The 144,179-nt window shown below is 42.4% G+C and overlaps 3 protein-coding genes across 10 annotated transcripts in view; 1 reads left to right on the top strand and 2 right to left on the bottom strand.

Annotated features, from left to right (window-relative positions):
- Positions 1-58,903: 58,903 nt before the first annotated feature.
- LOC135559012 (protein kinase C iota type) lies at positions 58,904-114,158 on the bottom strand. 4 transcript variants are annotated; one of them, XM_064993314.1, is made up of 18 exons: positions 113,826-114,158; positions 111,171-111,203; positions 95,808-95,929; positions 89,429-89,518; positions 88,718-88,768; positions 88,504-88,589; positions 79,495-79,632; positions 79,238-79,301; positions 72,726-72,781; positions 72,410-72,586; positions 71,881-72,065; positions 71,496-71,631; positions 71,230-71,317; positions 70,917-71,042; positions 70,098-70,177; positions 68,420-68,509; positions 62,751-62,866; positions 58,904-61,106 (listed from the first exon to the last, which is right to left on the bottom strand). In XM_064993314.1, exons 1-18 carry the CDS (start codon positions 113,906-113,908, stop codon positions 61,019-61,021), a joined length of 1,809 nt encoding a protein of 602 aa, XP_064849386.1. In that variant the 5' UTR covers positions 113,909-114,158; the 3' UTR covers positions 58,904-61,018. The 4 variants fall into 4 exon arrangements, with proteins under 4 accessions (XP_064849386.1, XP_064849387.1, XP_064849388.1 ...); XM_064993315.1 differs by lacking the exon at positions 111,171-111,203; XM_064993316.1 differs by lacking the exons at positions 111,171-111,203; positions 113,826-114,158 and adding an exon at positions 96,157-96,223.
- Positions 114,159-116,670: 2,512 nt separating this feature from the next.
- phc3 (polyhomeotic homolog 3 (Drosophila)) lies at positions 116,671-141,284 on the top strand. 2 transcript variants are annotated; one of them, XM_064993304.1, is made up of 13 exons: positions 116,671-116,773; positions 118,625-118,903; positions 127,761-127,955; positions 128,035-128,187; positions 128,423-128,512; positions 128,936-129,170; positions 129,417-130,208; positions 130,342-130,454; positions 136,960-137,173; positions 137,254-137,368; positions 137,774-137,915; positions 138,424-138,691; positions 140,370-141,284. In XM_064993304.1, exons 2-13 carry the CDS (start codon positions 118,667-118,669, stop codon positions 140,522-140,524), a joined length of 2,709 nt encoding a protein of 902 aa, XP_064849376.1. In that variant the 5' UTR covers positions 116,671-116,773; positions 118,625-118,666; the 3' UTR covers positions 140,525-141,284. The 2 variants fall into 2 exon arrangements, with proteins under 2 accessions (XP_064849376.1, XP_064849375.1); XM_064993303.1 differs by having other exon boundaries at positions 130,342-130,592.
- Positions 141,285-142,925: 1,641 nt separating this feature from the next.
- Positions 142,926-144,179, bottom strand: part of LOC135559005 (PWWP domain-containing DNA repair factor 3A-like) — an 8,593-nt gene continuing 7,339 nt past the window's right edge. For all 4 annotated transcript variants that reach the window (XM_064993299.1, XM_064993298.1, XM_064993300.1 and 1 more), the window contains 2 exons: positions 143,697-143,785; positions 142,926-143,600 (listed from right to left, as the gene is read on the bottom strand). In XM_064993299.1, the coding sequence (XP_064849371.1) occupies positions 143,522-143,600; positions 143,697-143,785 (168 nt within the window). In that variant the 3' untranslated portion in view covers positions 142,926-143,521. The remainder of the gene's footprint in view (positions 143,601-143,696; positions 143,786-144,179) is intronic.

Here is a 144,179-nt window from a genome sequence, read left to right as displayed (position 1 = left end):
ACGCATGTAGAGCAAGTGAGAAACTGTGTCGATGAATAGAACGATGAGCAAGTGAGAAACTGTGTCGATGAATAGAACGCATGTAGAGCAAGTGAGAAACTGTGTCGATGAATAGAAACTGCATGAAGAGCAAGTGAGCAAGTGAAACTGTGTCGATGAATAGAACGCATGTAGAGCAAGTGAGAAACTGTGTCGATGAATAGAACGCATGTAGAGCAAGTGAGAAACTGTGTCGATGAATAGAACGCATGTAGAGCAAGTGAGAAACTGTGTCGATGAATAGAACGCATGTAGAGCAAGTGAGAAACTGTGTCGATGAATAGAACGATGTAGAGCAAGTGAGAAACTGTGTCGATGAATAGAACGCATGTAGAGCAAGTGAGAAACTGTGTCGATGAATAGAACGCATGTAGAGCAAGTGAGAAACTGTGTCGATGAATAGAACGCATGTAGAGCAAGTGAGAAACTGTGTCGATGAATAGAAGAAAACTGTGTCGATGAATAGAACGAGCAAGTGAGAAACTGTGTCGATGAATAGAACGCATGTAGAGCAAGTGAGAAACTGTGTCGATGAATAGAACGATGTAGAGCAAGTGAGAAACTGTGTCGATGAATAGAACGCATGTAGAGCAAGTGAGAAACTGTGTCGATGAATAGAACGCATGTAGAGCAAGTGAGAAACTGTCGATGAATAGAACGCATGTAGAGCAAGTGAGAAACTGTGTCGATGAATAGAACGCATGTAGAGCAAGTGAGAAACTGTGTCGATGAATAGAACGCATGTAGAGCAAGTGAGAAACTGTGTCGATGAATAGAACGCATGTAGAGCAAGTGAGAAACTGTGTCGATGAATAGAACGCATGTAGAGCAAGTGAGAAACTGTGTCGATGTAGAAGTGAGAAACTGCGATGAATAGAGCAAGTGAGAAACTGTGTCGATGAATAGAACGCATGTAGAGCAAGTGAGAAACTGTGTCGATGAATAGAACGCATGTAGAGCAAGTGAGAAACTGTCGATGAATAGAACGCATGTAGAGCAAGTGAGAAACTGTGTCGATGAATAGAAAGCATGTAGAGCAAGTGAGAAACTGTGTCGATGAATAGAACGCATGTAGAGCAAGTGAAAAACTGTGTCGAATGAATGAGAAACTGTGTCGATGAATAGAACGCAAGAGCAAGTGAGAAACTGTGTCGATGAATAGAACGCATGTAGAGCAAGTGAGAAACTGTGTCGATGAATAGAACGCATGTAGAGCAAGTGAGAAACTGTGTCGATGAATAGAACGCATGTAGAGCAAGTGAGAAACTGTGTCGATGAATAGAACGCATGTAGAGCAAGTGAGAAACTGTGTCGATGAATAGAACGCATGTAGAGCAAGTGAGAAACTGTGTCGATGAATAGAACGCATGTAGAGCAAGTGAGAAACTGTCGATGAATAGAACGCATGTAGAGCAAGTGAGAAACTGTGTCGATGAATAGAACGCATGTAGAGCAAGTGAGAAACTGTGTCGATGAATAGAACGCATGTAGAGCAAGTGAGAAACTGTGTCGATGAATAGAACGATGTAGAGCAAGTGAGAAACTGTGTCGATGAATAGAACGCATGTAGAGCAAGTGAGAAACTGTGTCGATGAATAGAACGCATGTAGAGCAAGTGAGAAACTGTGTCGATGAATAGAACGCATGTAGAGCAAGTGAGAAACTGTGTCGATGAATAGAACGCATGTAGAGCAAGTGAGAAACTGTGTCGATGAATAGAACGCATGTAGAGCAAGTGAGAAACTGTCGATGAATAGAAAGCATGTAGAGCAAGTGAGAAACTGTGTCGATGAATAGAACGCATGTAGAGCAAGTGAGAAACTGTGTCGATGAATAGAACGCATGTAGAGCAAGTGAGAAACTGTGTCGATGAATAGAACGCATGTAGAGCAAGTGAGAAACTGTGTCGATGAATAGAACGCATGTAGAGCAAGTGAGAAACTGTGTCGATGAATAGAACGCATGTAGAGCAAGTGAGAAACTGTGTCGATGAATAGAACGCATGTAGAGCAAGTGAGAAACTGTGTCGATGAATAGAACGCATGTAGAGCAAGTGAGAAACTGTGTCGATGAATAGAACGAGAGAAGTGAGAAACTGTCGATGAATAGAGCAAGTGAGAAACTGTGTCGATGAATAGAACGCATGTAGAGCAAGTGAGAAACTGTGTCGATGAATAGAACGCATGTAGAGCAAGTGAGAAACTGTGTCGATGAATAGAACGCATGTAGAGCAAGTGAGAAACTGTGTCGATGAATAGAACGCATGTAGAGCAAGTGAGAAACTGTGTCGATGAATAGAACGCATGTAGAGCAAGTGAGAAACTGTGTCGATGAATAGAACGCATGTAGAGCAAGTGAGAAACTGTGTCGATGAATAGAACGCATGTAGAGCAAGTGAGAAACTGTGTCGATGAATAGAACGCATGTAGAGCAAGTGAGAAACTGTCGATGAATATGAATAGAACGCATGTAGAGCAAGTGAGAAACTGTGTCGATGAATAGAACGCATGTAGAGCAAGTGAGAAACTGTGTCGATGAATAGAACGCATGTAGAGCAAGTGAGAAACTGTGTCGATGAATAGAACGCATGTAGAGCAAGTGAGAAACTGTGTCGATGAATAGAACGCATGTAGAGCAAGTGAGAAAGAAACTGTGTCGATGAATAGAACGCATGTAGAGCAAGTGAGAAACTGTGTCGATGAATAGAACGCATGTAGAGCAAGTGAGAAACTGTGTCGATGAATAGAACGCATGTAGAGCAAGTGAGAAACTGTGTCGATGAATAGAACTGTGTCGATGAATAGAGCAAGTGAGAAAAACTGTGTCGATGAATAGAAGCAAGCATGTAGAGCAAGTGAGAAACTGTGTCGATGAATAGAACGCATGTAGAGCAAGTGAGAAACTGTGTCGATGAATAGAACGCATGTAGAGCAAGTGAGAAACTGTCGATGAATAGAACGCATGTAGAGCAAGTGAGAAACTGTGTCGATGAATAGAAAGTGAGAAACTGTGTCGATGAATAGAACGCATGAGCAAGTGAGAAACTGTGTCGATGAATAGAACGCATGTAGAGCAAGTGAGAAACTGTGTCGATGAATAGAACGCATGTAGAGCAAGTGAGAAACTGTGTCGATGAATAGAACGCATGTAGAGCAAGTGAGAAACTGTGTCGATGAATAGAACGCATGTAGAGCAAGTGAGAAACTGTGTCGATGAATAGAACGCATGTAGAGCAAGTGAGAAACTGTGTCGATGAATAGAACGCATGTAGAGCAAGTGAGAAACTGTGTCGATGAATAGAACGCATGTAGAGCAAGTGAGAAACTGTGTGAGAAACTGTGTCGATGAATAGAACGCATGTAGAGCAAGTGAGAAACTGTGTCGATGAATAGAACGCATGTAGAGCAAGTGAGAAACTGTCGATGAATAGAACGCATGTAGAGCAAGTGAGAAACTGTAGAGCAAGTGAGAAACGATGAATAGAACGCATGTAGAGCAAGTGAGAAACTGTGTCGATGAATAGAACGCATGTAGAGCAAGTGAGAAACTGTGTCGATGAATAGAACGCATGAGCAGAGCAAATAGAACGCATGAGAAAAACTGTGTCGATGAATAGAACGCATGTAGAGCAAGTGAGAAACTGTGTCGATGAATAGAACGCATGTAGAGCAAGTGAGAAACTGTGTCGATGAATAGAACGCATGTAGAGCAAGTGAGAAACTGTGTCGATGAATAGAACGAACATGTAGAGCAAGTGAGAAACTGTGTCGATGAATAGAACGCATGAGAAAGTGAGAAACTGTCGATGAATAGAACGCATGTAGAGCAAGTGAGAAACTGTGTCGATGAATAGAACGTGTAGAGCAAGTGAGAAACTGTGTCGATGAATAGAACGCATGTAGAGCAAGTGAGAAACTGTGTCGATGAATAGAACGCATGTAGAGCAAGTGAGAAACTGTGTCGATGAATAGAACGCATGTAGAGCAAGTGAGAAACTGTGTCGATGAATAGAACGAAACATGTCGATGAATAGAACGCAAGTGAGAAACTGTGTCGATGAATAGAACGCATGTAGAGCAAGTGAGAAACTGTGTCGATGAATAGAACGCATGTAGAGCAAGTGAGAAACTGTGTCGATGAATAGAACGCATGTAGAGCAAGTGAGAAACTGTGTCGATGAATAGAACGCATGTAGAGCAAGTGAGAAACTGTGTCGATGAATAGAACGCATGTAGAGCAAGTGAGAAACTGTGTCGATGAATAGAACGCATGTAGAGCAAGTGAGAAACTGTGTCGATGAATAGAACGCATGTAGAGCAAGTGAGAAACTGTGTCGATGAATAGAACGCATGTAGAGCAAGTGAGAAACTGTGTCGATGAATAGAACGTAGAGCAAGTGAGAAACTGTCGATGAATAGAACATGTAGAGCAAGTGAGAAACTGTGTCGATGAATAGAACGCATGTAGAGCAAGTGAGAAACTGTGTCGATGAATAGAACGCATGTAGAGCAAGTGAGAAACTGTGTCGATGAATAGAACGCATGTAGAGCAAGTGAGAAACTGTGTCGATGAATAGAACGCATGTAGAGCAAGTGAGAAACTGTGTCGATGAATAGAACGCTGTAGAGCAAGTGAGAAACTGTCGATGAATAGAACGCATGTAGAGCAAGTGAGAAACTGTGTCGATGAATAGAACGCATGTAGAGCAAGTGAGAAACTGTGTCGATGAATAGAACGCATGTAGAGCAAGTGAGAAACTGTGTCGATGAATAGAACGCATGTGAGAGCAAGTGAGAAACTGTCGATGAATAGAACGCATGTAGAGCAAGTGAGAAACTGTGTCGATGAATAGAACAAGCTGTGTCGATGAATAGAACGCATGTAGAGCAAGTGAGAAACTGTGTCGATGAATAGAACGCATGTAGAGCAAGTGAGAAACTGTGTCGATGAATAGAACGCATGTAGAGCAAGTGAGAAACTGTGTCGATGAATAGAACGCATGTAGAGCAAGTGAGAAACTGTGTCGATGAATAGAACGCATGTAGAGCAAGTGAGAAACTGTGTCGATGAATAGAACGCATGTAGAGCAAGTGAGAAACTGTGTCGATGAATAGAACGCATGTAGAGCAAGTGAGAAACTGTCGATGAATAGAACGCATGTAGAGCAAGTGAGAAACTGTGTCGATGAATAGAACGCATGTAGAGCAAGTGAGAAACTGTGTCGATGAATAGAACGCATGTAGAGCAAGTGAGAAACTGTGTCGATGAATAGAACGCATGTAGAGCAAGTGAGAAACTGTGTCGATGAATAGAACGCATGTAGAGCAAGTGAGAAACTGTGTCGATGAATAGAACGCATGTAGAGCAAGTGAGAAACTGTGTCGATGAATAGAACGCATGTAGAGCAAGTGAGAAACTGTCGATGAATAGAACGCATGTAGAGCAAGTGAGAAACTGTGTCGATGAATAGAAACGCATGTAGAGCAAGTGAGAAACTGTCGATGAATAGAACGATGAAGCAAGTGAGAAACTGTCGATGAATAGAGATGTAGAGCAAGTGAGAAACTGTGTCGATGAATAGAACGCATGTAGAGCAAGTGAGAAACTGTGATGAATAGAACGCATGAAGCAAGTGAGAAACTGTGTCGATGAATAGAGCAAGTGAGAAACTGTGTCGATGAATAGAACGCATGTAGAGCAAGTGAGAAACTGTGTCGATGAATAGAACGCATGTAGAGCAAGTGAGAAACTGTCGATGAATCGTCGATGAATAGAACGCATGTAGAGCAAGTGAGAAACTGTGTCGATGAATAGAACGCATGTAGAGCAAGTGAGAAACTGTGTCGATGAATAGAACGCATGTAGAGCAAGTGAGAAACTGTGTCGATGAATAGAACGCATGTAGAGCAAGTGAGAAACTGTGTCGATGAATAGAACGCATGTAGAGAAACTGTGATGAATAGAACTGTAGAGCAAGTGAATAAACTGTGTCGATGAATAGAGCATGTAGAGCAAGTGAGAAACTGTGTCGATGAATAGAACGCATGTAGAGCAAGTGAGAAACTGTGTCGATGAATAGAACGCATGTAGAGCAAGTGAGAAACTGTGTCGATGAATAGAACGCATGTAGAGCAAGTGAGAAACTGTGTCGATGAATAGAACGCATGTAGAGCAAGTGAGAAACTGTGTCGATGAATAGAACGCATGTAGAGCAAGTGAGAAACTGTGTCGATGAATAGAACGCAGTAGAGCAAGTGAGAAACTGTGTCGATGAATAGAACGAATGTAGAGCAAGTGAGAAACTGTGTCGATGAATAGAACGCATGTAGAGCAAGTGAGAAACTGTGTCGATGAATAGAACGCATGTAGAGCAAGTGAGAAACTGTGTCGATGAATAGAACGCATGTAGAGCAAGTGAGAAACTGTGTCGATGAATAGAACGCATGTAGAGCAAGTGAGAAACTGTGTCGATGAATAGAACGCATGTAGAGCAAGTGAGAAACTGTGTCGATGAATAGAACGCATGTAGAGCAAGTGAGAAACTGTGTCGATGAATAGAACGCATGTAGAGCAAGTGAGAAACTGTGTCGATGAATAGAACGCATGTAGAGCAAGTGAGAAACTGTGTCGATGAATAGAGAAGAGCAAGTGAGAAACTGTGTCGATGAATAGAACGCATGTAGAGCAAGTGAGAAACTGTGTCGATGAATAGAACGCATGTAGAGCAAGTGAGAAACTGTGTCGATGAATAGAACGCATGAGCAAGTGAGAAACTGTGTCGATGAATAGAACGATGTAGAGCAAGTGAGAAACTGTGTCGATGAATAGAACGCATGTAGAGCAAGTGAGAAACTGTGTCGATGAATAGAACGCATGTAGAGCAAGTGAGAAACTGTGTCGATGAATAGAACGCATGTAGAGCAAGTGAGAAACTGTGTCGATGAATAGAACGCATGTAGAGCAAGTGAGAAACTGTGTCGATGAATAGAACGCATGTAGAGCAAGTGAGAAACTGTGTCGATGAATAGAACGCATGTAGAGCAAGTGAGAAACTGTGTCGATGAATAGAACGCATGTAGAGCAAGTGAGAAACTGTGTCGATGAATAGAACGCATGTAGAGCAAGTGAGAAACTGTGTCGATGAATAGAACGCATGTAGAGCAAGTGAGAAACTGTGTCGATGAATAGAACGCATGTAGAGCAAGTGAGAAACTGTGTCGATGAATAGAACGCATGTAGAGCAAGTGAGAAACTGTGTCGATGAATAGAACGCATGTAGAGCAAGTGAGAAACTGTGTCGATGAATAGAACGCATGTAGAGCAAGTGAGAAACTGTGTCGATGAATAGAACGCATGTAGAGCAAGTGAGAAACTGTGTCGATGAATAGAACGCATGTAGAGCAAGTGAGAAACTGTGTCGATGAATAGAACGCATGTAGAGCAAGTGAGAAACTGTGTCGATGAATAGAACGCATGTAGAGCAAGTGAGAAACTGTGTCGATGAATAGAACGCATGTAGAGCAAGTGAGAAACTGTGTCGATGAATAGAACGCATGTAGAGCAAGTGAGAAACTGTGTCGATGAATAGATGTAGAGCAAGTGAGAAACTGTGTCGATGAATAGAACGCATGTAGAGCAAGTGAGAAACTGTCGATGAATAGAACGCATGTAGAGCAAGTGAGAAACTGTGTCGATGAATAGAACGCATGTAGAGCAAGTGAGAAACTGTGTCGATGAATAGACCGCACTGTGAGCAATTGAGAAACTGTGTCGATGAATAGAACGCATGTAGAGCAAGTGAGAAACTGTGTCGATGAATAGAACGCATGTAGAGCAAGTGAGAAACTGTGTCGATGAATAGAACGCATGTAGAGCAAGTGAGAAACTGTGTCGATGAATAGAACGCATGTAGAGCAAGTGAGAAACTGTGTCGATGAATAGAACGCATGTAGAGCAAGTGAGAAACTGTGTCGATGAATAGAACGCATGTAGAGCAAGTGAGAAACTGTGTCGATGAATAGAACATGTAGAGCAAGTGAGAAACTGTGTCGATGAATAGAACGCATGTAGAGCAAGTGAGAAACTGTGTCGATGAATAGAACGCATGTAGAGCAAGTGAGAAACTGTGAATAGAACGCATGAGAGCAAGTGAGAAACTGTGTCGATGAATAGAACGCATGTAGAGCAAGTGAGAAACTGTGTCGATGAATAGAACGCATGTAGAGCAAGTGAGAAACTGTGTCGATGAATAGAACGCATGTAGAGCAAGTGAGAAACTGTGTCGATGAATAGAACGCATGTAGAGCAAGTGAGAAACTGTGTCGATGAATAGAACGCATGTAGAGCAAGTGAGAAACTGTGTCGATGAATAGAACGCATGTAGAGCAAGTGAGAAACTGTCGATGAATAGAACGCATGTAGAGCAAGTGAGAAACTGTGTCGATGAATAGAAGCAAGTGATGTAGAGCAAGTGAGAAAACTGTGTCGATGAATAGAACGCATGTAGAGCAAGTGAGAAACTGTGTCGATGAATAGAACGCATGTAGAGCAAGTGAGAAACTGTGTCGATGAATAGAACGCATGTAGAGCAAGTGAGAAACTGTGTCGATGAATAGAACGCATGTAGAGCAAGTGAGAAACTGTGTCGATGAATAGAACGCATGTAGAGCAAGTGAGAAACTGTGTCGATGAATAGAACGCATGTAGAGCAAGTGAGAAACTGTGTCGATGAATAGAACGCATGTAGAGCAAGTGAGAAACTGTGTCGATGAATAGAACGCATGTAGAGCAAGTGAGAAACTGTGTCGAATGAATAGAAGCATGAGAAACTAGAGCAAGTGAGAAACTGTGTCGATGAATAGAACGCATGTAGAGCAAGTGAGAAACTGTGTCGATGAATAGAACGCATGTAGAGCAAGTGAGAAACTGTGTCGATGAATAGAACGCATGTAGAGCAAGTGAGAAACTGTGTCGATGAATAGAACGCATGTAGAGCAAGTGAGAAACTGTGTCGATGAATAGAACGCATGTAGAGCAAGTGAGAAACTGTGTCGATGAATAGAACGCATGTAGAGCAAGTGAGAAACTGTGTCGATGAATAGAACGCATGTAGAGCAAGTGAGAAACTGTGTCGATGAATAGAACATGTAGAGCAAGTGAGAAACTGTGTCGATGAATAGAACGCATGTAGAGCAAGTGAGAAACTGTGTCGATGAATAGAACGCATGTAGAGCAAGTGAGAAACTGTGTCGATGAATAGAACGCATGTAGAGCAAGTGAGAAACTGTCGATGAATAGAACGCGATGAGAAACTGTGTCGATGAATAGAACGCATGTAGAGCAAGTGAGAAACTGTGTCGATGAATAGAACGCATGTAGAGCAAGTGAGAAACTGTGTCGATGAATAGAACGCATGTAGAGCAAGTGAGAAACTGTGTCGATGAATAGAACGCATGTAGAGCAAGTGAGAAACTGTGTCGATGAATAGAACGCATGTAGAGCAAGTGAGAAACTGTGTCGATGAATAGAACGCATGTAGAGCAAGTGAGAAACTGTGTCGATGAATAGAACGCATGTAGAGCAAGTGAGAAACTGTGTCGATGAATAGAAAGTGAGAAACTGTGTCGCATGTAGAGCAAGTGAGAAACTGTGTCGATGAATAAGAAAACGTGTCGATGAATAGAGCAAGTGAGAAACTGTGTCGATGAATAGAACGCATGTAGAGCAAGTGAGAAACTGTGTCGATGAATAGAACGCATGTAGAGCAAGTGAGAAACTGTGTCGATGAATAGAACGCATGTAGAGCAAGTGAGAAACTGTGTCGATGAATAGAACGCATGTAGAGCAAGTGAGAAACTGTGTCGATGAATAGAACGCATGTAGAGCAAGTGAGAAACTGTGTCGATGAATAGAACGCATGTAGAGCAAGTGAGAAACTGTGTCGATGAATAGAACGCATGTAGAGCAAGTGAGAAACTGTGTCGATGAATAGAACGCATGTAGAGCAAGTGAGAAACTGTGATGAATAGAACGCATGTAGAGCAAGTGAGAAACTGTGTCGATGAATAGAACGCATGTAGAGCAAGTGAGAAACTGTGTCGATGAATAGAACGCATGTAGAGCAAGTGAGAAACTGTCGATGAATAGAACGATGAATGAGAAACTGCGATGAATAGAGCAAGCAAGTGAGAAACTGTGTCGATGAATAGAACGATGAAGCAAGTGAGAAACTGTCGATGAATAGAGAGCAAGTGAGAAACTGTGTCGATGAATAGAACGCATGTAGAGCAAGTGAGAAACTGTCGTCGATGAATAGAGAGCAAGTGAGAAACTGTATGAATAGAACAAGTGAGAAACTGTGTCGATGAATAGAACGCATGTAGAGCAAGTGAGAAACTGTGTCGATGAATAGAACGCATGTAGAGCAAGTGAGAAACTGTGAGAAACTGTGTCGATGAATAGAACGCATGTAGAGCAAGTGAGAAACTGTGTCGATGAATAGAACGCATGTAGAGCAAGTGAGAAACTGTGTCGATGAATAGAACGCATGTAGAGCAAGTGAGAAACTGTGTCGATGAATAGAACGATGGGAGAGCAAGTGAGAAACTGTGTCGATGAATAGAACGCATGTAGAGCAAGTGAGAAACTGTCGATGAATAGAACGCATGTAGAGCAAGTGAGAAACTGTGTCGATGAATAGAACGCATGTAGAGCAAGTGAGAAACTGTGTCGATGAATAGAACGCATGTAGAGCAAGTGAGAAACTGTGTCGATGAATAGAACGCATGTAGAGCAAGTGAGAAACTGTGATGAATAGAACGATGAAGTGAGAAACTGTGTCGATGAATAGAACGCATGTAGAGCAAGTGAGAAACTGTGTCGATGAATAGAACGATGAATAGAAACTGCATGAATAGAGCAAGTGAGAAACTGTGTCGATGAATAGAAACTGTGTCGATGAATAGAGCAAGTGAGAAACTGTGTCGATGAATAGAACGCATGTAGAGCAAGTGAGAAACTGTGTCGATGAATAGAACGCATGTAGAGCAAGTGAGAAACTGTGTCGATGAATAGAACGCATGTAGAGCAAGTGAGAAACTGTGTCGATGAATAGAACGCATGTAGAGCAAGTGAGAAACTGTGTCGATGAATAGAACGCATGTAGAGCAAGTGAGAAACTGTGTCGATGAATAGAACGCATGTAGAGCAAGTGAGAAACTGTGTCGATGAATAGAACGCATGTAGAGCAAGTGAGAAACTGTGTCGATGAATAGAACGCATGTAGAGCAAGTGAGAAACTGTGTCGATGAATAGAACGCATGTAGAGCAAGTGAGAAACTGTGTCGATGAATAGAACGCATGTAGAGCAAGTGAGAAACTGTGTCGATGAATAGAACGCATGAGAAACTAGAGCAAGTGAGAAACTGTGTCGATGAATAGAACGCATGTAGAGCAAGTGAGAAACTGTGTCGATGAATAGAACGCATGTAGAGCAAGTGAGAAACTGTCGATGAATAGAACGCATGTAGAAAGTGAGAAACTGTGTCGATGAATAGAACATGTAGAGCAAGTGAGAAACTGTGTCGATGAATAGAACGCATGTAGAGCAAGTGAGAAACTGTGTCGATGAATAGAACGCATGAATAGAGCAAGTGAGAAACTGTGTCGATGAATAGAACGCATGTAGAGCAAGTGAGAAACTGTGTCGATGAATAGAACGCATGTAGAGCAAGTGAGAAACTGTGTCGATGAATAGAACGCATGTAGAGCTGTGTCGAAATAGAACGCATGAGAAAGTGAGAAACTGTGTCGATGAATAGAACGCATGTAGAGCAAGTGAGAAACTGTGTCGATGAATAGAACGCATGTAGAGCAAGTGAGAAACTGTGTCGATGAATAGAACGCATGTAGAGCAAGTGAGAAACTGTGTCGATGAATAGAACGATGAGAGCAAGTGAGAAACTGTGTCGATGAATAGAACGCATGTAGAGCAAGTGAGAAACTGTGTCGATGAATAGAACGCATGTAGAGCAAGTGAGAAACTGTGTCGATGAATAGAACGCATGTAGAGCAAGTGAGAAACTGTGTCGATGAATAGAACGCATGTAGAGCAAGTGAGAAACTGTGTCGATGAAACGCATGTAGAGCAAGTAGAAACGCATGTAGAGCAAGTGAGAAACTGTGTCGATGAATAGAACGAGAGCAAGTGAGAAACTGTCGAGAGCAAGTGAGAAACTGTGTCGATGAATAGAACGCATGTAGAGCAAGTGAGAAACTGTGTCGATGAATAGAACGCATGTAGAGCAAGTGAGAAACTGTGTCGATGAATAGAACGCATGTAGAGCAAGTGAGAAACTGTGTCGATGAATAGAACGCATGTAGAGCAAGTGAGAAACTGTGTCGATGAATAGAATAGAGCAAGAGAAACTGTGTCGATGAATAGAGCATGTGAGCAAGTGACTGTGTCGATGAATAGAACGTAGAGCATGAGAAACTAGAGAAAGAACGCATGAGAAACTGAGAAACTGTCGATGAATAGAACGCATGTAGAGCAAGTGAGAAACTGTGTCGATGAATAGAGTGAGAGCAAGTGAAAACTGTGTCGATGAATAGAACGCATGTAGAGCAAGTGAGAAACTGTGTCGATGAATAGAACGCATGTAGAGCAAGTGAGAAACTGTGTCGATGAATAGAACGCATGTAGAGCAAGTGAGAAACTGTGTCGATGAATAGAACGCATGTAGAGCAAGTGAGAAACTGTGTCGATGAATAGAACGCATGTAGAGCAAGTGAGAAACTGTGTCGATGAATAGAACGCATGTAGAGCAAGTGAGAAACTGTGTCGATGAATAGAACGCATGTAGAGCAAGTGAGAAACTGTGTCGATGAATAGAACGCATGTAGAGCAAGTGAGAAACTGTGTCGATGAATAGAACGCATGTAGAGCAAGTGAAAAACTGTGTCGATGAATAGAACGCATGTAGAGCAAGTGAGAAACTGTGTCGATGAATAGAACGCATGTAGAGCAAGTGAGAAACTGTGTCGATGAATAGAACGCATGTAGAGCAAGTGAGAAACTGTGTCGATGAATAGAAAGTGAGAAACTGCATGAATAGAGCAAGTGAGAAACTGTGTCGATGAATAGAACGCATGTAGAGCAAGTGAGAAACTGTGTCGATGAATAGAACGCATGTAGAGCAAGTGAGAAACTGTGTCGATGAATAGAACGCATGTAGAGCAAGTGATGAATGAATAGAACGCATGTAGAGCAAGTGAGAAACTGTGTCGATGAATAGAACGCATGTAGAGCAAGTGAGAAACTGTGTCGATGAATAGAACGCATGTAGAGCAAGTGAGAAACTGTGTCGATGAATAGAACGCAAGAGCAAGTGAAAAACTGTGTCGATGAATAGAACGCATGTAGAAGCTGTGTCGATGAATAGAACGCATGAGAAACTGTGTCGATGAATAGAACGCATGTAGAGCAAGTGAGAAACTGTGTCGATGAATAGAACGCATGTAGAGCAAGTGAGAAACTGTGTCGATGAATAGAATGTAGAGCAAGTGAGAAACTGTGTCGATGAATAGAACGCAAGAGCAAGTGAGAAACTGTGTCGATGAATAGAAGTGAGAAACTGCATGAATAGAGCAAGTGAGAAACTGTGTCGATGAATAGAACGCATGTAGAGCAAGTGAGAAACTGTGTCGAAATAGAACTGTAGAGCAAGTGAGAAACTGTGTCGAATGAATAGAACGCATGTAGAGCAAGTGAGAAACTGTGTCGATGAATAGAACGCATGTAGAGCAAGTGAGAAACTGTGTCGATGAATAGAACGCATGTAGAGCAAGTGAGAAACTGTGTCGATGAATAGAACGCATGTAGAGCAAGTGAGAAACTGTGTCGATGAATAGAACGCATGTAGAGCAAGTGAGAAACTGTGTCGATGAATAGAACGCATGTAGAGCAAGTGAGAAACTGTGTCGATGAATAGAACTGTGTGAGAAACTGTGTCGATGAATAGAACGCATGTAGAGCAAGTGAGAAACTGTGTCGATGAATAGAACGCATGTAGAGCAAGTGAGAAACTGTGTCGATGAATAGAACGCATGTAGAGCAAGTGAGAAACTGTGTCGATGAATAGAACGATGTAGAGCAAGTGAGAAACTGTGTCGATGAATAGAACGCATGTAGAGCAAGTGAGAAACTGTGTCGATGAATAGAACGCATGTAGAGCAAGTGAGAAACTGTGTCGATGAATAGAACGCATGTAGAGCAAGTGAGAAACTGTGTCGATGAATAGAACGCATGTAGAGCAAGTGAGAAACTGTGTCGATGAATAGAACGCATGTAGAGCAAGTGAGAAACTGTGTCGATGAATAGAACGCATGTAGAGCAAGTGAGAAACTGTGTCGATGAATAGAACGCATGTAGAGCAAGTGAGAAACTGTCGATGAATAGAACGCATGTAGAGCAAGTGAGAAACTGTGTCGATGAATAGAACGCATGTAGAGCAAGTGAGAAACTGTCGATGAATAGAACGCATGTAGAGCAAGTGAGAAACTGTGTCGATGAATAGAACGCATGTAGAGCAAGTGAGAAACTGTGTCGATGAATAGAATAGCAAGTGAGAAACTGTGTCGATGAATAGAGCAAGAGCAAGTGAGAAACTGTGTCGATGAATAGAACGCATGTAGAGCAAGTGAGAAACTGTGTCGATGAATAACACATGTAGAGCAAGTGAAATAGAACGTGTCGATGAATAGAGCATGTAGAGCAAGTGAGAAACTGTGTCGATGAATAGAACGCATGTAGAGCAAGTGAGAAACTGTGTCGATGAATAGAACGCATGTAGAGCAAGTGAGAAACTGTGTCGATGAATAGAACGCATGTAGAGCAAGTGAGAAACTGTGTCGATGAATAGAACGCATGTAGAGCAAGTGAGAAACTGTGTCGATGAATAGAACGCATGTAGAGCAAGTGAGAAACTGTGTCGATGAATAGAACGCATGTAGAGCAAGTGAGAAACTGTGTCGATGAATAGAACGCATGTAGAGCAAGTGAGAAACTGTGTCGATGAATAGAACGCATGTAGAGCAAGTGAGAAACTGAGCAAGTGAGAAACTGTCGATGAATAGAACGCATGTAGAGCAAGTGAGAAACTGTGTCGATGAATAGAACGCATGTAGAGCAAGTGAGAAACTGTGTCGATGAATAGAACGCATGTAGAGCAAGTGAGAAACTGTGTCGATGAATAGAACGCATGTAGAGCAAGTGAGAAACTGTGTCGATGAATAGAACAGCAAGTGAGAAACTGTGTCGATGAATAGAACGCATGTAGAGCAAGTGAGAAACTGTGTCGATGAATGAGAAACTGATGAATAGAACGCATGTAGAGCAAGTGAGAAACTGTGTCGATGAATAGAACGCATGTAGAGCAAGTGAGAAACTGTGTCGATGAATAGAACGCATGTAGAGCAAGTGAGAAACTGTGTCGATGAATAGAACGCATGTAGAGCAAGTGAGAAACTGTGTCGATGAATAGAACGCATGTAGAGCAAGTGAGAAACTGTGTCGATGAATAGAAAGCATGTAGAGCAAGTGAGAAACTGTGTCGATGAATAGAACGCATGTAGAGCAAGTGAGAAACTGTGTCGATGAATAGAACGCATGTAGAGCAAGTGAGAAACTGTGTCGATGAATAGAACGCATGTAGAGCAAGTGAGAAACTGTGTCGATGAATAGAACGCATGTAGAGCAAGTGAGAAACTGTGTCGATGAATAGAACGCATGTAGAGCAAGTGAGAAACTGTGTCGATGAATAGAAATAGAACATGTAGAGCAAGTGAGAAACTGTGTCGATGAATAGAACGCATGTAGAGCAAGTGAGAAACTGTGTCGATGAATAGAACATGTAGAGCAAGTGAGAAACTGTGTCGATGAATAGAACGCATGTAGAGCAAGTGAGAAACTGTGTCGATGAATAGAACGCATAGAAAGTGAGAAACTGTCGATGAATAGAACATGTAGAGCAAGTGAGAAACTGTGATGAAACTGTAGAGCAAGTGAAAACTGTCGATGAATAGAACGCATGTAGAGCAAGTGAGAAACTGTGTCGATGAATAGAACGCATGTAGAGCAAGTGAGAAACTGTGATGAATAGATGAATAGAAACTGTCGATGAAGAGCAAGTGAGAAACTGTGTCGATGAATAGAACGCATGTAGAGCAAGTGAGAAACTGTGTCGATGAATAGAACGCATGTGAGCAAGTGAGAAACTGTGTCGATGAATAGAGCATGTAGAGCAAGTGAGAAACTGTGTCGATGAATAGAACGCATGTAGAGCAAGTGAGAAACTGTGTCGATGAATAGAACGCATGTAGAGCAAGTGAGAAACTGTGTCGATGAATAGAACGCATGTAGAGCAAGTGAGAAACTGTGTCGATGAATAGAACTGTGTCGAAACTGTGATGAATAGAACGCATGTAGAGCAAGTGAGAAACTGTGTCGATGAATAGAACGCATGTAGAGCAAGTGAGAAACTGTGTCGATGAATAGAACGCATGTAGAGCAAGTGAGAAACTGTGTCGATGAATAGAACGCATGTAGAGCAAGTGAGAAACTGTGTCGATGAATAGAACGCATGTAGAGCAAGTGAGAAACTGTGTCGATGAATAGAACGCATGTAGAGCAAGTGAGAAACTGTGTCGATGAATAGAACGCATGTAGAGCAAGTGAGAAACTGTGTCGAAATAGAACGCTGTAGAGCAAGTGAGAAACTGTGTCGATGAATAGAACGCATGTAGAGCAAGTGAGAAACTGTGTCGATGAATAGAACGCATGTAGAGCAAGTGAGAAACTGTGTCGATGAATAGAACGCATGTAGAGCAAGTGAGAAACTGTGTCGATGAATAGAACGCATGTAGAGCAAGTGAGAAACTGTGTCGATGAATAGAACGCATGTAGAGCAAGTGAGAAACTGTGTCGATGAATAGAACGATGTAGAGCAAGTGAGAAACTGTGTCGATGAATAGAACGCATGTAGAGCAAGTGAGAAACTGTGTCGATGAATAGAACGCATGTAGAGCAAGTGAGAAACTGTGTCGATGAATAGAACGCATGTAGAGCAAGTGAGAAACTGTGTCGATGAATAGAACGCATGTAGAGCAAGTGAGAAACTGTGTCGATGAATAGAACGCATGTAGAGCAAGTGAGAAACTGTGTCGATGAATAGAACGCATGTAGAGCAAGTGAGAAACTGTCGATGAATAGAACGCATGAATGAGAAACTGTGTCGATGAATAGAACGCATGTAGAGCAAGTGAGAAACTGTGTCGATGAGATGAATAGAACGCATGTAGAGCAAGTGAGAAACTGTGTCGATGAATAGAAACTGTCATGAATAGAGCAAGTGAGAAACTGTGTCGATGAATAGAACGCATGTAGAGCAAGTGAGAAACTGTGTCGATGAATAGAAGATGCAAGTGAGAAACTGTCGATGAATAGAACGCATGTAGAGCAAGTGAGAAACTGTGTCGATGAATAGAACTGTGAGAAACTGTGTCGATGAATAGAACGCATGTAGAGCAAGTGAGAAACTGTGTCGATGAATAGAACGCATGTAGAGCAAGTGAGAAACTGTCGATGAATAGAGAGCAAGTGAGAAACTGTGTCGATGAATAGAGCAAGTGAGAAACTGTGTCGATGAATAGAACGCATGTAGAGCAAGTGAGAAACTGTGTCGATGAATAGAACGCATGTAGAGCAAGTGAGAAACTGTGTCGATGAATAGAACGCATGTAGAGCAAGTGAGAAACTGTGTCGATGAATAGAACGCATGTAGAGCAAGTGAGAAACTGTGTCGATGAATAGAACGCATGTAGAGCAAGTGAGAAACTGTGTCGATGAATAGAACGCATGTAGAGCAAGTGAGAAACTGTGTCGATGAATAGAACGCATGTAGAGCAAGTGAGAAACTGTGTCGATGAACAGAACGCATGTAAAGTGAGAAACTGTCGATGAATAGAAAGTGAGAAACTGTGTCGATGAATAGAACGCATGTAGAGCAAGTGAGAAACTGTCGATGAATAGAACGCATGTAGAGCAAGTGAGAAACTGTGTCGATGAATAGAACGCATGTAGAGCAAGTGAGAAACTGTGTCGATGAATAGAACGCATGTAGAGCAAGTGAGAAACTGTGTCGATGAATAGAACGCATGTAGAGCAAGTGAGAAACTGTGTCGATGAATAGAACGCATGTAGAGCAAGTGAGAAACTGTGTCGATGAATAGAACGCATGTAGAGCAAGTGAGAAACTGTGTCGATGAATAGAACGAAAGTAGAGCAAGTGAGAAACTGTGTCGATGAATAGAACGCATGTAGAGCAAGTGAGAAACTGTGTCGATGAATAGAACGCATGTAGAGCAAGTGAGAAACTGTGTCGATGAATAGATGAATGAGAAACTGTCGATGAATAGAGCAAAGTGAGAAACTGTGTCGATGAATAGAACGCATGTAGAGCAAGTGAGAAACTGTGTCGATGAATAGAGATGTAGAGCAAGTGAGAAACTGTGTCGATGAATAGAACGCATGTAGAGCAAGTGAGAAACTGTGTCGATGAATAGAACGCATGTAGAGCAAGTGAGAAACTGTCGATGAATAGAACGCATGTAGAGCAAGTGAGAAACTGTGTCGATGAATAGAACGCATGTAGAGCAAGTGAGAAACTGTGTCGATGAATAGAACGCATGTAGAGCAAGTGAGAAACTGTGTCGATGAATAGAACGCATGTAGAGCAAGTGAGAAACTGTGTCGATGAATAGAACGCATGTAGAGCAAGTGAGAAACTGTGTCGATGAATAGAACGCATGTAGAGCAAGTGAGAAACTGTCGATGAATAGAACGCATGTAGAGCAAGTGAGAAACTGTGTCGATGAATAGAACGCATGTAGAGCAAGTGAGAAACTGTGTCGATGAATAGAACGCATGTAGAGCAAGTGAGAAACTGTGTCGATGAATAGAACGCATGTAGAGCAAGTGAGAAACTGTGTCGATGAATAGAACGCATGTAGAGCAAGTGAGAAACTGTGTCGATGAATAGAAACGCATGTAGAGCAAGTGAGAAACTGTGTCGATGAATAGAATGTAGAGCAAGTGAGAAACTGTGTCGATGAATAGAGCATGTAGAGCAAGTGAAAACTGTGTCGATGAATAGAACGCATGTAGAGCAAGTGAGAAACTGTGTCGATGAATAGAACGCATGTAGAGCAAGTGAGAAACTGTGTCGATGAATAGAACGCATGTAGAGCAAGTGAGAAACTGTGTCGATGAATAGAACGCATGTAGAGCAAGTGAGAAACTGTCGATGAATAGAACGCATGTAGAGCAAGTGAGAAACTGTCGATGAATAGAACGCATGTAGAGCAAGTGAGAAACTGTGTCGATGAATAGAACGCATGTAGAGCAAGTGAGAAACTGTGTCGATGAATAGAACGCATGTAGAGCAAGTGAGAAACTGTGTCGATGAATAGAACGCATGTAGAGCAAGTGAGAAACTGTGTCGATGAATAGAATGTAGAGCAAGTGAGAAACTGTGAAACTGTGTCGAGAGCATGTAGAGCAAGTGAGAAACTGTGTCGATGAATAGAACGCATGTAGAGCAAGTGAGAAACTGTGTCGATGAATAGAACGCATGTAGAGCAAGTGAGAAACTGTGTCGATGAATAGAACGCATGTAGAGCAAGTGAGAAACTGTGTCGATGAATAGAACGCATGTAGAGCAAGTGAGAAACTGTGTCGATGAATAGAACGCATGTAGAGCAAGTGAGAAACTGTGTCGATGAATAGAACGCATGTAGAGCAAGTGAGAAACTGTGTCGATGAATAGAACGCATGTAGAGCAAGTGAGAAACTGTGTCGATGAATAGAACGCATGTAGAGCAAGTGAGAAACTGTGTCGATGAATAGAACGCATGTAGAGCAAGTGAGAAACTGTGTCGATGAATAGAACGCATGTAGAGCAAGTGAGAAACTGTGTCGATGAATAGAACGCATGTAGAGCAAGTGAGAAACTGTGTCGATGAATAGAACGCATGTAGAGCAAGTGAGAAACTGTGTCGATGAATAGAACGCGAGAGCAAGTGAGAAACTGTGTCGATGAATAGAACGCATGTAGAGCAAGTGAGAAACTGTGTCGATGAATAGAACGCATGTAGAGCAAGTGAGAAACTGTGTCGATGAATAGAACGCATGTAGAGCAAGTGAGAAACTGTGTCGATGAATAGAACGCATGTAGAGCAAGTGAGAAACTGTGTCGATGAATAGAACGCATGTAGAGCAAGTGAGAAACTGTGTCGATGAATAGAACGCATGTAGAGCAAGTGAGAAACTGTGTCGATGAATAGAACGCATGTAGAGCAAGTGAGAAACTGTGTCGATGAATAGAACGCATGTAGAGCAAGTGAGAAACTGTGTCGATGAATAGAATAGAACGCATGTAGAGCAAGTGAGAAACTGTGTCGATGAATAGAACGCATGTAGAGCAAGTGAGAAACTGTGTCGATGAATAGAACGCATGTAGAGCAAGTGAGAAACTGTGTCGATGAATAGAACGCATGTAGAGCAAGTGAGAAACTGTGTCGATGAATAGAACGCATGTAGAGCAAGTGAGAAACTGTGTCGATGAATAGAACGATGAATAGAACGCATGAGAGCAAGTGAGAAACTGTGTCGATGAATAGAACATGTAGAGCAAGTGAGAAACTGTGTCGACGAATAGAACGCATGTAGAGCAAGTGAGAAACTGTGTCGATGAATAGAACGCATGTAGAGCAAGTGAGAAACTGTGTCGATGAATAGAACGCATGTAGAGCAAGTGAGAAACTGTGTCGATGAATAGAACACATGTAGAGCAAGTGAGAAACTGTCAATGAATAGAACGCATGTAGAGCAAGTGAGAAACTGTCGATGAATAGAACGCATGCAGAGCAAGTGAGAAACTGTGTCGATGAATAGAATGTAGAGCAAGTGAGAAACTGTGTCGATGAATAGAGCATGTAGAGCAAGTGAGAAACTGTGTCGATGAATAGAACGCATGTAGAGCAAGTGAGAAACTGTGTCGATGAATAGAACGCATGTAGAGCAAGTGAGAAACTGTGTCGATGAATAGAATGTAGAGCAAGTGAGAAACACGCTGTAGAGCAAGTGAGAAACTGTGTCGATGAATAGAACGCATGTAGAGCAAGTGAGAAACTGTGTCGATGAATAGAACGCATGTAGAGCAAGTGAGAAACTGTGTCGATGAATAGAACGCATGTAGAGCAAGTGAGAAACTGTGTCGATGAATAGAACGCATGTAGAGCAAGTGAGAAACTGTGTCGATGAATAGAACGCATGTAGAGCAAGTGAGAAACTGTGTCGATGAATAGAACGCATGTAGAGCAAGTGAGAAACTGTGTCGATGAATAGAACGCATGTAGAGCAAGTGAGAAACTGTGTCGATGAATAGAGCATGTAGAGCAAGTGAGAAACTGTGTCGATGAATAGAACGCATGTAGAGCAAGTGAGAAACTGTGTCGATGAATAGAACGCATGTAGAGCAAGTGAGAAACTGTGTCGATGAATAGAACGCATGCAAGTGAGAAACTGTGTCGATGAATAGAACGCATGTAGAGCAAGTGAGAAACTGTGTCGATGAATAGAACGCATGTAGAGCAAGTGAGAAACTGTGTCGATGAATAGAACGCATGTAGAGCAAGTGAGAAACTGTGTCGATGAATAGAACGCATGTAGAGCAAGTGAGAAACTGTGTCGATGAATAGAACGCATGTAGAGCAAGTGAGAAACTGTGTCGATGAATAGAACGCATGTAGAGCAAGTGAGAAACTGTGTCGATGAATAGAACGCATGTAGAGCAAGTGAGAAACTGTGTCGATGAATAGAGCAAAGTGAGAAACTGTGTCGAAATAGAACGCATGTAGAGCAAGTGAGAAACTGTCGATGAATAGAACGCATGTAGAGCAAGTGAGAAACTGTGTCGATGAATAGAACGCATGTAGAGCAAGTGAGAAACTGTGTCGATGAATAGAACGCATGTAGAGCAAGTGAGAAACTGTGTCGATGAATAGAACGCATGTAGAGCAAGTGAGAAACTGTGTCGATGAATAGAACGCATGTAGAGCAAGTGAGAAACTGTGTCGATGAATAGAACGCATGTAGAGCAAGTGAGAAACTGTGTCGATGAATAGAACGCATGTAGAGCAAGTGAGAAACTGTGTCGATGAATAGAACGCATGTAGAGCAAGTGAGAAACTGTGTCGATGAATAGAACGCATGTAGAGCAAGTGAGAAACTGTGTCGATGAATAGAACGCATGTAGAGCAAGTGAGAAACTGTGTCGATGAATAGAACGCATGTAGAGCAAGTGAGAAACTGTGTCGATGAATAGAACGCATGTAGAGCAAGTGAGAAACTGTCGATGAATAGAACGCATGTAGAGCAAGTGAGAAACTGTGTCGATGAATAGAACGCATAGAACGCATGTAGAAGTGAGAAACTGTGTCAAATAGAACGCATGAGAAACTGAGAAACTGTCGATGAATAGAACGCATGTAGAGCAAGTGAGAAACTGTGTCGATGAATAGAACGCATGTAGAGCAAGTGAGAAACTGTGTCGATGAATAGAACGCATGCAGAGCAAGTGAGAAACTGTGTCGATGAATAGAACGCATGTAGAGCAAGTGAGAAACTGTGTCGATGAATAGAACGCATGTAGAGCAAGTGAGAAACTGTGTCGATGAATAGAACGCATGTAGAGCAAGTGAGAAACTGTGTCGATGAATAGAACGCATGTAGAGCAAGTGAGAAACTGTGTCGATGAATAGAACGCATGTGAGAAACTGTCAAGTGAATAGAAACTGTGAGAAACTCGATGAATAGAACGCATGTAGAGCAAGTGAGAAACTGTGTCGATGAATAGAACGCATGTAGAGCAAGTGAGAAACTGTGTCGATGAATAGAACGCATGTAGAGCAAGTGAGAAACTGTGTCGATGAATAGAACGCATGTAGAGCAAGTGAGAAACTGTCGATGAATAGTCGATGAATAGAAACTGCGATGTAGAGCAAGTGAGAAACTGTGTCGATGAATAGAACGCATGTAGAGCAAGTGAGAAACTGTGTCGATGAATAGAACGCATGTAGAGCAAGTGAGAAACTGTGTCGATGAATAGAACGCATGTAGAGCAAGTGAGAAACTGTGTCGATGAATAGAACGCATGTAGAGCAAGTGAGAAACTGTGTCGATGAATAGAACGCATGTAGAGCAAGTGAGAAACTGTCGATGAATAGAAAGTGAGAAACTGTGTCATGAATAGAGCAAGTGAGAAACTGTGTCGATGAATAGAACGCATGTAGAGCAAGTGAAAACTGTGTCGATGAATAGAACGCATGTAGAGCAAGTGAGAAACTGTGTCGATGAATAGAACGCATGTAGAGCAAGTGAGAAACTGTGTCGATGAATAGAACGCATGTAGAGCAAGTGAGAAACTGTGTCGATGAATAGAACGCATAGAGCAAGTGAGAAACAAGTGAGAAACTGTGTCGATGAATAGAACGCATGTAGAGCAAGTGAGAAACTGTGTCGATGAATAGAACGCATGTAGAGCAAGTGAGAAACTGTGTCGATGAATAGCATGTAGAGCAAGTGAGAAACTGTGTCGATGAATAGAACGCATGTAGAGCAAGTGAGAAACTGTGTCGATGAATAGAACGCATGTAGAGCAAGTGAGAAACTGTGTCGATGAATAGAACGCATGTAGAGCAAGTGAGAAACTGTGTCGATGAATAGAACGCATGTAGAGCAAGTGAGAAACTGTGTCGATGAATAGAACGCATGTAGAGCAAGTGAGAAACTGTGTCGATGAATAGAACGCATGTAGAGCAAGTGAGAAACTGTGTCGATGAATAGAATGTAGAGCAAGAACTGTGTCGATGAATAGAACGCAAGTGAGAAACTGTCGATGAATAGAACGCATGTAGAGCATAGAAAACTGTGTCGATGAATAGAGAGAGCAAGTGAGAAACTGTGTCGATGAATAGAACGCATGTAGAGCAAGTGAGAAACTGTGTCGATGAATAGAACGCATGTAGAGCAAGTGAGAAACTGTGTCGATGAATAGAACGCATGTAGAGCAAGTGAGAAACTGTGTCGATGAATAGAACGCATGTAGAGCAAGTGAGAAACTGTGTCGATGAATAGAACGCATGTAGAGCAAGTGAGAAACTGTGTCGATGAATAGAACGCATGTAGAGCAAGTGAGAAACTGTGTCGATGAATAGAACGCATGTAGAGCAAGTGAGAAACTGTGTCGATGAATAGAACGCATGAATAGATGAATAGAACGCATGCAAGTGAGAAACTGTGTCGATGAATAGAACGCTGTAGAGCAAGTGAGAAACTGTGTCGATGAATAGAACGCATGTAGAGCAAGTGAGAAACTGTGTCGATGAATAGAAACTGTGTCGATGTAGAGCAAGTGAGAAACTGTGTCGATGAATAGAACGCATGTAAGCAAGTGAGAAACTGTGTCGATGAATAGAGCATGTAGAGCAAGTGAGAAACTGTGTCGATGAATAGAACGCATGTAGAGCAAGTGAGAAACTGTGTCGATGAATAGAACTGTAGAGCAAGTGAGAAACTGTGTCGATGAATAGAACGCATGTAGAGCAAGTGAGAAACTGTGTCGATGAATAGAACGCATGTAGAGCAAGTGAGAAACTGTGTCGATGAATAGAACGCATGTAGAGCAAGTGAGAAACTGTGTCGATGAATAGAACGCATGTAGAGCAAGTGAGAAACTGTGTCGATGAATAGAACGCATGTAGAGCAAGTGAGAAACTGTGTCGATGAATAGAGCAAGTGAGAAACTGCGATGAATAGAACGATGTAGAGCAAGAGAAACTGTGTCGATGAATAGAACGCATGTAGAGCAAGTGAGAAACTGTGTCGATGAATAGAACGCATGTAGAGCAAGTGAGAAACTGTGTCGATGAATAGAACGCATGTAGAGCAAGTGAGAAACTGTCGATGAATAGAACGCATGTAGAGCAAGTGAGAAACTGTCGATGAATAGAACGCATGTAGAGCAAGTGAGAAACTGTGTCGATGAATAGAACGCATGTAGAGCAAGTGAGAAACTGTGTCGATGAATAGAACGCATGTAGAGCAAGTGAGAAACTGTGTCGATGAATAGAGAGCAAGTGAGAAACTGTGTCGATGAATAGAACGCATGTAGAGCAAGTGAGAAACTGTGTCGATGAATAGAACGCTTGTAGAGCAAGTGAGAAACTGTGTCGATGAATAGAACGCATGTAGAGCAAGTGAGAAACTGTGTCGATGAATAGAACGCATGTAGAGCAAGTGAGAAACTGTGTCGATGAATAGAACGCATGTAGAGCAAGTGAGAAACTGTGTCGATGAATAGAATGTAGAGCAAGTGAGAAACTGTGTCGATGAATAGAGCATGTAGAGCAAGTGAGAAACTGTGTCGATGAATAGAACGCATGTAGAGCAAGTGAGAAACTGTGTCGATGAATAGAACGCATGTAGAGCAAGTGAGAAACTGTGTCGATGAATAGAACGCATGTAGAGCAAGTGAGAAACTGTGTCGATGAATAGAACGCATGTAGAGCAAGTGAGAAACTGTGTCGATGAATAGAACGCATGTAGAGCAAGTGAGAAACTGTGTCGATGAATAGAACGTGTAGAAACAAGTGAGAAACTGTCGATGAATAGAACGCATGTAGAGCAAGTGAGAAACTGTGTCGATGAATAGAACGCATGTAGAGCAAGTGAGAAACTGTGTCGATGAATAGAACGCATGTAGAGCAAGTGAGAAACTGTGTCGATGAATAGAACGCATGTAGAGCAAGTGAGAAACTGTGTCGATGAAAACTGTGTCGATGAATAGAACGCATGTAGAGCAAGTGAGAAACGATGAATAGAACGCATGTCGTGATGAAATAGAACGCATGTAGAGCAAGTGAGAAACTGTGTCGATGAATAGAACGCATGTAGAGCAAGTGAGAAACTGTGTCGATGAATAGAACGCATGTAGAGCAAGTGAGAAACTGTCGATGAATAGAACGCATGTAGAGCAAGTGAGAAACTGTGTCGATGAATAGAACGCATGTAGAGCAAGTGAGAAACTGTGTCGATGAATAGAACGCATGTAGAGCAAGTGAGAAACTGTGTCGATGAATAGAACGCATGTAGAGCAAGTGAGAAACTGTGTCGATGAATAGCCCGTCTTGAGATCTTGAGATACTGTGTCGATGAATAGAACGCATGTAGAGCAAGTGAGAAACTGTGTCGATGAATAGAACGATGAAGCAAGTGAGAAACTGTGTCGATGAATAGAGCAAGTGAGAAACTGTGTCGATGAATAGAACGCATGTAGAGCAAGTGAGAAACTGTGTCGATGAATAGAACGCATGTAGAGCAAGTGAGAAACTGTGTCGATGAATAGAACGCATGTAGAGCAAGTGAGAAACTGTGTCGATGAATAGAACGCGTAGAGCAAGTGAATGTCGATGAATAGAACGCATGTAGAGCAAGTGAGAAACTGTGTCGATGAATAGAACGCATGTAGAGCAAGTGAGAAACTGTCGATGAATAGAACGATGTAGAGCAAGTGAGAAACTGTGTCGATGAATAGAACGCATGTAGAGCAAGTGAGAAACTGTGTCGATGAATAGAACGCATGTAGAGCAAGTGAGAAACTGTGTCGATGAATAGAAACGCGATGAATAGAGCAAGTGAGAAACTGTGTCGATGAATAGAACGCATGTAGAGCAAGTGAGAAACTGTGTCGATGAATAGAACGCATGTAGAGCAAGTGAGAAACTGTGTCGATGAATAGAACGCATGTAGAGAACGCAAAGTGAGAAACTGTGATGAATAGAACGCATGTAGAGCAAGTGAGAAACTGTGTCGATGAATAGAACGCATGTAGAGCAAGTGAGAAACTGTGTCGATGAATAGAACGCATGTAGAGCAAGTGAGAAACTGTGTCGATGAATAGAACGCATGTAGAGCAAGTGAGAAACTGTCGATGAATAGAACGCATGTAGAGCAAGTGAGAAACTGTGTCGAGCAAGTGAGATGAATAGAACGCATGTAGAGCAAGTGAGAAACTGTGTCGATGAATAGAACGTAGAGCAAGTGAGAAACTGTGTCGATGAATAGAACAAGTGAGAAACTGTGTCGATGAATAGAACGCATGTAGAGCAAGTGAGAAACTGTGTCGATGAATAGAACGCATGTAGAGCAAGTGAGAAACTGTCGATGAATAGAGCAAGTGAGAAACTGTGTCGATGAATAGAACGCATGTAGAGCAAGTGAGAAACTGTGTCGATGAATAGAACGCATGTAGAGCAAGTGAGAAACTGTGTCGATGAATAGAACGCATGTAGAGCAAGTGAGAAACTGTGTCGATGAATAGAACGCATGTAGAGCAAGTGAGAAACTGTGTCGATGAATAGAACGCATGTAGAGCAAGTGAGAAACTGTGTCGATGAATAGAACGCATGTAGAGCAAGTGAGAAACTGTGTCGATGAATAGAACGCATGTAGAGCAAGTGAGAAACTGTGTCGTGTCGATGAATAGAAACTGTGTCGATGAATAGAACGCATGTAGAGCAAGTGAGAAACTGTGTCGATGAAGAGCAAGTGAGAAACTGTGTCGATGAATAGAACGCATGTAGAGCAAGTGAGAAACTGTGTCGATGAATAGAACGCATGTAGAGCAAGTGAGAAACTGTGTCGATGAATAGAACGCATGTAGAGCAAGTGAGAAACTGTGTCGATGAATAGAACGCATGAGAGCAAGTGAGAAACTGTGTCGATGAATAGAACGCATGTAGAGCAAGTGAGAAACTGTGTCGATGAATAGAACGCATGTAGAGCAAGTGAGAAACTGTGTCGATGAATAGAACGCATGTAGAGCAAGTGAGAAACTGTGTCGATGAATAGAACGCATGTAGAGCAAGTGAGAAACTGTGTCGATGAATAGAACGCATGTAGAGCAAGTGAGAAACTGTGTCGATGAATAGAACGCATGTAGAGCAAGTGAGAAACTGTGTCGATGAATAGAACGCATGTAGAGCAAGTGAGAAACTGTGTCGATGAATAGAACGCATGTAGAGCAAGTGAGAAACTGTGTCGATGAATAGAACGCATGTAGAGCAAGTGAGAAAATAGAACTGTAGAGCAAGTGAGAAACTGTGATGAATAGAACGCATGTAGAGCAAGTGAGAAACTGTGTCGATGAATAGAACGCATGTAGAGCAAGTGAGAAACTGTGTCGATGAATAGAACGCATGTAGAGCAAGTGAGAAACTGTGTCGATGAATAGAACGCATGTAGAGCAAGTGAGAAACTGTGTCGATGAATAGAACGTAGAGCAAGTGAGAAACTGTGTCGATGAATAGAACGCAATAGAACGCATGTAGAGCAAGTGAGAAACTGTCGATGAATAGAACGCATGTAGAGCAAGTGAGAAACTGTGTCGATGAATAGAATGTAGAGCAAGTGAGAAACTGTGTCGATGAATAGAGCAAGTGAGAAACTGTGTCGATGAATAGAACGCATGTAGAGCAAGTGAGAAACTGTGTCGATGAATAGAACGCATGTAGAGCAAGTGAGAAACTGTGTCGATGAATAGAACGCATGTAGAGCAAGTGAGAAACTGTGTCGATGAATAGAACGCATGAGAAACTGTGTCGATGAATAGAACGCATGTAGAGCAAGTGAGAAACTGTGAGCAAGTGAGAAACTGTGTCGATGAATAGAACGCATGTAGAGCAAGTGAGAAACTGTGTCGATGAATAGAACGCATGTAGAGCAAGTGAGAAACTGTGTCGATGAATAGAACGCATGTAGAGCAAGTGAGAAACTGTGTCGATGAATAGAACATGTAGAACAAGTGAGAAACTGTGTCGATGAATAGAACGCATGTAGAGCAAGTGAGAAACTGTGTCGATGAATAGAACGCATGTAGAGCAAGTGAGAAACTGTGTCGATGAATAGAACGCATGTAGAACAAGTGAGAAACTGTGTCGATGAATAGAACGCATGTAGAGCAAGTGAGAAACTGTGTCGATGAATAGAACGCATGTAGAGCAAGTGAGAAACTGTGTCGATGAATAGAACGCATGTAGAGCAAGTGAGAAACTGATGAAACTGTAGAGCAAGTGAGAAACTGTGATCGATGAATAGAACGCATGTAGAGCAAGTGAGAAACTGTGTCGATGAATAGAACGCATGTAGAGCAAGTGAGAAACTGTGTCGATGAATAGAACGCATGTAGAGCAAGTGAGAAACTGTGATGAATAGAACGCATGTAGAGCAAGTGAGAAACTGTGTCGATGAATAGAACGCATGTAGAGCAAGTGAGAAACTGTGTCGATGAATAGAACGCATGTAGAGCAAGTGAGAAACTGTCGATGAATAGAACGCATGTAGAGCAAGTGAAAAACTTTGTCGATGAATAGAACGCATGTAGAGCAAGTGAGAAACTGTGTCGATGAATAGAACGCATGTAGAGCAAGTGAGAAACTGTCGATGAATAGAACGCATGTAGAGCAAGTGAGAAACTGTGTCGATGAATAGAACGCATGTAGAGCAAGTGAGAAACTGTGATCGATGAATGAGAAACTGTGTCGATGAATAGAGCATGTAGAGCAAGTGAGAAACTGTGATGAATAGAACGCATGTAGAGCAAGTGAGAAACTGTGTCGATGAATAGAACGCATGTAGAGCAAGTGAGAAACTGTGTCGATGAATAGAACGCATGTAGAGCAAGTGAGAAACTGTGTCGATGAATAGAACGCATGTAGAGCAAGTGAGAAACTGTGTCGATGAATAGAACGCATGTAGAGCAAGTGAGAAACTGTCGAAATAGAACTGTGAGCAAGTGAAAACTGTGTCGATGAATAGAACGCATGTAGAGCAAGTGAGAAACTGTGTCGATGAATAGAATGTAGAGCAAGTGAGAAACTGTGTCGATGAATAGAGCAAGTGAGAAAGAAACTGTGTCGATGAATAGAACGCATGTAGAGCAAGTGAGAAACTGTGTCGATGAATAGAACGCATGTAGAGCAAGTGAGAAACTGTGTCGATGAATAGAACGCATGTAGAGCAAGTGAGAAACTGTGTCGATGAATAGAACGCATGTAGAGCAAGTGAGAAACTGTGTCGATGAATAGAACGATGAAAGTGAGAAACTGTGTCATGAATAGAGCAAGAGAAGTGAGAAACTGTGATGAATAGAACGCATGAAAGTGAGAAACTGTGTCGATGAATAGAGCAAGAGCAAGTGAGAAACTGTGTCGATGAATAGAACGCATGTAGAGCAAGTGAGAAACTGTGTCGATGAATAGAACGCATGTAGAGCAAGTGAGAAACTGTGTCGATGAATAGAACGCATGTAGAGCAAGTGAGAAACTGTGTCGATGAATAGAACGCATGTAGAGCAAGTGAGAAACTGTGTCGATGTAGAGCAAGTGAGAAACTGTGTCGATGAATAGAACGCATGTAGAGCAAGTGAGAAACTGTGTCGATGAATAGAACGCATGTAGAGCAAAACTGTCGAGAAAGAACGCTGTAGAGCAAGATGAATGAATAAACGCATGTAGAGCAAGTGAGAAACTGTGTCGATGAATAGAACGCATGTAGAGCAAGTGAGAAACTGTGTCGATGAATAGAGAAAGCTGAGAAACTGTCGATGAATAGAACGCATGTAGAGCAAGTGAGAAACTGTGTCGATGAATAGAACGCATGTAGAGCAAGTGAGAAACTGTGTCGATGAATAGAACGCATGTAGAGCAAGTGAGAAACTGTGTCGATGAATAGAACGCATGTAGAGCAAGTGAGAAACTGTGAATAAACTGTGAGAAACTCGATGAATAGAACGCATGTAGAGCAAGTGAGAAACTGTGTCGATGAATAGAACGCATGTAGAGCAAGTGAGAAACTGTCGATGAATAGAACGCATGTAGAGCAAGTGAGAAACTGTGTCGATGAATAGAACGCATGTAGAGCAAGTGAGAAACTGTGTCGATGAATAGAACGCATGTAGAGCAAGTGAGAAACTGTGTCGATGAATAGAACGCATGTAGAGCAAGTGAGAAACTGTGTCGATGAATAGAACGCATGTAGAGCAAGTGAGAAACTGTGTCGATGAATAGAACGCATGTAGAGCAAGTGAGAAACTGTGTCGATGAATAGAACGATGTAGAGCAAGTGAGAAACTGTGTCGATGAATAGAACGCATGTAGAGCAAGTGAGAAACTGTGTCGATGAATAGAACGCATGTAGAGCAAGTGAGAAACTGTGTCGATGAATAGAACGCATGTAGAGCAAGTGAGAAACTGTGTCGATGAATAGAACGCATGTAGAGCAAGTGAGAAACTGTGTCGATGAATAGAACGCATGTAGAGCAAGTGAGAAACTGTGTCGATGAATAGAACGCATGTAGAGCAAGTGAGAAACTGTGTCGATGAATAGAACGCATGTAGAGCAAGTGAGAAACTGTGAATAGAAACTGAGAAACTGTCGATGAATAGAACGCATGTAGAGCAAGTGAGAAACTGTGTCGATGAATAGAACGCATGTAGAGCAAGTGAGAAACTGTGTCGATGAATAGAACGCATGTAGAGCAAGTGAGAAACTGTGTCGATGAATAGAAAACGTCATGAATAGAGCAAGTGAGAAACTGTGTCGATGAATAGAACGCATGTAGAGCAAGTGAGAAACTGTGTCGATGAATAGAACGCATGTAGAGCAAGTGAGAAACTGTGTCGATGAATAGAACGCATGTAGAGCAAGTGAGAAACTGTGTCGATGAATAGAACGCATGTAGAGCAAGTGAGAAACTGTGTCGATGAATAGAACGCATGTAGAGCAAGTGAGAAACTGTGTCGATGAATAGAACGCATGTAGAGCAAGTGAGAAACTGTGTCGATGAATAGAACGCATGTAGAGCAAGTGAGAAACTGTGTCGATGAATAGAACGCATGTAGAGCAAGTGAGAAACTGTGTCGATGAATAGAACGCATGTAGAGCAAGTGAGAAACTGTGATGAATAGATGAATAGAAACTGTGTCGATGAATAGAGCAAGTGAGAAACTGTGTCGATGAATAGAACGCATGTAGAGCAAGTGAGAAACTGTGTCGATGAATAGAACGCATGTAGAGCAAGTGAGAAACTGTGTCGATGAAGAACGCATGTAGAGCAAGTGAGAAACTGTGTCGATGAATAGAACGTGTCATGTAGATGTAGAAACTGTGTCATGAATAGAACGCATGTGTGAGAAACTGTGTCGATGAATAGAACGCATGTAGAGCAAGTGAGAAACTGTGTCGATGAATAGAACGCATGTAGAGCAAGTGAGAAACTGTGTCGATGAATAGAACGCATGTAGAGCAAGTGAGAAACTGTGTCGATGAATAGAACGCATGTAGAGCAAGTGAGAAACTGTGTCGATGAATAGAACGCATGTAGAGCAAGTGAGAAACTGTGTCGATGAATAGAACGCATGTAGAGCAAGTGAGAAACTGTGTCGATGAATAGAACGCATGTAGAGCAAGTGAGAAACTGTGTCGATGAATAGAACGCATGTAGAGCAAGTGAGAAACTGTGTCGATGAATAGAACGCATGTAGAGCAAGTGAGAAACTGTGTCGATGAATAGAACGCATGTAGAGCAAGTGAGAAACTGTGTCGATGAATAGAACGCATGTAGAGCAAGTGAGAAACTGTGTCGATGAATAGAACGCATGTAGAGCAAGTGAGAAACTGTGTCGATGAATAGAACGCATGTAGAGCAAGTGAGAAACTGTCGATGAATAGAACGCATGTAGAGCAAGTGAGAAACTGTGTCGATGAATAGAACGCATGTAGAGCAAGTGAGAAACTGTGTCGATGAATAGAACGCATGTAGAGCAAGTGAGAAACTGTGTCGATGAATAGAACGCATGTAGAGCAAGTGAGAAACTGTGTCGATGAATAGAACGCATGTAGAGCAAGTGAGAAACTGTCGATGAATAGAACGCATGTAGAGCAAGTGAGAAACTGTCGATGAATAGAACGATGTAGAGCAAGTGAGAAACTGTGTCGATGAATAGAACGCATGTAGAGCAAGTGAGAAACTGTGTCGATGAATAGAACGCATGTAGAGCAAGTGAGAAACTGTGTCGATGAATAGAACGCATGTAGAGCAAGTGAGAAACTGTGTCGATGAATAGAACGCATGTAGAGCAAGTGAGAAACTGTGTCGATGAATAGAACGATGTAGAGCAAGTGAGAAACTGTGTCGATGAATAGAACGCATGTAGAGCAAGTGAGAAACTGTGTCGATGAATAGAACAAGTGAGAAACTGTGTCGATGAATAGAGCAAGTGAGAAACTGTGTCGATGAATAGAACGCATGTAGAGCAAGTGAGAAACTGTGTCGATGAATAGAACGCATGTAGAGCAAGTGAGAAACTGTGTCGATGAATAGAACGCATGTAGAGCAAGTGAGAAACTGTGTCGATGAATAGAACGCATGTAGAGCAAGTGAGAAACTGTGTCGATGAATAGAACGCATGTAGAGCAAGTGAGAAACTGTGTCGATGAATAGAACGCATGTAGAGCAAGTGAGAAACTGTGTCGATGAATAGAACGCATGTAGAGCAAGTGAGAAACTGTGTCGATGAATAGAACGCATGTAGAGCAAGTGAGAAACTGTGTCGATGAATAGAACGAGCAAGTGAGAAACTGTGTCGATGAATAGAACGCATGTAGAGCAAGTGAGAAACTGTGTCGATGAATAGAACGTGTCATGAATAGAGCAAGTGAGAAACTGTGTCGATGAATAGAACGCATGTAGAGCAAGTGAGAAACTGTGTCGATGAATAGAACGAAGCAAGTGAGAAACTGTGTCGATGAATAGAGCAAGAGCAAGTGAGAAACTGTGTCGATGAATAGAACGCATGTAGAGCAAGTGAGAAACTGTGTCGATGAATAGAACGCATGTAGAGCAAGTGAGAAACTGTGTCGATGAATAGAACGCATGTAGAGCAAGTGAGAAACTGTGTCGATGAATAGAACGCATGTAGAGCAAGTGAGAAACTGTGTCGATGAATAGAACGCATGTAGAGCAAGTGAGAAACTGTGTCGATGAATAGAACGCATGTAGAGCAAGTGAGAAACTGTGTCGATGAATAGAACGCATGTAGAGCAAGTGAGAAACTGTGTCGATGAATAGAACGCATGTAGAGCAAGTGAGAAACTGTGTCGATGAATAGAACGCATGTAGAGCAAGTGAGAAACTGTGTCGATGAATAGAACTGTAGAGCAAGTGAGAAACTGTGTCGATGAATAGAACGCATGTAGAGCAAGTGAGAAACTGTGTCGATGAATAGAACGCATGTAGAGCAAGTGAGAAACTGTGTCGATGAAAACTAGATGAATAGAACGCATGTAGAGCAAGTGAGAAACTGTGTCGATGAATAGAACGCATGTAGAGCAAGTGAGAAACTGTGTCGATGAATAGAACGCATGTAGAGCAAGTGAGAAACTGTGTCGATGAATAGAACGTGTCGATGAATAGAGCAAGTGAGAAACTGTGTCGATGAATAGAACGCATGTAGAGCAAGTGAGAAACTGTGTCGATGAATAGAACGCATGTAGAGCAAGTGAGAAACTGTGTCGATGAATAGAACGCATGTAGAGCAAGTGAGAAACTGTGTCGATGAATAGAACGCATGTAGAGCAAGTGAGAAACTGTGTCGATGAATAGAACGCATGTAGAGCAAGTGAGAAACTGTGTCGATGAATAGAACGCATGTAGAGCAAGTGAGAAACTGTGTCGATGAATAGAACGCATGTAGAGCAAGTGAGAAACTGTGTCGATGAATAGAACGCATGTAGAGCAAGTGAGAAACTGTGTCGATGAATAGAACGCATGTAGAGCAAGTGAGAAACTGTGTCGATGAATAGAACGCAAGTGAGAAACTGTGTCGATGAATAGAACGCAAGTGAGAAACTGTGTCGATGAATAGAACGCATGTAGAGCAAGTGAGAAACTGTGTCGATGAATAGAACGCATGTAGAGCAAGTGAGAAACTGTGTCGATGAATAGAACGCATGTAGAGCAAGTGAGAAACTGTGTCGATGAATAGAACGCATGTAGAGCAAGTGAGAAACTGTGTCGATGAATAGAACGCATGTAGAGCAAGTGAGAAACTGTGTCGATGAATAGAACGCATGTAGAGCAAGTGAGAAACTGTGTCGATGAATAGAACGCATGTAGAGCAAGTGAGAAACTGTGTCGATGAATAGAAAACGCATGTAGAGCAAGTGAGAAACTGTGTCGATGAATAGAACGCATGTAGAGCAAGTGAGAAACTGTGTCGATGAATAGAACGCATGTAGAGCAAGTGAGAAACTGTGTCGATGAATAGAACGCATGTAGAGCAAGTGAGAAACTGTGTCGATGAATAGAACGCATGTAGAGCAAGTGAGAAACTGTGTCGATGAATAGAACGCATGTAGAGCAAGTGAGAAACTGTGATGAATAGAACGCATCAAGTGAGAAACTGATGAATAGAACGCATGAGAAACTGTGTCGATGAATAGAGCAAGTGAGAAACTGTGTCGATGAATAGAACGCATGTAGAGCAAGTGAGAAACTGTGTCGATGAATAGAACGCATGTAGAGCAAGTGAGAAACTGTGTCGATGAATAGAACGCATGTGTCGATGAATAGAACGCATGTAGAGCAAGTGAGAAACTGTGTCGATGAATAGAACGCATGTAGAGCAAGTGAGAAACGTCGATGAATAGAACGCATGTAGAGCAAGTGAGAAACTGTGTCGATGAATAGAACGCATGTAGAGCAAGTGAGAAACTGTGTCGATGAATAGAACGCATGTAGAGCAAGTGAGAAACTGTGTCGATGAATAGAACGCATGTAGAGCAAGTGAGAAACTGTGTCGATGAATAGAACGCATGTAGAGCAAGTGAGAAACTGTGTCGATGAATAGAACGATGAGAGCAAGTGAGAAACTGTGTCGATGAATAGAGCATGTAGAGCAAGTGAGAAACTGTGTCGATGAATAGAACGCATGTAGAGCAAGTGAGAAACTGTGAGAAACTGTGAGCAAGTCGTCGATGAATAGAACGCATGTAGAGCAAGTGAGAAACTGTGTCGATGAATAGAACGCATGTAGAGCAAGTGAGAAACTGTGTCGATGAATAGAACGCATGTAGAGCAAGTGAGAAACTGTGTCGATGAATAGAACGCATGTAGAGCAAGTGAGAAACTGTGTCGATGAATAGAACGCATGTAGAGCAAGTGAGAAACTGTGTCGATGAATAGAACAAGTGAGAAACTGTGTCGATGAATAGAGCAAGTGAGAAACTGTGTCGATGAATAGAACGCATGTAGAGCAAGTGAGAAACTGTGTCGATGAATAGAAACTGTGTCGATGTAGAGCAAGTGAGAAACTGTGTCGATGAATAGAACAAGTGAGAAACTGTGTCGATGAATAGAGCAAGTGAGAAACTGTCGATGAATAGAACGCATGTAGAGCAAGTGAGAAACTGTGTCGATGAATAGAACGCATGTAGAGCAAGTGAGAAACTGTGTCGATGAATAGAACGCATGTAGAGCAAGTGAGAAACTGTGATGAATAGAACGCATGAAGCAAGTGAGAAACTGTGTCGATGAATAGAACGCATGTAGAGCAAGTGAGAAACTGTGTCGATGAATAGAACGCATGTAGAGCAAGTGAGAAACTGTGTCGATGAATAGAACGCATGTAGAGCAAGTGAGAAACTGTGTCGATGAATAGAACGCATGTAGAGCAAGTGAGAAACTGTGTCGATGAATAGAACGCATGTAGAGCAAGTGAGAAACTGTGTCGATGAATAGAACGCATGTAGAGCAAGTGAGAAACTGTGTCGATGAATAGAACGCATGTAGAGCAAGTGAGAAACTGTGTCGATGAATAGAACGCATGTAGAGCAAGTGAGAAACTGTGTCGATGAATAGAACGCATGTAGAGCAAGTGAGAAACTGTGTCGATGAATAGAAACTGCATGTAGAGCAAGTGAGAAAACTGTGTCGATGAATAGAACGCATGTAGAGCAAGTGAGAAACTGTGTCGATGAATAGAACGATGTAGAGCAAGTGAGAAACTGTGTCGATGAATAGAACGATGAGCAAGTGAGAAACTGTGTCATGAATAGAACGCATGTAGAGCAAGTGAGAAACTGTGTCGATGAATAGAATGTAGAGCAAGTGAGAAACTGTGTCGATGAATAGAGCAAGTGAGAAACTGTGTCGATGAATAGAACGCATGTAGAGCAAGTGAGAAACTGTCGATGAATAGAACGCATGTAGAGCAAGTGAGAAACTGTGTCGATGAATAGAACGCATGTAGAGCAAGTGAGAAACTGTGTCGATGAATAGAACGCATGTAGAGCAAGTGAGAAACTGTGTCGATGAATAGAACGCATGTAGAGCAAGTGAGAAACTGTGTCGATGAATAGAACGCATGTAGAGCAAGTGAGAAACTGTGTCGATGAATAGAACGCATGTAGAGCAAGTGAGAAACTGTGTCGAGTGAACGATGTAGAGCACTGTGTCGATGAATAGAACGCATGTAGAGCAAGTGAGAAACTGTGTCGATGAATAGAACGCATGTAGAGCAAGTGAGAAACTGTGTCGATGAATAGAAAACGCATGTAGAGCAAGTGAGAAACTGTGTCGATGAATAGATGTAGAGCAAGTGAGAAACTGTGTCGATGAATAGAGCAAGAGCAAGTGAGAAACTGTGTCGATGAATAGAACGCATGTAGAGCAAGTGAGAAACTGTGTCGATGAATAGAACGCATGTAGAGCAAGTGAGAAACTGTGTCGATGAATAGAACGAACAAGTGAGAAACTGTGTCGATGAATAGAGCAAGTGAGAAACTGTGTCGATGAATAGAACGCATGTAGAGCAAGTGAGAAACTGTGTCGATGAATAGAACGCATGTAGAGCAAGTGAGAAACTGTGATGAATAGAACGATGAATAGAAATAGAACGCATGTAGAGCAAGTGAGAAACTGTGTCGATGAATAGAACGCATGTAGAGCAAGTGAGAAACTGTGTCGATGAATAGAACGCATGTAGAGCAAGTGAGAAACTGTGTCGATGAATAGAACGCATGTAGAAACAAGTGAGAAACATGTAGAGCAAGAGCAAGTGAGAAACTGTGTCGATGAATAGAACGCATGTAGAGCAAGTGAGAAACTGTGTCGATGAATAGAACGCATGTAGAGCAAGTGAGAAACTGTGTCGATGAATAGAACGCATGTAGAGCAAGTGAGAAACTGTGTCGATGAATAGAACGCATGTAGAGCAAGTGAGAAACTGTGTCGATGAATAGAACGCATGTAGAGCAAGTGAGAAACTGTGATGAATAGATGAATGAGAAACTGTGTCGATGAATAGAACGCAAGCAAGTGAGAAACTGTGTCGATGAATAGAACGCATGTAGAGCAAGTGAGAAACTGTGTCGATGAATAGAACGCATGTAGAGCAAGTGAGAAACTGTGTCGATGAATAGAACGCATGTAGAGCAAGTGAGAAACTGTGTCGATGAATAGAACGCATGTAGAGCAAGTGAGAAACTGTGTCGATGAATAGAACGCATGTAGAGCAAGTGAGAAACTGTGTCGATGAATAGAACGCATGTAGAGCATGTGAGAGCAAGTGAGAAAGTGAGAAACTGTGTCGATGAATAGAACGCATGTAGAGCAAGTGAGAAACTGTGTCGATGAATAGAACGCATGTAGAGCAAGTGAGAAACTGTGTCGATGAATAGAAATAGAACATGTAGAGCAAGTGAGAAACTGTGTCGATGAATAGAACGCATGTAGAGCAAGTGAGAAACTGTGTCGATGAATAGAACGCATGTAGAGCAAGTGAGAAACTGTGTCGATGAAAACTAGAACGAACATGTAGAGCAAGTGAGAAACTGTGTCGATGAATAGAACGCATGTAGAGCAAGTGAGAAACTGTGTCGATGAATAGAACGCATGTAGAGCAAGTGAGAAACTGTGTCGATGAATAGAACGCATGTAGAGCAAGTGAGAAACTGTGTCGATGAATAGAACGCATGTAGAGCAAGTGAGAAACTGTGTCGATGAATAGAACGCATGTAGAGCAAGTGAGAAACTGTGTCGATGAATAGAACGCATGTAGAGCAAGTGAGAAACTGTGTCGATGAATAGAACGCATGTAGAGCAAGTGAGAAACTGTGTCGATGAATAGAACGCATGTAGAGCAAGTGAGAAACTGTGTCGATGAATAGAACGCATGTAGAGCAAGTGAGAAACTGTGTCGATGAATAGAACGCATGTAGAGCAAGTGAGAAACTGTGTCGATGAATAGAACGCATGTAGAGCAAGTGAGAAACTGTGTCGATGAATAGAACGCATGTAGAGCAAGTGAGAAACTGTGTCGATGAATAGAACGCATGTAGAGCAAGTGAGAAACTGTGTCGATGAATAGAACGCATGTAGAGCAAGTGAGAAACTGTGTCGATGAATAGAACGCATGTAGAGCAAGTGAGAAACTGTGTCGATGAATAGAACGCATGTAGAGCAAGTGAGAAACTGTGTCGATGAATAGAACGCATGTAGAGCAAGTGAGAAACTGTGTCGATGAATAGAACGCATGTAGAGCAAGTGAGAAACTGTGTCGATGAATAGAACGCATGTAGAGCAAGTGAGAAACTGTGTCGATGAATAGAACGCATGTAGAGCAAGTGAGAAACTGTGTCGATGAATAGAACGCATGTAGAGCAAGTGAGAAACTGTGTCGATGAATAGAACGCATGTAGAGCAAGTGAGAAACTGTGTCGATGAATAGAACGCATGTAGAGCAAGTGAGAAACTGTGAGAGCAAGAGCAAGTGAGAAACTGTGTCGATGAATAGAACGCATGTAGAGCAAGTGAGAAACTGTGTCGATGAATAGAACGCATGTAGAGCAAGTGAGAAACTGTGTCGATGAATAGAACGATGAGAGCAAGTGAGAAACTGTGTCGATGAATAGAACGCATGTAGAGCAAGTGAGAAACTGTGTCGATGAATAGAACGCATGTAGAGCAAGTGAGAAACTGTGTCGATGAATAGAACGATGTAGAGCAAGTGAGAAACTGTGTCGATGAATAGAACGCATGTGAGCAAAGAAACTGTGTCGATGAATAGAACGCATGTAGAGCAAGTGAGAAACTGTGTCGATGAATGAGAAACTGTGTCGATGAATAGAACGCATAGAGCAAGTGAGAAACTGTGTCGATGAATAGAACGCATGTAGAGCAAGTGAGAAACTGTGTCGATGAATAGAACTGTAGAGCAAGTGAGAAACTGTGTCGATGAATAGAACGCATGTAGAGCAAGTGAGAAACTGTGTCGATGAATAGAACGCATGTAGAGCAAGTGAGAAACTGTGTCGATGAATAGAACGCATGTAGAGCAAGTGAGAAACTGTGTCGATGAATAGAACGCATGTAGAGCAAGTGAGAAACTGTGTCGATGAATAGAACGCATGTAGAGCAAGTGAGAAACTGTGTCGAGAGAACGCATGTAGAGCAAGTGAGAAACTGTGTCGATGAATAGAACGCATGTAGAGCAAGTGAGAAACTGTGTCGATGAATAGAACGCATGTAGAGCAAGTGAGAAACTGTGTCGATGAATAGAACGATGTAGAGCAAGTGAGAAACTGTGTCGATGAATAGAACGCATGTAGAGCAAGTGAGAAACTGTGTCGATGAATAGAACGCATGTAGAGCAAGTGAGAAACTGTGTCGATGAATAGAACGCATGTAGAGCAAGTGAGAAACTGTGTCGATGAATAGAACGCATGTAGAGCAAGTGAGAAACTGTGTGTCGATGAATAGAACGCATGTAGAGCAAGTGAGAAACTGTGTCGATGAATAGAACGCATGTAGAGCAAGTGAGAAACTGTGTCGATGAATAGAACGCATGTAGAGCAAGTGAGAAACTGTGTCGATGAATAGAACGCATGTAGAGCAAGTGAGAAACTGTGTCGATGAATAGAACGCATGTAGAGCAAGTGAGAAACTGTGTCGATGAATAGAACGCATGTAGAGCAAGTGAGAAACTGTGTCGATGAATAGAACGCATGCAGAGCAAGTGAGAAACTGTGTCGATGAATAGAACGCATGTAGAGCAAGTGAGAAACTGTGTCGATGAATAGAACGCATGTAGAGCAAGTGAGAAACAAGTGAGAAACTGTGTCGATGAATAGAACGCATGTAGAGCAAGTGAGAAACTGTGTCGATGAATAGAACGCATGTAGAGCAAGTGAGAAACTGTGTCGATGAATAGAACGCATGTAGAGCAAGTGAGAAACTGTGTCGATGAATAGAACGCATGTAGAGCAAGTGAGAAACTGTGTCGATGAATAGAACGTAGAGCAAGTGAGAAACTGTGTCGATGAATAGAACGAGAAACTGTGTCGATGAATAGAACGCATGTAGAGCAAGTGAGAAACTGTGTCGATGAATAGAACGCATGTAGAGCAAGTGAGAAACTGTGTCGATGAATAGAACGCATGTAGAGCAAGTGAGAAACTGTGTCGATGAATAGAACGCATGTAGAGCAAGTGAGAAACTGTGTCGATGAATAGAACGCATGTAGAGCAAGTGAGAAACTGTGTCGATGAATAGAACGCATGTAGAGCAAGTGAGAAACTGTGTCGATGAATAGAACGCATGTAGAGCAAGTGAGAAACTGTGTCGATGAATAGAACATGTAGAGCAAGTGAGAAACTGTGTCGATGAATAGAACGCATGTAGAGCAAGTGAGAAACTGTGTCGATGAATAGAACGCATGTAGAGCAAGTGAGAAACTGTGTCGATGAATAGAACGCATGTAGAGCAAGTGAGAAACTGTGTCGATGAATAGAACGCATGTAGAGCAAGTGAGAAACTGTGTCGATGAATAGAACGCATGTAGAGCAAGTGAGAAACTGTGTCGATGAATAGAACGCATGTAGAGCAAGTGAGAAACTGTGTCGATGAATAGAACGCATGTAGAGCAAGTGAGAAACTGTGTCGATGAATGAATAGAACGCATGTAGAGCAAGTGAGAAACTGTGTCGATGAATAGAACGCATGTAGAGCAAGTGAGAAACTGTGATCGATGAATAGAACTGCATGAATAGAGCAAGTGAGAAACTGTGTCGATGAATAGAACGCATGTAGAGCAAGTGAGAAACTGTGTCGATGAATAGAACGCATGTAGAGCAAGTGAGAAACTGTGTCGATGAATAGAACGCATGTAGAGCAAGTGAGAAACTGTGTCGATGAATAGAACGCATGTAGAGCAAGTGAGAAACTGTGTCGATGAATAGAACGCATGAATGAGAAACTGTGTCGATGAATAGAGCATGTAGAGCAAGTGAGAAACTGTGTCGATGAATAGAACGCATGTAGAGCAAGTGAGAAACTGTGTCGATGAATAGAACGCATGAGAGCAAGTGAGAAACTGTGTCGATGAATAGAACGCATGTAGAGCAAGTGAGAAACTGTGTCGATGAATAGAACGCATGTAGAGCAAGTGAGAAACTGTGTCGATGAATAGAACGCATGTAGAGCAAGTGAGAAACTGTGTCGATGAATAGAACGCATGTAGAGCAAGTGAGAAACTGTGTCGATGAATAGAAACTGTGTCGATGAATAGAACGCAGCAAGTGAGAAACTGTGTCGATGAATAGAACGCATGTAGAGCAAGTGAGAAACTGTGTCGATGAATAGAACGCATGTAGAGCAAGAGTGTCGATGAATAGAACGCATGTAGAGCAAGTGAGAAACTGTGTCGATGAATAGAACGCATGTAGAGCAAGTGAGAAAATAGAACTGTGTGAGAAACTGTGTCGATGAATAGAACGCATGTAGAGCAAGTGAGAAACTGTGTCGATGAATAGAACGCATGTAGAGCAAGTGAGAAACTGTGTCGATGAATAGAACGCATGTAGAGCAAGTGAGAAACTGTGTCGATGAATAGAACGCATGTAGAGCAAGTGAGAAACTGTGTCGATGAATAGAACGCATGTAGAGCAAGTGAGAAACTGTGTCGATGAATAGAACGCATGTAGAGCAAGTGAGAAACTGTGTCGATGAATAGAACGCATGTAGAGCAAGTGAGAAACTGTGTCGATGAATAGAACGCATGTAGAGCAAGTGAGAAACTGTGTCGATGAATAGAATGTAGAGCAGAGAGCAAGTGAGAAACTGTGTCGATGAATAGAACGCATGTAGAGCAAGTGAGAAACTGTGTCGATGAATAGAACGCATGTAGAGCAAGTGAGAAACTGTGTCGATGAATAGAACGCATGCAGAGCAAGTGAGAAACTGTGTCGATGAATAGAACGCATGTAGAGCAAGTGAGAAACTGTGTCGATGAATAGAACGCATGTAGAGCAAGTGAGAAACTGTGTCGATGAATAGAACGCATGTAGAGCAAGTGAGAAACTGTGTCGATGAATAGAACGCATGTAGAGCAAGTGAGAAACTGTGTCGATGAATAGAACGCATGTAGAGCAAGTGAGAAAGCTGAGAAACTGTCGATGAATAGAACGCATGTAGAGCAAGTGAGAAACTGTGTCGATGAATAGAACGCATGTAGAGCAAGTGAGAAACTGTGTCGATGAATAGAACGCATGTAGAGCAAGTGAGAAACTGTGTCGATGAATAGAACGCATGTAGAGCAAGTGAGAAACTGTGTCGATGAATAGAACGCATGTAGAGCAAGTGAGAAACTGTGTCGATGAATAGAACGCATGAGCAAGTGAGAAACTGTGTCGATGAATAGAACGCATGTAGAGCAAGTGAGAAACTGTGTCGATGAATAGAACGCATGTAGAGCAAGTGAGAAACTGTGTCGATGAATAGAACGCATGTAGAGCAAGTGAGAAACTGTGTCGATGAATAGAACGCATGTAGAGCAAGTGAGAAACTGTGTCGATGAATAGAACGCATGTAGAGCAAGTGAGAAACTGTCGATGAATAGAACGCATGTAGAGCAAGTGAGAAACTGTGTCGATGAATAGAACGCATGAAAGAAACTGTGTCGATGAATAGAACGCATGTAGAGCAAGTGAGAAACTGTGTCGATGAATAGAACGCATGTAGAGCAAGTGAGAAACTGTGTCGATGAATAGAACGCATGTAGAGCAAGTGAGAAACTGTGTCGATGAATAGAACGCATGTAGAGCAAGTGAGAAACTGTGTCGATGAATAGAACGCATGTAGAGCAGAGCAAGTGAGAAACTGTGTCGATGAATAGAACGCATGAGCAAGTGAGAGCAAGTGAGAAACTGTGTCGATGAATAGAACGCATGTAGAGCAAGTGAGAAACTGTGTCGATGAATAGAACGCATGTAGAGCAAGTGAGAAACTGTGTCGATGAATAGAATGTAGAGCAAGCATGAATAGAGCAAGTGAGAAACTGTGTCGATGAATAGAACGCATGTAGAGCAAGTGAGAAACTGTGTCGATGAATAGAACGCATGTAGAGCAAGTGAGAAACTGTGTCGTCGAACGCATGAAAAAACTGTGTCGATGAATAGAACGCATGTAGAGCAAGTGAGAAACTGTGTCGATGAATAGAACGCATGTAGAGCAAGTGAGAAACTGTGTCGATGAATAGAACGCATGTAGAGCAAGTGAGAAACTGTGTCGAACGCATGTAGAGCAAGTGAATAGAATAGAACGCATGTAGAGCAAGTGAGAAACTGTGTCGATGAATAGAACGCATGTAGAGCAAGTGAGAAACTGTGTCGATGAATAGAACGCATGTAGAGCAAGTGAGAAACTGTGTCGATGAATAGAACGCATTAAGAGCAAGTGAGAAACTGTGTCGATGAATAGAACGCATGTAGAGCAAGTGAGAAACTGTGTCGATGAATAGAACGCATGTAGAGCAAGTGAGAAACTGTGTCGATGAATAGAACGCATGTAGAGCAAGTGAGAAACTGTGTCGATGAATAGAACGCATGTAGAGCAAGTGAGAAACTGTGTCGATGAATAGAACGCATGTAGAGCAAGTGAGAAACTGTGTCGATGAATAGAACGCATGTAGAGCAAGTGAGAAACTGTGTCGATGAATAGAACGCATGTAGAGCAAGTGAGAAACTGTGTCGATGAATAGAACGATGAAGCAAGTGAGAAACTGTGTCGATGAATAGAACGCATGTAGAGCAAGTGAGAAACTGTGTCGATGAATAGAACGCATGTAGAGCAAGTGAGAAACTGTGTCGATGAATAGAACGCAAGTGAGAAACTGTGTCGATGTAGAGCAAGTGAGAAACTGTGTCGATGAATAGAACGCATGTAGAGCAAGTGAGAAACTGTGTCGATGAATAGAACGCATGTAGAGCAAGTGAGAAACTGTGTCGATGAATAGAACGCATGTAGAGCAAGTGAGAAACTGTGTCGATGAATAGAACGCATGTAGAGCAAGTGAGAAACTGTCGTCGATGAATAGAACGCATGTAGAGCAAGTGAGAAACTGTGTCGATGAATAGAACGCATGTAGAGCAAGTGAGAAACTGTGTCGATGAATAGAACGCATGTAGAGCAAGTGAGAAACTGTGTCGATGAATAGAACGCATGTAGCAAGTGAGAAACTGTGTCGATGAATAGAGCATGTAGAGCAAGTGAGAAACTGTGATCGATGAAAACTGTGTCGATGAATAGAACGCATGTAGAGCAAGTGAGAAACTGTGTCGATGAATGAATAGAAAGTGAGAAACTGTGTCGATGAATAGAACGCATGTAGAGCAAGAGCAAGTGAGAAACTGTGTCGATGAATAGAACGCATGTAGAGCAAGTGAGAAACTGTGTCGATGAATAGAACGCATGTAGAGCAAGTGAGAAACTGTGTCGATGAATAGAGCATGTGAGCAAAGAAACTGTGTCGATGAATAGAACGCATGTAGAGCAAGTGAGAAACTGTGTCGATGAATAGAACGCATGTAGAGCAAGTGAGAAACTGTGTCGATGAATAGAACGCATGTAGAGCAAGTGAGAAACTGTGTCGATGAATAGAACGCATGTAGAGCAAGTGAGAAACTGTGTCGATGAATAGAAAACTGTGTCGATGAATAGAGCAAGAGCAAGTGAGAAACTGTGATGAATGAATAGAACGCATGAATAGAGCAAGTGAGAAACTGTGTCGATGAATGAATAGAGCAAGTGAGAAACTGCGATGAATAGAGCAAGTGAGAAAACTGTGTCGATGAATAGAACGCATGTAGAGCAAGTGAGAAACTGTGTCGATGAATAGAACGCATGTAGAGCAAGTGAGAAACTGTGTCGATGAATAGAACGCATGTAGAGCAAGTGAGAAACTGTGTCGATGAATAGAACGCATGTAGAGCAAGTGAGAAACTGTGTCGATGAATAGAACGCATGTAGAGCAAGTGAGAAACTGTCGATGAATAGAACGCATGTAGAGCAAGTGAGAAACTGTGTCGATGAATAGAACGCATGTAGAGCAAGTGAGAAACTGTGTCGATGAATAGAACGCATGTAGAGCAAGTGAGAAACTGTGTCGATGAATAGAACGCATGTAGAGCAAGTGAGAAACTGTGTCGATGAATAGAACGCATGTAGAGCAAGTGAGAAACTGTGTCGATGAATAGAACGCATGTAGAGCAAGTGAGAAACTGTGTCGATGAATAGAACGCATGTAGAGCAAGTGAGAAACTGTGTCGATGAATAGAACGCATGTAGAGCAAGTGAGAAACTGTGATGAATAGAACGATGAATAGAAATAGAACGCATGTAGAGCAAGTGAGAAACTGTGTCGATGAATAGAACGCATGTAGAGCAAGTGAGAAACTGTGTCGATGAATAGAACGCATGTAGAGCAAGTGAGAAACTGTGTCGATGAATAGAACGCATGTAGAGCAAGTGAGAAACTGTGTCGATGAATAGAACGCATGTAGAGCAAGTGAGAAACTGTGTCGATGAATAGAACGCATGTAGAGCAAGTGAGAAACTGTGTCGATGAATAGAACGCATGTAGAGCAAGTGAGAAACTGTGTCGATGAATAGAAAGTGAGAAACTGCGATGAATAGAGCAAGTGAGAAACTGTGTCGATGAATAGAACGCATGTAGAGCAAGTGAGAAACTGTGTCGATGAATAGAACGCATGTAGAGCAAGTGAGAAACTGTGTCGATGAATAGAACGCATGTGAGAAACTGCAAGTGAACGAAACTGTGTGTCGATGAATAGAACGCATGTAGAGCAAGTGAGAAACTGTGTCGATGAATAGAACGCATGTAGAGCAAGTGAGAAACTGTGTCGATGAATAGAACGCATGTAGAGCAAGTGAGAAACTGTCGATGAATAGAACGCATGTAGAGCAAGTGAGAAACTGTGTCGATGAATAGAACGCATGTAGAGCAAGTGAGAAACTGTGAGCAAGTGAGAAACGATGAATAGAACGCATGTAGAGCAAGTGAGAAACTGTGTCGATGAATAGAACGCATGCAGAGCAAGTGAGAAACTGTGAGAAACTGTCGATGAATAGAACGCATGTAGAGCAAGTGAGAAACTGTGTCGATGAATAGAACGCATGTAGAGCAAGTGAGAAACTGTGTCGATGAATAGAACGCATGTAGAGCAAGTGAGAAACTGTGTCGATGAATAGAACGCATGTAGAGCAAGTGAGAAACTGTGTCGATGAATAGAACGCATGTAGAGCAAGTGAGAAACTGTGTCGATGAATAGAACGCATGTAGAGCAAGTGAGAAACTGTGTCGATGAATAGAACGCATGTAGAGCAAGTGAGAAACTGTGTCGATGAATAGAACGCATGTAGAGCAAGTGAGAAACTGTGTCGATGAATAGAACGCATGCAGAGAATAGAACAAGAGCAAGTGAGAAACTGTGTCGATGAATAGAACGCATGTAGAGCAAGTGAGAAACTGTGTCGATGAATAGAACGATGCAGAGCAAGTGAGAAACTGTGTCGATGAATAGAACGCATGAGAGCAAGTGAGAAACTGTGTCGATGAATAGAACGCATGTAGAGCAAGTGAGAAACTGTGTCGATGAATAGAACGCATGAGAAACTGTGTCGAGAGAAGTGAGAAACTGTGTCGATGAATAGAACGCATGTAGAGCAAGTGAGAAACTGTGTCGATGAATAGAACGCATGTAGAGCAAGTGAGAAACTGTGTCGATGAATAGAACGCATGTAGAGCAAGTGAGAAACTGTGTCGATGAATAGAACGCATGTAGAGCAAGTGAGAAACTGTGTCGATGAATAGAACGCATGTAGAGCAAGTGAGAAACTGTGTCGATGAATAGAACGCATGTAGAGCAAGTGAGAAACTGTGTCGATGAATAGAACGCATGTAGAGCAAGTGAGAAACTGTGTCGATGAATAGAACGCATGTAGAGCAAGTGAGAAACTGTGTCGATGAATAGAACGCATGTAGAGCAAGTGAGAAACTGTGTCGATGAATAGAACGCATGTAGAGCAAGTGAGAAACTGTGTCGATGAATAGAACGCATGAGAAACTGTGTCGAGAGCAAGTGAGAAACTGTGTCGATGAATAGAACGCATGTAGAGCAAGTGAGAAACTGTGTCGATGAATAGAACGCATGTAGAGCAAGTGAGAAACTGTGTCGATGAATAGAACGCATGTAGAGCAAGTGAGAAACTGTGTCGATGAATAGAACGCATGTAAGTGAGAAACTGTGTCGATGAATAGAACTGCAGAGCATGAATAGAACGTGAAAAAAACTGTCGATGAATAGAACGCATGTAGAGCAAGTGAGAAACTGTGTCGATGAATAGAACGCATGTAGAGCAAGTGAGAAACTGTGTCGATGAATAGAACGCATGTAGAGCAAGTGAGAAACTGTGTCGATGAATAGAACGCATGTAGAGCAAGTGAGAAACTGTGTCGATGAATAGAACGCATGTAGAGCAAGTGAGAAACTGTGTCGATGAATAGAACGCATGTAGAGCAAGTGAGAAACTGTGTCGATGAATAGAACGCATGTAGAGCAAGTGAGAAACTGTGTGAATAGAACGATGAAGCAAGTAGAAACTGTGTCGATGAATAGAACGCATGTAGAGCAAGTGAGAAACTGAGAAACTGTGTCGATGAATAGAACGCATGTAGAGCAAGTGAGAAACTGTGTCGATGAATAGAACGCATGCAGAGCAAGTGAAAAACTGTCGATGAATAGAACGCATGTAGAGCAAGTGAGAAACTGTGTCGATGAATAGAACGCATGTAGAGCAAGTGAGAAACTGTGTCGATGAATAGAACGCATGCAGAGCAAGTGAGAAACTGTGTCGATGAATAGAACGCATGTAGAGCAAGTGAGAAACTGTGTCGATGAATAGAACGCATGTAGAGAAACAATGAATGAAAAGAGCAAGTGAGAAACTGTCGATGAATAGAACGCATGTAGAGCAAGTGAGAAACTGTGTCGATGAATAGAACGCATGTAGAGCAAGTGAGAAACTGTGTCGATGAATAGAACGCATGTAGAGCAAGTGAGAAACTGTCGATGAATAGAACGCATGTAGAGCAAGTGAGAAACTGTGTCGATGAATAGAACGCATGTAGAGCAAGTGAGAAACTGTGTCGATGAATAGAACGCATGTAGAGCAAGTGAGAAACTGTGTCGATGAATAGAACGCATGTAGAGCAAGTGAGAAACTGTGTCGATGAATAGAACGCATGTAGAGCAAGTGAGAAACTGTGTCGATGAATAGAACGCATGTAGAGCAAGTGAGAAACTGTGTCGATGAATAGAATGTAGAGCAAGTGAGAAACTGTGTCGATAGAACGCATGTAGAGCAAGTGAGAAACTGTGTCGATGAAGCAAGTAGAAATAGAACGCATGTAGAGCAAGTGAGAAACTGTGTCGATGAATAGAACGCATGAAAAACTGTCGAGAGCAAGTGAGAAACTGTGTCGATGAATAGAACGCATGCAGAGCAAGTGAGAAACTGTGTCGATGAATAGAACGCATGGAGAGTAAGTGAGAAACTGTGTCGATGAATAGAACGCATGTAGAGCAAGTGAGAAACTGTGTCGATGAATAGAACGCATGCAGAGCAAGTGAGAAACTGTGTCGATGAATAGAACGATGAATAGAACTGTGTCGATGAAGAGCAAGTGAGAAACTGTGTCGATGAATAGAACGCATGGAGAGCAAGTGAGAAACTGTGTCGATGAATAGAACGCATGTAGAGCAAGTGAGAAACTGTGTCGATGAATAGAACGCATGCAGAGCAAGTGAGAAACTGTGTCGATGAATAGAACGCATGTAGAGCAAGTGAGAAACTGTGTCGATGAATAGAACGCATGGTTGGGATGGTGTTCTTCGGCTTGCAAGCCTCCCCCTTTTTCCTCCAAACATAACGATGGTGATTAAGGCCAGACAGTTCTATTTTTGTTTCATCAGACCCGAGGACATTTCTCCAAAAAGAACGATCTTTGTTCCCATGTGCAGTTGCAAACCGTAGTCTGGCTTTTTATGGCGGTTTTGGAGCAGTGTCTTCATCCTTGTTCAGCGGCCTTTCAGGTTATGTCGATATAGGACTCGCTTTACTGTGGATATAGATACTTTTGTACCTGTTTCCTCCAGCATCATCACAAGGTCCTTTGCTGTTGTTCTGGGATTGATTTGCACTTTTTGCACCAAAGTACGTTCATCTCTCGGAGACAGAACTCATCTCCTTCCTGAGCAGTATGACGGCTGCGTGGTCCTATGGTGTTTATACTTGCGTACTATTGTTTGTACAGATGAACGTGGTACCTTCAGGCGTTTGGAAATTGCTCCCAAGGATGAACCAGATTTGTGGAGGTCTACAAAAAAATGTCTGAGGTCTTGGCTGATATCTTTTGATTTTCCCATGATGCCAAGCTATGGCACTGAGTTGGAAGGTGGGCCTTGAAATACATCCACAGGTACACCTCCAATTGACTCAAAGTATGTCAATTAGCCTATCAGAAGCTTCTAAAGCATTTTCTGGAATTTTCCAAGCTGTTTAAAGGCACAGTCAACTCAGTGTATGTAAACTTCTGACCCACTGGAATTGTGATATAGTGAATTATAAGTGAAATAATCTGTCTGTAATCAATTGTTGGAAAAATGACTTGAGTCATGCACAAAGTAGATGTCCTTAACCGACTTGCCAAAACTATAGTTTTTTAACAAGAAATTAGTGGAGTGGTTGAAAAACGAGTTTTAATTATTCCAACCTAAGTGTATGTAAACTTCCAACCTCAACTGTACATTGTGTCCCTGGACTGAGTGAATATAAATTCAATATGTAGCTAGATGTAGAAGGCTAATGTTAACTAGCTAACATTGCCCATGTTAGGCTGGCGAGGAAGCATTAAGTGTGCATTGTATGACAGTCATAGACTGTTTCGTCAACATGAGAGGATGGCATTGGCTTTTCTCTGCAAGTAGGGTGAGTCAACATGTGTTTTCTACTAGCACGAACATACACACACAGAAATCAGAAACATGGACAGCCACATCATATTTAGCTTACGTTGATTGGACTAAATCGTTTCTGGTATATTTTCGCTGTTATTGTATAAGACTAAGCATAGATGAGTTGATGATGTTGAAATGTTGAAGTTGAAATGGTGCTGGAATAGTGGATGCAGCTTCTGTTTTCTTTGCAACTTGCAAGAACTGTGGTTCTTCATCAATAGTCGTTTATTAGTCCGAAAATATTAACTTGCTTGACCTGCTATAGGTCATGTAACTGTTTGTTACATGCAATATGCTTTGTGGACTTCACCGGACAGAGGTTGCTCTCCGGTTTTGTGATGAAACAAAGGTGTGATTGAATTTATTCTGCCACTGTCTTCTTATTGTCTCAGCCTTAGGCCTATACTGTATAACAGTGGCAAGGCATATGAAAGAAAAGGTTAGAGAGAAAACAATGCAATTACCACAACACATAGGTTATAATATGACTTTTTATCTGGCTTGGCTTCCCAAGTGATTTTAGCCACGCATCGCTACGCTACTACTGTTGCCTAAAATCCCATAGTCAAAAGTTGGGATTATATATAAGGAATAGGGTGCCATATGAGACGCCAACACTGCACACGCATACTAGATTATTCTAATTGGTATGAGTATTGGATGCTTTATTGGGGGGGTACTAACCTAACATATGGAATTCTTTTAAGATGGTCATACCATGGATCATTTAGATATTTGATTTAGAATTGTAGGACCCTTTAGGTATCAAAAAATGTATTTAAAAATGATTTGATAAAATATTGAATTTGGCCTTCACTACTATAGCCCATAGAAACACAAGGAATAACACATTCATAAAAGGCAAAAAAGAAAAAATTGTCAAAAATTGAATTATAAGAAATAAGGTTTTGAAGTGTCTATCCTATATCTAGGTGATATAAGAAAACTCTGGAAATGTAAACATTTTAGAGACACATTTAACAACCTCTATACTTCCATTTGTTTTTATGGGAGGAGAACACCATCTTGGTCCTGATAGTCTCCCTTTTCCACAGTGGGGTGGAGCAGGAGCTGACAAACAAACCGCTGGTTGACTTGACAAACAAGACTAACTGGCAACAGACAGGCAGAGAACACAGGTATAAATACACAAGGGATAATGGGGAAGGGGGTGGAGACAATCACAAGGACAGGTGAAACAGGGTGTGACACAGATGAGTCCTGTGACACTTGTGGAGGCTGTAGAGCAAAACGGAGAACACCTTTGTGTTTGTGAGAGTCTCCCCTTTTTAGAGTGGTCATAATCGTTTGTAGTGAAAATTACATTTGTTTTAGCAGGAGCGGACTGGGACAAGAATTGGGTTTGGCATTATATCCACACCAGCCCACATCACTACGCGCCGCCAACTCACCCCCAGCCATACACACACACCCCACCCTCACACAGACGACCATGACCCTCCGCACCATAATTAGACACAGGCAGTAGTGCTGACACATAACATTGACAGTACAGTGTTTCTCAACCATTTCTGTACCAGTGACTTGACTGGCCAGACATGTTACTCCCCCTCTTTTTTAACCAGCTCATGTTTAAAAAACACTACAATATGTAAAAACACCACTGGAGATTCAACTCACCACTATAACTGGGCATCTGCTCTAGCCATTTTGTTTGCCTCTGTTGTGCTGTCTATCTGTCTCAGCATCTTCTCTGCTGTCACTGTGCTTCTTCTTGTTCTCTGTCTGCCTGTCTCTATACGTGTTAATTACTATTACAGGGCTCCAGACCAACATTTTCCCCTGGTGTGACTGGTGCCACTAACATTTACAGTTATAAAGTCACTTTTACATCTAATAAAGTCATTCATAGTGTTTTATTAAGAAGTATAATAAATATACTACTAAGGAATTCAAGAAATAAGTTGTTTCATCTAACACGTCCAAACAGGATTGCATGATTCAATATATTTTGATGTGCAACCTAATCCAGTTATTGCCATGAATCTGGTTGACAATTAGACTATAGTTTAATGTCAAATAGGTCATTAATTAAAACTCCATAATTTCACTTTTTCCCTCAGAACAGCCTCAGTTTGTTTGGGGCATGGACTCTACAAGGTGTCGATCGCATTCCACAGGGATGCTGGCCCATGTTGACTCCAATGCTTCCCACAGTTGTGTCAAGTTGGCTGGATATCCTTTAGGTGGTGGACCCTTCTTGATACACACAGGAAACTGTTGAGTGTGGAAAACCCAACTGCATTTCTGTTCTTGACACAAACCAGTGCACCTGGCACCTACTACCATACCCCGTTCAAAGGCACAAATCTTTTGTCTTGCCCATTCATCCTCTGAACACACAATCAATGTCTCAATTGTCTCAAGGCTTAAAAATCCTTCCTTAACCTGTCTCCCCCCTTTATCTACACCGATGTGGATTTAACAAGTGACACCAATAAGGTATCATAACTTTCACCTGGATTCACCTGGTTAATCTATGTCAAGGAAAGAGCAGGTGTTTTTAATGTTTTATACACTCAGTGTATATCTTAAATGTTCACTAACTAATGTCATAGGCTAATTAATTAGAGTTTTAACACCTGAGGAAGCGGAAACTCTAAACACATTAACTAGATCGATAACTCTAAATATAATACCCACTGCTCGTAGCCATGTGTCCATCCATCAGTAAATGTAATGTCCTAAATAAAACATGAGACACACAGGCCTATGCCAACTTGTAAGTCGCTCTGGATAAGAGCGTCTGCTAAATGACTTAAATGTAAATGTATGCCCTCGCAATGGTCGGTGAGCATTTAGAGCGCACACCGCTCCATACCAAATATCTTGGTTGAAAAATTAGTTGCTATTGAGCTGAATATTGAGAGTTGAGAAATAAAATTATACCTACAGAAAGCTGAGACACTTCTCTCTTCAACAAGGACAAGGAACTTCCCAAGCTGTGTTTTTTCCCGGTGTTGCATTTTTAAATGTTATACGATCAGAACACGTATTTATCTCGGACACATGTGGGGAGAGGAGAGTGGCTCGCTCGTCACAGAAGCAGGCTCCAGCGAGGGCACAGGCACAGAGGCAGGACAGACACTTTCATTACAGGAATCATGAGGATAATGCACTTGACGGTTTGGCCAAAAAATGTGAAGTTTTGAGTGAGGTAATGTGGAAAGTGTTTTTTATACCTTTATAGGCACCCTTTCCGTTCCATGATCTTGGCTGTGTAACTGATGACAGTCTGAGCAGGTCTCTTGCTGATGTCACGTTTTCCTTTAAAATTGAGTTTGTGTGACCTCAGCTCAGCCTATCAGAAAACCGTTACCCTGCAGATCAGCCAAATGCTCATTAAAGATTAGTATAACAGAGAAATTGTAGAAACATTTTCAATGGTTTATCTTAACAGGCCCTTGGACATCACCCTTTTCAGTGTTTTATTTTTACCTCTATTTTTTGGGGTGTGTGTGTGTCCTTTTCGACCAGAACTTGCCAGAATTTCCAGATGGCCAATGGCCCTTGCGTTTTAGTTTACCTTTGACTTAAATATGTCAACCAGCGTTTTGGCCCCCTTCTCTCTTGTATCTGGCTGTCATGGGAAAATCAGGGGGTTGTGGCCCTTTTTACTTTATGACAACCCGATTCTTGTGGTCACAAGGAACATCTTCGCTAAACAAACAGACAAGCAAATAGGTTCAGTAGTGGAGATTCAGCACCATGGATTGCGACGCGGTTGATCAAATCCCCGCGAATCTGACTAGTTAAGCCTGCACTTGCTTTTGTTATAGTAACACCATGGAACAATGTTGCAAGTGTCTATTTTCTCGATCGTGTTTGTGGACAGGGTGTACCAGCCATTTTGTGAACAGTGGTGAACAGTGAGTAGCTGCCAGTACCACAAAGCCAGTTTGGGGATTTGTTCATGTGGGACAGAGATTGCCTTCAGTAACTGAGTGGAGAGATCACTTGTAGCCAGTCTACACATGATAGTCAGCAAGGCAATTTATAGAAGTCATACAAGTAATTTATGTTTTCTATTGGGGACTTTACGTTGTGTAAATATGGTCGGCTGCTATAGCATTGTGATGACTGATCTAATGTATGAATGAAGCCAGAGAGTTTATAGCTGTCCGTTTCATGCAGATATTCACCGGTATTAAACCCTAAATAGCATATGTGAAATGTATTTATTAGACTGTTAGAACGCATTGGCTCAGAACTAGATCGCTAGATGACCAGCTTTTCTAGTGTTAATACTCAGAGTAGAGAATCACACGATTCTGTACGACTGGGTCAAAATTCTACAAAGATCCAGCTTAAAAAAGGACCATATGCATTTCAGATAAAATATCAACCGAATGTTAATTTTATCTTCCAGGACAAATTAGCTAGTAATGTGCTTTATCAATTTACCAGATTTTGCTAACCGTTACTATGGGCAAAATCAAGACGTTAATATTCTTGTAATGCATCTTGTATAATGAAATTACAATCAAATATGTGGTTAATTACAGCAAATCCTGCAATTAATACACTTTTACAGGATATATTCTATATAGGATATTGATAAACCTGTCTATGGGGAAGACATCAATGGCTAACAATACACTCTATGACCTATTATATTGTAATTTGCTGCCCAGCTCTCATACCCATGTGCTTTACGAACTAAGGAAATTCAATCAATAGACTACAGACTCTATAGTCAATCATAAATGAATTCAACCCATGTCTTCGCCTTTAACCCCCACTCCCTGTGGACCTCACCTGGTCTTGATGCGGTTTAATATCAACTGATTTGGTTATTCATCCTTGTGTTTCGAGAGGAAGAGAAATATGTATCTGGAAAAGGGCTGCACTGTGTTTACTTGGCCGTAAGAAAAGTCTACACCTGGTGGGTGTTTAAGCTAAAGTGGCAATATTAATAACCATTTCAGATGCCGTGTCAGTAAATTGAATGACACTCACAATACTCTACTTGAGATGAGATGCTGTTACTATATCATTACAATTACTGCAGTAGCACACTATTACTGAATCCAAGCTGTGCATCTCACAGCACTATGTGGTGTGGGGAATGTGATGAGAATTACTCATTGTTGATACATTGACAAAGAAGGTTAATCACATACACTGATTTATAGAAGTAAGAATGCCATTGGTTATAACAGTGTTGCCTAGACTGTGTTTAGCATGTAGTATGCAGCACCTTGAAGTACATATACACTGCATCCCAAATGGCACCCTATTCCCTAGATAGTGCAATACGTTTGACCAGAGCCCTATGGTGCACTATATAGGGAACAGAATGTAAGTTTTACTAAATGGGTTGTACTAGAACAGTATGATAGATTCCTTTATTGCTGAAATAAATCCCTCTAGGAACAGGGGAGAATAGAAGCAGTTAAAGCAGGATGTTTTTCAGATCCAAGCGACGCAGGGGGGGGGGGGACCAGCCCCCCTTCTGTGAGGAAGAGGGCACAGGACCAATGTCAAACATGGATTCTTGGGAGAACAGGATTGTGGGAATAGGCATGTATCCCTCCCTGTATGTCCTTCATGGATGAAATATAATTTACAGTGCAGTACCCCCTGCACAGTTTGAGACTATACTATATATACAAAAGTATGTGGACATTTCAAATTAGTGGATCCGGCCGTTTCAGCCACACCTGTTGCTGACAGGTGTATAAAATTGAGCACACCGCCATGCGATCTCCATAGACAAACATTGGCAGCAATGGGTGGCCTTACTGAAGAGCTCAGTGACTTTCGATGTGGCATCGTCATAGGATGCCACCTTTCCAACAAGTCAGTTTGTAATATTTCTGCCCTGCTAGAGCTGTCTAGGAGCAACAATGGCTCAGCCACAAAGTGGTTGGCCACACAAGCTCACAGAATGGGACTGCCGAGTGCTGAAGCGCGTAACATGTAAAAATCATCTGTCCTCGGTTGCAACACACACACTACTGAGTTCCAAACTGCCTCTGGAAGCAAAGTAAGAACTGTTCGTCAGGAGCTTCATGAAATAGGTTTCCATGGCAGAGCAGCCACACACAAGCCTAAGGTCACACCATGTGCAATGCCAAGCGTTGGCTGGAGTGGCGTAAAGCTCGCCGGCTTTGGACTCCTGGGGCAGTGGAAATGCGTTCTCTGGAGTACTGACAGTACCACGGATGAATCTGTGTTTGGCGGATGTCAAAAGAACGCTACCTGGCCGAAAGCATAGAGCCAACTGTAAAGTTTGGTGGAGGAATAATAGTCTGGGGCTGTTTTTCACGTTTCGGACTAGGCCCCTAGTTCCAGTGAAGGGAAATCTTAATGCTACAGCATACAATGACATTCCAACGTTGTGGCAACAGTTTGGGAAAGGCCCTTTCCTGTTTCAGCATGACAATGCCCCCGTGCACAAAGCAAGGTCCATACAGAAATGGTTAGTAGAGATCGTTGTGGAAGAACTTGACTGGCCTGCCAGAGGCCTGACTTCAACCCCATCAAACACCTTTGGGATGACTTGAAACGCCGACTGCAAACCACGCCTAATTGCACAACAGTGCTCGATCAGTGCCCGACCTCACTAATGCTCGTGGCTGAATGGAAGCAAGTCCCTGTAGCAAAGTTCCAACATCTAGTGGAAAGCCTTCCCAGAAGAGTGGAGGCTGCTGTTGCAGCAAAGTGGGGACCAACTCCATATTAATGCACATGATTTTGGAGTGAGATGGTAGACAAGCATGTGTCCACTTACTTTTGTCATGTAGTGTATTTTTCAACTAGACTTTTTAGATTGGTAGACAAGGGGTGTTGATGAAACCGTTGATACTGTATAATAACAAACTGTTAAAATAGAGGGAGAGAGGATGGAAAGACGGCAAAGGAGGAGAGAGGGTAGATGAGAGTTGAGAGGACAGTCGAGGAGAGTGAAGAGGGAAAAGGAAACGGAGCAGAGGAGAGCGAGGGTAGGGAAAAGAAGAGCTCCCATGGCAGTGAAATATTTCAATAGGTTTTGCTCGACTTCTCAAATCAAAGTATGAGTTGCGATTTCTTATCCGGGGCTGTAGGAGCCAAATGGGTGGCAACGTCACATGACCACGGAAGACAAGCTGCAGCAAGTACTGAACAAAACAGAATCCTGAACAACATCCTAATGTTTACCAACATTAGCTAGCCAACTCATTGATACATATTTGTTATAAACCCCTCCAGTTCATTGCAAGATGAACAGACAGACGGGAAGATAGCCAGACGAAGGGAAATAAAATGTTTATTTTTGTTACAGTTCAGTAGGTTCCTCTGGATGAAATCACGCATATTCATCATCCAAGGGTTTCCATACAGGATTCACCCAATAGCAATATTACCAATCAATGTAGTGCTCAATCATTAGTTACTTTTTTCAAATAGAATTTGCTGTAACAAAGCAAAAAAGACACGCCAATATAAAGTAGCATGGTAAACTGTGTTCATTCCTTCAATCAATCACAACACGGCCCCGCTAAAAACACTCCGGATGTAATTCGAATGGCACCCTACTATTCCATGTAGTGCGCTACTTTAGACCAGGATCTATAGATGCCATTTGGGCCAAATACTTTATACTCTTAACCTTAGTTAAATTCTTCAGCGACATCTCAACAGAAGAATTGGTCTGCGTTACAAATGGCACCCTATTCCCTACATAGTGCAGTCAAAAGTAAGTAGGGAATGTAAGGAATAGGATGCCATTTAGGACAACATTCATTTTTAAATAAACTATTTGGGGAATATAATATTTTGCTTTTATATGCTTTGTATTGATAGTGTTTGTAATTTTCTCAGATTTTAAGAAAATCTCATTCAAGAAATCTATCGTTACGTTGTCAGAAATGGTTCAAGAATCAGTGATGGTCCATTTGTATACTGTCGCAATCAGAATCAGACTGTAATGGAGAACACAGTAGGGGGAAGAGTGAAAACAGAAACAAGCCTTTCAGAAAGGCATTGTATAGTACAAATTAACCAAGGAAAAAAATGTCATACGTAGTTTCTAAGATTCGAAAAGCATGTCTTCCTACTGTATATATACTGTACCTTTTTCAACATACCACCAAGACATCATTAACATCTTCCCTAGAAAATATTTGTTGGTCCTGTGTGAACAATAGATTGCATGGATGGTCTATATCTGCATAGACTAATAGGGTCTGTCCCAAATGGCACCCTATTCCTTATATAGTGAGCTACTTTTGACCAGGACCCATAGGAGTCCCCAAACTTAACTAGTGCTCCAGCCCTACCCGTCCTCTCTCCACACAGTCAATTGTTCTATTCACAGTTTGGTTGCATCCAAAATGGCACCCTATTCCCTTAATAGTGCACTTTTCGTAGTGTAGAATACATTTGTAACGCACTTGAGACATAGGGTGCCATTTGAGATTTGCCCTTTGTCAGTATCTACGTTAGTGTTGGTTGGCTGCTGAGGTTCCAGTCAGTCACTACATCCTGTAACCATCTCTGTACGGGAGGTTGCCATGACAACTACTGTAAACAAACAATAGTGGGCCAACCTATGTGGTTCTAACAGGACACCAGGCTTGAAGACAACGTGACACTTTACGACAATGGCCATCATACATAGAGAACAGCTATTTCATTGAAAAATATATAGATTAGTGTTTTGTTTTTAAAAAAAGGCTAGTGTTGTCTTGTTCTTCCTTCCTCTACAAACATGGTGCTGCAACAAAGCTAATAATACATGTAGGTGATGTAAATCATTAAATTGTTTTCAACCATGTCCCCCTGATAATCTGGTTTAAAGCTAAAAAGGTCTGGTTGGGAACCACTGGTCTAAACATATATCCGTCCTCAATGATTTTTAATATGTACAAATAAAATATCCATCAAACACCACCAAGTAGAAAATAAGAGGGTTAGTTCGTTCTCTGTGGACTGTCTGTGTCCCTCTTTCCCCCGCCCCTTTGTGTCATGTAAACTAGGTACCCAACCACCTACAAGCCTCATTGGTTACCGAGAACAGGCTCCCTGATGACCAATGAGGAAATCAGTGTGGATTTGATACATGATCCAAAAATAATTAAATGAGAGAAGGTAGATTTTAAGGACTAGTGGTTATAAATGGCAGAGTGGCTTCCGTCCAAAATGGCCTCCTATTCTCTAATGCACTACGTATGGTATAGGGTGCCAAATGGGACGCGTCCACACTATGGGAGATTGGTTTGGCAAGTTAGCATCTCATGTCTGAGAGTCCCGATGGCTCTCTCCAACAGCAGGGTGCTTGATGGTGACGCCGTCGCTGGGATGTCTGGTAACCATGCAGAGTTAACTAGCAACGTCGTTGTCAAGAAGACGCGGCGTGCAGCGTCCTCACACACACTCCTCAGCCGACATCAGGAGAGGGTTGATGTACTCAAACCCTTCAAACTCCGACTGGTCGATCTTCTTCACTGCATCACTGCAAAACAGACAGGAAACAAACAAACAGTTTGTTTGGGGAGACATATGACGATATTGATCAGTAAGTAAATCGCTTCTCATACCACCACTAACTAATCTAGTAAACAGAACAGACATCATAAAGCATTGATTTAAATGATCCATGAAGAATGATGGACGGATGGAGACAGAGCGACGGGCCCTGGTTAAAATTACACTGAACAAAAATAAACGCAACAATTTCACAGATTTAACTGAGTTACAAGTTCACATAAGGAAATCTGTCAATTGACAAACTCATTGGTCCTTAATCTATGGATTTCGAATGACTGGGAATACACACATATCAACAACAAAAAAGTTAGGGGCGTGGATCAGAAAACCAGTCAGTATGTGATGTGAGCACCATTTGCCTCATGCAGGCTGTTGATTGTGGCATGTAGAATGTTGCCTCTAATGGCTGTGTGAAGTTGCTGGACATCGGCGGGAACTGGAACAGTGTCGTACAGGTCGATCCAGAGCATCCCAAACATGCTCAATGGGTGACATGTCTGATGAGTATGCAGGCCATGGAAGAACCGGGACATTTTCAGCTTCCAGGAATTGTGTACAGATCCTTGTGACATGGAGCCGTGCAATATCATGAAACATGAGGTGATGGCGGTGGATTAATGGCATGATAATGGGCCTCAGGATCTCGTCACAGTAACTCTGTGCATTCAAATTGCCATCTCTAAAATGCAATTGTGTTCATTGTCTGTCGCTTATATCTGCCCATAACATAACCCCACCGCCACCATGGGGCACTACATTCAAAACATTGACATCAGCAAACCGCTTGCCCACACGACAACATACGATGTCTGCCATCTGCCCGGTACAGTTGAAACCGGGATTCATACTTGAAGAGCACAATTCTCCTGCATGCCAGTGGCCATTGAAGGTGAGAATTTGCCCACTGAAGTGGCTACAATTCCAAACTGCAGTCAGGTCAAGACCCTGGTGAGGCCATAAAGCATGCAGATGAGCTTCCCTGAGACAGTTTCTGACAGTTAGTGCAGAAATTCTTCGGTTGTGCAAACCCACAGTTTCATCAGCTGTCCGGGTGGCTGGTCTAAGACGACCATGCAGGTGTTGAAGCTGGATGTGGAGTTCCTGGTGTGGTTATACGTGGTCTGTGGTTGTGAGGCCGGTTGGACGTCCTGCCAAATTCTCTAAAATGACATTGAGGCGGCTTATGGTAGAGAAATTAACATTACATTATCTGGCAACAGCTTTGGTTGCCAATTGCAAGCTCCCTGTAGCATTGTGTTGTGTGACAAAACCACACATTTTAGAGTGGCCTTTTATTGTCCCCAGCACAAGGTGCTCCTGTGTAATGATCATGCTGTTTAATCAGCTTCTTGATATGCCACACCTGTCAGGTGGATGGATTATCTTAGCAAAGGAAAAATGTTAACCAACAGTGAAGTAAACAAATTTGGATCCAAAATTCTAAAAATGTATAGGATCTTATTTCAGCTCATGAAACCAACACTTTACATGATTGTTTCCATTTTATGTTCCGTACAGTTCACTATATATGGTGCCATTTGTTCTTAACTGACTTGCCTAGTTAAATAAAAGGTATATTTGGGACGCATACAGAGAGACAGATACTCACTCATCATCAGGCGTGAGCTGGATAGGCTCGTTGGTGAATTGGGCGTCAAAGTTGTCTAGTCCAAACTCTCCTGAGATGTTGGGTTTGAATGGAGGAACCACCTGCTTCTGCTCCATCTGAAACATCAATGCAACAAGGTCACAGGACACACAGCATTGAGGTCAAAGAGAGACACAGTACATTCAGCTGCCCACTGCACTGAGGCTAGGGAACACGGTCACCACCGACAAATCCATGATTATTGAAAACTTCAACAAGCATTTCTCAACGGCTGGCCATGCCTTCCGCCTGGCTACTCCAACCTCGACCAACAGCTCCGGCCCCCCCGCAGCTCCTCGCCCAAGCCTCTCCAGGTTCTCCTTTACCCAAATCCAGATAGCAGATGTTCTGAAAGAGCTGCAAAACCTGGACCCGTATAAATCAGCTGGGCTTGACAATCTGGACCCTCTATTTCTGAAACTATCCGCCGCCATTGTCGCAACCCCTATTACCAGCCTGTTCAACCTCTCTTTCATATCGTCTGAGATCCCCAAGGATTGGAAAGCTGCCGCAGTCATCCCCCTCTTCAAAGGGGGAGACACCCTGGACCCAAACTGTTACAGACCTATATCCATTCTGCCTTGCCTATCTAAGGTCTTCGAAAGCCAAGTCAACAAACAGGTCACTGACCATCTCGAATCCCACCGTACCTTCTCCGCTATGCAATCTGGTTTCCGAGCCGGTCACGGGTGCACCTCAGCCACACTCAAGGTACTAAACGACATCATAACCGCCATCGATAAAAGACAGTACTGTGCAGCCGTCTTCATCGACCTTGCCAAGGCTTTCGACTCTGTCAATCACCATATTCTTATCGGCAGACTCAGTAGCCTCGGTTTTTCGGATGACTGCCTTGCCTGGTTCACCAATTACTTTGCAGACAGAGTTCAGTGTGTCAAATCGGAGGGCATGCTGTCCGGTCCTCTGGCAGTCTCTATGGGGGTGCCACAGGGTTCAATTCTCAGGCCGACTCTTTTCTCTGTATATATCAATGATGTTGCTCTTGCTGCGGGCGATTCCCTGATCCACCTCTACGCAGACAACACCATTCTATATACTTTCGGCCCGTCATTGGACACTGTGCTATCTAACCTCCAAACGAGCTTCAATGCCATACAACACTCCTTCCGTGGCCTCCAACTGCTCTTAAACGCTAGTAAAACCAAATGCATGCTTTTCAACCGATCGCTGCCTGCACCCGCATGCCCGACTAGCATCACCACACTGGATGGTTCCGACCTTGAATATGTGGACACCTATAAGTACCTAGGTGTCTGGCTAGACTGCAAACTCTTCTTCCAGACCCATATCAAACATCTCCAATCGAAAATCAAATCAAGAGTCGGCTTTCTATTCCGTAACAAAGCCTCCTTCACTCACGCTGCCAAGCTTACCCTAGTAAAACTGACTATCCTACCGATCCTCGACTTCGGCGATGTCATCTACAAAATTGCTTCCAACACTCTTCTCAGCAAACTGGATGCAGTTTATCACAGTGCCATCCGTTTTGTCACTAAAGCACCTTATACTACCCACCACTGCGAACTTGTATGCTCTAGTCGGCTGGCCCTCGCTCACATATTCGTTCGGTCAGACCCACTGGCTCCAGGTCGTCTACAAGGCCATGCTACCTGGTTAAAGCTCCACCTTATCTCAGTTCACTGGTCACGATGGCAACACTACCATCCGTAGCACGCGCTCCAGCAGTGTATCTCACTGATCATCCCTAAAGCCAACACCTCATTGTTCTCAACTAGCCTACCTGGTTAAATAAAGGTGTTCTCAACTAGCCTACCTGGTTAAATCAACTAGGTGTTCTCAACTAGCCTCCAGTACTCTGCCTGCCTGTGACTGGAACCTGGTTAATTGTTCTCAACTAGCCTAAAAATCGCTACCTGAAATAAAGTTGGAGACCCTTTTAAATAAAGGTGTTCTCAACTGGCCTACCTGGTTAAATAAAGGTGTTCTCAACTTCAAACATCAGCTATCTGAACTAGCAGCTAACCCTACCTGGTTAAATAAAGGTGTTCTCAACTAGCCTACCTGGTTAGCTGCCTACATAATGTTCTCAACTATTGGTTAAATAAAGCCCACCCATTTTCACAACTACCTCATCCCCACAGTTTTTATTTATTTAACTTTGGTTAAATAAAGGTGTTCTCAACTAGCCTACCTGGTTAAATAAAGCACACCAATATCTCTACCTGTTACTCAACTGATCATTTATCAATCCAAATAAAGTGTTAATCTGCAACTATTGGTTAAATAAAGGTATTCTCAACTAGCCTACCTGGTTAAATAAAGGTGTTCTCAACTCACCTGGTTAAATAAAGGTGTTCCAACTTTTTAAATAAAGGTGTTCTCAACTATTGTTAAATAAAGGTGTTCTCAACTAGCCTACCTGGTTAAATAAAGGTGTTCTCAACTAGCCTACCTGGTTAAATAAAGGTGTTCTCAACTAGCCTTTAAATAAAGGTGTTCTCAACTAGCCTACCTGGTTAAATAAAGGTGTTCTCAACTTGGTTAAATAAAGGTGTTCTCAACTAGCCTACCTGGTTAAATAAAGGTGTTTCAACTAGCCTACCTGGTTAAATAAAGGTGTTCTCAACTAGCCTACCTGGTTAAATAAAGGTGTTCTCAACTAGCCTACCTGGTTAAATAAAGTCCTACCTGGTTAAATAAAGGTGTTCTCAACTAGCCTACCTGGTTAAATAAAGGTGTTCTCAACTAGCCTACCTGGTTAAATAAAGGTGTTCTCAACTAGCCTACCTGGTTAAATAAAGGTGTTCTCAACTAGCCTACCTGGTTAAATAAAGGTGTTCTCAACTAGCCTACCTGGTTAAATAAAGGTGTTCTCAACTAGCCTACCTGGTTAAATAAAGGTGTTCTCAACTAGCCTACCTGGTTAAATAAAGGTGTTCTCAACTAGCCTACCTGGTTAAATAAAGGTGTTCTCAACTAGCCTACCTGGTTAAATAAAGGTGTTCTCAACTAGCCTACCTGGTTAAATAAAGGTGTTCTCAACTAGCCTACCTGGTTAAATAAAGGTGTTCTCAACTAGCCTACCTGGTTAAATAAAGGGGTTCTCAAATAAAAAAGGTGTTCTCATTACCTGGTTAAATAAAGGTGTTCTCAACTAGATTTTTCCCACATTTTGTTACATTACATCCTTATTCTAAACGGATTAAATAATCTACACACAATACCCCATAATGACAAAGCGAAAACAGGTTTTTAGAGATTTTTGCAAAGGTATTTAAAAATAAATACATTTTAAAAAGTATTCAGACCATCTGCTATGAGACTCGAAATTGAGCTCAGATGCATCCTGTTTCCAATGATCATCCTTGAGATGTTTCTACAACTTGACTGGAGTCCACATATGGTAAGTTCAATTGATTGGACATGATTTGCAAAAGGTACACACCTGTCTATATAAAGGTCCCACATTTGACAGTGCATGTCAGAGCAAAAACCAAGCAGGAGGTTGAAGAAATTGTCCGTAGAGCTCCGAGACAGGATTGTGTCGAGGCACAGATCTGGGGAAGGCTATGAAAAAAATGCCTGCAGCATTGAAAGTCTCGAAGAACACAGTGGCCTCAATTTTTAAATAGAGGAAGATTGGAACCACCAATCCTAGAGCTGGCCACCTGGCCAAACTGAGCAATTTGGGGGGAAGGGTCTTGGTCAGGGAGGTGACCAAGAACCCGATGGTCATTCTGACAGAGCTCCAGAGTTCCTGTGTAGATGGGAGAACCTTCCAGAAGGACAATCATCTCAGCAACACTATCAATCAGGCCTTTATAGTAAAAGGCGCATGACAGCCCGCTTGGAGTTTGCCAAAAGGCACCTAAAGACACTCAGACCATGAGAAACAAGATGCTCTGTTCTGATGAAACCAAGATTTAACTATTTGGCCTGACTGAGAAGCGTCACGTCTGGAGGAAACCTGGCACCATCCCTACAGTGAAGCATGGTGGTGGCAACATCATGCTGTGGGGATGTTTTTCAGTGGCAGGGACTGGGAGACTAGTCAGGATAGAGGGAAAGATTAACTGAGCAAAGTACAGCGAAATCCTTGATGAAAACCTGCTCTAGAGCACACAGGACCTCAGCCTGGGGCGAAAGTTCACCGTCCAACAGGACAACGACCCTGAGCACACAGCCAAGACAACGCTTCGGGACAAATGTCTGAATGTTCTTGAGTGGTCCGGACATGAACCCTGATCTAATATCTTTGGAGAGACCTGAAAATAGCTGTGTAGTGACACTCCCCATCCAACCTGACAGAGCTTGAGAGGATCTGCAGAGAAGGGGAGAAATTCCCCAAATACTGGTGTGCCAAGCTTGTAGTGTCATACCCAAAACAACTCTAGGTTGTAATCGCTGCAACAAAGTACCGAGTAAAGGGTCTGGATTCCTATTTAAATGTTATATTTCAGTTTTTACAATTTTATATTTTTGCAAACATTTCTAAAAACATGTTTTTGCTTTGTCAATGTGGGGTATTGTGTGTAGATCGATGAGAAACAAGAAGCCCATTTAATTCGTTTTAGAATAAGTCAAGGGTCTGAAAACTTTCCGAATGCACTACACAGCTGGATAATCTTGTTTAAAATAACGTATATGAAGAGACTTAGTCAACATAGTCCAGCAAGCACCCTGTTACAACCAAATGAGCCTTATTTACAAAGAAGTAACGTACAAATTCCCCTGAAAATAGTTTAGAACCATTTTAAACCACAGAAAAAAATATTCACGTGGCTAACAAATAATTGTGCCAATCTCTCTCCTTTGAAGCTGTAAGGCAGCCTGTGGATCAGTGGAAACTCCATTGTTAAGTCAGAACACAAACAGACAGGCAGCCTGCAGGGTGTTCACCCAGCACTACCACCCCCTGGAGGTAGAGGAGTGCAGGGCAAGGCTACGTGTGAGGTGAGACTGAGCGGAGGGGGAGCCAGCTCAGACAGCCAGTCAGCAGACAGGGTAGACCCAACTGGGAAAAGAGGTCAAGCTGCTCCTGAGCTGGCCTGGATGCCTGTCTGGAGGCCAGCCTGTCTGTCTGTGTCAGGTTAGAGTCAATTCCTTTGAAATTTGCCCAGCATTAGGACAATAACACATTTCTGAATTTGAATATTGAGGTTAGCCAAATGCTCTTAATTCTCTGGTGGTGACCCTCTAATTACAATAGTGACACTGGCCACTTAGTGCTGACTTTTATAGTCCAGGAATAGGCTTCATCTGGGTCTGGAAAACCTGCCCTTAAGAGAACCGATACAGCCATGGTTAAATCAAATTGGCCCTTCTGGCTGCATGGTGGGAAAAAATGCTTTCTGGGCTTGTCTAAGGTGATGACCCTCAACTATGACCTTTTCTTTTAAACTATGTGGAAAGACAATATGAGAGTTGATTTCTCACGGTCCGTCATTCGTGTTTAAGTACATTTTCATTGGTGAGAATTCTGCTTCTGCTGCTTTGTTTGAAAACAATGATCTCTATATATTGGTCATGATGCTCTATCTCACCTAAACACTAGATACAGTAGGACAGATAGTGACAGAGTTACATTAAAGAGAGACGTAGAAGAGAGAGCAGCGAGAGGGGAGAAGAGATAGAAGACAATGACTCACAAGGTCCCAGTCTACGTTTCGGAAGAAGGGATGACCCATGATGTCAGCAAAGCCTGTCTGGGGATGACAGCCTAGCCGCTCCTTAGGTTCCTGGGAAAAGAGAGGGAAGGAGAGAAAGAGAGGGGAGAGAGAGGAGGGAGAAAGAGAGGGGAGAGAGAGGAGGGAGAAAGAGAGGGGAGAGAGAGGAGGGAGAAAGAGAGGGAAGGAGAGAAAGAGAGGGGAGAGAGAGGAGGGAGAAAGAGAGGGGAGAAAGAGGAGGGAGAAAGAGAGGGGAGAGAGAGGAGGGAGAAAGAGAGGGAAGGAGAGAAAGAGAGGGGAGAGAGAGGAGGGAGAAAGAGAGGGGAGAAAGAGAGGGGAGGGAAGGAGAGAAAGAGAGGGGAGAGAGAGGAGGGAGAAAGAGAGGGGAGAGAGAGGAGGGAGAAAGAGAGGGGAGAGAGAGGAGGGAGAAAGAGAGGGGAGAGAGAGAGAGGGGAGAGAGGGGAGAGAGGAGGGAGAAAGAGAGGGGAGAGAGAGGAGGGAGAAAGAGAGGGAAGGAGAGAAAGAGAGGGGAGAGAGAGGAGGGAGAAAGAGAGGGGAGAGAGAGGAGGGAGAAAGAGAGGGATAGATAAACAATGAGTTCAAGAGCATAGATATGAGACAGGCAGAGAGAGGGAAGGAGAGAAAGAGAGGAGAGAGAGAGGAGGGAGAAAGAGAGGGGAGAGAGAGGAGGGAGAAAGAGAGGGGAGAGAGAGAGAGGGGAGAGAGAGGAGGGAGAAAGAGAGGGAAGGAGAGAAAGAGAGGGGAGAGAGGAGGGAGAAAGAGAGGGGAGAGAGAGGAGGGAGAAAGAGAGGGGAGAGAGAGGAGGGAGAAAGAGAGGGAAGGAGAGAAAGAGAGGGAGAGAGGAGGGAGAAAGAGAGGGAAGGAGAGAAAGAGAGGGGAGAGAGGAGGGAGAAAGAGAGGGAAGGAGAGAAAGAGAGGGGAGAGAGAGGAGGGAGAAAGAGAGGGGAGAGAGAGGAGGGAGAAAGAGAGGGGAGAGAGAGGAGGGAGAAAGAGAGGGAAGGAGAGAAAGAGAGGAGAGAGAGGAGGGAGAAAGAGAGGGAAGGAGAGAAAGAGAGGAGAGAGAGAGGAGGGAGAAAGAGAGGGAAGGAGAGAAAGAGAGGAGAGAGAGAGGAGGGAGAAAGAGAGGGAAGGAGAGAAAGAGAGGAGAGAGAGAGGAGGGAGAAAGAGAGGGGAGAGAGAGGAGGGAGAAAGAGAGGGGAGAGAGAGGAGGGAGAAAGAGAGGGATAGATAAACAATGAGTTCAAGAGCATAGATATGAGACAGGCAGAGAGAGGGAAGGAGAGAAAGAGAGGGGAGAGAGGAGGGAGAAAGAGAGGGATAGATAAACAATGAGTTCAAGAGCATAGATATGAGACAGGCGAGGAGAGGGATGGACAGAGGGAGAGAATGAGCTCAAGAGCATTGATAAGAGACAGGCAGAGAGAGGGAAGGAGGATGGAGAGAGGGATAGATAAACAATGAGTTCAAGAGCATAGATATGAGACAGGAGAGGAGAGGGATGGACAGAGGGAGAGAATGAGCTCAAGAGAGATGGAGAGAGGGAGGGAGGGAAAGAAGGAGAATAAAGGTTCATTACATCATGGTCAGAGGGCAATGTGCCATGACCTTGTTAGGAATGAACTTTGTGCCTGGTAGTTACCTTGTTGAGGAAGCCCTTGAGGACGCTGGCAGCTTTGACTGACAACGACCGAGGAATCCTGATCTGTTTTTCCAATATTACTACAGAGAGGAGACAGAGGATATTAGACTGTTATTTATTGAAACACTTACTTAGTTAGGACCTAACTAACAGGGAAACAAAGTCATATTTACAGAGGTAGTCACCTCATACAGGTACTGTGGCGTACGGCTAGACGGTGCACTGTCCTTCTCTCAGCACATATCAAAGCTGCAGGCTAAAGTTAAATCCAGACTTGGTTTCCTCAATCGTAATCGCTCCTCTTTCACCCCAGTCTTTTCAGTTCGCTACAGCTAACGACTGGAATGAGCTGCAACAAACACTCAAACTGGACAGTTATCTCAATCTCTTCATTCAAAGACTCAATCATGGACACTTACTGACAGTAGGGGGTTGCTTTGTGTGATGTATTGTTGTCTCTACCTTCTTGCCCTTTGTGCTGTTGTCTGTGCCCAATAATGATTGTACCACGTTTTGTGCTGCTACCATGTTGTGCTGCTGCCATGTTGTGGTCATGTGTTGCTACCATGCTGAGTTGTCATGTGTTGCTGTCTTGCTATGTTGTCGTCTTAGGTCTCTATTTATGTAGTGTTGTGATGTGTTTTGTCCTATATTTGTATTTTATTTATTTTTAATTCCAGCCCCCATCCCCGCAGGAGGCCTTTTGCCTTTTGGTAGGCCGTCATTGTAAGTAAGAATTTATTCTTAACTGATTTGCCTAGTTAAATAAAATAAAAAATACTTTGGAAGAGGTAGTTTGAAGTATTGTGTGTGTGTTACCTTGGAAGAGGTAGTCTTCAGTGTTCTGGTCTGGGTTGTCGGAGCTCCCTACGATGTCGAAGGGCGACCGTCCAGCCATCATCTCAAACATCAGCACCCCCAACGCCCACCAGTCCACACTGAAACCTGAACCCACACAATTGACAGAAAGTCATTCAAATGCCTTTGCCTTACATTTCAATATCGATACACATAAGAGAACATTCTCGTAGTAAACGAGGAAGAGCATGGATATCTATAATGACGTGTGAATAATATAAATCGTCTTCTGCTTCTGAAGCAAACGGGCATTATTTGTAGCAGACAGTCTTACCATAGTCCTCTCCTCTTAGTATCTCGGGGGCGATGTAGTTGGGGGTTCCACAGAATGTACTGGTGGTGTCTCCTGGCCTCAAGCCCTCCTACAGTACCCAGTGACCACAGCAGTCAGCACACACATCTCACAGCGTAGAGGCATTAACACACAAACACTTCAGAGCTTACATGGCATTAACACGCACGAGCACACAAACACAAAAAAAGACAGACAGAAACACACAGGCATAAGCACGCGGACGGACAGACCCCCCCAACACTCACCTTGCACATGCCATAGTCAGTGAGTTTGATGTGCCCCTCTGACTCCAGCAGCACGTTGTCCAGTTTGAGGTCTCTGTAGATGATGCCTCTCTCGTGGAGGTAGTTCAACGCCAAGCTGATCTCTGCTGAGTAAAACCTGACAGAGAGAGAGATGGGAAAAGAACCGGTCAGACTCACACACACAGATACATCACTGTCTAAGAGCTACACAACTAAATCACCAAGCTCTTCATCAGTTGAATTTAAGGGTCGTGTTCGTTAGACCCCAAACAGAAGAAAATGTGCTAAAACAAGAAGGGACTACCAGGATTTTCAAATGCAAAAAGTTCTGTTGCGTACCCTAGTGAACATAACCCAAGTGTAGCTATGACATCATTGTTCAAACCTGGCGTGTTCCTCGGGTAGCTTCCTCTGTCTCTGCATGTGGAACATCAGGTCTCCTCCGTTGACATACTCTATGACAAAGAACAGTCTGCTCTCAGTCTGGAAACAGGAGTGTAGCCCAACTAGGAAGGGGTGGTTGGACGCCTGCTCAAACACGTGCTTCTCTGTCTGGACCCAGTCAATGTCCTACAACCCAGAGAATAACACACACAGGAGGCATTTGGAAATCCAGTAGACTTAAAATCATATCACACTCAGAAAAGCTAAATAAGCAGACGTAACCAGGCAGCCATCTGAAGAGAACAGACAGAGTGAAAGAGTGGATGTGACAAGAGTGAGTGAGTGGTGTTGACAGATCTCTATTGACAGACAGGTAACAAAAGGTCAGGACAGAGCAGCCTCTCAGACAGAGGAGGGATGGCACAGATGATTGATCAGGTAGCGCCTGTCAACGTGTCAGACCAAGTGTGTTTCTCTTCAGAGTGTGTGTGTGTGTGTGTGCATGTGTCACTCCGTCTGTGTGTGTTTACCTCATCGTCATTGACCAGCTCCTTCTTGACGACCTTCATGGCGTAGATCCTCTCAGTCTTCTTGAGTCGGACCAGCAGGACCTTCGCATAGCTGCCCCGTCCGATCACCCTCAGCAGGTCAAAGTCCACCAGACCCAGACTAGACGCTGACTTCCCTGTGTCTCTGCTGCTGCGTGCCTACAGGACGGAGGGATGGACAGAAATAGTCATGAGATGGACGGACAGGCAGACAGGTTGCCATCACTCTCCCATACAACAACTTTGGCAACAAACACACTCCTCTCACTCACACACAATCGCAGTCCATCTTCCTCACCTCTTTCTCTTCTCCATTGTAGTTTAGACTCTCACTAGAATCTTTGTTCTGCTGACCTGAGAGAGCGAGAGTGACAGATAGGGGGAGAAAGAAAGCAGGAGCAGTCACATATCCTCCCAGACACTAGAGGGCAGACCTGCCAACATTGAAGACATTTTATGAGTACCAATTCAGCGGCACCCCCAGCCTCGCGGACCCCACGACGGAGTGTGTGATACCCACACCGCACCTTTTTAAGCCTAATGATATTGGCAGAAGACTGCCTCAGTAAGAATGGTAGGCTATAGACTTAAGGGCACTTGATAATTGGCTACCATTCATTCAACATGCCTTGTCATTGGTGAACTGACCATCACATCATTAGCAGCCTACTGTTGACATACAGCTATATCAATAACATACACCTACTACTCTAACAGTCCAACATAACTTTCTGTGAAGGACGTTATTCGCGGAACAGCTTTCTCTGCCATGTCTGTATCCATCCACGCAGCAACACGCACTGAACTACTGCACCACCGCACGTTTCCTTGTTGGTCAATGTGCTCGTGCTTACTACCGTTGCGGAGATCAAAGTATGTGTGGGCCAGAAAGTGTTCTTGCTTAGTTGACTGAACGCTGTAGCTACAGGGGCCTCTGAAAGGATTCACATCCCTGGACTTTTTACACATGTTGTTGTGTTACAGCCTGAGATTTGAATGGATTCAATTGATATTTGTCATCCCTGGCCTACACACAACATCCCATAATGTCTGTGGAATTATGTTTTTAAATTTAAAAAAAAATATTAATAAAAAATGTAAAGCTGAAATGTCTTGAGTCAATATGTATTCAACCCCTTTGTTAAGGAAAGCCTAAATACGTTCAGGAGTAAAACTGTGCCTAACAAGTTAGAAGTTGCATGGATTCGCTCTGGATGCAATAGTGTTTAACATGAATTTTGAATGACTACATAATCTCTGTACCCCACACGACAACCATCTGTAAGGTCCCTTAGTCAAGCAGTGAATTTCAAACACAGATTCAACCACAAAGACCAGGGAGGTTTTCCAAAGCACATTGAATATCCCTTTGAACATGGTGAAGTTATTAATTGCACTTTCGATGGTGTATCAATATACCCAGTCACACCAAAGATACAGATGTCCTTCCTAACTCCGTTGCCGGGGAGGAAGAACACCGCTCAGGGATTTCACCATGAGGCCAATGGTGACTTTAAAACATTTACAGAGTTTAATGGCTGTGATATGAGAAAACTGAGGAATGATAAACATTGTAGTTACTCCACCATACTACATTAAATGAGAAAGAAGCCTGTACAGAGTAAAAATATTACAAAACATGCACACAATTTCTATTTACCTGAATACAAAACGTTATGTTTGGGGCAAATCCAACATATCACGGAATACCACTCCATATTTTCAAGCATCGTGGTGGCTGCATTGTTACAGGTATGCTCATCATCGGCAAGGACTTGGGAGTTGTTTTGTAAAATTAAAATAAATGGAATAGAGCTAAGCACAGGCAAAATCCTAGAGGAAAACCTACTTCAGTCTGCTTTCCAGCAGATACAGTCAAATTCACCTTTCAGTAGAACAATAACCTAAAACACAAAGGAAAATATTCACTGGAGTCGCATACCAAGACAGCTTTGACTGTTCCTGAGTGGCCTAGTTACAGTTTTGACTTCAATTGGCTTGAAAATCTATGGCAAGACTTAGCTGTCTAGCAATGTTTACAACCAATTTTTTTAAGAAGGTGCAACTATTGTACAATCCAGGTGTACAAAGCTCCTAGATTTATCCAGAAACTCAAAGCTGCAATAGCTGCTAAAGGGGTGTGAATACTTACGTAAATTAGATATCTGTATTTCATTTTGAATACATTTGCTAAATTGTCCAAAAACACGTTTTCATTTTGTCATTATGGGGTATTATTGTGTGTAGATGGGTGAGAAAAAATATCTAGTAGTGCTTGTACGCTTGACGAACACATACCATTTTGGAAAATGTACTTCGCAAACAGTTTCATTGTTCATTTTCCCTACCCTTCTTCCTCAAACATCAGTGGTATCAACAAACGAAGTGGAGAGCTGCCATCCAGCTCGAGGGAGGAAAATAGTACTGCGACTACTGGGGGAGTGGGCCGGAGCTCTAAAACCACAATGTGCTTTGAACTAGAAGTAGAGATCTGTGTGGGACTGACTTATTCAAACTGCTCCCGCCTGCACACACACAGCTTTTATTATGCCAACCACCCGCTGGGCTTTTTCTCCCCAATTTCAAACTTGTCTCATCGCTGCAACTCCCCAACGGGCTCTGGAGGCGAAGGTTGAGTCCCGAGTCCTCCGAAACATGACCCGCCAAACCGTGCTTCTTAATTAACACTTGCCCGCTTTACCTGGAAGTAAGCCCCACCAATGTGTCGGAGGAAACACTGTTCACCTGACGACCGAAGTCAGCCTGCAGGTGGCCAGACAGCCACAAGGGGTCGCTATAACGCAATGATCCAAGTAAAGACGCCCGTTCAAACCCTTCCCTAACCCGGACGACACTGGGCCAATTGTGCGCCGCCCTATGGGACTCCCGATCATGGCCGGTTGTGATACAGCCCAGGATTGAACTCGGGTCTTTAGTGACGCCTCGAGCATTGCAATGCAGTTCCTTAGACCGCTGCGCCACTATAGTCTAATCATATTTAATTTATTTGGAAAGATAACTTCCACGTGATTCTCTGTCCATGCATAGACAGCCTACTCTACTTCATTGACACCACACATATACTAGGCGCACTTGATCTCGCACGCCCAACTAGGAGAGGTAGGCTACTTCACTTGAAGCAGCAACATGTGTGAATACTGTGACAAAGATGTGCTTTTAATACAAGAGGTAGGTCTAACACATACAGGGCAGAAAGACTACTGTTTCCAAATAATCTAGACTGCAATGATCTCTGTTGGGACCTGCAGGTCTCATGCAGCCCTCCAACTAGAAACCTATTCAACCTCAAATTGCGTGCATGGTACGCAAAATGAGTGCAGATTGGCAGGTCTGAGTGGGGGATACAGAATGGTTAATAGTGTGAATGTTAAAGGAGAATTTTACCCAAATTCCAGAAACTCCCAAGTGATTCCATACATTGACACTAGTCCAGTGGAGGTTGCCCTCTTCCCCCTTTGTAGTGCTGTACTGAAACAGATGTATAAATGGGTCACGTGACTCGTGACGAGAGGTCGACCGATTATGATTTTTCACCGCCGATACCGATTATTTGAGGACCAAAAAAGCCGATACCGATTAAATCGGCCGATTTAAAAATAATAATATTTGTAATAATGACAATTACAACAATACTGAATGAACACTTATTTTAACTTAATATAATACATCAATAAAATCAATTTAGCCTCAAGTAAATAATGAAACATATTCAATTTGGTTTAAATAATGCAAAAACAAAGTGTTGGAGAAGAAAGTAAAACTGCAATATGTGAAAACAGTTTTCTATTGAATGCCGTTACAGTATCCATTGACTTATGACTCCAATTGCACTTTCTGTGGCTTCCACTAGATGTCAACAGTCTTTAGAAATTGTTTCAAGCTTGTATTCTGAAAAATGAGAGAGTTAGACCACTCTGAATGAGTGGACCCTACAGTGTCCCAGAGCTTTTTCATGCGTGCGACCGAGTGTGCCTTTCTTGTTTACCTTTTATATTGACAACGTTATTGTCCGATTTAAATATTGATTATTATGACTAAAAACAACCCGGGATTGATTCTAAACTTCGTTTGACATGTTTCCACAAAATATACGGATACTATTTAGATTTTGTGTCTGCCTGTTGTGACTGCGTTTGAGCCTGTGGATTGCTGAACAAAACGCGAAAACAAAAACAGAGGTTTTTGGATATAAACATGGACTTTATCGAACAAAACAAACATTTATTGAGTAAATGGGAGTCTTGTGAGTGCAAACATATGAAGATCATCAAAGGTAGGTGATTAATTTTAGCACTATTTCTGACTTTTGTTACTCCTCTATTTGGTTGGTTACAGTTTTATTTAATTTCACCTTTATTTAACCAGGTAGGCAAGTTGAGAACAAGTTCTCATTTACAATTGCGACCTGGCCAAGATAAAGCAAAGCAGTTCGACACATACTCCATGTGTAACTCTGTTGTTGTAAAACAAACATACAGTTAATAATACAGTAGAAAAATAAGTCTATATACAATGTGAGCAAATGAGGTGAGATAAGGGAGGTAAAAACAAAAAAAGGCCATGGTGGCAAAGTAAATACAATATAGCAAGTAAAACACTGGAATTGTAGATTTGCAGTGGAAGAATGTGCAAGGTAGAGAGAAATAATGGGGTGCAAAGGAGCTAAATAAATAAATAATGTAGGGGGAGAGGTAGTTGTTTGGGCTAAATTATAGATGGGCTATGTACAGGTGCAGTAATCTGTGAGCTGCTCTGACAGCTGGTGCTTAAAGCTAGTGAGGGAGATAAGTGTTTCCAGTTTCAGAGATTTTTGTAGTTCGTTCCAGTTATTGGCAGCAGAGAACTGGAAGGAGAGGCGGCCAAAGGAAGAATTGGTTTTGGGGGTGACCAGAGAGATATACCTGCTGGAGCGCGTGCTACAGGTGGGTGCTGCTATGGGGACCAGCGAGCTGAGATAAGGTGGGACTTTAACTAGCAGGGTCTTGTAGATGACCTGGAGCCAGTGGGTTTGGCGACGAGTGTGAAGCAAGGGCCAGCAAGCGAGAGTGTACAGGTCGCAGTGGTGGGTAGTATATGGGGCTTTGGTGACAAAACAGATGGCACTGTGCTAGACTGCATCCAATTTATTGAGTAGGGTATTTGGAGGCTATTTTGTAAATGACATCGCCGAAGTCGAGGATCGGTAGGATGGTCAGTTTTACAAGGGTATGTTTGGCAGCATGAGTGAAGGATGCTTTGTTGCGAAATAGGAAGCCAATTCTAGATGTAACTTTGGATTGGAGATGTTTGTTTCTGACGTAAGCCAATAGTCACACGGATAGCAGCTAGCTAGCTGCGAGATCCAGGTGTAAATGTCCAGAGCTTACGGTTGAAATCCAAGGATGTATGTATGTATGTATATATATATATCTTTCTTCGCATATCTTTTATATATATTTTTTTCAAAATGAAATCCCCAATAGAAGCTAACCAGAAGCTGGCCAGTTTACTGGTTAATAGAAGCTCCAAGGATTTCAACCACAAACCGTGGTTAGCTGAATACTAATATTAACCAGTAAACTGGCCAGCTTCTGGTTAGCTTCTATTGGGGATTTCATTTTGAAAAAAATATATATAAAAGATATGCGAAGAAAGATATATATATATACATACATACATACATACATACATACATACATACATACATACATGGCACACGACGAGGACAAAAGGATGTCTGACTGCTATGCCATCTTGGTTAAGACATTTTCTAATGATTTGTCTGCTGGGCGCTGTTCTCAGATAATCGCATGCTTTCGCCGTGAAGCCTTTTTGAAATCTGACACCGTGGTTGGATTAACAAGAAGTTAATCTTTAAACCGATGTAAAACACTTGTATGTTTTATGAATTTTCATAATGAGTATTTCTGTTTTTGAATTTGGTGCTCTGCAATTTCACTGCATGTTGGCCAGGTGGGACGCTAGCGTACCACATACTCTATCACATGAATGATTTTGAGATACAAAGACGATATTATAATACACATTTTTTTGTATATCTTTTTTTTTCTGCTCTGGATTTTGGAAATTCTCCCGCAACCCCATTTTCATATCAGGCAACCCCACACGGGGTCTCGTCCCCTAGTTTGGGAACCGCTGTGCTAATCTGTAGAGCACCTCGGCCTATATGTCTCCATGATATGGTGCAATGGTAATAACATAATAAGAACACCTTGAATGTCAAGAATCTGGTGAGGTTACATACCTCCGCACGCTGGTTGTGGCTGTCTTTTCTTAAACAAGCCTTTGTATTTTGGCACTGTGCCAGATCCAGTCCATGGAAATACAGTAGCAAGAGCAGTATTTTTAAATATCCTTTCTGTACACATGCAGCTATGCAAAGTTGGCTGCAGTAGTATTTAAATATTTACAGTGAAAACAGTGACATTTCTAGCAACGTAACGAGTCACGTGATCTGTTTTTTGCAGCCGTTTTAGTGCAGGGAGAGAGAGGGGGAGATGGTAAACTCCACTGAACTAGTTTCAAGCTATGGAATCAATTGGGAGTTTCTGCGTTTTTGGGTAAACTTCTCCTTTAAACTTTCTGATTCAGTCAGCCACCAGTAGAGCACCTGACAGGACTTAAGGCTGTCTTAGTCCTACTGGATCCGGCTTAGTGATGCAGGTCTAGGGACAAGGTCAAAAGAAGCAATTATTTGCGTCAAAATGTCTGATAGATCATCATAAACAATCTTAACCCACCAGGGCTAGCTTTCCTTAAAAAGGAAGTGTGTGTGTGTGTGTGTGTTACCTGGCTGTTCTGATTGGTCTAATGGAGTGATGGAGGCCCCTCTATCAGGCCACATGATAGGCTCCTAGAAAGAGAGCGAGATGAAGAGCGAGAGAGAGTGTAAGGGGACACGTTGATAAATATTGTGTCTCAGTCCTTAATGAAAATACAATATGTGTAGGGCCCAGAGTTTTCCGGGACAGGTCACGTGAAAAGACCAAGGTAAAACTCTGGGCACTAAGTATAAGAGACGGCACTAACCACTCCCTGTTCCTCACCTGTATCATCTGTCGGCCACACTCCACTGTGACCAGTTTGTGACACTTCTTGTGGACCAGCAATTTGCAGTTGATGCATTTGTAACCCTGTCTCCCCAGACCCCAGATACGGTCTGTGCAGATGGCGCAGTGAGCTCTCTGGAAGACAAAGAAAACAAACCTTTAGAGAGAAAGAGAGAAAGAGGGATAGAGGTTAATGTTAAGGCTCGGGACAATACTGCCCCCTTTGGATGAATTGCGTGCCCATAGTAAACTGAAAAGAAATCTGTCCAAAATTGCTAATATATGCATATAATAATTATTATTGAATAGAAAACACTCTAAAGCTTCTAAAACTGTTTGAATTATGTCTGTATGTATAGCAGAACTCACAGGGCAGCCAATCTCCCAAACTAGTTTTGTCATAGAAAGTTGGGCCAACTTTGACGTCATCGCCCCCACCCTTCCCAACCAGCTATGGATCTGGGAACAGTTTCTATGTCTTCCGCGAGATGTCCTCTTTCAGTAGAGCGTTTAATTGTGTAAATCCCGCGAGCTTTGACCCTTTGGCAGGCAAAATTGTGAGTGTCGCGACAAAATGCATGCGCTTTCAGGCGCGCGTTGGGCACAGAGCTCCCTTTGTTCCAACTTGCATGAGAAGAAGTCAGTTTGTCCGGTCGAATTGAGAATTGTTTTGTATGTTAATAACATCCTAAAGCTTGATTCTGCACTTAGTTTGACCAGTTTAGTCGACATATAATATGTAATTTTAAGTTTAGATGCGCAACTGTTCAGGACCAGAAGTCATTTTGGATGCATTTCAGCTGAAGCTGTTAGCATATGCTAATACAAAGACACACGACTTGAAACCAAACGATGTATTGGGTACGTATGACTCCTTCCACTACATTCTGATTGAAGACCATCAAAGGGAATATTTATGTTGTAATTTTGTGTTTCTGTTGACTCCAACATAGCGGAGAAATATTGCTTATGTCTGAGCGCTGTCTCAGATTATTGAATAGTGAACGATTTCTGTAACGTTAAAAATAAATGTGACAAAGCGATTGCATTAAGAAGCAGTGTATCTTTCTAACTATATGTAGAACATGTATATTTAGTCAAAGTTTATGATGTGTATTGCTGTTATCTGGCGGAGCTATCTATAATTTCTCCGGACATTTTTTAGCATTTTCTGAACATGGCGTCAATGTAAAAGGAGATTTATGGATATAAAATTGCATATTATTGAAAAAAACAAATGTACTGTGTAACATGTCCTATTACTGTCATCTGATGAAGATTTTCAAAAGGTTAGTGAATTATTTTTCTTTTAATCCTGCGTTTGTGATTGCATCTTTTGTTCGACAAAATGGCTACATATTGTCTGTGTCTTTGTGGTGGTTTGACATACATATGTGCTATGTTTTCGCCATAAAACATTTTAGAAATCTGACTCGCTGGGTAGATGAACAAGGTGTTTATCTTTCATTTGAGCTATTGGACTTGTTGTGGAGGTTAAATATTTCTAAGAATAGTTTTGCATTCTGTGCGCCACGGTTTGAGTTGAGCGGGGGGGGTGGTACCCCTTGGGGAACCTGTAACGTGAACACGTTAAGAGAGACGGAGAAAGAGGAAGAATGAGAAAGAAGTGAAGGAAGAGAGGTATATACAGTATATACAGTAGTTCCTCAAAGGTTTAGAGCCTATGGCCATTTGTGTCAGATTGTGGTAACTTGCGTCATTGCACCACACTATCACAAGGGGGAGTTAGAATGCTGATCTATCGGTCGTCTAAACTGTGGCACAAATTGATGATCTTTTCGTAAATTAATAGAGGTGTGAATGTTTAAGTCAGAGTCTCTCTTCTCTGGCACTCGAGTCCTGTATCAGGTAACAACAAATAATGACCTGGCGGGTGGTCCCGAAGTTGAGAGAGAACATGGGTAAATACAATCGCACAATTACACTTGACATGTAGACTGACAATTTTCTAAAAATAGGCACAGTGGGATTTTGATTTCTCTCCCTCTAAAAACAGATATAATTCTTAATAGCAAACGGGCATTATTTACCACAGTGTGAAAGGGGGATAGCCCCTCTATATAAAGTGAGTTATTGCTGATGTGAAGAAGAAACTGAATGAGAGTCCAGCGAGGATAGGGAGGGGAAATGGTGGCCCATATTTTCAAGACCTGAGATACTTCATGAATTTATGAAATGTACTAGTTTGTTTAGGCAATTTAATATATTAATTTAGGCTTGACGTATTTAGGAGGTTATTTCGCAGCATAAAGCCATATATGTTAGCATACAGCTGAGTGACTCACTCATTTGATGCTTTTGATCAAAATAAATAAGTAACAACATTCTTTCTGATAATCTTTAATAAATACATGTTTTGACCAAGTTAATCTGCTCATGTGTGTGTTCAATAATTTGTGAGATTGCGGTTACAATGAAGCACGTAAACTACATCAAATAAATCCTATTTGTAATGAATAATCAGATGCATTGCAGGCTTGTCATTTTTACTTATTAAATTATTTCAGATTTTATTTTATATTTTTAGACAACACAAAACACACATATGGATATGACAACTAAACTCAGCAAAAAAAAGAAGCGTCCCTTTTTCAGGACCATGTCTTTCAAAGATAATTAGTAAAAAATCTAAATAACTTCACAGATCTTCATTGTAAATGGTTTAAACATGGTTTCCCATGCTTGTTCAACCATAAACAATTAATGAACATGCACCTGTGGAACGGTCGTTAAGAAACTAACAGCTTACGGTAGGCAATTAAAGTCACAGTTATTAAAACTTAGGACACTAAGAGGCCTTTCTACTGACTCTGAAAAAACACCAAAAGAAAGATGCCCAGGGTCCCTGCTCATCTGCGTGAAAGTGACTTAGGCATGCTGCAAGGAGGCATGAGGACTGAAAATGTGGCCAGGGCAATAAATTGTAATGTCCGTACTGTGAGATGCCTAAGACAGCGCTACAGGGAGACAGGACGGACAGCTGATCGTCCTCGCAGTGGCGGACCACGTGGAACATCTGCACAGGATCGGTACATCCAAACATCACACCTGCAGGACAGGTACAGGATGGCAACAACCGCCCGAGTTACACCAGGAACGCACAATCCCTCCATCAGTGCTCAGACTGTCCGCAATAGGCTGAGAGAGGCTGGACTGAGGGCTTGTAGGCCTGTTGTAAGGCAGGTCCTCATCAGACATCCCCGGGAACAACGTCGCGATGGTGGGCACAAACCCACCGTCGCTGGACCAGACAGGACTGGCAAAAAGTGCTCTTCACTGACGAGTCAGGATTTTGTCTAGAGGTCGACCGATTATGATTTTTCAATGCCGATACCAATACCGATTATTGGAGGACAAAAAAAGCCGATGCCGATTAAATCGGCCATTTTTTTTACATTTATTTGTAATAATGACAATTACAACAATACTGAATAAACACTTATTTTAACTTAATATAAAATCAATAATCAATAAACATCAATAAAAAATAATCAATAAACATCAATAAAATCAATTTAGCCTCAAATAAATAATGAAACATGTTCAATTTGGTTTAAATAATGCAAAAACAAAGTGTTGGAGAAGAAAGTAAAAGTGCAATATGTGCCATGTAAGAAAGCAAACGTTTCAGTTCCTTGCTCAGAACATGAGAACATATGAAAGCTGGTGATTCCTTTTAACATGAGTCTTCAATATTCCCAGGTAAGAAGTTTTAGGTTGTAGTTATTATAGGAATTATAGGACTCTCTCTTTCTATACCATTTGTATTTCATATACCTTTGACTATAGGATGTTCTTATAGGCACTTTAGTATTGCCAATGTAACAGTACAGCCCCCATACCTCTCCTCACTCCTACCTGGGCTCGAACCAGGAACACAACGACAAAAGCAACCCTCGAAGCAGCGTTACCCTTGCAGAGCAAGGGGAACAACTACTCCAAGTCTCAGAGCGAGTGACGTTTGAAACGCTATTAGCGCACATCCCGCTAACTAGCTAACCATTTCACATCGTTACACCAGCCTAATCTCAGGAGTTGATAGGCTTGAAGTCATAAACAGCAGAGCTGCTGGCAAAACGCATGAAAGTGCTGTTTGAATGAATGCTTGAGCCTGCTGGTGCCTACCATCGCTCAGTCAGACTGCTCTATCAAATCATAGACTTAATTATAACATAACACACAGAAATGCAAGCCTTAGGTCATTAATATGGTCGAATCCGGAAACTATCATCTCGAAAACAAGACGTTTATTCTTTCAGTGAAATACGGAACCGTTCCGTATTTTATCTAACGGGTGGCATACATATGTCTAAATATTCCTGTCACATTGCACAACCTTCAATGTTATGTCATAACTATGGAAAATTCTGGCAAATTAGTTCACAATGAGCCAGGCGGCCCAAACTGTTGCATATACCCTGACTCTGCGTGCAATGAACGCAAGAGAAGTGACAATTTCACCTGGTTAATATTGCCCGCTAACCTGGATTTCTTGTAGCTAAATATGCAGGTTTAAAAAATATACTTCGGTGTATTGATTTTAAGAAAGTCATTGGTGTTTATGGTTAGGTACACGTTGGAGCAACGACAGTCCTTTTTTGCGAATGCGCACTGCATCGACTATATGCAACGCAGGACACGCTAGATAAACTAGTAAGATCATCAACCATGTGTAGTTATAACTAGTGATTATGATTGATTAAGTTTAATGCTAGTTAGAAACTTACCTTGGCTTCTTACTGCATTCGCTTAACAGGCGGGCTCCTCGTGAGGCAGGTGGTGAGAGCGTTGGACTAGTTAACCGTAAGGTTGCTAGATTGGATCCCTGAGCTGACAAGGTAAAAATCTATTGTTCTGCCCCTGAACAAGGCAGTTAACCTTTTTAGGATAGGGGGCAGCATTTTCACTTTTGGATGAATGGCGTTCCCAGAGTGAACTGCCTCCTACTCTGTCCCAAATGCTAATATATGGAATGAGTAGGCGTCTCCAAACTTTTGACTGGTACTGTATGTGTTGACTAAGCAAGTTATGTCTGCTAAATTTAAAAAGTTGATGGCTTAGCCATGAAGCCTTTGTCACTAAAACAAACAAAAATAAAAGTTTCACATATCTTCAAGACCTGAGCTATTCAATATAGGTTTTGTTTATTACATTTACTTGTAAAATGTTACCGAATAGATAATAGAAAGAAAAATTTGGCCATTGCCAAGCAGCTAATGGAGTGAAAGAGGACGTAACAAAGCTGTGGGCCAGATGTGAATGGTTAAGCAGCCTTTCCAATAAATTGGAGTACAAAAGAAATGTTCCGATTATTTTGCTCTTCACTCGCAGTCACTTAGTAACCTCGGCCTACTCCCGACCGATCACGTTGTACAGCACCATATTTTCATAACGGAAGCCCCGAGGCCTACACAGGCTACTGTAAAATGCATTTTTTCTTGGAATAGAAACACCATAATATTGATCAATTTAATGAAGCTACATTTCTGACCATATACACAGCACAACAAATACAATAATAATTAACAAAAAAATATCAATCGATCTCATACAATGCATTCGGGAAAATATTCAGACCCCTTAACTTTTTCCACAATTTGTTACGTTACAGCCTGAATAATAACATCCGGCTGTGATTGGGAGTCCCATAGGGCGGCGCACAATTGGCCCAGCGTCATCTGGGTTTGGCCGGGCTAGGCCGTCATTGTAACTACTTATGGTATAGGGGACGCTTGTGTCCCACTTGGCCAAAAGCCAGGGAAAATGCAGCGTGGCAAATTCAAATAAAATGATATAAAAATCAAACTTTCATTAAAATCACACATGTAAGATACTAAATTAAAGCTACACTCGTTGTGAATCCAGCAAACATGTCAGATTTTTAAAAGGCTTTTTGGCGAAAGCATAAGAAGCTATTATCTGATGATAGCACAACAGTAAACAAAGAGGGTAGCATATTTCAACCCTGCAGGCGCTACACAAAACGCAGAAATAAAATATAAAACATGCCTTACCTTCGAGGAGCTTCTTTTGTTGGCACTCCAATATGTCCCATAAACATCACAATTGGTCCTTTTGTTCGATTAATTCCGTCCATATATATCCAAAATGTCAATTTATTTGGCACGTTTGATCCAGAAAAAACAGCTTAAAAAAACGCAACGTCATTACAAAATATTTCAAAAGTTGCCTATTAACTTTGCCAAAATATTTCAAACTCCTTTTGTAATACAACTTTAGGTATATTTAAACGTTAATAATCGATCAAATTGAAGGCGGGTCTATCTGTATTCAATACAGGAAGACAACAAACCAAGCTACTTTTCAAGTCTTGCGCAACTCTCAAAAGTGATACGCAGTTCCTAGATGGCAGTACTTCTTCATTGCACAAATAAATAACCTCAACCAAATTCCAAAGACTGGTGACATCCAGTGGAAGCGGTAGGAACTGAAAACAAGTTCCTAAGAAATATCGTTGCCCAATGAGAACTCACTGAACAGAGACCCCCCCCCCAAAATAAATTCTGAACGGTTAATCCTCTGGGTTTTGCCTGCTACATAAGTTCTGTTATACTCACAGACATGATTCAAACAGTTTTAGAAACTTCAGAGTATTTTCTATCCAAATCTATCTTATGTTCTTGGCATGAGAAGCAGGAAGGTGAAATTGGGCATGCTATTTATCCAAAAGTGAAAATGCTGCCCCCTATACCTTAAGTTAAACAAAGGTTTATTTTTTTTCAAATCAAATAATAAAAATGTTTTTTGATTAAATTATTTCTCAATCTACACACAATGCCCCATAATGACAAATAGAATATAGGTTTATACATTTCTGCAAATGTATAAAAAAAAAACCTGAAATACCTAATTTACCTAAGTAATCAGACCCTGGGGTAAATTCAATTGATTCGTGATGATTTGGGAAGGCAAACACCTGTCTACATGAGGTCCCACAGTTGACAGTGCATGTCAGAGCAAAAACCAAGCCATGAATTGAACTCTCCTAACCTATGGTTAGGTACATTACTGCAACAATTCTACTTTTTTCCGAGAATGTGCTTTTGTTAAATCATCACCTGTTTGGCGAAGTTGAAGTAGGCTGTGATTCGAATTAACAGGCACCGCATTGATTATATGCAACGCAGAACAAGCTAGTAATATCATCAACCATGTGTAGTTAACTAGTGATTATGTGAGGATTGATTGTTTTTGATAAGATAAGTTTAATGCTAGTTGGCAACTTACCTTGGCTCCTTGCAGCCACGACGTCAAATGCATTCATGAATTAAATCGCTTCAGCCGACATGTTGCGGTTTACTCATTGTTTAATTATTCAAGGCTCCCTTTGTTATTTTGTTTTATAACTAAAATGCTTGGCTGCATTTAAAGACATGGATGACTTGCATCCTGTGTAATGATCACACAAAGGAATTAATGATTATACAGTATATCAATCAATGATGTAGGCCTTGATGCCAATAAGTAAGTTAAGCTAAAACAGCTACAGGAACTCCTTCAGGGAAGTCCTACACAGTCCCACCCAAATTAATCCACCTCTTATTACCATCATTATGGTGCCATGGCTTTAGACACTATACATTTAGACAGAAACGCAGTATAACCAGGCGTTGCGTCACCTTGAAATTTACATTTTTATTCAGAGAATTGCAGGGGAAGAGTACAATACCTTTTATTGTGCAGCTTCGTTGCCATGCGGGCTTAGATCCACTCGGGTGTCCCCAAAAGTTTTCAAAAGCACCACTGCTTTATAGGCATTCCCAGCAGTACAGTTTGCAGTGCTTCTCGGAGCCTGTGAGCCATTGATAGCGCTCATAGTTGGAACTTTGAAAGTGGCGAACAAACCCCTTTCCCACCTGTGACAGGCTTTGAAGCGTCGGCATCGACCTCTCCTGACATTTTCTAACTTTTCTTGAAAAGTTTGTCTTGAGAATGCCGTTATAATTATATCCTCGACCAAATCGATATCTTCTCCTTCCGCCATTGTGGGTTGAAAAAACAGCTTAGTAGTACGCAAATTAATTTGTTTATCAAATTCAGTTTCCTAGTTCTGAGATTCTGCATCGACCTGCCCATATAGGACCTGCCTCTCAATATTGGTAATCCAATCAAAAGATGTGCACGCACTACGCTTGCTAGCTGGCTCCTGTGTAACACTGGAGCCAGCCAGCAGGCGTACAATAGCCAACTCTAAAGCTGATTGGTTGACACTAAATTTTAATTTCCATTCACTTTAAGCTACAAGCGCCCGCACTGTTGATTCTGAAGGCCTGAGGCCAGATTTTAGACCCCTGGCAACACATGATGGCTGAATATGATTGGATAAAAGATCTAACATAAAGACCAGCCCTCCAAATCTCAACCTGGGGCTGGAAGCAGTGCAACCAAGAGGAACGCTATGAAATGAAGAGTGTAACTCTTGCTCTGGGGAATAATTTAATACATATTTGTGGGAAAATATATTTAAAAAAATGTTTATATTCTGATGATGTTTAGGCAAGCAGAGAAGGCCTTGCTGGCCCTGATGGCCCACCACTGCCTACAGCTCCATGTCATTTCAATAACTTAGCATCTCAAAGATGCCCTCTGGTGGTCAAACTAGCATAAATGGCAACAATGGCTGACAGTAAAATACTATGACGTCATGCACTCCATGCCATACCATTTCGCAAGCTGTGGAGTAGCAGTATGATGCAACTTTTAAAGGAAGAACCACAATTAATTAATTAATTAATTAATTAATTGATGATAGATAGAGATAGATAGAGATAGAGAGAGATAGAGAGAGATAGAGAGAGATAGAGAGAGATAGAGAGAGATAGAGAGAGAGAGAGAGAGAGAGAGAGAGAGAGAGAGAGAGAGAGAGAGAGAGAGAGAGAGAGAGAGAGAGAGAGGGGGGGTTCGAGACAAAGAGGAACGAAGAGTGGAACATAGAGAAAGAGATGGATAAGACAGGTAGCTCACCCTGTTGAAGCGTTTTGCCTGGAAGGCATGGCCACTGGCGTAGTAGAGCTTCCTCCAGCGTCTCGCCCCACGACGATATATAGACTCTGGAGGAGCAAGAAACAAGGGTTACAGGATAAAGTATGCGTGTGTGTGTGTCAGAGAGAAACTCCCCATCTTCAGAAAACAGTGATATGGATATAAGAGAAAAAGGGACAAGTAGTTGTAGACTTACTGTCCTCTCCTGGACAGGGCATGCCAGGCTTCTCTGGGACACAAGGAAACACTGAGGGAAGAGGGAGATAACAGCTTTAGGCCTACAACATTGCAGACTCTACATCACACAAGTACGTGTGCCAGAGGTGAGTGGTGGATGCTCCATCATTAACTAGCAGACTTTAAACCCCCCCCCCCCCCGTGCCCTTTCCCCTATCCCCCAACTCATCTCCCTCACTTCCTCTAATGTGACCTTCACCTTGCTCTTAACCGGTCACCCTCCCCTCTATCCGGTGTTGATTAAGGACAACCAAATCGTGCTCATCAACAGGCTACTCAGTAAACCCATGACTAGTTCCTGGTTATTGAGAGGCTACCTGATGTTTGCCTCACTAGCAGATGGATAGGATCAGTGTAGCAGACAGAAAGATTCATGTTTGTTATGTATACATTATGTTGTCTGCTTGTATCCTTGTCTGCAATGTCAGCCCAGCAGCCAACATTCTTATTTATTCAATTAATACATTGAATTGAATGTAACGGAAGGTGAATGTTCTCAAGTTGTCTGTTGGTTAATGTGTATCTGCACTGAGGATAAACTTTATTGAATTGAATGCAAAGCCAATGTATGTATTATGTTGTCCGCATTGTCACTGCACTGTCAGTAAAGGAATGATTTCCCCTTGGGTATAAATAAATGTTTATTGAATATAACCGAAGGTCATGTTACCATGGATGATGAGTTCAGAGTCTTTATTGAGTTCATAGAGCCTCAGGGCTTCCTCCATCTCCAGCTGAGACGATACTGTACACGGGTCACCTGGGAAGACAGTGGACACAGCAACACAACCTGTCAGTACAGCAACTGCATCTCACATTTGACACACAATTCCCCATATAGTGTTCAGTAATCCTTCAGCACCACCACGTTCCTCAAGATCTCTTAGCTGATACATTTAGCTGTTCCCAGTTTAGAGAAGGCGCCTATGAGGGAGTGTATGTGGGTGTGTGTGTGTGACTTCTGTTGAGGCAGCGGTTCAGTCTTGGCTGAGTTCATTATGAACAGTTACAGTGTGTGTTTTTCAGAGACTGTGACGAGGCTATTGAAGTATGGCTGGCTGGTGAGTGGTGATATATTAATTAGTTAGGGCAGCCTGACCTTTCACTGAGTCCAACAACCTGACGACATCAACTGTGCTGTGACACACACAAGCGTTTACGACCAGCCCGATACCGTGGCAGGGCCAGCTAGCTAGATACAGTAGCTATGCATGACTATCTGGACAGATAGTGGGGGGGTACAAAGCCTAGCACAGTTAACACTGTTTTCTCGCATATCATAATGCATAGCTATTTTCAAGTCTCTCCAGAGATGTTCGATCGGGTTCAAGTCCGGTCTCTGGCTGGGCCCCTCAGGGACATTCAGACAATTGTCCCGAAGCCACTCCTGCATTGTCTTGGTTGTGTGCTTAGGGTTGTTGTCCTGTTGGAAGATGTCTGTTCGCCCCAGTCTAAGTCCTGAGTGCTCTGAAGCAGGTTTTCATCAAGGATCACTCTGTACTTTGCTCCGTTTATCTTTCCCTCAATCCTGACCAATCTCCCAGTCCCTGATGCTGTAAAACATCCACACAGCATGATGCTACCACCACCATGCGTCACCGTAGGGATGGTGCCAGGTTTCCTTCAGACGTAACGCTTGGCAATCAGGTCAAGAAGTTAAATCTTGGTTTCTTAAGATCAGATAACCTTGTTTCTCATGGTTTGAGGTGTCGTTTGGAAAACTTCAAGTGGGCTGTCATGTGCATTTTACTACTATCTGGCCACTCTACCATAAAGGCCTGATTGGTGGAGTGCTGCAGAGATGGTTGTCCTTCAGCAAGGTTCTCCAATCTCCATAGAAGAACTCAGAATGACCATCGGGTTCTTGGTCACCTCCCTGACCAAGGCCTTACTCCCCTGATTGCTCAGTTTGGCCAGGCAGCAAGCTCTAGGAAGAGTCTTGGTGGTTCCAAACTTCTTCCATTTAAGAATAATGGTAGAGGCATCACTACAGATCCTGGTTCGATTCCGATCATGGCTGTATCACAACCGGCCGTGATTGGGAGAATCATAGGGCAGCACACAATTGGCCCATCATTGTAAATAAGAATTTGATCTTAACCGACTGGCCTAGTTACATTTTTAAAAAATACTGTACATACAGTATACAGTGTACCAGTTAAAAGTTGACACCTCATTCCAGGGTTTTTGTACAATTTTCTATATTGTAGATGTATTCACTATCCATCAAAACTATAAAATAACACATAGAATATAAATAACATAGAAATAACACATAGAATCATGTAGTAAAAACAAACATATTTTAGATTCTTTAAGTAGCCACCCTTTGCCTTGATGACAGCTTGTCAGTCTTGTTATTCTCTAAACCAGCTTCATGAGGTAGTCACCTGGAATGCATTTCAATTAACAGGTGTACCTTGTTAAAAGTTGATTTGTGGAATACATTTTCTTCTTAATGCGATTGAGCCAATCAGTTATGTTGTGACAAGGTAGGGGGGGTATACAGAAGATAGCCCTATTTGCTAAAAGACCAAATCCATATTATGGTAAGAAGAGCTCAAAAAAAGCTAAGTGAAATTAAAGTCAAATCAAATCAAATCATCAAATCAAATTTTATTTGTCACATACACATGGTTAGCAGATGTTAATGCGAGTGTAGCGAAATGCTTGTGCTTCTAGTTCCGACAATGCAGTAATAACCAACAAGTAATCTAACTAACAATTCCTAATCTACTGTCTTATACACAGTGTAAGGGGATAAAGAATATGTACATAAGGATATATGAATGAGTGATGGTACAGAGCAGCATAGGCAAGATACAGTAGATGGTATCGAGTACAGTATATACATGTGAGATGAGTATGTAAACAAAGTGGCATAGTTAAAGTGGCTAGTGATACATGTATTACATAAGGATGCAGTCAATGATATAGAGTACAGTATATACGTATGCATATGAGATGAATAATGTAGGGTAAGTAACATTATATGAGGTAGCATTGTTTAAAGTGGCTAGTGATATATTTACAACATTTCCCATCAATTCCCATTATTAAAGTGGCTGGAGTTGAGTCAGTGTCAGTGTGTAGGCAGCAGCCACTCAATGTTAGTGGTGGCTGTTTAACAGTCTGATGGCCTTGAGATAGAAGCTGTTTTTCAGTCTCTCGGTCCCAGCTTTGATGCACCTGTACTGACCTCGCCTTCTGGATGATAGCGGGGTGAACAGGCAGTGGCTCGGGTGGTAGATGTCCTTGATGATCTTTATGGCCTTCCTGTAACATCGGGTGGTGTAGGTGTCCTGGAGGGCAGGTAGTTTGCCCCCGATGATGCGTTGTGCAGACCTCACTACCCTCTGGAGAGCCTTACTGTTGAGGGCGGAGCAGTTGCCGTACCAGGCGGTGATACAGCCCGCCAGGATGCTCTCGATTGTGCCTCTGTAGAAGTTTGTGAGTGCTTTTGGTGACAAGCCGAATTTCTTTAGCCTCCTGAGGTTGAAGAGGCGCTGCTGCGCCTTCTTCACGATGCTGTCTGTGTGAGTGGACCAATTCAGTTTGTCTGTGATGTGTATGCCGAGGAACTTAAAACTTGCTACTCTCTCCACTAGTGTTCCATCGATGTGGATAGGGGGGTGTTCCCTCTGCTGTTTCCTGAAGTCCACAATCATCTCCTTAGTTTTGTTGACGTTGAGTGTGCGGTTATTTTCCTGACACCACACTCCGAGGGCCCTCACCTCCTCCCTGTAGGCCGTCTCGTCGTTGTTGGTAATCAAACCTACCACTGTTGTGTCGTCCGCAAACTTGATGATTGAGTTGGAGGCGTGCGTGGCCACGCAGTCGTGGGTGAACAGGGAGTACAGGAGAGGGCTCAGAACGCACCCTTGTGGGGCCCCAGTGTTGAGGATCAGCGGGGAGGAGATGTTGTTACCTACCCTCACCACCTGGGGGCGGCCCGTCAGGAAGTCCAGTACCCAGTTGCACAGGGCGGGGTCGAGACCCAGGGTCTCGAGCTTGATGACGAGCTTGGAGGGTACTATGGTGTTGAATGCCGAGCTGTAGTCGATGAACAGCATTCTCACATAGGTATTCCTCTTGTCCAGATGGGTTAGGGCAGTGTGCAGTGTGGTTGAGATTGCATCGTCTGTGGACCTATTTGAGCGGTAAGCAAATTGGAGTGGGTCTAGGGAGTCAGGTAGGGTGGAGGTGATATGGTCCTTGACTAGTCTCTCAAAGCACTTCATGATGACGGAAGTGAGTGCTACGGGGCGGTAGTCGTTTAGCTCAGTTACCTTAGCTTTCTTGGGAACAGGAATGATGGTGGCCCTCTTGAAGCATGTGGGAACAGCAGACTGGTATAGGGATTGATTGAATATGTCCGTAAACACACCAGCCAGCTGGTCTGCGCATGCTCTGAGGGCGCGGCTGGGGATGCCGTCTGGGCCTGCAGCCTTGCGAGGGTTGATTACAACTTCAAGACATGGTCAGTCAACACGGAAAATGTTAAGACCTTTGAACGTTTCTTCAAGTGCAGTCGCAAAACCCATCAAGCGCTATGATGAAGCTGGCTCTCATGACCGCAACAGGAATGCAAGCCCCAGAGTTACTTCTGCTGCAGAGCACAAGTTCATTAGAGTTACCAGCCTCAAATTGCAGCCCAAATAAATGCTAGACAGAGCAAGTAACAGACACATCTCAACATCAACTGTTCAGAGGAAACTGCGTGAAATTAGTCCTTCATGGTCGAATTGCTGCAAAGAAACCACCAAGGACACCAAGTCTGGTTCATCCAATTTCCAAATGCCTGAAGGTACCACGTTCATCTGTACAAACAATAGTACGCAAGTAAAAACACCATTGGACCACGCAGCTGTCATACCGCTCAGGAAGGAGATGCGTTCGGTCTCCTAGAGATGAACGTACTATGGTGCGAAAAGTGTAACTCAAGAAAGTCAGGGGATTGGAGAGGCCACCACAAAGCCCTGATCTAGAAAATGTGTGGGCAGAACTGAAACAGCGTGTGCGAGCAAGGAGGCCTACAAACCTGACTCAGTTACACCAGCTCGGTCAGGAGGAATGGGACAAAATTCACCCAACTTATTGTGGAAAGCTTGTGGAAGGCTACCCGAAACGTTTGACCCAAGTTAAACTATTTAAAGGCAATGCTACCAAATACTAATTGAGTGTATGTAAACGTCTGACCAACTGGGAATGTGATGAAAGAAATAAAATCTGAAAGAAATCACTACTATTATTCTGACATTTCACATTCTTAAAATAAAGTGGTGATCCTAACTGACCGAAGACAGGAAATTTTTTACTAGGATTAAAATGTCAGGAATTGTGAAAAACTGAGTTGAAATGTATTTGGCTAAGGTGTATGTAAACTTCAGACTTCAACTGTAGGTATAGTAGGTGCACAGGTAGAGAGAAAATGGAGTAATCAAGGTGACAGGCAGTGACACATTCACGCCTCCAGCTGATCTAAGGTGTAATCCAACAGTTGCAAACGAGTTTCTATTGGACAAATTCAGTTTATCCCCGGTTTGTTCTGTCTAGTAGCTATGGTGATTGACTAACGTGTTAGTAAACCTGATAAAATCATGCAGTAGTCAGAAGCAAGCAATTTAGCAGATACTCCGGTGGGCCCCGTTGGCAATAAATGAAAACCAAAAGCTTACCTGGACTTGGAAGAGTTCCAGTGTTGGATAGCCATAGCCAGCTAGCTAACATAGCATCCCTCTCTGTTGGATAGCTATAGCCAGCTAGCTAACATAGCATCCCTCTCTGTTGGATAGCTATAGCCAGCTTGCTGACATAGCATCCCTCTCTGTTTGAGCTGGGTGTTTGAGTAGGCTAAACTAGCTGGCTGCATTCAATGCTAGCTAAGGAAGAGAAAAATATATATACTTCGAATAGCTCTCTCTCGCTTCTCCTTAATTTTGGAAGAAATTACTTAGTTCAAAACTGTTAAACTATTGTCTTTCTCTCTTTGAGTCAACTACTCACCATATTCTATGCACTGCAGTGTTAGCTAGCTGTAGCGTATGCTTTCAGTACAAGAATCATTCTCTGATCCTTTGATTGGGTGGACAACATGTCAGTTCATGCTGCAAGAGCAGGAGCTCTGATAGGTTTGAGGACATCCTCCGGAAGTTGGAAGGGGGTGAGAACAATGAGTCTCCTAGGTTTTGTATTGAAGTCAATGTACCCAGAGGACAGAAGGAAGATGTCCTCCGGCTACACCATGATGTTACAGAACATAGTGCTACAGACGGTACTGTAGACCTTTATTGCAAAACAGTGTTATTTGATGTGAATATATTTAGTATAGTTTAATCTAAAAAGCATAACTTTAATGTTCCACTTTTTTTATTGTTTTTATGAAATTCACTGAGAAGGATGGTCCTCCCCTTCCTCCTCTGACGAGTGTTCACTGTTTGGGATGCTCTGGATGCTCCAGTTCCCGCTAATATCCAGCAACGTCGCACAGCCATTGAAGAGGAGTGGGATAACATTCCACAGGCCACAATCAACAGCCTGATCAACAATGCGAAGGAGATTTGTTGCGCTAAATATTTTTGTTCAGTGTATGTTTCTTCCTCTTTGGACCTGTGTTTACATTGCATCCACAATGCATCCAATTTCAGGTTGTGTAGTTGTTGGTTTATCTGTATAGCAAGTACGGTCTGCATGTGTAGGCACATATTACGTCATGTGTTCCAATATCTTTTCAAACTGTCCCGTTATCTGGTTTTAACGTCCATTCTAGATTGCCTTCTAGAAAATCAGAAACAAGAATTCAACAATGCTGTGGTATCATTTTTCATAATTAAACCTTTGAGAACGAACTAATAATCACCAAAATAAAAGCTAGACTGTCAGGGAGAATTGAAAATAACAAAAACAATGAATTTAGCAGTATTTGTTATGTTTGAACAAAATAACAGATTGAGCCATGGCAAAACGTATATAATCGCAGGAAATTAGCTAAGATGGATAGATGGGTGAGAGATGGCTAGATGGATGGAGGATAAGAACAAAAATAAAACCTTCTTCGTCGATCCACTTCATGGTGAAGAGCTGGTCGTTGTCCATGGAGCACATGTCTTTGACCTCCCCGTGCAGACCCTCGTAGGAGATGGATGGCTCAAAGTGTGTGATCATAATGTCCCTGGGAGAAGACCAGAGGAGAGAAGGGGGGACAGTCAGGGACAATACACTAAGTACACGTGCATACACTTATTTACATCATTTTTATTCTGTCAGACTTGGACCCTGACAGTGAATTTCAGTAAGACAAAAATAAAGGTGTTCCAACAGAGGTCCAGTTAACAGGACAACAAATACGAATGATATCTAGACACCGTTCTCCTAGAGAACACAAATAATTACACCTACCTCCGCCTAAACATCAACACCACAGGTCACTTCCACAAGGCTGTGAACGATCTAAGACACAAGGCAAAAAGGGCAATTGTGCAAGTTCTCCCACTTAAAAAGATGAGAGGCCTGTAATTTTCATCATAGGTACACTTCAATTATGACAGACAAAATGAGAAAAAAATATCCAGAAAATCACATTGTAGGATTTTCTATGAATTTATTTGCAAATTATGGTGGAAAATAAGTATTTGGTCACCTACAAACAAGCAAGATTTCTGGCTCTCACAGACCTGTAACTTCTTCTTTAAGAGGCTCCTCTGTCCTCCACTCGTTACCTGTATTAATGGTACCTGGTTGAACTTGTTATCAGTATAAAAGACACCTGTCCACAACCTCAAACAGTCACACTCCAAACTCCACTATGGCCAAGACCAAAGAGCTGTCAAAGGACACCAGAAACAAAATTGTAGACCTGCACCAGGCTGGGAAGACTAAACCTGCAATAGGTAAGCAGCTTGGTTTGAAGAAATCAACTGTGGGAGCAATTATTAGGAAATGGAAGACATACAAGACCATTGATAATCTCCCTCGATCTGGGGCTCCACGCAAGATCTCACCCCATGGGGTCAAAATGATCACAAGAACTGTGAGCAAAAATCCCAGAACCACACGGGGGGACCTAGTGAATGACCTGCAGAGAGCTGGGACCAAAGTAACAAAGCCTACCATCAGTAACACACTACGCCGCCAGGGACTCAAATCCTGCATTGCCAGACGTGTCCCCCTGCTTAAGCCAGTACATGTCCAGGCCCGTCTGAAGTTTGCTAGAGAGCATTTGGATGATCCACAAGAAGATTGGGAGAATGTCATATGGTCAGATGAAACCAAAATAAAACTTTTTGGTAAAAACTCAACTCGCAGTGTTTGGAGGACAAAGAATGCTGAGTTGCATCCAAAGAACACCATACCTACTGTGAAGCATGGAGGTGGAAACATCATGCGTTGGGGCTGTTTTTCTGCAAAGGGACCAGGACGACTGATCCATGTAAAGGAAATAATGAATGGGGCCATGTATCATGGGATTTTGAGTGAAAACCTCCTTCCACCAGCAAGGGCATTGAAGATGAAACGTGGCTGGGTCTTTCAGCATGACAATGATCCCAAACACACTGCCCAGGCAACAAAGGAGTGGCTTCGTAAGAAGCATTTCAAGGTCCTGGAGTGGCCTAGCCAGTCTCCAGATCTCAACCCCATAGAAAATCTTTGGAGGGAGTTGAAAGTCCGTGTTGCCCAGCAACAGCCCCAAAACATCACTGCTCTAGAGGAGATCTGCATGGAGGAATGGGCCAAAATACCAGCAGTGTGTGAAAACCTTGTGAAGACTTACAGAAAACCTTTGACCTCTGTCATTGCCAACAAAGGGTATATAACAAAGTATTGAGATAAACTTTTGTTATTGACCAAATACTTATTTTCCACCATAATTTGCAAATAAATTCATTAAAAATCCTACAATGTAATTTTCTGGATTTTTTTTTCAGTTTGTCTGTCATAGTTGAAGTGGACCTATGATGAAAATTACAGGCCTCTCATCTTTTTAAGTGGGATAACTTGCACAATTGGTGGCTGACTAAATACTTTAATGCCCCACTGTACATTATGGATCTTATTTAGCACACTTTTTATGTAGCCTACTGGTTGTATGAATTTGGGATCTATCATCACACAACTCTCAGATTCTGTTTGGAATAGGCAATTTCTCAACAAGCTGACCAATAGAACAGGTCCACTTTTTTACTAAGGAGGATAGTAGATTGACGTAGGCTAGTGATTATATGCTGTTTGTTACTAATCATGATGGCTGAGGAAAAGTAAATGCGGACAGTTATTCAACAATCTTCAAAGTGCACATGAGAAGTCATTGTTGCATCCTCGACCTGCATGTTCTGTTAATATTAATTACCACACTCTTAAAACCTCTTAAATGTAAAGTCCCCATATTTGGAGATCCAATTGTATTCAATTCAGTCTGGTATAAGAACGGTAGCCCCTATCTGCAAAAGCAGGGTGTCTGCAGAAAGCTGAGTGTCTTGGCTATTGATCTATGCCTTAAAATATTTGGTGTGACTTGCTACCATATGGGCAAACAAATGTATAAGGACAGGCCGAGCCGATGACCTCATTTCAAGATGTCTGCTACCTACATTCCGGTTAGCGTTGTGAAGCATAAACAAAATATGAACAAAGAATACGTTGATTCACACCAAAAGCCGGCACTCCACAGATCACGAGGATATCTTATTTGTCTGCCTGTGACATATATTGATCACCAGCCCCAGAGCCAAAATGTTTATTTTACACAACATTTTCACCAAACAGAAAACATCTTACAAGGTAAGCTTCCATTTGGTCTGTGTTTGAGCTATGGCTACATGGGGCTATGAAATAAAACCGTAGGTTGGTAGGAACAAATCTAGCCTATCGCCAATGGTATCTGATGACGTATGACAACGGCAACATTGAATGTCCACCGAGTGACGATATCTATGCGCATAAAAATATGAAGTAAACACTTGGATATGCCCTGTATGTCCCCCAACACCACCACAATGTTTGAAAGAGGTTGTGGTGTTGTAGAAATGTAGTTTTTATAGTGAACAATAACTTGGGCACATCCAGTGTGCAAAACAGTGCAATTACAACATTCGGACACTTTGGAGAAGTTACAAGAACTTGAATGTACCCTGGATATCCCATAACACCACCACAATGTTTGAGTGAGGGTGATATGGTAGAATTGTGTTTTATACTGAACTAATAGCAATTAGGGATTGCAAATATGTAATAGCACTGGCATTATCTAATTTACAGACATACGCCACTTTGGAGAGGTTTAGGGCTACTTGGAAACATCGTTACCACACCTGACACCCCTTACTGAAACATCTGCCCATTTCTAGCTGTTCGGTGTATCAAGCCCATTTTTTCCTGATATTGTTCATGTTGTGGAAGCCATCTGATGGGTTTCCAGCTCTGGGCATCAATAATACACTTACAGCTTGCCACTTGGGCTCCCAAGTGCCGCAGCAGTCTAAGGCACTGCATCTCAGTGCAAGAAGCGTCACTACAGTCCCTGGTTTGAATCCAGGCTGTATCACATCCGGCCATCATTGGGAGTCCCATAGGGTGGCGCACAATTGTCCCAGTGTTGTCCAGGATTGGCCGGGGTAGGCCGTCATTGTAAATAAGAATTTGTCTTTAACCGACTTGCCTAATAAAATTTTAAAAAAGGTTAAAAAAGGTTAAAAAAAAGATTACTTTCAAAATAAAAATGGGTTATTTTGTGTGTGCTTGATCTTGTGTATTCTCAAATCAAATTTGAATACAACAGAGAAATGGTTACTTACAAGCCCTTAACCAACAATGCATATAAGAAAAATAGATAAAAATAAATCAAACAAATAATTCAAGAGCAGCAGTAAAATAACAATAGCAAGGCTAAATACAGGGGTACAGGTACAGAGTCAATGTACGTGGGCACCGGTTAGTTGAGGTAATTGAGGTAATATGTACATGTAGGTAGCGTTAAAGTGACTATGCATAGATAACAAACAGAGAATAGCAGCGGTGTAAAAGAGAGGTGGGGGGGCAACGCAAATAGTCTGGGTAGCCATTTGATTAGCTTGGTAAGGAGTCTTAAAGGCTTGGCGGTAGAAGCTATTGAGAAGCCTTTTGGACCTAGACTTGGCATTCCGGTACCGCTTGCCGTGCGGTAGCAGAGAGGACAGCCCCGTCTATGAGAATGGGGGCGTGCTCAGTCCTCCTTTTCCTGTAGTTCACAATCATCAATGTAACTCCCATCTATCTTCAGATCATTTCCCATTAATCTCCCAGATGTCTTCTTTCCAAATAAACACAGTGTTGGCATGTCAGAATCATGTAATTACACATTAATAGCAGCACCTTTTGGTTATGTCTATTTTGGCAGAAATCTAAATGCAAAGTACCCAATGCATATGGGTCCAGTAAAATGTCCAGTAAATTAAAATGCTGCCCGTCAAATGTCCCACACCATATTTTCTTAACGGAAACTATTGCTGTCAATTTTCAGTCACAAATGATTTATAATTATGTTCCGGCCCCTCAACCATCTACACATCTGAATATAGTTGATGATCCCTGGCCCAGGCAAATCATGCAGGCAATTTCATCTCTAAAGAACCAAATTGAGATATGATTATTCTGGAATCTATTTTGTCATGTTGCACATAAAAATATCCATCATGCATTCCCTGGAGATGTTAGATGAAATAGCTAACGTTTCATGTCTTACTTGGGACTGAAACTCAAGTCTAGTGTCATCCTGCTAATGGAAAGTAAATGTGCATAATTGTATTTATTTTGTTATTATTATTAGTTTCATTTATCATGAGAGCAAAATGGGTCAATTTAATTGCGATAGGACTTTTTGTCCATAGCAACCAGCTTTACTTTCACATCACGTCAGTCAGGTAACGCAGGAGCTGAAGATAGTAGAAGTAGGCTTACGTGAACACTGCATGCTTTTTATTCCACCTTTATTTACCCAGGTAGGCCAGTTGAGAACAAGTTCTCATTTACAACTCCGACCTGGCTACTGCCATGTCTGACAAAGAAAACGGCAGTGTACAACAGCGTGTGCAGATATATTTTTGTAAAGAATATAAATATTTGCCAGCACTGCACCTGAAATTGTTGTATATGCCTACATTACTTTGAAGTGCATTGGCTACTGTAGGTGAGCACCATTCTAGCCTTGGAATGACAGAGGTTCAGAGCAGACAGAAAATTGGCTGGTATATGCCATCTCGTATTCCCACCCCTGCCTCTCTCTCGCTTCCTCCTTCATATTCTCATCTTCTGCCTCTTGATTCCTCTTCTTTTTCTCTTAGTCACATTTTCACTCCTCTCGCTTCCTCCCCCTCACCCTCTCCCTTGCTTGTGTTAATTAGTGACAGTATAGGAGGAGTGTTGACCCTCATTTTGGTAGCTACACTCCCAACTTTACAGGCCCACACGTCCTTCTAAGCATCGTGGCTGATAGGAGCAGGAACAGACAGACACCTGTTCTCTCTCAAATGACACCCCATTCATTCAGGACTGTTACTACACTAGCAGAGCCAGTATCAATTAGAGGTCGACTCATTTTGATTTTTTAACGCCGATACAGATTATTGGAGGACCAAAAAAAGCCGATACCGATTAAATCAGACGATTTTTAAAATGTATTTATAATAATGACAATTACAACAATACTGAATGAACACTTATTTTAACTTAATATAATACATCAATAAAATCAATTTAGCCTCAAATAAATAATGAAACATGTTCAATTTGGTTTAAATAATGCAAAAACAAAGTGTTGGAGAAGAAAATAAAAGTGCAATATGTGCCATGTAAAAAAGCTAAAGTTTAAGTTCTTGCTAAGAACATGAGAACATATGAAAGCTGGTGGTTCCTTTTAACACGAGTCTTCAATATTCCCAGGTAAGAAGTTTTAGGTTGTAGTTATTATAGGAATTATAGGACTATTTCTCTCTACACCATTTGTATTTCATATTGGATGTTCTTATAGGCACTTTAGTATTGCCAATGTAACAGTATAGTTTCCGTCCCTCTCCTCGCTCCTACCTGGGCTCAAACCAGGAACACATGGACAACAGCCACCCTCGAAGCAGCGTTACCCATGCAGAGCAAGAGGAACAAACACTCCAACCACTCCAAGTCTCAGAGCGAGAGACGTGCTTGCTAATAGCTTTTCAAACCACGCTAACTGGCTGGCCATTTCACATCGGTTTCACCAGCCTAATCTCGGGAGTTGATAGGCTTGAAGTCATCAACAGCGCAGTAGCTGCTGGCAAACGCCCGAAAGTGCTGTTTGAATGAATGCTTACGAGCCTGCTACTGCCTACCATTGCTCAGTCAGACTGCTCCATCAAATCATAGACTTAATTATAACATAACACAGAAATACGAGCCTTTTGTCATTAAAATGGTCAAATCTGGAAACAATCATTTCGAAAACAAAAGTTTTATTCTTTCAGTGAAATACGGAACCATTCCATATTTTATCTAACATATGGTATCCCTAAGTCTAAATATTACTGTTACATTGTATAACCTTCAATGTTATGTCATAATTATGTACAATTCTGGCAAATTAATTAAGGCCTTTGTTTGGAATAAATTGACTTTGCACAGTTCGCAATGAGCCAGGCGGCCCAAACTGCTGCATATACCCTGACTGCTTGCACAGAACGCAAGAGAAGTGACACAATTTCCCTAATTATAAGAAATTCATGTTAGCAGGCAATATTAACTAAAAATGCAGGTTTAAAAATATATACTTGTGTATTGATTTTAAAGAAATGCATTGATATTTATGGTTAGGTACACAATGACAGTGTGCAACGACAGTGCTTTTTTCGCAAATGCGTTTGTTAAATCATCACCGTTTGTCGAAGCAGGCGCATCAATTATATTCCATGCGGGACACGCTAGATGAACTAGTAATATCATCAAGCATGTATAGTTAACTAGTGATTATGTTATCCTTTTTGGGATAGGGGGCAGCATTTTCACTTTTGGATGAATAGTGTGCCCAGAGTGAACTGCCTCCTACTCTGTCCCAGATGCGAATATTTGCATATTATATCATTAGTATTGGATAGAAAAAACTGAAGTATCTAAAACTGTTTGAATGATGTCTGTGAGTATAACAGAACTCATATGGCAGGCGAAAACCTGAGAAAAATCCAACCAGGAAGTGGGACATCTGAGGTTTGTAGTTTTTCAAAGCTTGACCAACCGAATGCACATTGAGATATGGATGAGGTTGCACTTCCTAGGGCTTCCACTAGATGTCAACCGTCTTCAGAAACTGGTTTGAGAATTCTACTATAAAGGAGGGGCTCATACGACCTCTGAGTCTTTCCCGACAGAGTTACCTCTCGTTCCAGTGCTTTTCTGAAAACAAAGGAATTCTCCGGTTGGAACATTATTGATGTTTTATGTTAAAAACATACTAACGATTGATTCCATACATCATTTGACATGTTTCTAAAGGACTGTAACAGAACTTTGAGTTTTTGTCTGGACAAAATGCTCACGCCTCATGAAGATGGATTACTGGGCTGAACAAACTAACAACAAGTGGCTAATATGCACATTATCGAACAAAACATACATGTATTGAATAACATGATGTCCTATGAGTGCCATCTGATGAAGATCAAAGGTTAGTGATTATTTGTATCTATATTTCTGCTTTTTGTGACTCCTATCTTTGGCTGGGAAAATGGCTGTGTGTTTTTTCGACTTGGCATTGACCTAACAATCACATGTTGTGCTTTAGCTGTAAATCATTTTTTAAATTGGACACGATGGGTAGATTAACAAGATGTTTATCTTTCATTTGCTGTATTGGACTTGTTAATGTGTGAAACTTACATGTTTAAAAAAAAAATCAATTTCGGGCGCGGCCTTTTCAGTGGAATGTTGTCGAGAACCCCTGCACTAGCAAGGTTAAGATTGATTGTTTTTTATAAGATAAGTTTAATGTTAGCTAGCAACTTACCTTAGCTTCTTGCTGCCCTCGCGTAACAGGTAGTCAGCCTGTCACGCAGGCTCCTCGTTGAGTGCAATGTAAGGCAGGTGGTTAGAGCGTTGGACTAGTTAACCGGAAGATTGCAAAAATTAATCCCCGAGCTGCGAATCCCCAAACCGGAAGATTGCAAAAACTAATCCCCGAGCTGCGAATGCCCGAACCGGAAGATTGCAAAAACAAATCCCCGAATCCCGAACTGCCAGGTAAAAATCTGTCGTTCTGCCCCTGAATAAGGCAGTTAACCCACCAATCCTCAGCAGTCATTAAAAATAAGAATGTGTTCTTAACTGACTTCCCAAGTTAAATAAAGGTGTAAAAAAATATATACATATACACACACACAGATTACCGATAGTTAGGGAAAATTGAAATCGGCCATTCCGATTAATCGGTTGACCTCGAGTATCAATGCCAGTACACTGCTCCATTACGTACCATCCAGCTAGGTAACTGGGCCTGTGCCGTTGCTCTTCATTAAAGTGGAACTGACAGCGTTTTAGCAACATTAAATCTTATTCAAATCTGTTCATATACACCCGCAGGAAGAATATTACACATTTTTCTTACATTTCCTGACAAGATAGCACTTAGATATGGTCATTTTCACAAGTTAATAGAATGTTTGGGAATAACGTATAGTAAGGCATTTGTGAAAATTCTACAGCGGCCGTGCGTTTGGACAATTAATACATTAGTAAATAAAACCTAATAAAAACATTGGTCATTACCAGGACCAACCAGAGCTACAGTAGGCCTATATGCAAATAAGTCCTATGCCACACGGGCCTGGCATCATTCACTTTCAACTGGACTTAGTGTTTTCAGTGAAGTACCAACAGTGCAAATTTAGATTAGAATACATTCCCCAAAAGCCACAAAATACACCTGACTGGATTTTTGCAAATATGTCACTCAAACCCTGCTCCAATGACATGACATCCTCCAGTAGCTAGCTAATAGTTATATAAATATATACGCAAGCCCAGGGGTGTCAGATTTAAATCAGCACGCGGCCATATAAAAACAAAAAAAGCACAGCCCAGACACGGCCCATTTTTTTTTTTACAAAAAAAAAAACATTAAAATTGTGACCCAAAATGGCCATTGTTGTATTAGAAAAAAGTATGGTCCTTTATACAAAATGTCCACTTATGTACAAAGGATGCTGTATAGCATTTTAAGACATTAAAACAAAAGATAATTTCTCCAGTCTTTGCTGCTATGCTAGCAGATGTGCATAATATGCTGTGACACTAATCAAAAAGTATTTTATAACTCCAAATAACAAAAACTTAGCTATAGGTTTGTTGTAACACCTAAACTTTTTTTTCCGCTGCATGGATCACCGCTGCGGTTGAATGCAGCATTGCTGTATGGTGCACCAGCCTAGGCTACTGTTCAAATGTTGCTGTAACAGGCCTACAAGTTTGCATGGTGTTTTGTTGCAGGTTGTGTTTTGGTTATTCATTGTCAATCTTTAAAACGAAGCTATACTGCAACATTTTAGAAGCCTAGCTTGGACTAAACAGGACACGCGAAAGCAGCGCAATTGAAGTTTAATCCTCCAATGAAAGCGCATCAGGCTGAATATTCATAACGTAGATGACGGACCTTGGACCTTGTGTTTGACACGCGCGCTAGCCTATTAGCCACATTATGACTGGCTTGTAATTATTGCCCTTGCTAGTTCGATTGCATTGGCATTCCCAGCCTTAGTTACAGTCGTCCGTTTTTGTTCAAAATACTGAGTCAATGAAACAAACAGTGCATACCGAATGGGTGGAGGCAGCAAATAATGTACCAGGCCAGCTGTTATTTACAATCTTACAGCAATATTTTTGGACCTATCAAGAAATATATCGGTGAATGATATTAATCATGCATTAGACTGCATCCACCTAGTCTGACAACAATGACTGGAATTTGTCAAATAGAACCCATTTCTAAAGCCTTTTATAAAATTGGTCTTTAAGCATAAACTGGAAATGTTATATTTGACTCTTCTATATCTGTAACGCTGTCAGTTCCACTTTAAACACCTAGCTACTACACTGTGGTTAAAGTTGACCCAGCCAGCAGCAGCAGCACTAACAAAGAAACTGTTGTTACTCCCCTCCACAGAGCTGGTCTGCAGGCAGTAGCGCTAAAGCCTCACAGAAAACAAATGGATATTGACATGGATGAACAGTAAAAAAACAACCTCGAAACCCAAATGAAACTGTCGACCTACCTTGGAGCTGTGACTATGCTGTGGGGATAGCTACATTACAGTGAGAAACACAGATGAATTGTGTAATAGTTGCTCATCATTGATGACTAACAGAAGAAATGCCATTCTATGATACCACTTCATTCTTGTGCAAAGGAAGTTGGTATAGGCCTACTACTGTTGCCTTGTAACAGTCGGTCCAACTGAGCTGTATGGACAAAATAAGACTATACTAGGCTGGACAATAGAACGAGTCAAAATTCACCCAAGGCTAAAAAATGGCAAAAGAACTTTGGATGAGCTGGAACACTAGCTGGCCATCGCAAATAAATTGAATCAAATGTTCGCAGAGCCTCTTCTGACTAGAGTGATGCTTAGAATTCCATTTCATCTAAATGGCACACAAAAAATGTATCTGTTTTTATTTTACCACTACAATCTGTTCTTAGGACAAAACAGAAAAATAACTTGTGTAGAAAGTAAACATCCACACCTCGATGGTGCCAAGTGTGCTTATGTCAGAATAACGAGGAAGTAGGAAAGAAAATGGCAACTTCAGACTATTTCTTGTCTAGCGATCCATGACAGCAGAGTACGCTGCCCAACCTTACGTAATTAGAAAGAGATACTGATTGCTAAGAAACTTTTTTTTAAATCTAAATACACACATTGCGAGATATTTGGCGGAATATACGAGCATGCCTCTACATAGCAAAACAATGGGGGAAGCTCAGCGTTCCAAAGGCAAAAGGTATTCCGGGGCTAGCATTTGATGACAACGGAGTACGCTGCCCAGCCTTACATAAATAAGATTCTCATGGTTGGGAGATATTTGGGGAAATAGACAGACATACCTATATTTCCCATGTAGGAAACAATGGTACGACCTGAGTTCCATGGGTCATTTCTTGTTGTTATTGACGTTTTAACTACCAGCAATTAGTTTAGCGTGGGCAGGTCTCACTGCCAACAATAGCAAAGCAGGCATTGTAACTGGGAATAGAACATTCTGAAAGTGAGTTGGTACCACGGTGCTCAATACAACTAATAGGAGCTGGCAGGGTGAAAAATGTGAAAAACAAATAGGCCTTATTTTAGGGCATTACTTCAAAACTACAGCAAGCAGCAATACAGTAATATTATCAAACTGGGCTCCAAGGCGGATGTAATGAATTCGTTATTATCTATTGTTCAAAATGTTGTGTCCAGCGTACACTGAGTGTAGTAAACTTTAGGAACACCCTCGTAATATTGAGCTTCACTGCCTCCTTTTGCCCTCAATTCGTCGGGGCATGGACTCTGCAAGGTGTCGAAAGCATTCCACAGGGATGTTGACTCCAATGCTTCTTACAGTTGTGTCAAGTTGACTGGAAGTCCTTCGGGTGGTAGACCATTCTTTTTTATACATTTTTTTATTTTAATTAATTTTACCCCTTTTTCTCCCCAATTTCGTGGTATCCAATTGTTTAGTAGCTACGGTCGCGGCCGGTTACGACAGAGCCTGGGCGCAAACCCAGAGTCTCTGGTGGCACCTCTGGCGCTGCAGTACAGCACCCTTAACCACTGCGCCACCCGGGAGGCCGGTAGACCACTCTTGATACACACGGGAAAAACCCAGCTGTTCTTGACACGGACTGGTGCACCTCGCACCGACTACCTTACTCCATTCAAAAGGCACTTAAATCTTTTGTCTTGCCCATTCAACCGAAAATGAATACACAATCCAAGTCTCAATTGTCTCATGGATTAAATCCTTCTTTAACCTGACCCCTACCCTTTATCTACACTGTAGCGGCTTTTTTTAAAGTGACATCAGTAAGGGATCATAGCTTTCACCTGGTCAGTCGGTCATGGCTGCTGAGTGGCGCAGCGGTCTAAGGCACTGCATCTCAGTGCAAGAGGCGTCACTGAAGTCCCTGGTTCGAATCCAGGCTGCATCACATCCGGCAGTGAGCCCCATATGGAGGCGCACAATTGGCCCAGTGTTGTGAGAGGTATAACATTCAGACACTCTTGGAGAAGGACATTGAGAGAATGCCTTTGTAGTTTCTGAGCAGTGTTTCTGCATTAGCCTTCATAGGGGTACTTCATTAGTTACGTATGAGAAAAGTAATTACCGTTGTTCATTTTCTGTAACATGGGTAACTAGGGAGAATGGAATTCTTCCCCTTGTCGCCACTACCCACTAAAACCCCAGCGGCAGCCCCATCTGCTGCTAAGCAGGTCATTGGTCACCCAAGCAGTTGATCAGTGTGCCCCTCTCCCCAGGCAGCACACAGAGGAACCATCCATCTCTCTGTCACCACTGGAGAGTCACCACCCTCAATCTCCATTGCAGCTATAAACACCCAGCTACTGTAAATCTCAATTTGCCTATTCAGGAGTCTAGTGTTTCGTTAACTCTGTCAGTGATTTCAATTTTAGAACCATGTTTTGGAGTGATTATGTGTCTGGTTTCAAGTAACTAGCAGCAGGCTTAAGGATACATTCAATCATATAGCCTACTTCGGGTAGAAACCCAAATAAAAGTATGTAGATAGAAAGGTGTGTGGGTGTCATGTATCCTGGAATGGAGTTTCATAAAAACTACAGCTGCATATTACCCGAGACAGCATTGCACACACATTACATATGCTACCGTTCAAAGGTTTGGGGTCACTTAGAAATTCCCTTGTTATTTGTCCAATAAAATAACATCAAATTGATCTGAAATACAGTGTAGACATAGTTAATGTTAGAAATGACTGTTGTAGATGGACTGTTGTAGATGAATATCTACATGGGCATACAGAGGCCCATTATCAGAAACCATCACTCCGGTGTTCCAATGACACGTTGTGTTGGCTAATCCAAGTACATTATTTTAAAAAAGGCTAAATGATCATTATAAAACCCTTTTGCAATTATGTTGGCACAGCTGAAAACTGTTGATCTGAATAAAGAAGCAATAAAACTGTCCTTTAGACTAGTTGAGTATCTGGGGCATCAGCAATTGTGGGTTCGATTACAGGTTTAACATGGACAATTGAACAGTTGGTACCTGGACAGTACACACATTGATTGGTTTACTCTTGACACTACTAACACGTGTTCAGATTAAATATACACAGAGTGTAAAAAAACATGAAAAACAATGGATCTTTCCATGACAGAGTGACCAGGTGAACGCTATGATCCCTCATTGATGTCACTTGTTAAACCCACTCCAATCAGTGTAGACGAAGGGGAGGAGACGGGTTAAATAAATATTTTAAGCCTTGAAACATGGATTGTGTGTGCCAACTCAATACAAGGAAGGTGTTCCTAATGTTTGGTATACTCTGTCTACATCAATGTCACTCTCTTTATGGTGATGTATCCTAAATGGGTACACAAAAAAGGTAGAAATATGCGATATCCTCCTTTGCATATTGGAATATTTTCTATAAACTGGCTCTTATTTTAACGAGCTCCACCAAAAAGTGTTAAATTAAAATATATTTTATATGAGATTCCTTAAAGTAGCCACCCTTTTCCTTGATTATAGCTTGTTGACCGCTTTCTTGGCATTCTCTCAATCAGCATTCATGAGGTAGTCACCTGGAATGCAATTCAATTAACAGGTGTGCCTTCTTAAAAAGTTCAGTTATGTAATGTCTTTCCTTCTTATTGCGTTTGAGTCAATCAGTTGTGTTGTGACAAGGTTGGGGTGGGATACAGAAGATAGACCTATTTGGTAAAAGACCCAAATCCATATTATGGCAAGAACAGCTCAAATAAGAAAAGAGAAACGACAGTCCATTATTTTAAGAAATGAAGTGCAGTCAATCCAGAAAATGTCAATAACGTTTTTGGAATGAGATGATCTCCCTCTACTGTGTGTGCATCTTGCAAGCCATTACTCAAATGGTGAGGGGCTGAAACTCATTGGCTGGAACTCGAATTGCAAGTGGGCTAGCAGGATAAAATGGTGCATTCAAAGGGATTTTGTGGCTAATTGCTTATGAATGTATGAACTCCACATTGACACATCCAGCCCCTAGGCATGAGGTTTAAAGAGAAAACGTCCTAGTCGCCAAAGTTCATGAACGTGTTTTTAACCCTTTACACTCGTGGGAATTGGCCTATATGGATAGGGCTAAATTGAAATGTTTACTACATTAGATATGTGAAAATCATGGTCGTAATAGAAAGGACAAAACTGTTCAAGACTGAATCCAAACATTACACTTGATTTTATGTGCATTTTCATGCCGCATTTGTTGATAACAAAATCTGAAAATAGTCGGAATACATTCAGTATCTTGATAAGAATATTCCTGGAAAACGCTTGGTAGTGTACCATAAAACTAAATTATCAAGGGTTTGTGTGAGAGGACGAACTGGTGTCTCCATGTGGCCACACGCCTCTCCAAAGTGTGCTCAGTTCCTAAGTAATTGCCATGCACTTCAATAATACTGACCAAAACTATAAATTCAACATATAAAGTGATGGTCCCATGTTTCATGAGATGTAATATAAGAACCCAGAAATGTTCCATACGCACAAAAAGCTTATTTCTCTCAAATGCTGTGCACAAATTTGTTTACATCCCTGTTAGTAAACATTCTCCAATTGCCAAGATAATCCATCCACCTGACAGGTATGGCATACAAGAAGCTGATTAAACGGCACGATCATTACACAGGTGCACCTTGTGCTGGGTACAATAAAAGGCCACTAAAATGTGCAGTTGTCACACAACAATGTCACAGATGTTTCAAGTTGAGGGAGCATGCAGTTGGCATGCTTGGCTGCAAGAATGTCCAACAGAGCTGTTGCCAGAGAATTGAAAGTTCATTTCTCTATCATAAACCACCTCCAATGTTGTTTTAGAGAATTTGTCAGTACATTTATTTTATTTAACTAGGCAAGTCAGTTAAGAACAAATTCTTATTTTCAATGACGGCCTAGGAACAGTTCAGGGGCAGAACGAGATTTGTACCTTGTCAGCTCGGGGGTTTGAACTTGCAACCTTCCGGTTACTAGTCCAACGCTCTAACCACTAAGCTACCCTGCTGCCCCAGTACGTCTAACCAGCCTCACCACCACAGACCATGTGTAACCACACCACCACAGACCATGTGTAACCACACCACCACAGACCATGTGTAACCACACCACCCCAGGACCTCCACATTCGGGTTCTTCACCTGCGGGATTGTCTGACACCAGCCACCGGACAGCTGTAAAACATTTTGACCAATCAATAAAACGTTTTCAGCGTAAACTTAAAAACAACTAAATTCATATAGAAAGTATTTAGAAAAGATAATGGAACAATATATTTTTTAAATAATATCTTTGAGAAAAAATAAAAAATAAATAGACGGCCAAGGATAATCAAGAAATCCCCCAAAAAACATGACATGGGGGCCCCCATTGATTTAGTTATGGTTGAGTCATTCAGACAGCATAAGAACACGGCATAAGCCATGGCAAAATGTGTTGAATTGCAGGAAACTAGCTTAAAAACGTAAAATGTTCTCTCAAACCCATGACAACATGTGTAGAATTGCAGGAAACCAGCTTTAAACTATACAAATGTACTCATCACCATGGCAAAATGTGTAGAATTGTGTGAAATCACCCCCTCCCCCAACTTTGCCACCGCTGCTGAAAGAAATCCTAGGGGAAACACTGCAGTGCTTTGTTGCTCATGCGTCATGTTTACTTTACAAAGAGGAAGTTGATAGCAGCTGATGTTTGGTGGTGACATTGAAACTCCTGCGACAAATGTATGTTGCGTTAAAACTAAGACAGCAGACAGGCTTACAAATGGGCCTAGAGATAGAACAATATTTAGTGTAAGCGTTAAAACCAGAAACTTGAGTGATGACTATGAACATTCCACTGTCAGTCAGGTGACTTAAAATAATTGTAAACAGGTTGCTGTATCATTACTCAAATGTGCTATATAAATGAATAGTTACTAAGATTATTGTATCATCATTGCATCCAGTATCTGTTACCAGCCGCCATGCCTCTATTCTAACCACTCCTCCCTCTATTCTAACCACTCCTCCCTCTATTCTAACCACTCCTCCCTCTATTCTAACCACTCCTCCCTCTATGTGTCAATAAAGAGTAATGACAGTGACAAGCAGAGACTGCCACAACCCGTCACCAGACCAGACCCTGCCTACTGCTGGCCTTGACTGGAAAGCTGGCTGACAGCAGTGTGGGTCTGTGTGAAAGAGACTATGAAAGTGAACGGAGCTAGAGGGCAGTTCTCGCTACCGCCATCTATCTTCTGTCAAACTGCCCATTATTATAGGACAGTATGAATGCATACTGCAGCGTTTCCCAAACTCTGTCTTCAGTTTTGTGTTTGCCCTAACACTACACACCAGATTCAAATTATAAAAGCTTGATGATTAGTTGATTATTTGAGTATTTCAGTCAGCTGTGTAGGGCTAGGGCAAAAAAGTAATTGTGCACCCCATGGCATCCTGAGTACGGGAAACCCTGGCACACTGTGCAGTCAAAGCAGAGCCATGTATACATTATATGACTGATACAAAGTGCAGCAGACATAAAGGAGCAGGCTTGATGGTTAGAATCATAAATGAGATTCAGATGAGAGCCAATTAGTGTATGATGTAGGCCTAGCCTGGATCCAATTCAATTGTTCTGTTTTAATCTGATTGGAAGTAGGCTAACCGAGATGAGCTGTTCCACAAAAATTCCCTTTACCCCCATCCTTCGCAAATGTACAACCGCCAATGCTGATTTAAGGCCTGCCTAGCTGGCTTGATGATGTGTGACCCAACACTGTACTTGACCAACCAATGAAATGTTTCATCCCAGATTCCCCACATACTTGACCTTCCAAGGCATTGATCTCAGAAATTTTTTGGATGCTTTTGTCTCCATAAAAAAAAAAAAAAAATTAAGAATCCAGGGACAATAGAGTACTTGCAGGGCGGTAATTAGAGTGAGTGGGAAATACAACAGGTCTGGCAGAAGTTACTGGTAATACACGTTTGGCCAGTCTCTCTTTTGGGAAAAACAACAACCACAGACTCCATCACACAGCAAGAAGTGTCATGGCAACACCTGTGTGCGACAAATGATTTCCATCTCTGAATACAATTACTAGGTCCACTATTCACTGACTATAAATAACTAGCTACACCCCAAATAATGGCATAATCATGTTATGAACATTAAGTATCTGTAATTGTTGTAAACTCTCACCTATCTATGTCAAAGACAAGAAAACAAATCCGTGATTACATCCAATGTGAGCCTCACATAATAATAACGTCACAGGATGTTGTAAAGTTTGCTTTACATCAATTATTGTAATAGTGTAATTTGAGCTGTGACAACAATAACTCACCAGGTTCAGTACAGTACGGCTATGAGGACACATGATGAGTATCAAACATCCAGCTAGCATAATCAAAAACATCAGCTAACTGGTTTGAAGTTACCATTTAGCTAGCTAGTGAACTAGTACATTCAATGTAGCTTAGTTATGTCTCAGAACCTGTAGCTAGCTACCAAGCCATAAACAATGGAAGAAACTTCACTTACTAAAAATAGATTGATATTGGGAACGTGCATGCTAACTAATACTGGCCAACATTAAGTAGCTAGGTAACGTTAAGTTAGCAACAGCTAACTAACTACATTTCTGGACAGTTTCACTTGTCTGTCAAGTTTATAACGTTAACTAGCGAGCTAACTTAGCGAAAAAGCTAACTGTCTGGCTAATAAAGCCTAGCCCAAGTTCCTAACGAGTCAAATAACGAAGTGCTTTATTCCGACACAAATCACACAAACCCTAACCGTCTACTTACCCTTTGTAATAAGCTTTTACCCGGACTTGGTGAGGGTTTTCCCCGGGGTGAGACATGGTGCTGTCCCGCAACGTCGGCATCATAAGCCCTCGGAATCGGAACTCCGCACGCCAAAGATGTTTTCCTTCTGGCTGCGACAAATTTAGCTGTGTACCACGCCGAAAACAATCTCCTCTGTAACTTGCCTCGATATATACAACAATTAGATAGCTGACTTGCTATGGAAAATAACAATTTGAGTTGTTAATTTGACAAAATCCAGACAAAGTAGTGTACAACTTCAGGAGTCCGCCAAACAACACTCCCTACTGCAAAAAGGCCTCACGACGGACGAATCCATTAGCGGAATGTAGGAGGGGCCAAACAATATTTGAATCAACAAACTGAACAAGAAGATACACTGATCGTAGATAATATTTGGTAAATGAAACATATTTAAGGCGAATCATATGAATATCATATATTGTAATGATAGACAAAGAGTACATTTTATTTTAACACAGTACTGTAAATGTGAATGTGTTCATGATCCCTATTGTACCAAATTAAATGCAAGGGCGTTTGTGTTGTCCATGGGAACATTTGTATATGGCCATTTATACATATAATATATTTTCTATGTAAATATGTGGTAGTTGGAAATATAGTTAATGAAATAAAATTCATATTTTTTACAAATGGATCGCTTTGGCTGCCTTTCTCATACAAAACTACTTTACAGTCATAGAACGACTACCGACAAGTAGCACTCACATCTGTAGCCATGAAGTGCTTCAAAGGCTGGTCATGGCTCACATCAACACCATTATCCCAGAAACCCTAGACCCGCTCCAATTGTCATACCGCCCCAACAGATCTACAGATGATGCAATCTATATCACACTCCACACTGCCCTTTCCCACCTGGACAAAAAGTACACCTATGTGAGAATGCTATTTATTGACTACAGCTCAGTTTTCAACACAATAGTGCCCTCAAAGCTCATCAATAAGCTAAGGACCGCCACACTGATCCTCAACACAGGGGCCCCTCAGGGGTGCGTGCTCAGTCCACTCATGTACTCCCTGTTCACTCATGACTGCACGGCCAGGCACGACCCCAACACCATCATTATGTTTGCCGATGACACAACAGTGGTAGGCCTGATCACCGACAATGACGAGACGGTCTATAGGAAGGAGGTGAGAGACATGGCCGTGTGGTGCCAGGACAACAACGTGATGAAGACAAAGGAGATGATTATGGACTACAGGAAAAAGAGGACCAAGCAGGCCCCCGTTCTCATCGACGGGGCTGCAGTGGAGCAGGTTGAGAGCTTCAAGTTCCCTGGTGTCCACATCACCAACAAACTAACGTGGTCCAAGCACACCAAGATGTCATGAAGAGGGCACGACTAAACCTATTCCCTCTCAGGAGACTGAAAAGATTTGGCATGGCTCCTCAGATCCTCAAAAGGTTCAGCTGCACCATCGAGAGCACATCCTGACTGGTTGCATCACTGCATTGTATTGCAACTGCTCGGCCTCCGACCGCAAGACACTACAGAGGGTAGTACGAATGGCCCAGTACATCACTGGGGCCAAGCTTCCTGCTATCCAGGATGTCTATATCAGGCGGTGTCAGAGGAAGGTTCTAAAAACTGTCAAAGACTCCAGCCACCCTAGTCATAGACTGTTCTCTCTGCTACCGCACGGCAAGCAGTATTGGAGCGCCAAGTTTAGGTCCAAGAGGCTTCTAAACAGCTTCTACCCCCAAGCTATAAGACTCCTGAACACCTAATCAAATGGCTACCCAGGCTATTTGCATTACCCTCCCCCCTTTTTACACCACTGCTACTCTGTTGTTATCATCTATGCATAGTCACTTTAATAACTCTACCTACATGTACAAATTACCTCAACTAACCAGTGCCCCCGCACATTGACTCTGTACTGGTACCACCCTGTATATAGTCTCGCTGTTGTTATTTTACTGCTGCTCTTTAATTACTTGTTACTTTTATTTCTTATTCTTATCCGTATTTTCTTTAAACTGCATTGTTGGTTAGAGGCCCGTAAGTAAGCATTTCACTGTAAGGGCTACACCTGTTGTATTCGGTGCATGTAACTAATAACCTTTGATTTGACTTGATTTGAGAAACAACACATGAGCATGACACATGCCAGCATTTCTCTGTCTGATCAACATACTCTAATCATGATTTATGTATGGTAATTATATATGTAAAAACATATTTGCCCCGATCTGCACCTATCCAGTGTCTGTGACAGTAAAACACACACACACACAAAAATCCTTTAAAGATCTATAGCTATGATGGCCCCAAGCGATGTCCCTGGATCCTGGTCACTAGAGTAGGCTATTTGTCTTAGTCATAAAGTATTCTTAGCAAAAGTGCCATATATTTTAATGAAGTTTGTTTAATAAGTCCAGAGCTGTTTAGGACTACATTACATTTCAACTGACCCCAGCTTTTCCTTAGTCCTCAGCATATATATATGGGGTCTCTTTTCCCGAGTCCTGGGCCTCCTAGTGGTGATAGTATTACAGTATCTACTGCCAGTAAAATAATTACTATGTAGGTATAGGACCCGACTCCACAATGCTACCTTTATAATGCGTTTCGTGACACAGCCTGAACTTGACTTGATATTTGTTGTTTGTTGCATGTTGAGTAAATCCTTGACTGAGTCTTGAAAATGAGAAATTAGCTTTATAAAAATCAATTTTCACACTAACCCCTCTTGCTCTACTGTATGAGGTCCTCCCGCACTGCAAGTGGTGCTGTGTCTGGGTTTTCATTCCGTCCGGCCCGTTTGTTTTTCTCTCCATTTTAGCATTACAGACTTGACGCATTAGAACATGACTGGGATTGTGACAGTCTGAACCGGTGGGTTTTCGTTCGGTCACTTCGCCATGGGTCAGGTCTAATAACAAATCCAGCCAGGTAACGCTAATGATAGGTGAACGATTGTGCATGGTGCATATAGAAGGCTCTTATCGGTGGCCATAGAATTGGCCGAGGAAATAGAGGATGATTCCCAAACGTAATATAATTATTATACGATTTTGTTTTAGTATAATGAATAAATAAATGATCGTATAGCAAGGTTACTGCAGCCAATAGTTGCCAGCACTGCACATCCATCGAGAAAAGGCCAAAAGGGGTGACTGTAGACCAATGCATGAATTGCCCAATTAGATGCATTCCGCACACGATAACGACAATTGTTCATAGATTTTAAATTGCATAACGGATTTGATGCATTGCTATTGCTGAATGAAAATGTGTGTACATTTAACCAGTCTGCTTTTTGTCAGTGCATGGTTGTGGCTATAGGGTTTGGAATATTTTCTCGGTTGAGCATTAGGGGTGTGTTGCACAAAAACTACATACATGTTTAAAAATGAAATAGTTTAGCACCAGGAATTGGAACAGAATCAATATCAGCAATCTATTATGTCTCAAATTGTTCCTTTTTACCAAAATGTTATGAGCAAATTAAAGTAGGCTCTACTTTATTTACACAAATTAGGCTACATGTAAAACAGGTGGACAAAATAGCCTATTTCAAACTAGGCCACTTTATTTGGAAGGTTTGTGTAATTTTCTTTCAATTTCATTCAACAATTCAAATACTGGATAAATGTAGTTTGATATAGCCTGTTTTTCAGATTCTTCCAGTATTTTATGGGTAGGCCATATAAACCTGATGAGTATGCTATACTAATCAACATGACACCCAAGCGCAGAGGCTTTATCAAAATACATTTCTGATCTATTTATTTTAGGCTATAAGCTATTGAATTTCGATCATTTCAAACATGGAAAAAATTGGAAAATGTCATGGTCATATGGGGAGAAATTCAACAGAAATGCACGTCCATTATGACAAAGAAATTAACAAAACTGAATGATTTCGTTGAAAACGCAGCAAATCAAATGAAAAAAAAACATAACGAACAACTGCTTGATTAGAACTTTATGAATAGGCCGACATAAGTTCGACCTGATTTTAATACAATTCCTTGTTTAGGCGTACAAGCCCCGGTTTCTGATTAGCTATTTCCTACTGACCATTACCTTCCAATAAATGTAATAGGTCAGTTGAAATGTAAAGTAGTCCTATACACATGCAATTAATACAGCTCGGGACTTATTAAACTTCATTAAAATATATGACACTTTTGCTAAGAATGCTTTATGTCTAAGACTAATAGCCTACTCTAGTGACCAGGATACAGGGACATCGCTTGGGGGCCATCATATCTATAGATCTTTAAAGGATTTTCTTTTTTTGTGACGCCGTTTGCACAAATGTCCTGTTTGTGATTTTAAGGCCTATAAATGTAAATATAATAATTTTATTCGATTTAAGGTTGTAAGAAATAAGCAGAATGTGCACACAGAGCATGGAAACTTCACTTCTATCAACCTTCAGATTTATAGCCGCGCGAGAAGCGCTGTCTTGGTCCGGTCAAGCATCCGTTCGAGCCAGTGCTATTGGCCCCGTATTCAAACGCACCCAGCACTAACTTGTCATTGACATTGTAATAGATAGGCAGATGCATCTATAATAAGATTTATTTTATGATGGGACAATTTATCAGCAAAATTATGTCCCAACAAATATTATCTTAGGGATGTAGGTGGGATTTATTTTTTACTGAATAATGTAGGGCACCAGATATCAATGTTATTTTCCAAAAAATACATCCAGCATCCCATATGTCAAATCAAATATATACAAATATGTTTAGGCTACAGAGAGAGGTGTTTTCTGTGTGTCCTTTCTAGTTGGCCCAGTGATACAGACCGTAGCTTAGTTTTACCAGCAGCATGATGGACAGGCAGAGCCCTAAAAAGACAGAGGGAGGAGGAGAGAGTGAGACCAATGGGACTGCTGCTACTGTCACTGTCACCTCTAACACCAAAGCAGTTACAACGGTTGCCAACAACAACATTGCTGCTTCAGTGGTCATCGCCATGACGACAACCGACAGCACCACGCCCCCAAGCAGTCAGGCCCCACCCACTTCTCTAGGCACCACCCCTACAGAGAGCCAGGCGGTTCAGGTGAGAGAGGGGACAGGGAGGGCGCCAGAGGGGACAGTGTCAATGTGTGTGTGTTGAACTCCAAATAATGAAGCCACTAGTCTGGGTTTCAGTTTTAGCTAACATTTCATTACTTTCCACTCCTGTCATTTGTCAAAGAGACTGGTCTTTCGGCAATCTCGAAGTTCAATATGTAGCCGGATTTACGACAGTTGCTGATTGGTAGTTGAAAACAACACAAATATTTTCATTACAACATTATGTGCTTGCCAATTTGGTGCAATAAGAACAACAAACAACAACACCGTTATGACCTGCTGCGATCATTCTCTTGTGAGAAGGCAGTGTCAATGAAGATCATGTTGTTCAAAGTGTCGAGAGGACTCCATAATGAGAGAGAGAAATAATGATATGGGAAATATTAGCCTACAAGATTTAATCGAGCCAAGTTTGCTTCAATTGCATCCCATTAATGAGAGAAAAGAAATGCAAACCTGCCAGTGGTCTAAAATAACCCCCAAGTGTTGGTGTTAATAACCAGAGTTATTGTTTTACACTTTAGAGAGTAGAACAGCCCAACAAAGCCACACCATTATTATCATATTTCCCAGAATGCTCTACAGCAAGTAGATTTTTTAATGATTGTTTTTAATATCTGTGTTTTTGCATGTACATTGATTGATCAATCATATGCTGCACTAAGACAAATAACATATAGTTTTGTAAACTAATCATATCAGTTAGTGAGAGTAACAGTTAGCACCTGACCCTGAAATGTTTTTTTCCAGGTTAAATGGTTTAGGTAGTCTTCTTATCAACTTTCCTAACCCTGACAGTCATTCAAATCAAATCAAATGAAATGTTATTTGTCACATACACATGGTTAGCAGATGTTAATGCGAGTGTAGCGAAATGCTTGTGCTTCTAGTTCCGACAATGCAGTAATAACCAACAAGTAATCTAACTAACAATTCTAAAACTACTGTCTTATACACACAAGTGTAAGGGGATAAACAATATGTACATAAAGATATGAATGAGTGATGGTACAGAGCAGCATAGGCAAGATACAGCAGATGGTATTGAGTACAGTATATACATATGAGATGAGTATGTAAACAAAGTGGCATAGTTAAAGTGGCTAGTGATACATGTATTACATAAAGATGCAGTAGATGATATAGAGTACAGTATATACGTATACATATGAGATTAATAATGTAGGGTATGTAAAAATTATATTAGGTAGCATTGTTTAAAGTGGCTAGTGATATATTTTACATCATTTCCCATCAATTCCCATTATTAAAGTGGCTGGAGTTGAGTCAGTGTGTTGGCAGCAGCCACTCAATGTTAGTGGTTGCTGTTTAACAGTCTGATGGCCTTGAGATAGAAGCTGTTTTTCAGTCTCTCGGTCCCAGCTTTGATGCACCTGTACTGACCTCGCCTTCTGGATGGTAGCGGGGTGAACAGGCAGTGGCTCGGGTGGTTGTTGTCCTTGATGATCTTTATGGCCTTCCTGTAACATTGGGTGGTGTAGGTGTCCTGGAGGGCAGGTAGTTTGCCCCCAGTGATGCGTTGTGCAGACCTCACTACCCTCTGGAGAGCCTTACGGTTGTGGGAGGAGCAGTTGCCGTACCAGGCGGTGATACAGCCCGCCAGGATGCTCTCGATTGTGCATCTGTAGAAGTTTGTGAGTGCTTTTGGTGACAAGCCGAATTTCTTCAGCCTCCTGAGGTTGAAGAGGCGCTGCTGCGCCTTCTTCACGACGCTGTCTGTGTGGGTGGACCAATTGAGTTTGTCTGTGATGTATATGCCGAGGAACTTAAAACTTACTACCCTCTCCACTACTGTTCCATCGATGTGGATAGGGGGGGTGTTCCCTCTGCGGTTTCCTGAAGTCCACAATCATCTCCTTAGTTTTGTTGACGTTGAGTGTGAGGTTATTTTCCTGACACCACACTCCGAGGGCCCTCACCTCTTCCCTCGTCGTTGTTGGTAATCAAGCCTACCACTGTTGTGTTGTCCGCAAACTTGATGATTGATTTGGAGGTGTGCGTGGCCACGCAGTCGTGGGTGAACAGGGAGTACAGGAAGTACAGGAGAGGGCTCAGAACGCACCCTTGTGGGGCCCCAGTGTTGAGGATCAGCGGGGTGGAGATGTTGTTGCCTACCCTCACCACCTGGGGGCGGCCCATCAGGAAGTCCAGTACCCAGTTGCACAGGGCGGGGTCGAGACCCAGGGTCTCGAGCTTGATGACGAGCTTGGAGGGTACTATGGTGTTAAATGCCGAGCTGTAGTCGAACAGCATTCTCACATAGGTATTCCTCTTGTCCAGATGGGTTAGGGCAGTGTGCAGTGTGGTTGAGATTGCATCGTCTGTGGACCTATTTGGGCGGTAAGCAAATTGGATGGGTCTAGGGTGTCAGGTAGGGTGGAGGTGATATGGTCCTTGACTAGTCTCTCAAAGCACTTCATGATGACGGAAGTGAGTGCTATGGGGCGGTAGTCGTTTAGCTCAGTTGCCTTAGCTTTCTTGGGAACAGGAACAATGGTGGCCCTCTTGAAGCATGTGGGAACAGCAGACTGAGATAGGGATTGATTGAATATGTCCGTAAACACACCAGCCAGCTGGTCTGCACATGCTCTGAGGGCGCGGCTGGGGATGCCGTCTGGGCCTGCAGCCTTGCGAGGGTTAACACGTTTAAATGTTTTACTCACCTCGGCTGCAGTGAAGGAGAGTCCGCATGTTTTCGTTGCAGGCCGTGTCAGTGGCACTGTATTGTCCTCAAAGCGGGCCAAAAAGTTATTTAGTCTGCCGTTGAGCCGTTGAATTGAGATTTTACTTTGTCTCTATACTGACGCTTAGCTTGTTTGATTGCCTTGCGGAGGGAATAGCTGCACTGTTTGTATTCGGTCATGTTTCCAGTCACCTTGCCCTGATTAAAAGCAGTGGTTCGCGCTTTCAGTTTCACGCGAATGCTGCCATCAATCCTGGTTTAGGAATGTTTTAATTGTTGCTATGGGAACGACATCTTCAACGCACGTTCTAATGAACTCGCACACCGAATCAGCGTATTCGTCAATGTTGTTGTCTGACGCAATACGAAACATATCCCAGTCCACGTGATGGAAGCAGTCTTGGAGTGTGGAATCAGATTGGTCGGACCAGCGTTGGACAGACCTCAGCGTGGGAGCTTCTTGTTTTAGTTTCTGTCTGTAGGCAGGGATCAACAAAATGGAGTCGTGGTCAGCTTTTCCGAAAGGAGGGCGGGGCAGGGCCTTATATATGTGTCGCGGAAGTTAGAATAACAATGATCCAAGGTTGCCAGCCCTGGTTGCGCAATCGATATGCTGATACAATTTTGGGAGTCTTATTTTCAGATTAGCCTTGTTAAAATCCCCAGCTACAATGAATGCAGCCTCAGGATGTATGGATTCCAGTTTGCAAAGAGTCAAATAAAGTTCGTTCAGAGCCATCTATGTGTCTGCTTGGGGGGGGAATATATACGGCTGTGATTATAATCGAAGAGAATTCTCTTGGTAGATAATGCGGTCAACATTTGATTGTGAGGAATTCTAAATCAGGTGAACAGAAGGATTTGAGTTCCTGTATGTTTCTGTGATCACACCACGTCTCGTTAGCCATAAGGCATACGCCCCCGCCCCTCTTCTTACCAGAAAGATGTTTGTTTCTGTCTGCGCGATGCGTGGAGAAACCAGCTAGCTGCACCGACTCCGATAGCATCTCTCCAGTGAGCCATGTTTCCGTGAAGCAAAGAACGTTACAGTCTCTGATGTCCCTCTGGAATGCTACCCTTGCTCGGATTTCATCAACCTTGTTGTCAAGAGACTGGACATTGGCGAGAAGAATGCTAGGGAGTGGTGCACGATATGCCCGTCTCCGGAGTCTGACCAGAAGACCGCCTTGTTTCACTCTTTTCTGAAGTCATTTTTTTGGGTCGCCAGCTGGGATCCATTCCGTTGTCCTGGGTGAAAGGCAGAACACATGATCCGCTTCGCGAAAGTCATATTCTTGGTCGTGCTGATGGTGAGTTGACGCTGCTCTTATATTCAGTAATTCTTTTCGACTGTATGTAATGAAACCTAAGCTGACCTGGGATACTAAAGTAAGAAATAACACGTAAAAAAAAACAAAAAACTGCATAGTTTCCTAGGAACGGGAAGCGAGGCGGCCATCTCTGTCGGTGCCGGAAGCAGAAATGCAGGAATACTGAATGCAGGAGGCGGGTCAAACCTTTGGATATCCTAATGATGTCTCATATTGAACTGCATATTAAATGTTGAGATTGCTGAAAGGCCAGTCAATTTGGCAAATGGCAGAACTGGCAAGGGGTAGAATGTTAGATAAAAAAACATCACTTTGCAATCCAACACAATTTGACTTTCAGGCCTGATGTGGCCTGTAAACCCAGAGTTTCCTAACATCACTGGGTTATGGTAAAACTAGGCCATCAAAGTAAGACCTTATGATATACCGTACGTAAGGTATTGTCATAGTTGAATTTGAATGATAGCATTCACCTTAGTACTCACTTGGTGAAAGCCACAAGCCTTTAAAGGAAATAATTCAATAACCATGTCTCTCTCACAAAGTAAAAGTAAACTCTAAAATTCCCTTGGAAAGAAAAGACAAATTAGTCTTTACAGCATACAATTTTTAAACACCCCAATATGATTTACTGTATCACTACAGGTGTTAATTTCTTACACTGAGAAAGTTTAACAGCGTCAGTACTAAGCAAAGTATGTCCAGTTTACTCTAAATTAAGTGTTGTGTTTTACACTGTATTTCACAGATCCCTCCAATACGGTTGCTCGTTCCATGGCACACATGGTTCCAATTCTTCACTGATTGTATTTGTAGAAATGTGCCCTTTGTTTTACCATTGGGGTGTCAATTGTTGTTCCAATGTCCGTTGGTCGTGTGAGTACCTGTACCTTGTTGTTTTGGCTTTCATGCCAGTTGTATTGTGCATAGATGATGACGGGTCTCGCTGCCAAATGTATACAGTCGGTGTCCCTATAGGTCTTACATATATAAATTGAGGAAATGTAATTGATCATAATCATTATTTTAGAGATCCACGTTAGACGTCCCTCCAAATGAAAAGGCCCCCCATCCTGCTGATGTGAGCTGCTGGGCTCCAACGCTGAACAGCGCGGTTGGGCACTGACATCATGGATAAGAAAGTGAACTCGCCATTTCCAAAAAGGAGCTCAGTGGGAAATTGGGAATTCCCTGCTTTGTCAAATCAAATTGTATTTGCCACATGCCCCGAATACAACAGTGAAATGCTTACTTACAAGCCCTTAACCAACAATGCAGCTTAAAAGAAAATACAGACAAAAATAAGAAAAAGTAACAAATAAAGAGCAGCAGTAAAATAACAATAGCAAGGCTATATAGATGGGGTACCGGTACAGAGTCAATGTGCGGGGGCACCAGTTAGTCGAGGTAATTGAGATATGTACATGAAGGTAGAGTTATTAAAGTGACTATGCATAGATAATAAATAGAGTGTAAAAGGGTAGCCATTTGATTAGACAGTCAGGTGTCTTATGGCTTGGGGGTAGAAGCTGTTTAGAAGCCTCTTGGACCTAGACTTGGCGCTCCGGACATTTTTAGGACCTTCTGACACCGCCTGGTATAGAGGTCCTAGATGGCAGGAAGCTTGGCCCCAGTGATGTACTGGGCCGTTGTGATCTGTTGCCTATGTCAACAGCACTAGGGTTTCATTAAATAGGCCTAGGCACTATACTTTTTAATTGCACATTTAATAAAACTGACACCTAGGCACTATACTTTTAAATTGCACATTTAAATAAACTAACGCATTTGTTGGCGATGTTCAAATTGTATTTGTCACAAATGCTGAATACAATGACTTTACCGTGAAATGCTTGCTTACGAGCCCTTCCCAACAATGCAGAGTAAAAAAAACTATGTAATAAATAGTAATGAAAGAGGAATAAAAACAAGAGGGAGTTGAAAGTCCGTGTTGCCCAGCAACAGCCCCAAAACATCACTGCTCTAGAGGAGATCTGCATGGAGGAATGGGACAAAATACCAGCAACAGTGTGTGAAAACCTTGTGAAGACTTACAGAAAACATTTGACCTCTGTCATTGCCAACAAAGGGTATATAACAAAGTATTGAGAAACTTGTTATTGACCAAATACTTGTTTTCCACCATGATTTGCAAATTAATTAAAAATCCTACAACGTGATTTTCTGGATTTTTTTCCTTCTCATTTTGTCTGTCATAGTTGGTGTACCTATGATGAAAATTACAGGCCTCTCCTTAAGTGGGAGAAATTGCACAATTGGTGGCTGACAATACTTTTTTTACCCCATTGTAGCTATGAAGCCATGTGTGTATGTAAAGCAAAGGCTTGTTTTCTAAGCATAATCCAGCTAGCACATACTAATGTTCTGAGAACCATGTGTTTCTTAGAGCATGGTGAGAGTGGTTGTCCTATGGTTATTTTGCATACAAAGTTCCCACAAAGGTCTGGGAATGGTGCAGGATACCCAGCTAGCACATAACGTTCTGAGAACCATATGTTTCTTAGGTGGGAATTTCAGTACTTCAGCATAACTTTTCCTTCAGGATTCCTCATGATTGTTACGAATCCCTTTTGGCCCGACTGTCTAGGGGGGGGTAATGAGAGCCGTAACATAACTCAGGCAAATTATGGTGACTAAGTAAAAGTGTGAACGAAATAACCAGGACAACTGAAATCTACCGTCAAACTCAAGGTTTATTTGAAAACACACGGTAATGGGGGGGCAGGAAAAGGGGCTGAGCTGGACCCAAGGAAAGAAACAATAGGTATTCAAAAACACCCCTAAGCTAGACTAGCCTACCTTAACAACAGCTAACTAACCAAAAATACAGTGGGTGGTCCACCCGTTCTAACTAGTGTATTTAACAAAGTCTACCTACGGGTAGTGTATGCCCATGGGCGACTTGTCTTGGTTTCCCCTTTTCCCACCAGCAAACAAACAAACACCATAACCAAAAACAATACTCACAGCTGAGGACAAAGTGCTATGGAGGTGCTCAAACAAAAGAGAGGTTAATACACAAAGAGAGCGTGAAACACAGAGACCTACAGACATGGCATTTACAGAGAGATTAAGCTCTAGAGCAAACAACTGACAGGGATTTTAAACCAAGGGAAAGGAACTGTTATAGGGTAGGAAACAGGAGGAGGTGTCTTCTGATTGATGATTGGATTGGTGACTGATTGGGGATTGATGATTTTCACCTGTGAGGGGAGGAGAGAAAAAAAACACAGGACACACACACACACACAGGATACTAGTATCGTAACAATTCTATTTAAAGTCATGTTCTCAGAACGTTCAGAGAATGTAAGAAACAACATTCTTCTGTGGGAATTTCAGTACTTCAGCATAATGCTTTCTACAGGTTTCTTCATGGTTCTATTTAAAGCCATGTTCTCAAAACATTAAGAAAACGTTCCATTACAATGACAAGAAAACATTAATGTTCAAAGAACGTTGTAATGTTTTAAAAGCATAAACACTGTCAAACTCTTATCATCTCTCTTGTTATTTTAAACGTGTTCAGATGTGTTGGCCACACCTGATCTTAATGAGTGTTTGTTTTCCTTTGAAATGAGACCTGTTTGAATAGACTAAATTAACAGCTATGTAGCAGAAAAAAATGACATGCTAGCTTGAGGTCTTCACAGGTCCAAAAAGTTGGACCAGTGCCAAACTGGACACTGGGGCTTTCCCAATCCGGACTCAAATTTAAATTACATGTTTTGAATGGACCCAAGCACAACTGATCCCATTCCGTATAGACCTGGTTGAATCCAGAAGCAGCAGTCATTTTTTAAACTACTTTATTAGCCGGAGCTGATAAAGCGTGAGAGGGGGGGAGAGAGAGGTGCCGCTCAAGCAGGCTGGGGTGGGGCCATACTGTGAGCGAGTGACACATGGAGCAGGGAGGATTAGATATCTCCTAATTTAACCTATTGCCGCTATGATGATTTATGATTGGCCAACAACAAGCTACAAGCGCCACTCTCGTGAAAAGCACGAGCAGCAGCATAAATTAGAACATTTCTCTCTCTATTGCAGCTGTCGCGTACGGATCTGTACTGTTCCTACCGGATAGGTCAGTTAAAATTACACATACCCGTGACAGTCATATCAGATCCGACCCAGACGCATGACATTATTTCGAATACTGGATCTGAACCTGCTCAGGTCTCGGGGTCCAGGTGAATCCGTAAAGACCTCTAATGCTAGCTCCATCCTGGTGGCTCTGGACTAATTCCATAGATCGAGAACAGAAGGTAATACGTTAGAATCTTATTGACCCCGTGTCACGATAAATAAATGTGTTTACATGATTAATGCCGAAGTAAGTTAATTTCCATGTGTCCTATCTGTGCTTCAAAACTGTTAACCCAAACTAAGCTAGCAGTGTTAGTAGAAGTCTTATTGAAACATATTCTCAGAACGTTATTTAATTACCTTCAAATAACATATCATTTCTATTCTCAGAACATGAATAAAACCTCCCAGGAGAACATTCTCAGAACCTCCCTGCAACCTAAAAATGTATGTTCCCAGAACAGGGTTCTCAGAAACGTTTAAAAATGTTACGTTTTACCAGTCAGAAAACGTATTGCTTCGTTCCCAGAACGAGCATTTCTGGTATCGAACCCTGATCATGCACGCGCCGAGCTAAAGCTGAGGCATTAGTTCTGGGAGCTAACATGAGTCATCAGCTCTGGTGAGTGTAGTAGTTCCCGAACCGTTCCCAGCTACACAATATGACTATTATTTCTCTGCTGTCTCTCTCTCTCTAGGTGGTCCAGCAGGCCATCCACAGCAGGCCCCAGACCATGGCAGCTCAGTACCTGCAGCAAATGTACGCGGCCCAGCAGCAACACATCATCCTGCAGACAGCTGCGCTGCAGCAGCAACAGCCTTACAGTAGCAGACAGTCCCCCTCCTTACCCTCTGCTGCCAACAGCACGGTGCCCCAGTCCACTGGTACCTCTGTAAGTTTATCACTCTGGTATCAAGACTGCCAAGACTACCCATGCCTAGTAAGACAACTGCAATTCTGTCTGTCTCCAGATCACCCTCCCAGCCTCTCCAGTAACAGGCCAGCTGATTGGTCATTCTCAGAGTTCCAGCTCCACCACAGGCACGATTACCCAGCAGGCCATGCTCCTGGGGAATTGCTCTGCTTCCTGTAACCAAGCCCAGATGTACCTTCGCACCCAGATGGTACCTACCTTCTATCTCTTGTTGTAACAGCTTTGTAGCGTATGATAAACTATCTACTTGCCCAAAGATCATGGGAAGTAAAAATAAGTAAGCATGCCAAGTTCTCTGTCTCCTTTTCCATTGATGTTTTCCGCTAACTTTTCTACTCATCTTTTCTCTTTCTTCTTTGTCTTTTCCCTTGCTTCTCTGTCTTCTCCCTCTTCTGTCACTCTCTTTTCTCTCTTCTCTCTGTAAGTTGATTCTGACCCCTGCGGCCACGGTGGCAGCAGTCCAGTCTGACCTGCCTTCTGTCTGCTGTAGCTCCTCTCAACTCTCCACTTCACAGGTCAGCAACCTCCACCAGGAGCAAAGGTCAAAGGTTAAGCATTGCCAGGTTTTACATACCTGACAAGCTAACTATGTTGTCATCAGAGGACCGCAAACACCTGCTGACGTTATTTATATCCCTGGAGGACAAATCATTTTTATACAAAAAATGTAAGCCTATGCACAGGTCACTTTGGATAAAGGTATGTGGAGGTATACTAAGTAAGTGTATCTGACTTGACTTGGTATGTCATTGCTCGACATGATCAAGTTGCAATTACCTAAATATATATCAGGTACAGACAGTAGTGCCCCAGTATGGAACCCTGTGGGACACAACATGATATCCACATTATATTTTTTTGATATCAAGCACTTTCTAAGAGACATTGGATGTTAGATTTACATCTATAATAATGCTGCCTGTCCTCTCCTCTCTCAGGTCCACAGCCTTGCTGTGCAGGCCCATCTCCCAGGGGCTTTGGCCACTGCCCAGAGTGTCCTGTTGAAGCCATTCTCCACCCAGCCCCAGACGCTGGTCTCCTCTCTGCCTAAGATGTCCATCTGTCCCCTGAGGTCCAGTCAGCAGTCTGACCCCACCACAGAAGCCTCTGGAGCTAAGCCTCGGCTGGCTGACATCACCAGGCTAACATCAGCAAACCAGCTTATGGCGCCTGGTAAGTCAGTCACCATGGCATGGTCTCATCTTTTGTGCTCTGTTGGTTCATATCAGTGTTCTTAAATAATACTGATCCTGAGGTAGGCTTTTGTTCCAGCCCAGAGGAGGTTTACAACACACATCACTGCCTCAGTCACTTCAGTCTGTTATCATGGTTTTATTTCAACTCCAGTGTTGTACATTCTGTTCCAACCTAGTGCAGGTTTAGACCACCTTCAGGTGTAATAATGTGGTTCTATTTCAGCGTCGTACACTCCTGTCCAGTCCCATGCTGTGGTCAGGCACCAGCTGCACTGTCCTCCGAGCCATAAGGGGGCACCCCACCAGCTCATCATCCAGCAGACCACAGCAGGAGCCCACCGGCAGCTGCACCCTATCGCACTGCGCCTCGCACCCCAAGACACTTCCCCCTCTCTCTTCCCTCTTACCCTCCAGCCCCTGGCCACTCCCACCCACACCACCACCACTGTCCAATCCCAGCCTGGCGATGGCCTTCCAGTCCTCTCCTCTTCCTGTGAGCTGCCCGCCCCACCCCCTCCCCAGCAGACAGTGGTAGTATCCTCATCAGCCCCTCCACCTCTTCTGTGTCCCAGCCTGCTCCAGCCCCAGCTCCACCACCAGCCCAAGCCCCCTACCCTGCGTCTTGGCCCCATCTCCCAGGCCTCTCTCCCCAGGCTGCTCCAGTCTCCACCGGCCTCCCTCCAGAGGTTGTCCCTGCGCTCAGTCCAGGCCCTGGCAGTGCAGTCCACTGGGGTTCAGGTGTCGGAGGAGCTGCCTGTGGCAGAGGCGCCGGTCCAGATGCCTTTTCAGAACCATCACCCCCCCCAGACATTCCAGAATCTATCCCAGACGTTCCATAATCTCTCCCCACCCCAGACTGTAGCTGTGGACCTGAAGATGCTTCCAGCCACCCTACGTCCCCAGACCCCAGAGATGAGAGAGGAGAGGACGACCCCTCCACCCACACTCTCTCCATCGGCTTGTTCAGACAGACTCTGTAAAGACATACAGCTCGCCTTTACAGAGAACTGCACAGGTACATGGCACAATAGCATTTACTTTTTTTTCATTACTTAACTTCACCGTTTGCACTATTTTTATACTAAATCGATAAAGCACGCTAACATACAGTAACTGCCTCTCTTTCTTTGCTCGGCTCCATCCTCCAGGCAGGTTGGATTTCCCCTGCGTCCCTCCGCCCAGCCGCTCCGTTACCCACTCGTGTCAAGACCCCTCCTCTTACACCAGCTGCTCCCCTCCTCCACTCCTGCCCTCGGCCGCGGTAAGAAGCCCCGGCCAATCCCCCTCAGCCACCCTACCAGGGAGCCCTGAGAGAGCTAAACCTCTCATCCTCACTCACATCATAGAGGGGTTCGTCGTCAGAGAGGCCCTGCAGCCGTTCCTCCCGATATGTCCACTGGTGGGTGTGTTAACCAAGCTCCACAGTGTACACAGGTACTGGTCTCGTTAATTGTCACCGACGGCACTGAGGCCAGTGTCAGCTCTAGCCTTTTGGGGGACCTAAGCAAGGTTTGTTTGGGGGGGGGGGCCCAACAAGTAGGTGAAAACTTGACAGTGGAGAGAAAAATGTACGTTTTAAAGTTCGACTGAGTACCGTTTTTTTGAGTCGGGGCCCCCTAGTGGCCGCTTATGTCACTTATGCCTGGAGTCGGCCCTGCGACTGAGCCCAGCTAGCACATAATGTTCTGAGAACCATTTGTTTCTTAGAGCTTGGTGAGAGCGTGGTTGTCCTTTGTTGTTTTTTTTGCATGTTCTCAAATTGTTCTGAGAACGGTAAGAACATTTTCCATAAAAACCACAAGAACTTGAGTAACGTTCTAAGAATGTTATTTAAAGCTTTAGGTCTAGGCATCCCACTAGCGGAGAGCGTGCAATTCAAAGAAATAAATAATCATAAAAATTATGTATGTACCTAAATGTTTAATATCCAAGTGTCTTATAACGGTTGAAAGCTTACATTTTTGTAAATCGAACTGCACTTTCGGATTTACAGGAGCCATTACAGCAAAAGCATGCCATGCGATTGTTTGAGGACGGCGTTCCACGTAAAAAATATTTTTCCATTGGCACAGGTTTCATAAAGTCACAAATAGCAATTAAATATTCACTTAGTTTTTGAAAATCTTCCTTTGCTTTGTCATCCAAAGGGTCCCAGCTATAACATGTTGTATCGTTTTGTTAGGGCGGCAGCGTAGCCTAGTGGTTAGAGCGTTGGACTAGTAATCGGAAGGTTGCAAGTTCAAACCCCTGAGCTGACAAGATATGAATCTGTCATTCTGCCCCCAACCACCTGAACAGGCAGTCAACCCACTGTTCCTAGGCCATCATTGAAAATAAGAATTTGTTCTTAACTGACTTGCCTAGTTAAATAAAGTTATATAAAAAAAAAGATAAAATCCTTCTTTACAACCCAAAAAGCCAGTTTAGTTGGCGCCATCGATTTTGAGTAATCCACTCGTTCAACATGCAAAGAAAGGAATCCAAAAATCTACCTCTAACTTTTTCAACAAGTCAAAATATGTTTCTATTTACTACTCAGATACCCTAAAATGTAATCAAACTATATTATTTCTTATGGAAATAAGTATATTCAATAGGAAATAGGATTATTCAATAGGAATAGGATTTTAGCAGGTCTTCTGTCTTCATCACGCGTTCATACATGAATTTCCAAGACTATGTCCCTGTACTAAAACTCATATTTCTTATTTGTTTTGGAAGTTACACTCCTGAAACCTTGAACATAGACTGCTGACACCCTGTGGAAGCCATAGAAATTGCATCCAAATTGTTAGAATTCAGTATACCCCTATACTTTCATACCTTAAGGGAACATTTTGATATTTGCCATATGGTTAGTAAGAAAGACCACATTGCAAATGTACGGTCCTTTACTAGACGTCCGAAAACGTTTGTAAAATTGGCGGACGGCGTCGGGCCGTGCGGCAGGGGCGAATCTTCCAGGAAGTCATCAAACGAACTCTCTCGGACAATCGGTTTCCGTTTTATAAAATAATCAAATTTTGGTCATTTGTCCGCTGCCCCGGTAAATCCCACAAGAGGGTGAATGGAATCATATTGCCAATGTACAAAACATCACAAATCACGACGTGGCCTTATCTCCTAAATGGAAAATATTTCGAAGCCGAAACTTGGTGAGCATAGGTTTGGCATAATGGGCAGTTGGCCCTGAACAAGATGGCGTCTAGGCCTCAACGGCTTTTGAGTTATGGCCATTTTTCTGGGATTAAAGGTCCAAAATAAAAATAGAGCAATAATGTTTCCGCTTCACGTCAAAGTAAAGGAACCTACGGTGTCAGTAAAAAAAGAACCAGCCATTTATCTATCGTCATTTAAGAGAAATCGTACAATGTCAAATTGGTGATGTTCAAATAAATATATATATATATTATATTATATTATATTTTAAACAGTTGCAGCGTGTTCATACAAATCTTTTTAAAGTGTGCTTCGGAGCTCTGCGAGATTTCTGTGATTTTTCTGAAATAACACACACTCACTAAACCCTCCATAAATAAGTCAGTTCTTAACATAAAGACTCAAAATTCTATAATTGCCTACCCCAAGGAGGATATGTGTTCACTTTCAGCTTCCTGTGTAAACCGGAAGTGCCTTAAAATGGTGTCATAGGTGCTGTTTCAAAACTTCATATGTGTAATTAAGCAACCCCCATGAACTGTAAGTCAGTCATTTCTCCCAGCAGATGTCAAAGAAAAGCTGTCTCGCACACACACACACACACACACACAGCAAGGATGGAGTGACAAAGTGCGGTGCTTAAAGACACACAGAGCCTGCAGTGGCATTTCCATATTCTCTAGGCCGTGCAGAGTTCAACGAGATGCCCCGCTTGACCGTAGCTCGCTCTGAGTACAGCGACCGTGAAAAAAGTAGGCCCAAAATGAAGCCTGGCCCTAAATGTCATTTGCTTTTGGGTGACAGTGAGAGAACCGTTAGGGTGAGAAGCACAATTCGACCTCCGGTATGTTCCTGAGGTCCTCCCGATCTGTGCAAGCCTAACCTTGACCGTGTGGCATTAACCCTTAACAGTTAATCAGGGTTTTTCGATCTCACAGATTACAATGACATCTCTCCCCATAGGAATACATTGCCTGCTCCTCTAAAGTCAACCTGAAGCCTATGTGGGTTATGAATGCCTTATGAACCTATCTTCAATGACAGTCCATCAGGACACTGAGGTCTACCTGTGTTGGTTCTAAGCTTCCTGAAGCAACCGGAAGTGGTTAAAATCACCCTAAACGTGTTTTTCCATACCCAACCAGCAGTTTGTGTGAGAGTGCATTCAACCCTGTGTAAATCGGTCAGTTCTTAACGTAAAGACTTAAAACTCAGGATTCTGTAAAAGCATACCACAATGAGGATATGTGTTTACTTATAGCTTCCTGTGCCAACCGGAAGTGCCATAATTGGTGTCACAGGGGCTGTTTCGAATGGTTAAAAAAGTCTGATCTTTCCAAAACTTGATATGTGCGATTAGGCAACCCTCATGAATGTAAATCAGTGATGACTACCATAAAAATTCAAAGAAAAACTAAATCACACACACACAGCTTGGAAGGATGGACACATTGGGGTGCGTAGAGACATACACTGCCTGCATTAGTTAACCTTGTTCGAACTATTAAAGAACCATCAGACCTAGAGTTCTGAAACTTTAAAAACCTGTTCTAGACCTCAGGTCGATAGTGCGTGGTGAGTTACATGGCTCTAGAAGGTTCTCGGACCGAGAAACAGCCTCGTACATTTGCAATAACTTAAATTCGTTTTTGCATCACGAAAATGCCGACATTTAGAAATGTCCCCGAGTCGCAAGACTAGGTGCATTGCGACCACCTCGGCCCATATAGACGGACCCCAACGTTTCTGTCCGATAGCTCATTCAAGGACCCTGTAGCAAGGCATAGAAAACAGTGGATTTTCGGGCACCAAATGACCTATCGAGCCGGAACTTGGGATTCGAGGTCGCCTCACATAGGCCTACACATAATGTCAGAACTGGACCCGCAGCTAGAACGTAACTACGTGTTTTACGTTTTTATTTTGGTTTGAACAGAAGGCGTTGTGAATTTTGGGCCAGCTCTGAAGTATGTGATAGTTGGCTTCTAAATGAGTTGGAAAAAGTGGGTTTGGTGTCAGTTTGTATCAGTTTGGTGTCAGAATGATATCTAATTGACTGATGGATGGTGACTTGCTGGTGACTTTTGTCCATTTGCAATATGTTTAAACAGTGAGGTACCATCACCAAAGTGACATTCTGAAATCGATCCTAACGAGTGATGGAGAGGAACCAGAATCACTGCCCAGCCATCCAGAGTTCATTGGGCCAGTCAATTTTGCATTCCTGCAGGATTTTTGAGCATGTCAAATTTGTGATGGTACATGGCAAACGGACATAACATCCTGATTTGGCATTTTCCAATTTTTCATATTGCATTTGGACATTTCTTATGGAATTTGGCCCCAAAAGTGACTTTTGACTTCCTATGAAATCATATGGGCGGCAGGGTAGCCTAGTGGTTAGAGCGTTGGACTAGTAACCGGAAGGTTACAAGTTCAAACCCCCGAGCTGACTAAAGTATGTTGATACAGTTCTTATACATGTGTAATTGACACAATTCAAAAGAATTTTGAATGGTCCAGAAAGCACTTTTTTAAGTGTGTGTGAAGTTTTTTTCAAACTTTTTGCTATTTTTCACTTATGACTTCCTATGAAATCATATTGCAAATGGACAAAACATATGCCTTATGCACAAGTTAAAAAAATAAATAATAATGATGATAATAAAATTGGACAAAAGTATATTCATACAGTTCTTACACATGAAAGAATTTTGAAAAACAGTCCAGAAAGCACTTTTTTAAGGGGGTGATAAGTTTTTTGAAAAAATGTTCAGTTTTTCAAAATTTTGCTTTTGGATGTTGACTTGTGTTACATTTATATGTAACATAACAACAACATGAAAAACCATGGTGGAGCGCACTCGCCACCTGTTGGATTTTTGCAGTGTTACACTTGGCATTTGCCATATGGCATTTGCAATCAACTTTGAACGAAACGACGCCGAATTGAGTGGTATTGGACACCGTGTATATGGTTTGTCCAGTGCCAATGGCTTCCCATTAATTTTTGTACATTTCAGGGGGGTGTTCCCTTACCATTGTAAGAGCATGGGCTCTCTCAAAAAGAAACATCTGGTTGGTTTTTCTTTGGATTCTCTCCTACCAAATCTATTGTGTTATATTCTCCTACATTATTGTAACATTTCTACAAACTTGAAAGTGTTTTCTTTCCAATGGTACCAATTATATGCATGTCCTGGCTTCAGGGCCTGAGCAACAGTCAGTTTACTTTGGGCACATCATTCAGGTGGAAATTGAGAAAAAGGGGCCTAGCCCTAAGACGTTTTAAAAACATACATTCCATTCTTAGCATCAGCAAAACTCTCTATCCTTTATCTTATTATTTGTGTTCAGGTGTGTTGGCCGTGCCAACTAACACCTGATCTTAATGAGTCTTTGTTTTCTTTGAAATGTGGACTGTTTCAATAGACTATAATTAACAGCTTTGTAAGTGTAAACAAAACATGGCAGGCTAGCTAGCGAGGTATTCCAAAAAGATGGACCAGTTCCGAAATAGACCTGGGGCTTTCCCATCCGGACCCGATATGCATTCATTTATACAAAAAATATAGAGACCCGTTCCGAATGGACCCGAGGACAACTAATCCCGTTCCATACAGACCTGGTTGGATCAAGACCCGGTCCGATCCGAGTGAGGGAAGCAGCAGAAAAGTCATTATTTCAGCTACTTTATTAAACTGAGCTGGTAAAGCGCGAGAGGAAGGAAAGAGTTGCAGCTCTAGCAGGCTAAATCCATGGATAGAGAACAAAATGTTATTTTTTTAAATTGTTTATTTAACTAGGCAAGTTAGTAAAGAACAAATTCTTATTTACAATGACGGCCTACCCCGGACGATGCTGGGCTAATTGTGCGCCGCCCTATGGGACTCCCAATCAAAGTCGGTTGTGATAAAGCCTGGAATCAAACCAGGGTCTGTAGTGCCTTAGACTGCGCAACTCGGGAGCCCTTAAAATAGAAATGTGATAAATGCCTAAGGAAATTAATTTCCATGTGTCCTACCTGTGCTTGGAGTTCAAAAAGGTTTAACCAAAATAAGCTAGAGGTGTTATAAAAAGTATTGTAAAAAGTTAAGATTATTCAAAACCTCCAAATAACTATCTTCCGTTCTCAGAACGTTAATAAAACCTCCCAGGTAACGTTCAGGGAACCATAGTAAATCCCTTGGGGCGGCAGGGTAGCCTAGTGTTTAGAGCGTTGGACTAGTAACCGGAAGGCTGACAAGGTACAAATCTGTTGTTCTGCCCCTGAACAGGCAGTTAACCCCCCTAGGCCGTCATTGAAAATAAGAATTTGTTCTTAACTGACTTGCCTAGTTAAATTAAAATTCTCAGAACCTCTGCAACCAACAAGTTTACATTTCCAGTGTCAGAACGTTTAAAAAATGTTCAGTTTTACAGGTCAAGAAACGGCTTCATTCCCGGAACCAATGAGAAACTAAAAACGTACGTTCCCACATCTTCCGAGAAACCAAATGTGCTAGCTGGGAGAGTAGCTTAGTCCCCGTCATTACCATTATGTTCAGCCCTCTAAAGTGGTATGTGTTGTGTACTGCATGTGATACAGTGGTGTGTTCCTGCTTCAGATGGGCCGTTCCTCTTTGGGGGCGGACCAGCAGGCCACGCTTCCTGAAGCCCGGGAGGTGGGAACCAATGGGGATCCAACACCTGAGATGAGAACCAATAAGGATTCAGCTATAGAATTGAGAACCAATGGTGATCGAGTACCAGAGGAGAGCCTGATGGATGCTGAGCAGCCAGACAATGACTCAGACATGGATGATACCCCCACCCAGGACGGTCAGTTCCGGTGTGTATGTGTGTCCGTCCATCTGTCTGTGTGTCTGTCTAACAGCTTGTCATCTCCTGCGGTACTATAGAACCTGCTGCTGAGAGCTTGGTAGATGTGCTGCAGTGTGAGTTCTGTGGGAAGAGGGGCTACGTTCACACCTTCCTCCGATCCAAACGATTCTGCTCCATGACCTGTGTCAAGAGGTGAGTCCTGTAGGGTTGCAACATTTCTGGGGTTTCCAGATATCCTAGTTGGAAGATTCCTGTAGTTCCTGGTTATTCACTCCTGATTCCAGGAACCTGTATTTCTTGAAAAATCTGAATTTTGGAACATTATTCCCGAGCCAGATTAAGCTCCTCAAGCTGACTTGTTGTCAAAAGCCATGTGTAAATGTTCTCTTCCAGGATCCAGGGGAATCTAGACACCACAACTGGGATGTTTTGAACATTATGATGTTCTGTGGAATATCTCCCCTGAATGGCTAAACTCCAGAAACTTTTTATCTACACATCTCATCTCTCTCTCTCTCTCTCTCTCTCTCTGTGTGTGTCTCTCTCTCTGTCTCTGTGTCTCTGTCTCTCTCTCTGTCCCCTCCCCACTCCTGTCAGGTTCAATGTGAGCTGTACAAAGCGTCTGAGCGTGTTGAAGGTGGACAAGGCCAGTCGTTGGGGCCACAGGCCGATGGGCCGTAGAGGACGTCCCTCGGGGAGGGTCAACGGGGGCACCAGAGAACACTTCCTCCTCAGACAGGTCAGATGTCATAGCCTGGTCCCAGATTTAACATATCTAGCTAACTATCCTATGGTCAATGCCAATCACGACAAGACAGTTTGCAAAACAACACAAACCAGGCAACAGTAAACGTGTCGTCCTCCACGAATGATGAAGCGTCCCGCCTTAACCTTTCTGTTAATAACTATAGCTCCCGTCTTAGGACAATCAATTTTGTCACTGCCGGATCTCTATGGCAAGACGCATCATTCACCCAAGTTGTCAAATTCGGGCCAGTGCTGTTTGAGATATTGCGCGTGACTAACGCACAAGTGAATGGACATACAGAGACAGTCTACAGTCCCCTCCCCAATTTCATCATGGGGGACAACAAATCTGAAACCAGGCTAGGTCAATCAGACAGAATTGATATTAACAACTTTGCAATTCTCTGGTCTACTTACAGTATGAAACCCCAAACTGTTATCACTCAGAATATTCCATAGGTAACTGTCTGATTGTAGTCATGTTGGTTTTTCCACTGCAGGTGCAGGGGCCGTACGGCTCTGAAGAGACCCAGAGAACATTGAGGGGGGAAGAGGAGGCTGAGGATGAGCCCCCTGTCCCCATGATCACCAGGCTGCGCAGGCAGGAAGAGAGGGAGAGGGTGCAGGAGAGAGAGAGGGAGCAGGGAAGACAGAGGAAAGACTCATTCATATCCTCTGGTGAACAGACCACAGGAGGACAAGAATGTAGTGACAATCCAACACAGTGGAGCGTGGGTCAAGTCTGCTCCTACATCAACTCTCTACCAGGTATCATGAATATGTCCTACCATGGGACTTAAAGCTGCTGTAACCAATACTGTAATGGATGTAAACTCAGCAAAAAAAAAAATTGTCCTCACTGTCAACTGTGTTTTATTTTTAGCAAACTTAGCATGTGTAAATATTTGTATGAACATAAGATTCAATAACTTAGACATAAACTGAACAAGTTCCACAGACATGTGACTAACAGAAATGGAATAATGTGTCCCTGAACAAAGGGGGGGGGGGTCAAAATCAAAAGTAACAGTCAGTATCTGGTGAGGCCACCAGCTGCATTAAGTACTGCAGTGCATCTTGTCCTCATGGACTGTACCAGATTTGTCAGTTCTTGCTGTGAGATGTTCCCCCACTCTTCCACCAAGGCACCTGCAAGTTCCCGGACATTTCTGGGGAGGGGTGGCCCTCGCCCTCACCCTCCGATCCAACAGGTCCCAGAGGTGCTCAATGGGATTGAGATCCGGCCCCTTCGCTGGCCATGGCAGAACACTGACATTCCTGTCTTGCATGAAATCACGCACAGAAAGAGCAATATGGCTGGTGGCATTGTCTTGCTGGAGGGTCATGTCAGGATGAGCCTGCAGGAAGGGTACCACATGAGGGAGGAGGATGTCTTCCCTGTAACGCAAAGCGTTGAGATTGCCTGCAATGACAACAAGCTCAGTCCGATGATGCTGTGACACACCGCCCCAGACCCTCCACCTCCAAATCGATCTCGCTCCAGAGTACAAGACTCTGTAACGCTCATTTCTTCGACTTTAAACGCAAATCTGACCATCACCCCGGTGAGACAAAATTGCAACTCCTCAGTGAAGAGCACTTTTTGCCAGTCCTGTTTGATCCAGCGACGGTGAAATTGTGCCCATGGGCGACGTTGTTGCCTGTGATATCTGGTGAGGACCTGCCTTACAACAGGCCTACAAGCCCTCAGTCCAGCCTCTCTCAGCCTATTGCGGACAGTCTGAGCGTTCCTGGTGTATCTCGGGCAGTTTTTGTTGCCATCCTGTACCTGTCCCGCAGGTGTGATGTACCGATCCTGTGCAGGTGTTGTTACACGTGGTCTGCCACTTCGAGAACGATCAGCTGTCCGTCCTGTCTCCCTGTAGCGCTGTCTTAGGCGTCTCACAGTATGGACATTGTAATGTATTGCCCTGGCCACATCTGCAGTCCTCATGCCTCCTTGCAGCGTGCCTAAGGCACATTTACGCATATGAACGGGGACCCTGGGCATCTTTCTCTTGGTGTTTTTCAGAGTCAGTAGAAAGGCCTCTTGAGTGTCCTAAATTCTCATAACTGTGACCTTAATTGCCTACCATCTGTAAGCTGTTCGTGTCTTAACGACCGTTCCACAGGTGCATGTTAATTAATTGTTTATGGTTCATTGAACAAGCATGGGAAACAGTGTTTAAACCCTTTACAATGAAGACCTGTGAAGTTATTTGGATTTTTACGAATTATCTTTGAAAGACAGGGTCCTGAAAAAGGGGCGTTTCTTTTTTTGCTGAATTTATATACAGTATATCTTATACAATATCACCTTGGCCAGTAGTTTTTCCTGCTCAGGCCACATCTCCTGGCCCTAAACTCCTCTCTTTCCACCTTCCTGTTCCTCTCCCCTCACTCTCTTCATTGTCCCACCTCTCTCTCCACCCTTTTCCTCCTTTAGGTGGGCGGGACATATCAGAGGAGTTCCGTTCCCACGAGATTGACGGCCAGGCCCTCCTATTGCTGACAGAGGACCACCTGATGACAGCGATGAACATCAAACTAGGACCCGCCCTCAAACTCTGTGCCCACATCAACTCTCTGAAGGAACCATAAGCACAGGACAGGGCCCATCTGGTCAAAAATAGGGTACTATATAGGAGATAGTGCCATTTGGGATGCGAACGGGAGGAGCACACTTATCAGACTTGGAGGATATGAGATTCTAAGAAATGACACACAAACAAATATACTTGCTCTCTACCTTTTTAACTCTTTGAGAAGCAGCAAGTTAACTATTCATCTGTGTGTCAGTCATCATTCACAACACATTAACAACCATCTATCATCGTAGTGATTGTAGCAATAAGGCTCAAGGTGGCCTTTTTTTCTGTGTTACATTGTAAGTACTGTACATGCTGTTTAAACTTAAGTTTAAAGAATTGTATTTAAATGTTTTCAAAATGTTACTCTGAAGACCATTTTCCAAGCCTGAGAGGAGTTGGCATTTAACAATGACTCAAGTGTGTGCCCCAATGGCACCCTATTCCTTTTATAGTGTGCTACTTTTGACCAGGACCCATAGGGCTCTGGTCAAAAGTAGTGGACTATATAGGGTGCCATTTGGGATGTATCCAGATTGACTGAAGTTGCATATGAGGAAATCCACTTCCAACCCGTGCAGCATAGCAACTGCAGAGCAACCAGGAAGTGCCTTGTGAATTCCAAGGTTGATGAGACATTAGATCAAGTAACATGTTTATTACTGCCATGTTTATTATTACCAAAATATATATATATATAACACATGTAAAGTGTTGGTCCCATGTTTCATGAGCTGAAATAAAAGATCACTGAAATGTTCCATTCACACAAAGCTTATTTCTCTCATTCTGTGCACTAATTTGTTTTCATCCCTGTTCGTGAGCATTTCTCCTTTGCCAAGATAATCCAGCCACCTGACAGGTTTGGCATATCAAGAAGCATGATCATTACACAGTTGCAACTTGTGCTGAGACAAAAGGCCACTCTAAAATGTGCAGTCTTGTCACACAACACAATGTCTCAAGTTTTGAATTGAATGTTAATTTCTCTACCAAAAACCGCCTCCAATGTTGTTTTAGAGAATTTGTCAGTATGTCCAAGTGCAGACCACGTTGTGGTAAACCATGGGGTGTTGGGTTTGAGCATACAAACGGACACAGAGACAGGGAGGTTCTAGAAAACGTCTTTACTGGTCAACATAAAATAAATGTAACTAAATAACTAAATGGCTCGGTCCTTCATCTGGGCCACATCCTGCTCCAGGAGCTTCGTTCCCATCTGTCGTCTCCCTGCCTCATTTTCTCTCCCATGGTGCTCCATTTACATGGCCTATGCGACTGGTTGGCACTCTCCCCTAATTGGTGGCATCAGTGTCGTGGTGCCCACCCCGGGTCCTCCCAGCAGAGGGAGCCAACGTCGCGGCACGTGCCTCCCCTCTATCACCAACCCCTGGGGTAGACCTCCGGGATACCACAACGTGTATGGCGTTGTGTGGGTGAGCAGTTTGCTGATGTGAACAGAGTGCCCCATGGTGGTGGTGGGATTATGGACAATGAACACAATTATATTTTATCGATGGCAATTTGAATGCAGAGATAACATGAGATCCTGATGTCCATTGTTGTGCGATTCAACCACCGCCTCATGTTTCAGCATGATAATGCACAGCCCCATGCCGCAAGGATCTGAACACAATTCCTGGAAGCTGAAAATGTCCCGGTTCTTCCATGGCCTGCATACTCACCAGACATGTCACCCCATTGAGCATGTTTGGGATACTCTGGTTCGACGCGTACACAGCGTGTTCCAGTTCCCACCAATATCCAACAACTTCACACAGCCATTGAAGAGGAGTAGGACAACATTCCACAGGCCACAATCAACAGCCTGAGCAACTCTATGTGAAGATGTGTCGCGCTGCATGAGGTAAATGGTCACGCCAGATACTGACTGGTTTTCTGATCCACGCCCCTACCTATTTTTTGAAGATATCTGTATTCCCAGTCATGTGAAATCCATAGATTTGGGCCTACTTGACATAATTTTAATTGACTGATTTCTTTATATGAACTGTTGAAATTGTTGCATATTGCATTTATTTGTTCAGTATTAAATACAAATAAAATCCTTTATCAGACTTGCATGTATTCATTATTGACCTGTCATTGGGGAAATTGTCTTGTTCCTGTATTGTCATTGCAAGTCACTGGGTGTGTCCGAAATCGTTCCCTACATAGTGCACTACCTGGGCCCTGATCAAAAAAGTGCACTATAAAGGGAATAGGGTGTCATTTGGACCCCACTATAGATGAGTTGACATGATTCACATTCAGAATGTTGTATAAGCTTGATGTTCTAAACACTGTCACCAGGAAATGGGTACTTACTAACAAGCTAGCCTTACATGACCATAGAATAAGACAGGAACGTTCAAATATGAATTTATTTTTAAAAAAGAGCAGACTTTTCCATAGAAAAATAGAGTAGTGTCTTTAATGTCCTGAATTTACAGTTGAACAGTCTAAACGGGCGACCATGTTGGATCAAATACAGTTGCAGTGAGTCTAAAATGAAGTCCCAGTTTCAACCAGCGGCGTAAGTCTTTCTGAATGATACGAGGTCCCACCCTCCCAGGAGTTCTGTGTTGAAGCTGTAAATCTTGACCAGTCGATCACAGATTTCAGTTGATTTGACAATGACTTGATAATTCAACGTAGTTTTGTTGAGTCACACCACTGCTAGGATGTACAACAGCAGTTGATTGTCCTCAGAGCCACATTTAGAGACCGTTATATATGGTTCTTATTGTCTGCGAGAGACCAGTGTCCTGGCCAGAGGGTTACTTGTATATCAAGCTGCTTCATGGTACAGAAAAAGGCCTTACTGGCTGTCCTTGCTTGGACAAGGCTACTTACTTATTTCCTGTCCTATAATGCTTAGAAGCATCATTTGATTAGGACACTGGCATTCTGAGGCTGCATCCCAAATGGCACTATTCAAACTACTTTTGACCAGAACCCTATGACCTGTTTAGTCTGAGGGTTGGAAGCCAAGTAGACTGTGTTATGTTCAGTGTGCAGGATGCTGACGGATCGATGCTTTCGTCTTCATCTGCTGCTCGATCATCGCATCAAACTCCTCTCTTTCCCTGAGGAGAGGAAGGAAAGAAAGAAGATTTAAGACCCAGAAATAAATGTAACGGTGTTAGCCTTTAATTCAGTGAGCCAACACACTGACTCCTTACCTTTTACTCAGACAGGGCCCTTTCAGGTATTTGTCTTCTGCCTTCACCAGTGACAACTCGTCCACTCCAGCTATGGCATAGATAATAGCCTACACAAGAAAGACATCACCCTTCAGAATAATAACTCATTTAAGACACACTCTAGCTCTTTATGAACTTTTCCTGTTGAAAAACAATAGTATAAACACACTTAAGGGTAAAACAAAATAGGTTGTTTTTTTGACAACTGCATACTTCAAGGATTAGGGCATTCAAGAGTTGGTCCGATGTCATCAGCCTCCCTCCTTGCTTGCTTGAGGAACAATAGAGAACAAAATAGGAAAGGCCCACCCCCCCACTTGTGCCATGTCATACCTGGACCACCTATTGAGAAGTGCCTTTTGTTAAGTAAATCAGGTGTTAAATGAGGTGAAAAGGAGACTGGAGTAGGACTTCTAACATCACTTCCAACAATAAAGAATGGTATTAAAAACAGACAGCAAA

Source organism: Oncorhynchus masou, chromosome 17 (genome assembly GCF_036934945.1).
Source record: "Oncorhynchus masou masou isolate Uvic2021 chromosome 17, UVic_Omas_1.1, whole genome shotgun sequence".
Taxonomy (NCBI): domain Eukaryota; kingdom Metazoa; phylum Chordata; class Actinopteri; order Salmoniformes; family Salmonidae; genus Oncorhynchus; species Oncorhynchus masou.
Note: the sequence above shows the minus strand (reverse complement) of the source record. Positions and strands in the feature narration are given on the sequence as shown.

Excerpts from the sequence above, each read along its gene's own strand:
- LOC135559012 (XM_064993314.1), bottom strand. The coding sequence starts at position 113,908 with ATGATGCCGACGTTGCGGGACAGCACCATGTCTCACCCCGGGGAAAAC. Across the intron at positions 89,519-95,807 it reads GAAGTGGATCGACGAAGAAG|GTGACCCGTGTACAGTATCG; the intron begins GTTTTATTTTTG and ends CTGTCTTCCCAG. Across the intron at positions 72,587-72,725 it reads ACAATGGAGAAGAGAAAGAG|GCACGCAGCAGCAGAGACAC; the intron begins GTGAGGAAGATG and ends TCCGTCCTGTAG.
- phc3 (XM_064993303.1), top strand. The coding sequence starts at position 118,667 with ATGATGGACAGGCAGAGCCCTAAAAAGACAGAGGGAGGAGGAGAGAGT. Across the intron at positions 127,956-128,034 it reads CCCAGTCCACTGGTACCTCT|ATCACCCTCCCAGCCTCTCC; the intron begins GTAAGTTTATCA and ends GTCTGTCTCCAG. Across the intron at positions 137,174-137,253 it reads TGATACCCCCACCCAGGACG|AACCTGCTGCTGAGAGCTTG; the intron begins GTCAGTTCCGGT and ends GCGGTACTATAG.